We start from the raw sequence: 141,511 nt of genomic DNA, 5'->3' as shown, positions 1-141,511 counted from the left end.
CATGGCTTCCCACGGGTGGCTCAGGCTGTAGGAGCTGCTGACTATCTATTCCTTCCAGGTAGGGTAGAGCAGAACTGAATGTGTGGAACACTAAATAGCAAGACAAGCAAACTCTGCATGCAAACACACACACACATGCATCTTCCACACATAACCACACAGCCACACGTGTACCCACACACTCCAACCTAGAATCTCACCTGAGCCCCTGTTTCCTCACCAGGCTCATTTATTTGTTAAATAAAATTTACAAAGACCATTGTTTTGGATAAGGATCCTCCTGCAGGGGGTCCCCAACACCAGACTAATCAACAAAGGGGAGTCACCTGCGCTGAAGTTCCTTGTCATCAAACCCAAACTGAGCTGCTTCTCTGCCCTCCTAAAACCAGGAAAAGGAGTTTACTCTTCCAGGCAGGTTGGCTCAAGTTGAGGACCCTGTCTGCTCTACCTTCACCCCGGCAGCCTTACATCCTTAGGCAGAGCAACCCAAAATAGTCTGGTGTTAGCCACGTCCATTATTTTTCTATTATTCTTCCCCACTTCACAAGGAAAGTAACTTTGAAAGGCTCAATTTGCTTTTTCTGTTGTTTCTGCTGTCTTTGGCCTTTCTCTGTCAGTAAAACCACTTCTATTCTGTGTGTCCTCAACTTTATGGAAGTGAAAGGGTAAAGTTTCTAAGCTACAAAGCCTGAGTTAAAATGTAAAGGACCAGGCATTGTAAACCTGCTTCTAAACTGCAAAGCCTGGGTTAAATTTCTGAGGCAGTTAAGACAATGCCCTACTGGCCATTTAGTTGATTTATAGCCTAGGACCCTGTGTAGCTTGTCACGTAGGCATTCAAGGCCCAAACCAATCAGTTTGAATGTAACCCCCTCCTTAGGAATGACCTATCACTCCAGCCTGACCTGTTCCCGCCAATGAATGTACTAATCAAGTCTAGGAGTTGTTGTTTGATTTTCCCGCGGTGTGAGGTGATTTGTTAAAGGAGACTCTGATGTATGCAAAGCCCCCGCCCTCCCCAAAAAGTGTACTTAAGCATTGTTCAACCCCTGCTCTGGGCTCTGGGCTGCTCTCCCTTCCTGAGTGAGCCTGGAGCCTCAGCGCGCTGAATCGGATCCTCAATAAAAATCCCCTTCTGCTTATTGCATGAAGTCAGTCTCTTGGTGGTCTCTTCCTCTGACCTTTCGCCGGTCCCTTACAGAAGGAAGTATGGAGACATTCTAGAATAGAGCGGAAAATGAATTAAGATCTTTAAACTAAATCGTTGTCATTTCGTCCTTTGACAAGTAGCACAATTTCCCATTCTGTTTGTTTTTCTGTCCCACAGACTGCATGTTCCCTGTGCCAGAGTCCTGAGTGCTCAGCTCTTCAGTGTCCAAATGCCTGGAATGTTTGGGGCTGGAAAGCAGAGCTTGTGCTCAGTGACCACAGGTGGTGCGGTGACAGTCCAGTGTGTTACACACCGTCTGACCCCATCCTCAAAATGCCTGGAGGTCAGTGTGACTCCTGAGAGATCCGTGAGACCAGATCGGCAGCCTCTTGCCCAAGGTAGGGCAGCAGAAGTATGGAGCCAGGTTCAGATTTCTGTCTGGCAAAGGAGCAGGGCTCAAGGTCAAGATGAAGGAGGCGGAAGAGGGTTCCAATCTGCTCAAGCAGAGCTACACACATGTAGCTAAGTCTGCAACCCATAATGATTCCAGAAAAGGAGCTGATTTTAGACCCATTTCTCAGAGAACATTTTGAACTGTGTAAAATAATATAGACACATATGCACATGTGTATGTAGGTACCACTCCAGACAGACTCATAACCTCCCATCACTGAAGGACCTAAACCAAGCTTGACCCTCCACCCCAGCCCTCTCTACTGTCTATCAGTCACCGCGATCCTGCCCTACATTCCCTTCCTCCCACTCCTGCATTTGTGCACAAAGAAAAAGGGCCCAGCAGGATGGTCAACAGATTTATGCTGAAATAAATGTGCTAATTTAGATATAAAAATGATGGGTGGCCTGTGGGCAGCAGAACACTGAGATGAGCTTCTCTCCTGGATCAAAGCTCCTGCATCCCTACCAAAGGTCACTTGCAACTTTTTAACTTTCAGCCTGTTAGCAAAAGAGCAAAAAATAACCAGTCCTGATGAGGTTGCACAGAAAAAGAAGCCCTCAACACTGTTGGTGGGCATATAAATTAGTGCAAAGAGGATGTAGATTCCTCACAAAAATAAAAACAGAACTCCTGCTGGGCACATATCTGAGGAAATGAGGTCAGCATACAAAGAGACACCCACACACAATAACCCAGGTGCCCATGAACAGATGAATGGATAAAGGAAATATGGCCTAACAATGGAGCATTATTCAGTATGTAGAGAGGAACCAGGTCAGCGGGCCATGGTAGCTCATGCCTGTAAATTTAGGTCCTTAGGAGCCTGAGGCAGGAGGACCACAAGTTGGAGGCCAGCCTCACCAACTCAATAAGACTCGGTCACAAAATTAAATAATAATAATAATTAAAAGGGCTGGGTCTACAGTGCAGAGGTAGAGCACCCTGGGTTCAATACCCAGTACTGGAAAAAACAAAAAGAATGAAATCCTCTTATTTGCAGAAAATGGATGGAACTGAAAGACCTCCTGTTAAGCAAAATCAAGGAGACACAGAAAGACGACTGTTGCACATTTCCTCTCCTATGTGGAAACTGGGGGAAGCAGGGGAGGCCCTGAAAGTAGAAGAGGAGCTATTAGGATTTAGGAAGGCAGTCAGAGGGAGGAGGCAGGGCACGAGGGGCAGGAAGGTGGGCATGACCAAAGCTTGATCTGTGCCCTGGTGGAAGTGTCCTCGTGAAGCCCGTTATATGTGTTAATGATTAAGATAAATAAAAGTAACATTCAAATTCATGGACTGGACGTTCATGGTCAATAGTAAGCCAACTAATACATTCCCCAGGGATGTGAGGGGTGGGCCCACTGCAGCCCATGGCCAAAGCTGGCTTCTGCCTGTTGTTGTAGATAGTTACACTGGGACACAGCCACACCCATGCGGTCACCTCAGAGCTGCAATAGACCAGACCCACAAAGGTGAAAAAATATGGCCCTTTAAGAAAATGCTTTCCAGGTATTTAAGGCCAGGTTGGTAAAAAATTGACTGGTTCCTACCTACGGTTAAGGGTGGCTGAGGTTGCTCAGGGGTCATGCTTGGGGACTTGTGAAGAGCCTTTTGGCTCTGCTGCCCTCCCCCATCAGTAGTGCCAGCCACCAGGATGGGGCAGGGTCTGACTGAGCACCCATGGTCCCCTTAGAATAATCAGGAGCATTTCCCTCTCTGACCCTCCTCTTTGCAGAATGTGCACATGTTGGCTTCCTGTTCCCAGGGATCCTCACAATCCACCTGACTGGGAGGTAGGGCGACTCCCTGAAGTCACAAGGCCTTAGGGGGTCCATGATGTCCTAGGTCCTGGCCGACCTTAAAGGGCCAGGGCCAACCCCTGGGCTGCTTTTCCTTAGCCCTTTCATTCCCTGGGTTTGGTCTCCAAGTTTTGATTTTAAACTAGTAGGCCAGTTTCACGAGGCCAAGTCAGGGCCTCCAGAGGTCCCCATGTGGACCACACCAGAGATGTCCCAGGAGAAGACATCTCTGAAGAAGGGCCCAAGGAGTCCCAGAGAACAGGGGGCACTTGGTGCAGGACCCGCAGGGTCCTTGGCACACAGTGAGCGCCAGCCAGAGGCACAGACTGCGCTGTGTAGGAGAACAGAGAGCTCCAGAAGAAGCCCCAGGGCGGTCCTCAGCGACAGCCTGCCCTCTTGCCCCCTAGAGGCCAACTTCACTCTCCCGGGATGCGCCTTCCTCTCTGTACTCCAGAGTCCTCCCTCTTGAGATGGCCCCGTTCTCCCTGGACTAGGTCTCCACTATCCTAAGTAAACCTGCTCGTGCCTCTGAAAAAAGGAAAGAAAATGCTTGTGACCCTGCCCCGGGGGTGAAGGACCCTTGGCAACCCTGCCCTGGAGTGTGAGGGACCCTTGCCGACCCTGCCCTGGGTGTGAGGGGCCCTTGGTGACCCTGCTCTGGGATGTGAGGGACCCTTGGTGACCCTGCTCTGGGGTGTGAGGGACCCTTGGCGAGGCCTGCCCTGGGGTGTGAGGGACCCTTTGGGAAGCCTGCCCTGGAGTGTGAGGGATCCTTGGTGACCCTGCCCTGGGATATGAAGGGACCCTTGGCGAGGCCTGCCCTGGGGTGTAAGGAACCCTTTGGAAAGCCTGCCCTGGAGTATGAAGAAATCCTTGGTGACCCTGCCCTGGGGTGTGAGGGGATCCTTGGCAAGCCTGCCCTGGAGTATGAGGACCCTTGGCGAGGCCTGCCCTGGGGTGTGAAGGGATCCTAGGTGACCCCTGCCCTGGGGTGTGAGGGACCCTTGCCGACCCCTGCCCTGGGGTATGAGGGACCTTTGGCAAGGCCTGCCGTGTGCGTTGCTGTTTTTGAAGCCGAGTCCTGTTGTTTTGCCCAGACTGGTCTCCATTCGGGTTCAAGCAGGTCGAATAGGCTCCCCAGGGAAAGGGCTGATGACCCTGTCCTTGGCCGCCTTTCCTTGGTGCTGCTAGGGGTCCCACCCAGGGCCTCATACGCTGGGCACTCTGCCCACCTCTGAGCCATTCCAGGCCTCACCGAGAGGACAGACAGAGTTCACCTCATCTGAATGATTTCTTTCTCACAGGAGGCTCACTCCCAGACCTGGAATTGATGGGAACTGATAAGGCACTTCCATTTTTTTAGGTAATTTAAAAAATCCTGAATATTCTTTTTCATATATTGTTCAACATTTTTGAGTAAAGGCAATAAAATCGAAAAATTAATTTGGAAAAAATAAAAGTAGACTCCATACCTCTGGGGAAGTGGTGAAGTATCTGTGAACACCTGACTTTGGAATATGGAGCCACACCTGAGCCTCTGACAGGGGTAGACCAGCCAAGCAGTCTCCACTGTCTTCCCTGCTCAGCTCTCCAGCTTGGAAAATTTCTTCCCCAGTACTGGGAATTGAACCCAGAGGCACTTGACCACTGAAAGACATCCCCAGCCCCCCCACCTTTTTTTTTTAAATCTTGAGACAGGATCTCACTAATTTGCTGACACTGGCCCCAAACTTGTGATCCTCCTGTTTTAGCCTCCCCAGTAGTTTGGATTACAGGTATGTCCATAAAACTTTCAAGACACATGATTTTCAAGAGAAAAATGCCCAACTATAAATAAACTTTCAAGAGACATGATTTTCCTTTCTTTGCCCCCTAATGTGATTTTCTGAGTAAGAGGCTCCTACTTTCACTTCTCTTATTGGTGACAGTGGAATCATTAGCCCTTTACTTGAGGAGGTTATTCAATGTTTTTCTTCCATTTGGGTTCCCTTTGATGGCCATGTGTTTGGTGTTTCTAGCACTTTCCTAATAAGACTAGAAAAAGTGGTATATACTGTTTTTCTTTGACTTGGTCTAGCATTAAGTGTGAGATTTCCAAGTGGAAAATGAACAGCAGCTCCAAAAGCTTTGACTTCAGAGTTCAGAGTGTTCTGAGACTAATCTAAACTAGATTTATGTTCTGGGTGTTTTCTGATCACACTATTTTAATATTCATTCATTCATCCATTCACTCATTCATTGGGTGCTGGCCCCAGGGTCTGGCACACGCACAGATCTACCCTGAGCCACCACTGTGCACTAAAGCATTTACACCGGCTGATCCTCCCTCCGCCCCTTCCGCAGCTGTTGAAAGAGCGCCTCCTGTGGGCCTGTCAGCCAGTCGCTGCAAGCCCCGCAGCCCCCTGGGAATCACCCATCCCAACCTGTCAGACCAGAACCTTTGACTTGACCATTCTTACCAGAGCATTTTTACTGCCCTGAAATGAAATCCTGAGACAAAATGTCCAACCTGCACTCACGATTTCAAAACAAATCAGCACAAACCCTAAAGCACAACGTAAGAGAGGAGAGCGTGAGAACGAGCCGGAGAGCATTTGAACCAGCCGGCTCCCTGGGCTCCGGAGACGCCCTGCCAAGGTCCCCGCGCCCCAACACTGACTGCACCACACACACGCCAGCTGCAGAGAAGCCGGAGTAGGTCCTGGCATGTGGCAGAGATCAGGAGGTTGGGAGGGCAGGGGGCACAAGGGTGGCTGGGCCACGTGGCTGGGCCACCAGAGTCACAGCGTGTTAATAGCCCAAAGGAAAAGGCACCCTGTGAGAACCAAATGGTCAGCTCCAGGTTCAGGTCGTCCACCTGGATGGATGACGAGCAGCACACTTGGAAGTCACAGGAAAGGTTCATGCTATGCTTTGGCCCCCTGGCCCCACTCACCAAATTTTATGGCCACCTCAATTAGTGGATCTATTGAAAGATCTTCAGTGCCTTTCCAAACTGCTCCCATGTGAAGGGGACACTGCCAGGCACAGTAGCATGCACACTGAGTCCCAGAGACTCCGGAGGCTGAGGTGGGAGGATCACTTGAGCCTGGGAGTCCAAGACCAGCCTGGACACACAGTGAGACGCCACCTCGGTTTTTATAAAAATGGTCCTTGTGTCCCCCTCTGCATTGGCTCCTTGGAGATCAGCCAGCAAGAGATCACAAAGCGAACCCTGGGTCTCACCTAACTCCAAAATAACCCAGTGAGACGCATGGCTGATGGTGTGATCCTCACTGGGCGTGTGCAGACCAAGGTCTCTCCCTTTCCAACTCAGCTCCACTTTTTTTTTTTTTAAAGAGAGAGAGAGAGAGAGAGAGAGTTTTTTTTAATATTTATTTTTTAGTTATCGGCGGACACAACATCTTTGTTTGTATGTGGTGCTGAGGATCGAACCCGGGCTGCACGCATGCCAGGCGAGTGCGTTACAGCTTGAGCCACATCCCCAGCCCCAACTCAGCTCCACTTGACAGCACCCCTACAGGTGACTGAGCCCTGGCCATGGAAGAGTGGACAGAGAAAGGCTCCACCCACCCACTCTTCTCCCTTCCCTATGCACAGTAGTCCCTGAAGCCTCAAGTTAAGGGTGGAGAGCGGCAAGACAGAAAGAGCCTGGGCTGCAGATGAGGGGAACAGACTCGCTCCAGCCCTGGAACAGCCACTGGAGGGTGCAGAGGGAGCCAGGGCATTGGGATGGAGTCAAATCATTAAGGCCTAATCGTTAAGAAGTAAATCATTAAGACTTAATTAATCAGGAGAGCAAGTGTTTCCTTGACTAATGCATCCAGGAGTACCTTATCCTTGCCAATACCTGGACAAGAAGTGACTCTTAGCCATTCAGTGAGAAAGTTGTTTTTCAGGAACCCATGAGAGAGAGTGGGTAGAAAGAGTAGCATATAAAATATAAACATGCATGTTTATGTGTATGTGTGTGTATATATACTGAGGATTGAACCCAGAAGAGCTTGACCACCGAGCCACACCCCTAGCCTGTTTTATTTTGAGACACGGTCTTGCTGAGTTGTTTAGAGTCTCACTAAATTTCTCAGGCTGGCCTCAAATTTGCAGTCCTCCTGCCTCAGCCTCCTGAGTTGCTGGAACTGCCGTTGTACACTACTGCACCCAGAAGTAAGCAACAAATGTTTTAAATAGACATATGAAGAAGAAATACAAATGGTCAAGAGGGACATGCAAAGAAGCTAATCTCCTTAATGACTGGGGAAATGCAAATCCAAACCACAATGAGATGCCACTTGACACCCACAAGGATGGGCACAAAACAGAAAGCGGCAAGTGTTGGTGGGAATGCAAGGGTGCTCTACCACTGAACTACACTGCCCCAGTTCTACAGTTCTTTATTTTCTTTTGAAACAGGGTCTTGGTAAGTTCCCAGGGTGGTCTCAAACTCGAGAACTTCCTGCCTCAGCCTCCCGAGTTGCTGGGATTACAAGCACACACCACCACCTCTGGCTCCCCTTCATTTTATTTTATTTTATGTTTTTGTACCAGAGACTGAACTCAGAGGCACTCAACCACTGAGCCACACCCCAGCCCTATTTTGCATTTTATTCAGAGACAGGGTCTCACTGAGTTGCTTAGTGCCTCGCTGTTGCTGAGACTGGCTTTGAACTTGCGATCCTCCTGTCACAGCCTCCCAAGCCGCTAGGATGACAGATGTATGCCACTGTACCCAGCGGGCTCCCCTTAATTTCCCAAAGTATTACCATCGATCTCCCTGGGCTTCTGTGTGCACCAGGCCTCATCAGCCGCTCCTGGGCCACGACAATACAGGGGAGGTGTGAGCCGTCAGAAGCCCACACTCAGTGCACGCACCCCCTTTCTTCTTCCCTTCCAGACTTTGAACCCTGTCCCTAGGTCAGTGATGCTGGTCACCAGCAATGAGCAAGAGTGGGTTGGGAAGGTGACAATGTCCCCATCCACTGCCTACTTTAGCCCTCCAGGGACAGGCCATCCCTTCTGGGATATGCAAGCTCTTCCCCTGGTCCCTCACAGGCCTGTCCAGCTGATCCTGCGGACGGTCCCCTCCTTGCAGCCCTTTTCTCCCCTGTAGGTCATCACTCACCAGCTCTCCCTGGACAGCCTCCCCACTCTCAGCCCTGCCATCTCTAACACCCCCAAGCCAGGTCGAACTACAGTGTGCCCACCAGGCTGGATCTCCCTGGGTGCAGGGGCAGGGCGGGTCCTGGCACACCCAATCAGCTAGTCCTGGGGACTCAGGGCCTAGATTTGACCTAGCTCCACCCCAGGCAGAGCTGGGGGCCCCTCCAGCATTCCAGCTCCCAAGTCCTCTCCCTCCCTCATCTTCCTGTGTGACAGTCAGGATGGCCGTGCCTGCTTCCAGGTCCAGCTGAACCCTGGTCACCAGGCTGGTCACCTCGGCCACTGCTCAAACAGAAGAGAAGTGAAGCAGTGTCCCCCAGTTAAGTCAGCCCCAGCAGCCGCCCTGTAGGACCTAGAGAATTCCGGCCTCTCCGAACCTCTCCAGCTGACACAGTGGGTCACCGCCATGCCCTGGGCACCTCCCAGGGGCAGGAGGCCTTCAAGCTCAGACTGCTTGGCACAGGTCAGCGAGGTCGGCGCCTTAGCGGAAAGCGGAGGGAGGACGGTGGAGACCTGGGCCTCCAGGGACGAGGGCGGAGACCCCGCCGTCCGCCTCTCGCGCCGGCCCCGCCCCGCTCCCGCCTCCCCGGCTCCCGCGGCGACGGAGCCGAGCCGCGTCGCCACCCGCCCGCCCGACGGTGCCGCGGCGACACCATGCAGCCGCGGCTTTGGCTGTTCCTGGCCGCGCAGCTGGCGGGTAAGCGGGACGCGGGCGGATCTCGGCGGGACTCGGCGGGGTCGAGGCGGCTGGCAGGCTCGGTCCCCCGTGGGAAGGAAAGTCCCTCGGAGCCCGGTAACCCCGGGGCCCGAGAGCCGCTCTGGAGAAGGGAAGATCCAGGAGGAGGGACGGGAGGAGGGAGAAGAACGGAGGGGTACAGGGAGAAAGAAGAGAGGTCCTCGCGGTCCCCACGGGGATTTGCCCCTGGAAGAAGCCAGGAATCGCCTGGCCTTTGAGCCCCACACTTGCCCTGAGCTGAGGGTCCTGTGGATACATTTTTATCACTTCCGGGAAGTGCCCTCTCTAGTCCCCTCACTCCGCTGTCCTTTGGTGTGGGGTCCTGTGTGGTGGGATTCCCCAAAGAAGCAGGGTTAGGACTGGAGCGTTGGAATTGGCAGGTGGCGGGGGTCAGGATGGCCCCTCTGGCTAAGTCCCCCCAGACTACCTTTTGGAAGAAGGCCCCCCACGCCCCAAACTGCCCTCTAGCCTGTGGTCCCCAAAGCCCAAAGCTGTCATTCTGCCAGCAGGGGACAAGGCCTGACAGCACCAAGCTCTGACCCTGTGAGCTCAGCCATATCCAAACAGCAAGAACCCAGATCAGGCCAAGCCACAGAACTCTGCTGATCATTGGTGGCTCTGAGAAGAGACAACTCACAGGCCTCTGAGAAGAGACAACTGTGGGTTACTGGGAGCCACAATGAGACCAGCTTGGGGGCTGGCTCTGTGTCTGGCCCAGTGGGGGCTCTGTCTCAGCCTGCTGTTCAATCTCCAGAGGCCAAGAGGCAAATGGCCCAGAGAGCAAGAGAGCAGGAGCAGGGCGTGCCTCGGCAGGAGGGGAAATGGCCCCCACTGCCCAGGGAGGCTCTTCTGGGCTTTCTGGGCCAGGGTTTGGGTGGCGGAACATTTGCTGCCCCACTGTGCACATAACCTAGATCTGGGAAAGGAGGGCGGATTTCAGATGCCGTGAAACCTGCTCCAAGCGCAGGTGCTGGGGCCCCTGCAATCTGGATCCATCTGCCAGGCTGTGTGACCTTGAACAGTTCCTTCCCTCCTTGGGCCTGAATGTAAAACAGGTCTCCTTTAATCCTCAGGACCCAGTGAGGGTTAAATGAGGAAACACACACACCCTCCCGGGAGCAGCTCAGGAAATACTGTCGTTATTGATTCTTATTAACTCCCCAATGAGGAACCTCTGCCGGGTGACCTGGTGTCTGGGAAGAGAGGAGGTCCTGCTGCCACTTGGGCCCCGGGTGCCATCTCATTCTGCATGTCAGCAGAAGCTCGCGTGGCCTGGGAGCAGCATCAGGAAGTTCAGGTCCACCTCATCAGTACTGGAGAAGCCATTGTGGGAACACTGAGCCTGAGACACGAGTAGGGCAGGAGCACCCCTGGTCTAGGCAGCGCCCTGCTGCATGCCCCACGCACACACGCCCACACCCCGGCCTCCTCTGCCCACCCAGTCTGTGTCCTCTGTGCTTTGCCATGGTCTGCAGGGTCCCCCTCTGCTCCTTGCCCAGTCAGAATGGGCCTGTTGGGAACCTGTGTGACCTGGCAATGACTGTGAAGGGGACCCATTGGGATCCTTCTTGAGGTCTTACTTGTCGCCTGTAGCAGCCCCTGGGCTGTGGATAGGAGGACAGTGTCTCCCTGCGTGGACGGTTCTGCAGCTTGAGATGGTTCTTTGGTGCCCTTTCCTTTCTTTCTGGCCCTCAGGCCAACAGGATGGCTGTGGCCACCAGCCAGGGAATCTGCCCGGCTCCCAGCGGCTGGATTCAGCCACCCACCCACATAAGGAGAGAGCAAGCCATGTCGAAGGGCACTGAGGGATCTGAGGCTGTTTGGCCAGGACTGGGAGAAGCAGCCAGTCTGTCCCCACTGGACCCTAGAAACCAAGGCCAGGAGACAGTCGCCTGGGGATGGAGCAAGGCTGTGCTAGCCAGAGAGGTCGTCACAGGCCGTCTTGCCTGGGCCAGGGGTGGCTCTTCAGTCCCCATTCTCAGCAATAGGAAGTCCAGAGAGAACAACTCTCACCAGGAAGAAGGGGAAGGAAACAAGTTGGGGCTTTTGATTCTGCTGGGCCCTGCTACAAGATAGCCGCGGGAAGCCACCTCCCTCACGGCGTCTCAGGCATAGACTCGGTCCCACAGATGGCCCACAGCAGAGGCAGGTTCCTGCCAAGCCTCGAGTTCCCCTCTAGCTCCTGGTGGACAAGCCCCACCTGCAGGGAGGCTCACGTGAACACCCGCCCTGCTCCTGGGGTGCATCCTTCCACGCAGAACGGGGTTCTGCGACCGTGGATCGCTGAGCTGGGAGTGATGGGGACAACTGTGACCACTGGGGCAGTGAGCCCCTTCTGCTGTTTGTCCAGAGTGGTGGCTATCCTCAGCTTGTCCAGACCAGCTGTGGGCTCTGCCTGGCACTCAGTCTCTCCCGGCTCTCCTGAAGTGGCTTAAGCTACTGAGGCCTGAGCATAGAGTGGCCCCAGCTTTGACTCAGACTTTGGATCCTGTGGTTTGAATCCAAAGCCACTTGCAAGTAACTTTGGAAAAGTACCTTCATGGCCAACTTTTCTCCTCTATGCAATGGAGATTAAACTCCTGAAGCCAGGTTGAGGGCCAGCATATCCATGTGCTACCCACAACTGGCCGCTGTCTCTCCTGGGCCTATGGTAAAGCTCGGCACAGGAAATACTTGGCAGCCGATCTCCTGGGTGGTGAGATGTATGAGCTCTGAGTGCAGAGGCACCCATCACATTCACACCTGGGCCCTGTCTCTGGACAGGTTCTCCATGGCTTTCCCTCGGGCACCGGCTCAGTGTGACTAAGGCCTCACATGGTGGCCAGAACATGTGCTGATGGTCTCTGCCCCCTGGTCTCTCGTAGCTCTCCATGGCGGCTCTGCCTTCCAACAGACCCCTGGGTTCACGGTGGCTCTGACCCACCAAGTGGTGACACTGTCCTGTAAGACCACAACCTCCTTGAGCCAAGTGCGTGTCTTCTGGCTGCGACAGCCTCAGCTCCCCAGCGAGCACAGTTGGTACCAGTTCCTGGCCTCCTGGCATCCCCCAAAAGAGACGACGTATGGAGAGGCAGTGGCCAAGGAGAAGCTGACTCCGTTCTCAAATGCCACCGGGCACTTTCTCAACCTCACGAACGTGAGGCCTGCGGACAGTGGCGTCTACTTCTGCATGACTGTCGGGGCCCCTGAGCTGACCTTCGGGAAGGGAACTCGGCTGAGTGTGGGTAAGAACGGCGCTCTGGGCTGGCCACTCTTGGGAGCCTACTCTGCAGCCATGACCGAGAGCTGGGCATCACAGAGGGCGCGTGCGGGCCTGGCCAGGGCAGGCACCCGCCGCGTTTCCCACAGGGTGTCACTCAGTACTGTACCCACCCAGCTGGGAGCATTTTACCACTCCCATCTTACTTGGAGTCAGATGAGCCTGAAGGAGACAGGGGCCATGCTTCTTATGGGGACAGGGCAGTGCTGTCCTTCAGGCCCACCTGGTGGTGGCTGGATGGGGATGAATCCCAGGATCCCAAGTGTGCAGACAGGGAAAGAAGCTTCCCATCGCCTGCATACACTCAACAAAAGCATGTCTGGGTAATGGAGGGGCAGATGCCCCAAATGTTCTTTGTGGGGCCTGTGGTTCAAGCCCGCACTTGAAGTTTAGAGACGAAGGAAATTGGACCCCAGGCCCAGCTGTGCTGTGAATCTGCCACGTGCCTTTGGGCAGTCCGCTCCCTCCTGGCCTCAGTTTCCTCATCTGCTCTGGGGGCTGCTGACGGCCTTGTGTCCCCTCAGGCCTGAGAAGCATCGGTGCCCTGAGTTAAGGCAGTGTCCAGTGGCCGCACACTGTAAGCTACGGGTGTAAGTTAAAATTTTAACAGCCAGATTTTAAAGTGTAAAAAGAAACAAGTGGAAGACTTTATGTGACGTTTTACTCAGCCATCGCGCAGTTCACAGCGTGCTCACACTGAGTGCCAGGGTGTACTGATGCTTGTGGCGTGTCCACCCAGACTGGCACACACCCAGCCGCACATAGCCAGGGGCTGCTGTGCTGGCGGAGAGGGAAGTGGAAATTCCCTCAGGCCTGCACCCGGCTGTGGCCCCTTCCCCAGCTTAGCCTGTGGCCGGGCCTCCCACAGCTTCCACCCACCAGGGGTGCAGAGCAGGACTGGGGAACCCCAATAATCACACTGCTCAGCATAAGAAGGTGCAGGACAGCTGGGGACAGTGGCTGAGTTAGGAAGACAAAAGCCAGAGTGATGCGATGCCTGTCCTCAGCCTGGGGTCAGATTCTGGGCGAGAAGCAAGGCCTCCTCGGGGAACAGTGTTGAAACCCGGCTTGAGGGTTGGGTTGCGGTTGGTTTACAGCCTTGGCTCTGAAAGCCCCCATCTCCCCACCATGAGACTCCAGTCTCTGTGGAGTAAGTGCCACTGTTTTCCAGAAACCTCTCACCACCTCCACCCCCACCCCCCACACCTGGCTTCAAAGCCACTGCTCACCTCCCAGGACTGGCCACAGCTCCCGAAGCTCCCCAGAGCCCAGGTGTGCAGAGCTAGCACCCACCTGTGTGGCCGAGGTCCTGTGTGTCAGAAAAGCCTGGGTGGTGGAGAGGCCCGTCACCAGGCCTCGAGGTGTCCCAGGGCTCAGAGGGCCTGCGCCTTCCAAGGCCAGAGAGAGAAAGAGCAGCTGAGGAGAACGAGACTCTGCAAGAAGGAATTAAAACAGAACAAGCCCACGCCCCAAGCCCCAGCAAGGCCCAGGTCCGTGGTGCCAGCCCCATCTCCTCCGGGCTCCTGCTCCAGCTGAGGGGCTCCCTGCAGGCCAGTGGAGCTCTCGGGCCACAAGCGCCGAGCCTGCTGTTCATCCTCTTACCGTGGTCCCCAGCACCCTCAGGTCACCTAAGGCTCAGGTCAGCCTAAGTGTTCCACCTTTGTCAGAAAACGTTGGTGCCCGGAGCAGAGTGGTGCAAGAGGAGTGCTGGGGTGGAACCAGGCTCTGGGTTCAGATCCTGACTCCCCGGTTGGTCTGAACAAGCTGTTACAGCCTCTGAGCAGAGGCCTCCTCAGCTGCTCGCTAGGCCCAGGCTCGCAGGGGCCGTCCTCTCAGGTTGAAGCGCCAGGGAGCTCAGGACAGTCTGTTCTAGTTTCCCCAGTTCTTCCCAGGAACACCATAGAGCAGATAAAGCTGCCGCGTCCTCCACCTTCCAGAGGAGGCCCAGGAGAAGAGGCCCCGTGTCCTCTCTGCGTATGGAAGGTGCCAGCCCATGGGGACCATTGCCAGCCACCCCTCCTTGCTCCCCCGGCTCTGGAGGTCACGCTCAGCTTGCTTCCCTCTTCGTCTTACCACTTTGCCAAAAGATGGCCTCATTGAGGAGTTTCCTCGGCCCAGGGGGGCGAGGGCTGGTGGCCGCCATGCTTGCTCACGGCTCGCTCAGCTCTGCAGAACCCTGGGTCTCCCTTCCCTCTGGGGGTGGCCTCACTGCCCTCTCCCAACCCTGCAGCAGGGGACACTGGCCTGGGGAAGGAGGGCAGTGGTGCTTGGGGGCCTAGCCCAGCACTGGCCTGCAAGGCCTCCTCCAGCCCCCATTGCTGGAGTTCACCTTTGAAATTGAAGTGGAGACTACAGGTCCCCTTAGACTTTCAAGGACAGCTGAGAGGGAGAGCAATCCCAGACAGGTGCTCTGTATGGCTCAGTCCGGGAGCAGGGTGGCCCCTTCCCATGAGCCTCTCTGCTGGCTCAGGGGTGGCTGTGCCAAGGCCTGGGGACTCTGGTGGCAGCTCACAGCCTCCTGCCAGGCAGCCCTCACACACGTTGCAGCCACAGCGACCCTGAGAAGGAGGTGGAGTCATGTTATTGTGGCAGGTGGGGACGCTGAAGCCCAGAGAGTGTGCGGGCTTTCCCACGTCTCATGGTGGCCGTCTCACAGTGGCCGACCAGGGTGCTGGCTCTGCTCAGGTCTGGGGGCTGCAGAGCCCCTCTCTGCAGGACCCAAAGCTGGCCCCCATTCCTGGGCCTCAGATACATCTGAGATTCCAGAAAAGGATCAAAATTCTTTTGCTCTGTCACTTGAATCCCTGTGACAGCCCAGGGGACCATCATAGGGACTTTTGTGCCTATGATGTAGGCAGCTTTGAATTTGTCTCTACATCCACCTGCTGTTTATCTGATTCGGGTGTGTCTTGCTTTCCTTCTGTAGTCGATGCTCTTCCCACCACTGCCCAGCCCACCAGTAAGTCCATCCCCAAGAAAAGAACCTGCCAGCGCCCTAAGCTGACAGCCCAGAAGGGTGAGTCTCCATCCCCAGCACCCTCAGAATGAGGCAGGCGTCCTCCCCTCCTTCCTTCCCACCTTCCTCTCCTCCTCCCCTCCCTCCTCCCCTCCTTCTTCCTCTAAGCCTTTGCCAAGTGTCCACTCTGTAGCCTGATTCCCCAGCCTGAGCTGGGTCCAGAAGGGACACTGAGCAACAGCAGCTCCCTGTCCAGTGGTCAGACTCACAAATCATCACAGACAGACCCCAGGGAGAATCTACCACCAAAACACTTGCACACGATGGTTCATTTTGGCTGAAAGCAGAAACAACCCAGATGTCCACCAGCTAATGAATGTGATAAAATATGGCCTCTGTTACAGCAGCACATCGGCCACGTAAAGAACCAAGAGCCGATAGGTGCCCTGGCTGGACCTTGGAACTGCTACACAGTGGAAGAGGCCAGTCCCAGAAGGCCACGTGCTACACGGTGCCCTGCTATGAAATGTGCAGGTGGCACTCCATAGGAACAGAGGGCGGGTGAGTGGCCACCCAGGGAGGGCTGGAGAGTGACCTGGGGAGTGGCCCGAGGATGCAGCTCAGAGGGAGAGAGACAGAGAGGTGGAGAAGCAATTCCTGGGGGTGCAGGGTTTCTTTCTTCTGGGGGTATGGACAAAAGTGAGAATGTGGTAATGGTCACATCATTCTACCAAGATGGAAAGAGCCACCATGTTGTGCACTGGGAACAGGGGCTTTATGATATGCAGATTGTGCCTCAGAAAGACTGTTCAACAAAACCCAACCCAGGCCGGGCGCTATGGCACCCTCCTATAATCCCAGCAGCTCGGAAGGCTAAGGACGAGGATCACAAATTCAAGGCCAGTCTGGGTAACTTAGCAAGACCCTGTCTCAAAATAGAAAATGAAAAGGGCTGGGGATGTGGCTAAGGATTGTAGCTCAGAGGTTCAATCCCCAGCACTAACAGAAAACAAAAACACACATGCACAAAACCAGCCCTCGGCTCCCTCCCTCCCGTGTCCTACCCATGGAGTCAGGGCTGAGCATGGCTGTGTCTCTCCAGGTCTGCCCTGTGGCATTGTCACCCTCAGCCACACTTTAAGCTTTAAAACTCTCCCCATTTATTTTTTGTTTTTTAGTTGTAGATAGACACAATAGTTTTATTTTATTTATTTGTTTGTTTTCACATGGTACTGAGGATCAAACCCAGGGCCTTGCATGTGCTAGGCAAGCATTGCACCACTGAGCCACGCCCCAGCCCCTCTCCCCATTTTGATGCTTAACTGAGGACCTAACACATGGGATGCGCTCACTGTCTGTTGGTCAGTGAGTGGACAGAACGGCCCATCTATGCTGTAAGCACCAGACCCCATAGCTGAAGTGGCACACGCACACAACGTGTCCACCCACACACTTTTCTTGATCATCAGTCCAAACGTGTTTCTGGAAAACTACCGGCCTCAGACCCTAAAAGTAACTGGTGACAAACAGAAAGTACCATCTGCCACTTCCCAGAGACAAGCCACAGCATCCCCACCCCCACGGGACTGACTTCTGTAGTGGGTGGCTTTTGTTACCATACAGAGTGCCTGACAGGGGCTGAGGAGGGGCACCCACAGGACTTGGGCTCAGCTCAGGGAAATCAGAGCCCCTGTGCAGACGGGCAAAGCTTCTGGAATAGAAAGCGGGGCAGAGTGGCCTAGGTCCATGATGCACCAGGCCCTGACAACTTGGCCTGAGGCCCTGAGGCAGATGGTACTACCACAGAACAGGACACAGGGAGCAGGACACAGGGAGCAGCCCAGTGGGGCCCTGGCTCAGCCAGCCCATGACCCCAGCTGCACAGCAGCTCCAGCAGGTAGTGACCACTCCACAGGAAGGCTTCCAGGCGGCCATCCTCAGGCGCCCTGAGGCCACCTCCAGGACTTCTGAAAACCGTCAGGGTTATAGTCTGCCAACCATAACATCCACATTAAGCATGCGGACTTGGGGACTCTTGGAGCATGGGACTCAGGATAGTGCACCACCATTGAGCCTTAGGAGGCCTCAGGACCCAGTGAGACCCTGCACGTGTCCAGAGCTGGTGTCCTCCTATCGCAGCCCCTGGCAACCATGAGTCCCTCTCCACCTCCCCAGTCTGTGCCCCTGGCAGTTCGTATAAACATAACTACACGATCTGGGTGCTTCCATTGGTCTCACGCTTGGCTGCTTCCACCCAGAGCCACATTTCTGAGGCTCATCAAGTTAAGGGGAGCTGGAGAAGGTGAGTGGAAGCCGGGCAGGAACCTGGAGAGAGCTGGGCCTCTCTTCCAACCCGTTGCCTGTGCAGGAGCCTCCATGTCCCCGTCGTTGGCCTTGGCCTGTGCCCTCCCAGCGATGGCAGGTTCCCTTCCAGGAGCTTGGGCAGCACAGGTGGGCCAGGCAGGGCTTGAGAACTCGGATGACCGGTATCTGCACCTGGTCCTGCCTCATAGAAGCTGGGTAACCTCAGGTTTATGATTGAACCTATTTGAATCTTGGTTTTATGAGCCTCAAAACGTTCCTTCCCCACAAGATGAGGGCTTGCACCTAGTCTGCCCTTGGCACGCTGCATTCAGTACAAACTCCCTCCTCCCTGACATCTAAGATGATTCCTAATTTTGTTAACCTCAAGCCCAAAATATGCAGCCTTGCCCCGTCACCCTTGTGCCTCAGTTCTGGACCTCAGCTACTAGAGGGACCAACCACAGGTCCCGACAGGTATTGGAGAAGGGTTTGGGGCATCACTTTAAGAATGGAAGCTTTGCTCCTGGGTGGGGTGTATAGCTCAGTGGTACAGTGCTCTTTGGCATGCCTGAAGTCCTGAGTTCCATCCCCAGCACAGAAAAAACAAAACAAACAAACCCAACCTCTGCTACTTAAATAATATGCAAAATGAAAGGAACAGAGTGCCAGCTCACAGAAGAACATTCATACATGAGCTGGGCATGGTAGTGCACACCACGATGCACACCACCTCCCAAGGGCTCAGGAGTCTGAGGCAGGAGGATTGGGAGTTCAGAGTCAGCCTCAGCAACATGGTGAGGCCTAAGCAACTTAGCAAGATCCTATCTCAAAGTAAAAAATAGAAAGGGCTGGGATGTGGCTCAGTGTCAAAGTGCCCCTGGGTTCAATCCCCAGCACCCCTAAAAAATTTAAGGTGGAGGGAGTCTAAGATTTAGTAATTTCCATCTTCAGTATCTGCTCAGGAAGACATCCGTATTAGGAAACATACCAGGATGTTCTCCGAGGGTTGCTTGTAAAACACAGGAATCGGTCCAGTTGCACACTCATGGCTAAATAATCCATGCCTATCCATACAGTCACGTATCAATTGCTGGGGAAAAGAACATGCTGTGTGATCAGATGAAGAGGGCGAAGCCCTTGCAGAATAATCTGTACAGTGGAATCCACTGCATTAAAAAAAAAAAAACTTAAGTATCTGTGGAAATCATGTATGCATAAGTGTGAAAAGAAAGACCACCAAATTATCAAGAGTGATAATCAAACTTATCAAAGGAGCCAGGGTGCCAAGGAGCACGCTAACCACACATTTAAACCTGTACAAAGAAAGTACAGTCAGCTATTTCTTATGAAATTCAAACAAAGGTTTTTAAAATATGCAGTGAAAACATTGTTTCCATACATGACAATTGTCTACCTCCTTGGAACACAGAGACCTCCTGAGTTTAATTAATTTAAAAAATATTTGGATGTGAAACATGGAATTTTTATACAAAATTACCTCAGAGGTTTGAAGTGCACACAAATAGGCCTCGAAGGAGACCCACAGGGGGCCAGGGGTGGGCCTGAGCTGGCCCTGGGCTGGGCCTGGGCTGGGCCCCCAGCTCCCTCCCTCCCATGTCCTACCTATGGAGTCAGGGCTGAGCATGGCTGTGTCTCTCCAGGTCTGCCCTGTGGCATTGTCACCCTCAGCCTGCTGGTGGCCGGCATCCTGGTCCTGCTGGTGTCCCTGGGCGTGGCCGTCCACCTATACTGTGAGTGGCCCTTCCTCTACTGGCTGGGGGCCTACTGGGGTCTGCAGTGGCTCTAGGGTGGTCTCTTCTCCGGGGGAGCAGGGCCTGCTGGGGACTTGCCCCGGGGACCCTGTGGCGCTCCGAGGTGACCCTTCTCCTGTTTGTCCCCCCACCCCGTGGCCCTGGTGCTGGGGAGGGAACCCAGGCCTCAGGCTTGCTGGGCAGCACCCGGCCAGAGGCCTTCTTGGCCTCAGCCATGCTGCATCAGAGGCGGCCGTCTGTTCAGTGAGGCCGACCTGGCTCTGAGTCCAGTGCTGCCACCCTCACCCATGACTGGCCTTGGGCCTGGCCTCTCCCTCGCAGAGTGCCTGGTGGGCAGCATGTGCTCAGTAAGCGGGGACTCCCGTGAGCTGTGGAGGCTCGGGCCCAGGACCCAGGAGAGACCGCTGGTGAGGTTTGAGTAATGCTCCTGAGTCCTACCTCTCAGGGAGGCAGCTCCCCTGGTCCCTCTGGGTTCCCAGGCTCCACTCAGCACAGGCTCCTACTAAGGGTTGGGGGAGGCGAGACCTAGGCTGCCCTCCTCCAGCTGTGCTGCCCTGGGCACATGGCCGCCCCTCTCTGAGCTTCTGTAAGACAGGCAGGGTGGCACATTAGAGGCAAGGCCTGGACCACAGCCCTTAACTTGTACAGGTCACTGAGCCCTGGGGAGGTGTGATGTCTTGTGGACCCTCGTCTGCCCACCACTGCTCCCTGCAGTGGGTCTGCGTGCCCTGCTCTCAGAACCCCCTGAAGCTCAGGGACTGCAGACTTTCCTGATTAAGGACCTTATCAGTAAAAAATTTAAAAACTGGTCTCATTAACTGCAATTGCCCAGTTTATTTATCAATATATCCCAGGTGTTTCTAAGTGGGCTTTGGAGGTCAAAGTAACGATGGGGAGATCAAACACGAGGGGCTTGCTCTGGCTTCCTTCCCACCCCCCAGGAAGTCTGGAGCCACCTCTCCCATCTGACCTGCATGTCCTCTGACACCTGCCTGGCCCTGGGCAGGCCACTCAGTGGCCCCCTCACCTGTGCCTCAGCTCCTATGGGTAACGGGACAGTTGTAGCGTCCACCTGACAGGTTCTCAGTGAGCATGAGGGGCCACGGGTGTGTGAGGGGCTGGAGATAGAGCCTTGTGCAGAGGTGGCCTGAGGTGCTGGCCAGCCCTGTCCTCCTATGGTCCTCTGGGTCGGTGCTAGTGGTCCACAGCCTGCACTGACCAGCTCCTTGCTCTCCCTTCCAGGTCTTCAGAGGAGAACCCGGCTTCGCTTCATAAAACAGTGAGTGTGTGGGGCTCCTTACAGGGCCCTGAAGGCCCGTGTGGCCCTGGACACTGGGCCTTGCCCCGTTTACAGTCTCCCACTGCAGCTGGGAGCAGAATCAGCTGTCACCTGCAGAGAGCCACAAACAGAGGGGGAGAGAGGGGTGACCTAGAGGAACACAGACACCACTCGGGGTGTTTCAGGTGGGGGAGTGCTTAGCTCTCAGCTCTGTGGGTTGCACCCATCAACCCTGCAGGCAGAGCACGAGGGGGCTGGGGAGCCCAGGCTCTGTCCCAGCTCCATTCACCTGGGCTTGTGTGAGAGAAGGGCCATCACCCCACTTTGCAGATCAGGGGAGGTGGGCCTCCCCTCCATAGTTGCTTCCCTGCCCAGAGCTGGCCTCCCCTCTGCTACCTGTAACCCCACCTAGTACCAGGACAGGCTGTGTGTCAAAGGGCCCTGGAGGCCGCCGGGTCCCTGAGCCAGCTACGTCTTGCGGGTGATTTGCAATGAGTCTCATGCTGGGCGATTTCACCCAGGGGTCGGATTCAGAAACCCGTCAACCTCAGGGATGATAACTTGAGGGCATCTGCCAAAGGCCAGCCCTCCAGCAAGAAGTCCGCTCAAAATGCCCCACATGATTTGTGTTTGTTTTTGTTTGTTCTGGGTTTTTTATTTTTGTTCCTGCTGCGGATGGAGCCCAGGGCCTGGCAGGTGCTGGGCAAGCACCCTACTGCTGAGTGACACCAGCCCTTTTTACTTTATCTCTCTAAGCTGCCCAGGCTGGCCTTGAACTTGTGACCCTCCTGTCTCAGCCTCCAGAGTTGCTGGGATTACAGGTGTGTGTCCCTGCACCCAGCTCCCATGGTGGCCTCTTAAGAAGAACGGAGCCCCGCTCTGGGCACACCCTGTGATCTGTCCCCAGACTCTCTTGCTTTAACTTGTTCCCCAGTGACCTGAAATCAGTTCTGGATGAGCCAGAGGCAGGACCTCATGCTTTGGCAAACCAGGGTTCCTAGCACCAGTGGAGGGAGGGAGGGAGTGTTGGTGGTCACAGGGCCACTGCGCCCACCTCACCCTCCTCAGTTGAAACAGCTCTGCTTTCATCTACTGCCTGGGTTTACATGTTCTTGTAAGATGTCATCTGAACAAAAAGGTTTGTGGCTAAAAAAGCTTGCAAACTGCCTCTGGTCTTGCTGTTGTGATCCAGGTATGGTGAGGAGTCCCTGGGCCTCACAGAGCAGGTGTTCCAACCTCCAGCTGTGGCTTAGTCGCATGTCCTGCAGCCCCTCAGCCCCGACCTGTGGGAAGAGCCATGGTCAGGCAGTGTGTCCAGCCCTCACTGTGCATTTGTAGAGGCCCTGGAGGAAGTGAGACCTCGGAGCTGGGGTGCCCTGGGCCGGGTGCTCTGGGTTCTGATCCTTGGGACTTTGAGCTTTCGAGTTTTGTTGAATGACCCAGCAGTGCCCTAAGAACATCCTCACACTAACCACGGCCCTAGCTACTACATTTGGCCTGCGTCTGTCATCTGCTGAGCGTCTCACCCCTTCCTGTTTCAGGTTTTACAAGTGAGCAGACTGCACCAACATGAGGAGACAGACATCGGTCAGCAATAGTCCACACAAGTGGGAGAGGGACATTCTTGCTGACCACCACATTCTTGATGACCACCCTCTTGAGCCACCCGCTTTTAACTACAGCAAGTTCTTTCTTCAGGCCTCGCATGTGGGAGCAGCTTGTGAGGACCCAGGCCCCGGGTCCCCACCGAGCTGGCCGGGCACTCAGCAACACCACCAAGGCACCTCTTCTGGCTCCTGCCTCCCCCGCCTGGGCTTTGGTGGGGCCCAGTAAGCCACCATTGCTGCCGCTTGCTTTTCCTGGCAGAGTGGTGACATTGGCTCCTGAGGCTCGTGGAATGGAGTTGGGATGGCCTCCTGTGCGTTCCCAGGCCAAGGCCGATGTCCTCCCTGCCCTCATGGTGGGAGGCCAGCTATGTCGAAGGCTCCCGGCAGCCCTGTTGGTCTCTGAGGCCTTCCCCTCTACAAGGGAGTTTCTCAGGCTCATGTCTCCTCTCCCATGGCTTGTTTATTTCTTCTCTTACTCTCTGCCCTTTTTATGAAAATATCTCAGTTGTAAAAATAAAGTCCTGGGTTAAAGATGCAGTGACTCCTGTTATGACAAGAGCCACTTACAGGAGAATGCTAACGCTCAGTTGAGGAGAAACAACAAGGATGTGATTTGTACGTCCTCATTTTACATCTGAGATGCACGTTTGTAGCCAGCAGTAGGTATACAGACTGGGGGCAGGGAGCATCGGGACACCCAGAGGCCAGCACCTCCTGGCTAAGTGACTTCACTGCTCTTGCTCTTGAGGGCTGAGCCCCAGGGACTGCCGGCCTCGGGCCACCTGGGAAGGGAGAGACAGCAGGTTGCCCACCTTTCATTGGTCCCTCAGCCTTGGTGGCCAAGGAAGGACAGGCAACACTGAGCTGGGTGCAGAGGAGGACCTGGGCATTTTGGAAAGGTCCCTGTGTGTCCTCTAGTCCTGCCCTGGGCTCTAGGGCCCAGGACTGGTGAGCAGGCCTCCTCCGCCCAACCCGGAGAACCTAGCCCACCTGCTTCTCTGTGCCTGCTCAGAGAAGGGTGTGGGCCACCAGCTGTGGTCAGAGGCCTCTGGCAGCCACAGAATGTTAACATGTCGCAGAAAACAGGAAAGAAAAGACGGCTGGGGGGCGGGGGGGGCAGCGCATCCCCTCCAGCATCTGAGACGCAGGTGGCTGGGGGCAGGGCTGCGCGTGGGCCGGGGGCAAGGAGGGCGCAAACGCAGTGACCTCCAGAGGAGCCGAATCTTCCTACCCATCAGCTCTGGGAACAGGGACGGGCCACCTTCCATGGCTGAGGGGAGAGGTAAGAGGCTCGGGCTGGCTGGACCCGCGTCCCTCGTCAGGCAGGCCCTGGCCAGGCCTCCTGTGTGAGCGATGAGAGACTGAGGCCCAGACTGAGCACACACTGGCCGCAAGCAGCGGAAGGAAGAACAGGCCGGAGGCCCTGGCCCCAGGGCTACCTGCTGCTGTCTGTGCTTTGCTGCTGCAATGGCTGCGCTGGGACCGGCCTGCCCCTGTCTGTCTTCCAGGCCACAGGCACCCACCTGCAGGCTCAGCTCTGGCCGCCCAGGAGCCACAGCAGCCTGGCGCATCGGTGGGGGCTGCGGTGAGGAGTCTGCACCCAGCACCTGGCTTGGGTTCTGAGGAAGACACTGAGCTGCAGCCACCATCTTGGGGACACTGTGGCAAGATACATGCACAAGCAACCAACTGCCATCCTCTGCCTGGCACACATTGCCCAGGACACTTCAGAAGTGACATGTACAAAGAACACGCATGAGATTGTTCATGTGCTCCTGGTTTTCAGGCCCCAGCTGGGAACAAGCTGAATGCCCATCAAAGGGACCAGATAGCAGTATGACAATACGGCCTCACGGGGTCCAGACAGCTGCCAGGAATGGCTAGACCCCAAGTGACAGCCACTTCACCTGCCTGTATCCCAAGGGCGGGGAACAGGCCCCGGTAAAGCACCAACCAGACGCCAGGGCCAGCCTCCTGCTGCCCTGGGAGGGAGCAGGAGGCCTGGGGGCTCTGCTTCTGCAGCTGGGGGTCAGGCACAGGAGGGCATCCAGTGTGGGGACTTGCTGAGCTGCAGGTGAGCCTTCCACGGTATGGATGTAGAGGAAGAGTCACAAGAAATTTAAAAATCCAAACAGAGGAGCCTGGGCTGGGGCTCAGCCTGTGAGGCCCTGGGTTCCATGCTCAGCATCAAATAAAAAGAAAGAAAGAAATATCCAACTACAACTAAAACATTTAAAAAAAAAAAATCCAAATAGAGAACATTGCAGATCATCAAAGCACGTGTTTAAAAGTTTCTCATTCTTCCAGACTTCTGTCTGCACATAGCTTTTTCAAACCGAAAATTGAAATCTTATAAATACAGAATATGATAGAGAAAATGCTTAATACATAATATATAGAATACAGAAGATTAATTGTTTTACAAATTTGATTTGTGTTCTCTAAGAATTTATCAAGGCTTCTGGGTTCGTGTGTGTGTGTGTGTGTGTGTGTATGTGTGTGTGTGTGAAGTCTCGAGGGGTTTATGCAGCCATTCCTGGCTGTGGCTTTGGAGGATTTCCAATACTGTTGTGCTCAGGGGTGTTGTGTGAATCTTTGGGACAATCCGATTATTATTTTTGTAATGGGGGAGGGGACAAAAGTTTGGAATAAAGAAACAACTTCTTTTCAAAAGGACTCTGATTCTTGTTATTGTACAAAAACGATGGATTCAACTTAATAATCCAAATTTGTCCGTAAGTTAGGGTTTTGAACACTGACACCAAGGAAGTCACTGTGTCTGAATCCAGTCAGCAGCCAAGCGCGGCTCTGGGCTGGCTGAGGGACTGGGCTCCCCCTGGAAACAGCCTCCACAGCGTCTCCTTCTCTGTGCTGCAGTGACCTTGACTGACCCCAGTGGGTGGAAGGGTCTCGAAGCAGCGGTGCCCCGCTGCTCTTGTTAGGAAGCCCCAGGGCCGGTTCTCAGGAGGAGAATCTCCAAAGCCACCCTCCTTTCATCCTGACTCATCCCGCACCTGGGTCTCTGCCTGTAGGAAGTGGGCTACTTGTTTTCAGAAAGAGATCCCCAGCTGCGTGGGCTGCTGGGCTGGCCCGAATTTACCACCCAGTCAGAGGGAAAGAGAAACTGCCCTGTCTTCACAGGCCTTCCCAGGCGGTGGGGACAGTTTCCTCTGTCACTTTTTTGGGAAACCTCCTCAGTGCGTCACCACACTTGGGGACCACGAACCCCTGGTTCCTGGACCTCTGTGGCTCCGTGACTCAGGGCTGGACCCACCCAGAGGGAACCATGTTCCCACACACTCTGGGTTCACAGAAACATGCCCACACCTGCGGCTCCCAGTGAGCCCGTCACACATGAGTGCTCACCTTCCAGCTTAGCCGTGCTAGACATGGAGCCCAGGGCCTCCTGTGGGCCAGGGGGGTACCCTACCACCACACTGCACCCCAGCCCTCCATACATTCTCAACTGTGACCACCTGCCAATCACATAAGATGGAACCCCCACCCCTCTCCGCAGGTGCCTTGGTGCCAGTTTCCTTGGGGAGCTTCTGTGTGCCCAGCCTAGGCTGGGGCCAGGGATGCAGCGTGGCCAGTTAGACCTGGCAGGGCCACAGGGCTCGGGGGTGCTTGCCAGAGGCACAGGAGTGTCAGTGCCTCCTTCCCAGAGCATCTCTGACCCCTTCCTGTCCCCGTACAAGTGGCCAATGTTCCCAAGGTTAAGCCAGAATCTAAATGAGGAGAGGAGCAGAGGGCAGCTGGGAGGTCCTCGGGCCTTGGCCAGCCCAACGCGCCCTCCCCTGCCCCGTCCCCTTCGATTCCCACCAGCGCCCCTGTCCCCCAAGGCCACAAGGACCCTGGGAACGTCGCTCTGCCGTGTAGGCCCCAAGCCCTGCTGAACAGAAGCTCAACATGCAGACATTCACTGAGCACACGTGTTCAGGCCCTAGAGATTCAGCACTGTCCCCAACCCCACGGTGACATTTCAGGGGACACAGACACTGAGGCACTCACACAATTCCAAGTGTGGCCTCCCTGCCACAATGGTCCCATCTCTGCACCAGCTCTGGGCAGACAATAAACGAGGGGACGGAGATGCTCCCTGCGAGGCAGAGGCATGAACTGCCTTCCCACAAAGAGCTGCTAGGCAACAGTGTCCCAGCCCCTCCCACAGCAGGCTGGGAGGTCCCTGCAGGTGGGTGGGGCAAGGGGGGGTGCTGGCTGGCAGGGTAGGGTGGAGGCCCACCTCCCCAGCAGGTCTGCCCAACCTGTGGGCCTTGAGCTGGCTGCGGGACTTACCTGCTGGCCAGGCCAAAGGGAGGCCACTCCAGTCCTCGGCCCCTGCCACAGGCCTTTTCCAAGCTCTGGGGACATGGGGAGGGTCTGGCAAAGGGAAGCAGCCAGCACAAGACTATACCTGGCTACAGAGAAGTCCCTGGCCAGGCTGGGGCAGAGTTGGGGCTGTGCTGACCCTCCTTCCATCCGGGCACCAGGTACAGGATGACTTCCACAGGCCACAGGCCTCAGTAGAAGGCCTTTTATGGACACCCCTCAAAGGCCAGCTCCTCAGAAACTCAGATCCCATGTCTGGCCACCAGACCTGTGCTGCAGGAGGAGGAGGCTCAGGCCGCAGCTATCCTCACATCCTGTGACCTCCTGCTGGGGAGTGGCCAGCATGCCTAGCACATGGGTGCTGTCGGGGCAGTAGCGCTGTTGGGTTTTATCAAGGTCTGAGAGAGCCTGTTTGTGTACCTGCGTAGGGGACACTGGCCTTCCAGGCCATCCCCATTACGGTGAGCCGGGGCCTTGCAGTGGTCAACTGTCCCATGTTTGAACCCAGCCCAATGCTGCCAAGAAAGCTCCAACCCCTCCGCCTGCTATGTGTTTAGTGTCCCACCTAAATGAAAACCCTGCGCGAGTCCGTGTCTCTCTGACCCCATGCAGGTGCCCCTTCTCCTGCCACAACCTCTGCCCCCACAAACTCCTCTTCAGTGTGCGAGGTGACCTGGGCCTGATCAAGGGTACCTTCTCTAGGAAAGCAGAGATCTGTCATCTGCACGCCCTTGTCACCTGCAGGTGGAATGTGAGGAGAGAAGACACTTGCTGACTACAGAACAGACTGTGACCTCCACTCGGGCGTCCCCGGGGGACTGGCCATGCCCGTCGGAGTCTGAGCTAGTCACAGGCTACCTGTGCCCTGGGAACGTGGCCACGTGGAGCAGAGTCACCCGCAGGGTGCACCTGCAGCCGTGATTCTTTCAGTACCGTCTTGGGTGGCAAAATGAAAACCGGAAACAAATACAGGTTTATCAGCAGGAATCACTGAATAAACCCTGTGCTGTCCACACCAACGATTCATCCGGGCCTCATGAGAATGGCATCAAAACACTGATTTGGGAGCTGGGGCTGTAGCTCAGTAGAAGGGTGCTTGGCTTTCATGTGGGAGACGCTGGGTTCGATCCTCAGCACCACATCAAAAAGTACACAAATAAAATAAAGGCATGCTGTCCATCCACAACTACAAAAAAAAAAAAAGACTAATTTTGGGATGGGGTTGTAGCTGCATGGTAGAGCGCTTGCCTTGCCTGCATGAGGCACTGGTGCACTGATCCTCAGCCACATAAAAATAAATAAATAAATCGAAAGATGTTGTATCCATCCACAGCCATATATATATGTGTGTGTGTGTATGTGTATAAATATATATGTATAAATACACACACACACACACACACACACACTCACACGGCGGATCTGGTCGGGCATGGTAGTACCACCTGTATCCCAGCAGCTTGGGAAACTAAGGTAGGAGGATTGCAGATTCAAAGCCAGCCTCAGTATCTTAGTGAGGCTTTACACAACTCAGCAAGACTCTGTGTCTAAATAGAATACAAAATAGGGCTGGGGGGGCTGGGGCTGGGGCTCAGCAGTAGAGCGCTCGTCTAGCACTTGCGGGACCCTGGGTTCTATCCTCAGCACCACCCATAAATAAATAAATAAAATAAAGGTACTGTGTCCAACTACAACTAAAAAAAAAAATTATTACAAAAGAAAAAAACATAAGGCTGGGGATGTTGTGGGTCAGTAGTTGAGCGCTCAGGGGCTGCTGCCTGCTGGGATGTTCTGCAGGCCAGCACACATGACCGTCTTCCACTATGATACCTTTAGCTCGGGATGAGGGCACTGTCCAGAGCCATCATAGGTCAGGGAGCTTCTGTACTTCAGGGAGGAAAGGTAGGACCCAGGAAGGAACTAAATAGGGCCCTACTTGTAAAGCAAATAGCCACCTGCAGAAAGCGGGGTTTTGTCGAGTCCTGAATGCGGGACCACTGCAAGCCAGAGCAGGCTGTGTGCCCCTGCAGCACTGGGCAGGAGTGGGAAGGGCCAAATCCCCAGGAACAGGAACCAGTTTCATGTATATAGCAAGAAATTGAGACAAAGGTATTCTTCACTTTATTTTTATCAATTAGCAACTTAAAATGTAATCTTTTAATACATAAACAAGCTAAGCATCAATGTTTCTATTTATTCTGGCACTAATTCCAAAAACCATCTGGAGCAGTGGACGAGGCTGGACATACACAGAGGATGAAGTAAGAAGTCAAATGATCACAGGACAGAAGAGAGGGTGGGGGAGAAATGGCAGTGCTATGGGCGCACCCTGACAGCTCCCAGCACCTCTCACGCAGGTGTGCAAGGGGCATCCTGAGACCCTGTTTGGCAGCGCCCTGCATCCTACTTGACATGACCCCTCTTACCGTCGATGTTTCACTTTTACAATCACTTAAGGCAATTTATTTTTCCTCTCTATCTGCCTGGAATTATGAGTCCACCCCAGATTTGCTGCATGGCCCTGGCTGTGGGCTCAGGCCTGCCCATCAGGATGAGAGAGCCAAGGAAATCCTACTAGCAAAACACCACACACAAAATTATTTCCCACTTTTTTTTTCATTTCAGACCTCTAATTTGTCATCATGGTAGCCAAACATATTATGAATTTTGCATCAAAAAGGATGTTTTTCAAGCATGGGTTCACCATGGGCTCACCAGTCTATGCCAAGCTGGACCCTAAGATCGTGTCATTGAACTGTCTTTGTCTGCCCCAGCCCTCTGTCTTTAATGTGCTACCAGGGCAACCTGGAGTTCTGGAGACCCAGAGCGTGGCCACCCCTCAGCCTCCACCTGGGGAGCTGGTTTTCCCTCGGGCTTCCCTACCAGTTGGACTCGTTCTGGGTTCTGGATTCCTGTTTCTGCACTGTGAGGTATTGCCTTCCCCACCTGCGGTCCCTACAGAAGGAAAAACAGCTGAAGTGTTGGAACAGAGTCACCCATCTTTTCAGACTCAGGAAGAAAAGCTTTTCTTTCTCAAAGGCAAAAAAACCTCTCCCTTTCCATGAAATCAACAGCTCTTAGATATTCACTGGGCAATTTTAAGTGAGTAATTTCAATCATTAAAATAAATCGATGCCTAGACCCCACTAGTATCTATGAATTACGTGATGCATGTGGCATTTACCTATGTGGGGGAAAAATCAATCTTACAATAAATAAAGGGTGCCAAAGCAATTGGTTAGCCATTGGGAAAAAATAAGTTTAACTCTTTGCATCTGCATCCAAAGTAATTCCAGATGGTTTAAATAAATGAATTTTTTATGTTAATAAAGAAAGAAGCCAGAGGCTCTGTAATTTAATTAATAATAAAGTCTAATAAAGATGAAATGCAAACTTGTTTCCAATATAGAGTGGACTTGCTGAACAACAAACAAAAGAGGGTATTTTAAAATACACTGTGTAACATGGCCCCAGGACGCTTGCAGCCTGTGAGTGCTGGAGACAGACCTTTCCTCCGGGACTGCAGCTGTATCACCAGCTGAAGGGCAGTCTGGCGATATGCATCAGGAGTCTCACGCTTGAGAATAGTGACTTGACCCAGCAGAAATTTATCCTGAAAAAGGTTATTATTATGTGTCCTGGTTTGGATCCGAAAATTCCCCCAAGACTGATGTGTCCAAGGTTGGATTCCCAGTGAAGCACTGTTCAGAGGTGAGGCCTTTGAGAGATGGCTGGATCCTAAGGGCTCTGACCGTCACCTGTTCCTGGATGCAGAGTGTAATGTGCCACTGGGAGGAGGTGGAAGTTTTAGAGGGCGTGTTCCAGCTGGAGGAAGTGAGCCATGGGGAGGGACCTTTAGGGGTGCATCTTGTCCCCAGCCCTTCACTCACTTTCCCACAAGCTCCCTCTCCTTCCTGCCAGCAAAGAGGTAAGCAGCTTCCCTCCCACACACCTTTCCACCATGATTCTCTGCCTAACCACAGGCCCAGAAAAAAAGTGACCACAGACCAAACTCTTCGAAATTGTAACCCAATATAAAATTTTCCTCCTTGTTTATCACAAGGATTGTTTATTCACCAGGATTATTAGTAACAAAACATATGGGAAGCATGCTGAAATTGTAAGTATTCCCACCAAGTCTGTCAAGATCCCAATGCATTCTTCACTGAAATATAAGACGCAATTCTGAAATTCATTTGGAGCCACACACACACACACACACACACACACACACACAAAATATGAATAACTAAAGCCACACTGAGAAAGAAAGAGTTGAAGGTATTGTACTTCCTGATTTAAAATACATTGCAAAGCTGTAAGAATTTAAACCACACAGTATGGTTTAGATACAGAGACCAATGGAACAGAATAGAGAGATCCCAGAAATAAACTCATGCTTAACTAACATTCAACAAAGACACTAATAGAACCCAATGGAGGAAGAATATTCTCTTCAATAAATATTGCTGGGAAAATTGTATTTCCACATGCAGACAAATGAAATTGGACCCCTATCTTACAGCACACACACATACACACACACACACTCAACTCAAAATAAATAAAAGATCTAAATATAACACCCCAAACCATAAAAGCAATTTATTTTTTTCCTCTCTGTCTGCCTGGAATTATGATTCTATCCCAGATACATGTGCTTTCTTGGCTGTGGGTTCATGCCTTCCCATCAGGATGAGAGATATAGGGGATATGTTTTTTGACACTGGCCTTGGAAATGATGTTTTAGATATGATTCCAAAAATTTAGGCTATAATAGCAAAAAAAAAAAATGAATGGGACTACATGTGTAAGGGTCCGGGGAAGCGTCGGAGGAAGAGACCACAAGAGACTGGCTTCATGCAATAAGCAGGAGGGAGTTTATTGAGGATCCAATTCAGCGCGCTGAGGCTCCAGGCAGGCTCGCTCAAGAAGGGAGGGCAGCCCAGAGCCCAGAGCAGAGGTCAAGCAGTGCTTAAGTACACTTTTTGGGGAGGGCGGGGGGCTTTGTATACATCAGAACAAATCATCATGAGGCGTGGGAAAATTGAACAACAACTCCTAAACATGATTAGTTCATTCATTGGCAGGAACAGGTCGGACGGGGGTGATTGGTCACTCCTAAGTGGGGTACACATTCAAACTGATTAGTTTTAGGGCCTAAATGACTACGTGACAAGTTACACAGAGTCCCAGATTATTAGACAACCAGGGAGTCAGTGGGAATATTTACTGGGCAGTTCCAGTATTGTCCTAACAGCTACAGGGATTTCAGGTTTTGCAGGTAGCATAGAAACCTAACAATACCTAATCCTTTACATTTTAACTCAGACCTTGCAGCTTAGAAACTTTACAATACCCGGTCTTTTACCCTTTAACTTTTACACTTTAACTTCAATTTCTTTTACCCTTACACATGAAACTAAAATGTTTCTTCACATCCAAGATAACAATCAGCTAAATGAAAAAGCAACCTATGGAGGAAAATACTTGCGAAACATGCATCTGATAAAGGGTGAATACTACAAATTTATAAAGAATTCAAATGCAACAAGAAGAAAAAAAAAAGCAAGTGACCTGAGCAAAGCGCTGAACAGACATTTCTCGAAAGAAGATATAAAAATAGCCTACAGGTATATGAAAGGTGCTCAACATCACTTATCATCAGGGAAATGCAAATCAAAACCACTATGAGACACTACTTCACACCCATAAAGAAGACTATTATCAAAAAGACAAAAGATGACTGTCAGTGAGGATGTACAGAAAAGGGAGCCTAATACACTCTGTGGAAATGCAGCTTAGTACAGACATTGTGGAAAACAGTATGGAGATTCCTAAATAAACTGAAAATATAACTATCATATGACCCAGCAATCTCTCCTTTGAGTGTATACATGAAATCTCCACCTCATAGAGAACTGCACTCACCTAATTAGAATACAATATATTCCATGTTCGTATAAATATATCAAAATAGATTTCCACACATTCACAAAGTAGAATTTCATACTATCCACAGTATCCAAGATATGGGACCAACTTAAATGTCCATCAATCCATCAGTAGACATTTAATTTATTTAATGTATAAAGAAAATGTGGTGTGTGTGTGTATTATTCTGCCATAAAAAAGATCTTCCCATTTGCTACAACATGGATGGATAACTCAGAGGACCTTATGCTAAGTGAAATAAGCCAGATATAGAAAGAAAAATATTGCACGGGCTGATTTACATGTGGGTAAAATATAAGAGAGCTCCACTACACAAGAGATAGAGAATGAACAGCCGTCACAGTTGGAGAAGAGCAGGTCAAAAGATGCAAAATAGTAAATGTGTAAGAGGAAGTTTAGAGATCTAATGTACAGTTGTAAATTTTTTAAAAGTATTAGATTTTAGCAGCTCTTGTTACCAAAAAAAGTGTGTGTACGTGGGGGAGGGGGGTAACTGTGAGATGACAAATATATTAATTTGCCTCACAATAATTGCCCTAACATGTTGTAAACCTCAAACATACACAACAAAACTTAGTTTTTAAAACCTCTAGATATCCACCAGTGAACTAAATGAGAATATACCTATATACCATGAAGTCCATTAAAGTTATGCCATACAAGAATGTTTAATAAATGGGAAATATTCACAATGTATTCTTAAATTCACAAAGCAGATATAAAACACTAGAAGCTATATGAACCTAATATTGGGAGGGGCTGACTATTAGAAAAATATCTGTGTATAAGAAACATGCATTTAAAAAAATAAGCTGAAAATGTACATGGCAAACTCTTCACTCTGATTATCACAGGGGATGGGGAGGGGTGCAGATTGCAAGTGATTTGCACCTTTTTATGCATGTGCAATCACTACAGCTGTGTATTATTACATTTGTAGCCAGATAAAACAACAAAGAAATCTTAAATTTTTAGTGTTGTTGTAATTTTTAATCTTTTTATTAGCAAATTCTAGTTATACACAGTAGCTGGGTTCATCCCAACAAACTCATACATGTGTGGAATTCAATTTCAGTACATGATCCCCCGTGTTCCTTCCCATCCTCCCTCCCCTCTCCCACTCACCTTCCTCTACGAGACTTCCTTTTGCTGGTTTATTAATTTATATTTGATTGGTTCGTTATAGTATCCTGTTCTTCCTCCTCCCTTTCTTTTATTTTATTCTAGCTTCTGCATATGAGAGAAAATATTTGACCTTTGAGCTTCTGAGCTTGGCTTATTTCACAGAGCATGATGTTCTCCATTTCCATCCATTCACTGGTTTATGCCTTTTTATGGCTGAGTAGAACTTCGTTTTTACATAATATATATAAAATGACAAATTTTAATCCATTCACCTAGGTTGATTTCATAATTTAGCTATGGTGAATCATGCCACTATAAACATTGAAGTGGCTGTATCCACTTTTAGATCTTTTGGGTGCAATCTCAATTTTGAAAAAAACACGCAGAACATGAATATGCTCGCAAATGTGTGCGCATGCGTGAGTGTGTCTACAGAATGTATAGACAAGGAAAGATTATTGTCTTTAAAAATTATGGAAGGCTACCATGGCAACCAGAACAAGGCCCATTTACGAGTGAGGGAATCCGGAAGTGGATACTCATAGAAAGAGGGTGCTGCGAGGTGCTGCGAGGATTTCCGTTAGACTGCGCCAGGGCCGTCGGCAAGGTCGTCTCTTGCCCTTGGAAAATGGCATGCCCACGCGAGGGCACTCCTACTTCCGGTCTCACCACAAGGAACCAGATGGCCTTCACGCTGGTATTGACACTTGCCCTCCCTTTCCAGTACCGCCGGTATTTATTGAGCGCTTGCTGTGTTCTTGATACTGCATTCCCATAATTGATTCCCTGCACACATAGGAACTCTTGCCACTTTACAGTCAGGATCTGACGTTTAAGCTGAAGTCAGCAGGCTGGGAAGCAACACAGGATTTGACCCAAATCCCAGTGACACCTGGTGAGATGTCCTCCCCTACACCGCCCATGAGGACCAGAGCCGAGCAGTACACCCCCAGGTCCCACAGATCGTCGTGGTCTTCCCACTCTGTAAAGCCCAAGTTTGTCACCTGCAGACTCTCTGCAGTGCAGTCATGGCTGAAGCTGCAGCAAAGTCAACTAAAATGCCAAACCCTGTGCAGCTGGCACAAACGGACACTAGTTGTGAGTTCCCAATCTTCATGTTGGAGGAAGAATTCAGTGTGTCCCCAACTCAGTTCCAAAGTAACACATGAACACACTGTATCACATCTGCCAGGTACATCACCCTACGTTGGAATATCTCCTGTGGCGTGAAACCCTCTCTGAACAACCCATTTCACTTTTCACTAGTTCTACCAGAAGGTTCTTTTCCTCAAAGGAAGTCCCTATAAACTTCCAAGATTTGCTCAAGACAAGTCCACTCAATGGCTTCCATTAGGCTGCATGGTTTTGTTTTTTTTTTTTAATATTTACTTTTTAGTTGTAGTTGAACACAATATCTTTATTTTATTTATTTCTTTTTAATGTGGTCCTGAGGATCGAAGCCAGGGCTTCACACGTGTGAGGCCAGTGCTCTACCGCTGAGCCACAACCCCAGCCCTAGCTGTGGTTTTCACCAATCACCAAGATGACTTTTTACTGCTACAAAATCCACAGTAACGTCCGTGTGTGACCATTTCTGTGGCCAGTTCGTATTTGGGCTGCTGTGATTCCACCTCTTCCCATCCCAGTAGAGAATCCTACCATGAGCTACCTTTATAAGAAATGATCTTGTACTGACTGTACAGTCTTCTTCCTAAGGAAGTGGGTATTTTTAATTATCATACTCCGCACCCGACAGTGACACAGGAAGACATCTTCACAGAGAGGATTCAGATAGTGGGTTGGGTTTTTTCCACATAGCAGGACTCAGGTGATTCAACAAGCTCTGCTGTTGCCCTTGCTAGATCATCTTTCCCAAAGTTCTGCTGGTGGCCTCCTTGTGCAGGGTCACTTCCAGCATCATTGTTATGCATTAGTGCTTCCTGTTTACAAAATTGCACGTGTCACTAATTCTCAAAACGCAGAACGCCAGTGTTTTAGAGCTGTTCTCTGTTTGCTCGTTGGGAGGAGCGCATTGCTTTTACAGCTCCATCACCAGCCACAAAACTGGGGGGACGTCAATGGCTGATGATGGAGGGGTAGGTGTGGCCTACTCTTTCCTTCTGTGGCCCAAATGGACTCCTGACCAGAAGCAGCGCTAGGAACATAAGATGGGCCCTCCCCTGCTGGCACAGAACTCCCCCACCAGACCACACTTCCTCCTCTGTTTGCAAGGGTACATTGATATCAGATAAATGATACTTTCTAAAAAACCACCTGAAAACGGGCATCTTGATCTGCTTGATCCAGATTCATCAGAGCCCAGGAGCCATCTTAGAAGTTTTGCTCCAGAGCCACGATCGGGGGTCCACATGTTCAGGTAGGAGCCCTGTTCACCAGCAGTGGAGCTTTGTGTCCCCTCCTCAGGGAAGGGTCTTCAGCTGTTCCTCATGGTGTGTCTTGGGGGTGGCTGGAGACACATGCCATGTTGCTCAGCCTGCTGTAGCCAGGTGATAGCAACAGAAGGGAGTGGACAGGAGGAGAATGTCGGGTGGGAAATGGCCCTTTCCAGGAAGTTCCTCACCTCTTATGGCCTGTAGACCATTCGTCCTGGAAGAGATGGCACAGGGGCCCCAGAACTTTTGCTTCACTGCTATGCTGCTTAGTAGAACAAACTCAGTTTCTGAGGAGTGTACAAAGATGGCCATCAGACAACAAGAAGCAGAGCTGCTCTGGCCTAGGCTCCCAGGGCCCAGGTCTTTCCCAGAGCTGGGATGTCCACCCAGTGCGCTCCTTCCCAGCTGGCACGTGCTTGGCATGCCTGCCAGGGCAGCCGTTGTCTGGCTCCGGCATGATCACAGCGACCGCAGGCCTGCCGCAAGCCTCTGCCTTTGCATGCCTGCGTTTGCTGACAGTTACAGATTCAAATGGATCAGATTAAAAGGATCAAAAGAATCCCCTGAGCCCTGGGAGAAGAACCCCTGATCCCTGGGAGAAGAATCCCTGAGCCCAAAGAAGTCACAGGGAATGACCCAAGGGGGGTTGGGGACTCTCAAGGAGGGTGGTTGCCTTCAGGAGCGGGGGCTGGGTGGCATCAGGCAGAGCAATTGCCACTGGGGTCCCACTTGCACCTGCACCTTTATTGTGGGGAAGTTATGTAGGGCGCCCCTCCACCCTGCAGCACCCCTGCACCCACCCCACCAGTGCTGCTTGGGACAGAATGAACAAGTTCACGTTCAATCACAGATCCCAGCCACCATCCCTGTCCTGTTCCTGGCCTCCTCTGGGTGCCCAGAGGTGCCTCGGGAGCTCTGGAGGCAGCGCAGGCCTATGACTGCCCAAGAGCAACCCTCAGGAAATACCGCTCTCAGGGTGTTTCACATTATTCAGTCTCATTAATCGCTCATTTTAGAAACAGGGAAACAACCCAATCGGTTGGCTGTGCGGGAGGTTCTAATGCACGGATCCATTTACTCAGCAGAGTTATTCAGAACTCAAAAGCTGTGGTCAGGGCTGGGGCTGGGGCTCAGAGGAAGAGTACTCGCCTAGCATGCGTGAGGCACTGGGTTCCATCCTCAGCACCACATAAAATTAAAAGAAAGGTATTGTGTCCACCTACAACTAAAAAATAAATGTTCTTTTTTAAAAAAAAATTGTGGTCACGAAGATTTCCTGAGAGATACAGAGAACATTTATGCGATTACAGAAAGGAAAGCAGGATGTAACATTTTGGTTACAGGAAATGAGGTCAAGGATAGGCCTCAGGACAGAGGCTCCAGAAAGCACATCTCTGGAGAGATTAGAATCACCTTTCCATCTTCAGGGTGGCCCCTGCTCCCCTGTCCCCCTTCCTTTCGGGCCCCCTCCCTTCCCTGGCCCAGGGACCTGTGAGAGGATGGGGCATGGGACCCTTTTCCTCTTCATCTGCTCATTCAACCGCCAATCACTCCTCATACAGGGGGACGAAGCAGGTGGCCTCTCCTCTCAGAGTCTCTACTCCTAGGAACTGAAGATAATGATCTGCTGCCACCCAGCTGCGCAGAGACATGGGACAGAGTGGGTGGGGCTGCAGATGGAGCCATGCCCAGGGGTGTGCGACCCTCCCTGCCTCCGTCTTGTCTGGGAAGTGGCTTCCAAAGTCCTGATCCTGGTGTCCCTCAGGTGAGCATGGCAGAGTTAGCACCCCATTTGACGTTTGGTGGGCCTCCCTCAGCCTCAACCATGCGCATGCCTGGGCCTTCTTCTCTTTTTTCAGGCCACAGATGGCAGCCCTCCAGTTCCCACTGTATCTAGAATGCACCCCAGGCAGCTGTCCCAGGGCCCCGGGCTGCCCACAGTCCCTGCACACACTCTGTGAAAAAGCCCCTCCCTCCTCAGTGTCTGGACCCTCCAGGGCTCCTCCTCAGCGTCTCCAGAATCACCCTCACTCCTGCTCCATCCACAAGGCCCGCGGTGGTCTGTCTCCGCACTCACAACACGTCTCTTCCATTCTTCCCACCACGTTATCACTTCTGCTTCGTGAGCAGTGCTGAGCTCCCGCCTGGCAGCGTGCCCACACCTGTTGTGGGTGCACAGTGAGATGCCATCATCAAGCAAATGAGCATCACGTTCCCAGGGAAAACAAGCCCAGGCCTTGGTCCTTATCCTCAGAATGCCCTTCAAAATGGTCGTGCAAAGGGACCAGTAGGAAGTGCCAGAAAGGTCGAATTCAACAGAAAACAGAAGAGTTTCCCAGGGGTGGGGGCAGACGGAGAGTCGGTCTTCTCGGGAGTTTCTGTTCAGAAAAGGAAGCTGAGAAAGCTGTCTGGATTCGGGGGTTGTCCAGTGTGGCTGCACCTGGCCCCTGAGCCGCTGCTGTGTGTTTTGCCAAAATTTCACAAAGCTTTATAAAAAGAGAAAGAGAAAACAAGGTCAGCATTAAGAAGCAACATGTGACCGTGTGGCCCAGACAATGAAGGGCAAGACGTGACACACACGGCTTGATCCCTGCCCTATAAACAGAGGTCCAGCTCTGGGGCTATGCCTGGTGGAGACGTCCAGCTCTGGGGCCAGGTCTGGTGCAGACATCCAGCTCTGGGGTCACCTCTGGTGGAGACATCCAGCTTTGGGGCCACCTCTGGTGGAGACGTCCAGCTCTGGGGCCATGCCTGGTGGTGAAGACCAGCTCTGGGGCCACCTCTGGTGGAGAAGTCCAACTCTGGGGCCAGGCCTGGTGGAGACATCCAGCTCTGGGGCCACGCCTGGTGGAGACGTCCAGCTCTGGGGCCACCTCTGGTGGAGAAGTCCAGCTCTGGGGCCAGGCCTGGTGGAGATTTCTAGCTCTGGGGCCACACCTGGTGGAGACGTCCTGCTCTGGGACCACGCCTGGTGGTGAAGTCCAGCTCTGGGGCCACCTCTGGTGGAGATGTCTAGCTCTGGGGCCAAGCCTGGAAGAGTGCAGCAATGCAACACCTCTCACAGGAGAGAACACAAGTTTATTGTTAAATTCCACTTGTAAAAAGCATGTCATTGCAGTAAGGTATACTGCAGTAGGTACACTGCAATAAGATACACTGCAATAAGGTGCACTACAGTAGGTACACTGCAGTAAGGTACATTGCAGTAAGGCGTACTGCAGTAAGGCACACTGCAATAAGGTACACTGCAGTAGGTACATTGCTGTAGGTACACTGCAGTAGGTACATTGCAGTAAGGTACACTGCAGTAAGGTACACTGCAGTAGGTACTCTGCAGTAAGGTACATTGCAAAAATTCAGAAACTGGGAGGGCGGGGAGGCAAGGAAAAGACACCTTGATGTATTTATTTCCTTCCAATATTTTAAAATATTTTTATGTGGCTGTAATCATGCTCAAGCTGTCTTTAAAAAGCACACCACAAGCATTTTCCCTGTTCCTATGTAATTTTCATAATTATAATACTTCATAATTTTAAGCTTAAAATTGTATTGACTGGATTCCCACCATTTACTTAAATATTCCTTTTTAAAAACATCTCAATTTATCTCAACACTTAACATCTCTATTCATACCCTATTGTGCCAAATCTAAGATATACCCTCTATAGAAAGTTTCCAAATGAGAATTAATTGGGTGTAAGAGTATGAACACTTGTAAAGCTTTTTCTCTTTTTAAAAATAGCTTTTAGTCTGGGAATGGAACCACCATTTGACCCAGCTCTTGCCCTTCTCGGACTATTCCCTGAAGACCTTAAAAGAGCATACTACAGGGATACTGCCACATCGATGTTCATAGCAGCACAATTCACAATAGCTAGACTGTGGAACCAACCCAGATGCCCTTCAATAGATGAATGGATTAAAAAAATGTGCCATTTATACACAATGGAGTATTACACAGCACTGAAAAATGACAAAATCATGGAATTTGCAGGGAAATGGATGGCATTAGAGCAGATTATACTAAGTGAAGCTAGCCAATCCCTAAAAAACAAATGCCAAATGTCTTCTTTGATATAATGAGAGCAACTAAGAACAGAGCAGGGATGAAGAGCAGGAGGAAAAGACTAACATTAAACAGAGACATGAGGTGGGAGGGAAAGGGAGAGAAAAGGGAAATTGCATGGAAATGGAAGGAGACCCTCATTGTTACACAAAATTACATATAAGAGGTTGTGAGGGGAATGAGGAAAAAACAAGGAGAGAAATGAATTGTAGTAGATGGGATAGAGAGAGAAGATGGGAGGGGAAGGGAGGGGGGATAATAGAGGATAAGAAAGGTAGCAGAATACAACAGTCACGAATATGGCATCATGTAAAAATGTGGATGTGTAACCGATGTGATTCTGCAATCTGTAATTGGGGTAAAAATGGGAGTTCATAACCCACTTGAATCTAATGTATGAAATATGATATGTCAAGAGCTTTGTAATGTTTTGAACAATCAATAAAAAAATAATAAAAAATAAAAATAGCTTTTAGGTTTTTTTTTCTTTTTGTGACTGGTTTATTTTACTTATTATAACATCCTTAAGGTTATCCATTTTGTAGCATGTGTCAGGATTTCTTTCCTTTTAAGGCTGAATAATATTCCATTTCACACACACACATTATGTTATGAAATTGGAATTTTTCAAAATGACTCTGAAACTCCTATTTCTAATCTTATTTGAATAGCAAAGACCAAACTCATCCTTCCCCTGTGTTTTAGTCACTTATCATTGCTTTACCAAAAGACCTGAGCAGAACAGCTAAGGAAGAGTTTACTGTGGCTCTTGGCTTCAGAAGAGCTTTTAGTTTTAATTGACATAGTTATTGTACAAATTTATGAGGTCCAGTATGATCTGCCATACGTGTGTACAATGTGTTCGCATGTAATCATCACATCCAACACCTCAAACATGGACCATTTCTTTGTGATGGACATTCCACATCCTGTCTGCTGCTGTTTTGAAAGGAGCGATTTCTGCCAGCCACAGTGACCCTGTGGAGCTGCAGGACACCCGAGGTCATCCCTCCTCCTACTGCACTCTGAACGTGTTAGTCACCTCTCTCCCTTCCCTTCTCCCCCTCAGCTTCCCAGCCTCTGCTAACCATTCTTCAGACCATGTGCCCTTCGTTAAAAATATATATATGTATTTATTTGTGATGCTGGGATCTAGCCAGCTCTGACACGCTGAGGGGAGTTCTCCTGCCAGCTGCACCCTCTGGTTTCATCTCCAGACAAGGTCTCCCTACATCCGGGCTGGACTTCCACTTCCGACTCCTGCCTCAGTCTCCCGAGGAGCTGGGCTTACAGGGGTGCACCACCATGCCTGGTCCATTTGCCTTTTGTCAAACTGAATTATTTGGGGGTTTTACTTAGTTTTATGGTTTTGTGGTTTGATATGTTTCCTATTTTGAGTTCAATTTTCTTCTATATTCTGGATATCTGGATATTCTGGAGTAGTTTGTCACTATTTCCTACCATTCTGTAGGCTCTCCTTTGCTCGGTTGTTTGTTTGTACTCTCTGCTTCTGTGAGATGGGCTTTTCTATGTCTAGCTTCCGTGGACGTGAGAGCGCCTGCAGCACTGGTCTTCCTGTGTCTGACTCTGCTTAACACAGCGCCTTCTGCTTCCTTCCCTGTGCCACAGATGACAGGGCTTGGTCGTGGCTGAGTGATCTGTGCCTCTGCCACACTTCCTCCATCCAGTGAGGTGTTGGGGGCACCTGGGTGGAGGCCCTCTCTTGGTCACTGTGATGTGCTGGGTCAACCCAGGCACTGCAGGGGTCTTTTTCAAATACTGATTCCAGATCCTTTGGGGACATTCTCAGCAGTGGGATTGCGATCAGTGGTTGAGGAGCTTCCATTCCCTGTCAGAGTTGTGCAGACTGCATCCCGCCCACCAGAGGGGAGAGCTCCCTTTCCGCTCCCCCCCCCCCCCCCCCCCGTCATTCCACCTGTTCTGTGTCAACCATTCTAACCCGGGTGAGGTGACATCTCAGAGGGGCCGAGTCTGCATTTCCCTGGTGACGAGTGATGTTGAGCGACTTTCAAGTATTTAAGACCATTTGTGTTTGGCGATTCGCAGCATTTGCCCATTTTTAACGGGACTGAGTGGGGGTTTGGCTGGGAGCTGTTCACTGCCCCTGCTCCGTCCCAGTCCCTGGAGGACAGGCAGTCTGCAGCACTCCCGTTTGTGTCCTGTGCTGAAGGGCAGCACTTAGCTTGCGGCGAGCTTGCCCATTTTCGCTTGGTTCTGTACTTTGAGGGTCGCATCCGAAACATCTCTGCTCAGGCCCAGGTCCTTAAGCGCTGCCCGGTGTTCCCTGGTGGCTGCAGGGCTTCGGGTCTTTCGGTTGACTTTTGTGAGAGAGTCTTTAATATCTGGTGTCAAACTGCTCTCGGAGGTGGTCTCCCACCCACCGCGGAGTCACCCACCCCAGGCAGGGTCACTGGGAAGTGCTTCCCCAGGGTTGAGTACCTCTGCATTGGAAGACGGGGCCACCTCCCCGGCCCTCGCCCTTGGTCCACGCTCTCCTTACTCATAGGGCTGGGGTGGCGGGGTGTTCACGTTGCGGACCCGGCAGGAGCCCAGAGTCCTAGGGAGCCCCCACCGGGCACCGCGACCAGGGCCCGGCAGGAGGCCTGCTCAGGCCCAGGTCCTTAAGCGCTGCCCGGCCTTCCCGGGTGGCTGGGGAGGGTGGGGAGGCACGGGCGGACGGCCTCAGCAGGTGCCAATCAAACCCTGGAAGCAGTGCCCGAGGCTCCCGCTTCCAAGAGGCCCGGGCAACAGGGCCGAGAGCGGGAGGGCGCGCGGAGGGCGCGCGGAGGGCGCGCGGAGGGCGCGCGGAGGGCGCGCGGAGGGCGCGCGGAGGGCGCGCGGAGGGCGCGCGGAGGGCGCGCGGAGGGCGCGCGGAGGGCGCGCGGAGGGCGCGCGGAGGGCGCGCGGAGGGCGCGGCTCCTGGGTAGAGCTCTGCTGGGCTTTCCCTCTCAGCGGGATCTTGCTAAAAGTGAAACTGATTCTCAGAGGTTCTGAGGGCGTTTGCCCTGTCGGGGGAGATGTTCCACTGGGGGTCCACACTGGCTCCGAAACCGCCTCCAGGGCTTTCAGCCTTCCAGGGCCCTGGTGCCCCCACCCCCAGCTCTGGACGGTTCTAAGGCTGCCCCAGGACCCCGCCTGTCCCTGCGGGCCTGGCAGAGGAGCCCCGTGGGCCGACCGCACGTTGCGCTGCATGCATAGAGCCTGCGTTCCCTCCCTCCTGGCTTTCCTAATGCAGTGACTCCGTTAGCAGGTGGGGAGCAGGATCAGAGAGGCTCAGGGCATGCTGAGCATTAAGAAATTGGAGAGCTGGGATTCAGTCCCAGGCGACCTGATTCCAAACCCCTCACCTGCTCCCTGACAGGTTCAGAGAGGGCCCAGCCAGTCCTGGAGACCTTCAGCAGCAGCAAGCCTGGTGAGTTTGGAGAAAAACCCGAGAAGGCCCGTGTAGCCTGATTAAAAAAAAAAAAAGGCAAGCAAAAACTTGGAGCTAGCTGGCCCTTTCAGGAACATCCGTAACTCAACAGCAGGTGAGGCCAGATAGGTGAGCAAGAGGGAGAAGAGGGAGGCTGGCGGGAAGTGGTCAGAGCACTGGACGGCCTGGTGGGTAGGGCAGCGCCTGGCAGACCTGGCTGCCTGTGTGACCTGGGCCAGTGAGCAGACCCTTCTGAGCCGCAAATGCCAAACAGGGGTAAGGAGAACACCTAGCCCTACCTGGGCGCTGATGACACAGCACTGCGGAGCCCCGGCAGCCCAGCCTCAGGGGATGCTGCTCGGACCTCTGTCACTACAGGACAGTGTCACTAGCCGTCTTGAACTAGCCTGGATCTGCCTCCACTCCAGGCTGGGAGACGCACTGACCTTGGGGTTCCAGGGCCTTCTCCAGGGCTCAGACCGTGGACTCTGCGTGTAGGTATCCACTCCACTGACCCACACAGGACATTTTTGTTTTACACCATGAAATATGTCAAACATAAAGAAAAGTACTGAACACAATATGTTTGTCCAAGGTAGCAAATTTAACATTTTACTGAATTTGCTTCTTTCTTTTATTTCAAAATGCTGGTGTCCAGACCTTTCCTTCACCAAGGGCTCCAGCCTCCTGGCTGCCCACTGGTCGGAGTTTGTTGGTTCTGCCATCAGGCTCCCCTCTCTTCCCACTTGTGATCTTTTGGTTATGTAAGTATGTGTCTAGAAATAACAACACAACAATGATATAGAGCTTTGCTTTGCATGTGTCTTTATTTTTTATAAATAATGTCAACTGTGCATGTGCTTTTGAAATTTGTTGGTTTCATTCCACATTACGTTGCTGGGTACACTTGATGACTGTACAGCTCATTCATGGTGGCGTTTCACTTATCACCAGGGAGTTTTTCCATTCCTCGGTTATTGGATACTAGGTCGTCTCCGATTTTTGTTACCATGTGTTTCCAATTTCTGCTGTTCATGTTTTCATGAACATTCTCCTACATAGAAGTGTCTCTGAGCACTAAATTAGAAGTGCTAGGGCCAGGAATCTCCACTTCTCCTAGAGATGGCCAGGCTGTCCAGATGGTGCCACCAACTCGTGCTCCCACCAACTATGCATTCAAGTTCTTCTTTGGCCATATCCTCACTCTCTTTGGTGTCGGGGACTTATTAGTTTTTACTAAGCTGACTATGAAGAAGTGTCAGTTGTTTTAATTTGCATTTCACTAATTTAAGTAAAGTTTAGAGTCTTTTGTTTGGATATTGGCTAGCTTATGTTCCTTGCTTATTGTTAATTGTCTTTCTTATTAATTTGTAAGTTGTATATAGGTGGATAATGATTCTTTATTGTTTTTGTGCAAATATGTTTTCAAACTTGAGACTTGTCTTTTAAATTTGTACTGATTTTTGTCCTACACACATTTGTGTGTGTGGCACTAGCGATGGAACCCAGGAGTTTGTGTCTGCTGGGCAAGCACTCTACTACCGAGCTGCACCCCTAGGCCTGTACTGTGGAGTTCATTTTTTTAATATAATAATATATTATCACACTTCTGTGGTTTGTGCTTTTATGTCTTGATCAAAGAAATTTAGCCTCACCCCATGTCTTTAAAACATCATTTTTCCCCAAAACACATTTTACAACTTTGCTTTCTGCATTTAGTTGCCGAGAATTGTTTGAGATAAGAGTTGATTGAACCCTGGAGGTGCTTAACCACTAAACCACATCCCCAGCCCTTTTTTGTATTTTATTTAGAGACAGGGTCTCACTGAGTTGCTTAGGGCCTTGCTAAGTTGCTGAGGCTGGGTTTGAACTCACAATCCTCCTGCCTCAGCCTCCCGAGTCATTGGGATTACAGGTGTGCGTCACTACACCCAGCTAGAGCTGAATTTTGACAATGGTCACAGAGCCCTGACTAACTCTCCCACTGACCTGCCCGGCCACCTCCCAAGAAAACCTGGAAGCCACTTTGAATTCATGGGACCTGTAGACTGGAGAGGGAAATAACAGCTTTCCACCACGCCATGCTCAGCAGGGACAGGCCTTGGGGACAAACTCCCTGACACGCAGTGGAGCCTGCTTCTCTTCCATCAAAGGTTGACAGAGGCCACCCACACCCCCACTCTGCCAGGGGAAATTTGCAAAGCTTGGGGGTGTTCCTGAGGTCTCATGCAGCCATGTGCCCACGCATTCTTGATTCCAAGTGCCAGGGGACTTAGTTGCACACTATTGAAATTACCAAGTAACCTTGGTAATGGAGGCCCAAGGTCATGGGGGAGGCCCAAGGTTATGGGGGAGGCCCAAGGGCATGGGGGAGGCCAAATGGCATGGGGGAGGCCCAAGGGCATGGGGAAGGCCCGCCTCCCTCAGGTGGGATGCCCTTGCTTACCTGGGGCATAACTGCAACCAGAGATTCTGCATGCGTGGGCTCCTCATCTCCAGGAGAAACAGAAAGAGTGGGCTTCAAGGTCATGAATCGAATGGGTTTGGATCCCATTGTTACCTAAGGCCACTGAGGGCTCCAGCCCTGGCTCGTTTCAGTTGACACAACGTCTAATTGGCAGAAAAGCCAGTCATTCCTGGAAAATAACCAGCAGGCTGCCTGGAGCCCTCAAGGGGCAATGCCCCTGGGTCCTTAAGCCCTTCCTGAAAATTGCAGTCTGTTCCAACCTCGTGAAAGCCCCCAGGCCCATGGGCCTCTGGAAATCCTAAGCAAGCAGCCCAGGGACACACCAGCCACCCTCACCAGCGTGCCTCCCCACAGGCCCCCCAACGTACTCCAGCACTCGGCTACTCTGCCCCCAAAGTTCTGGGGGCTCCAGCTCTACCCTGGCCAGCCAAGGCTCCTGTCCTGTGAGCCTCAGTGTCCACCTTCTAGCCAAGACTGTCCACCTGGAATCACTGTGCCCAGAGTCTGGGAGACTGGAGGGACACAGCGCTGAGACTGGCTGCTTCTGGGGACATCATGGCCCTGTGGGCCTACAGCAGATGAGCCCATGACAAGGTTCCAGAAGGTTCCTAAGCCATGCAGATGTTCTCTTCTGAGGGAACGCAATTTTAAGCCTTTCATTTTAAAAATGCTTGTTTAAAAAACAAGCATTCACACATTCGTGAATATATGAATACACTTATTGTCTTAAAGAAATGTAACTAATACTTCTTCGATTTCCCAAATCCACCATCAGCACACCAGTTTCCACTGTGCCAGAGGTTCTCCTTTGTGTTACACATGCACACACACGGTCTTGACGTGAAAGAATCATAACGTGCATGTTGGCCTGTGAACCACTTAGCAATATCTGTTAGGGTTTGTTCTATTTCTGGACATACACATGTACTGGCCCTTTTACCTGCTGCATGGCACTCCTCCAGGCCAGTGGGCCATGATTTAAACTTGTACTGCCCCAGTGTTGGACACCGGGTTCTCACCCAGGTACGAAGAAGCATTTATCTTGTTTTGTTTTGTTTCTGTGATGCTGGGATTGGATCCCAACCTTGCACATGCTAGGCAAGCACTCTGGCCCAGCCCTTTTTAAAATTATTTTTATCTTGAGGCAGGGTCTCACTAAGTTGCCCAGGCTGGCCTTGAACCTGTGGTCCTTCTGCCTCAGCCTCCCGAGCAGCTGGGACGACAGTCGTGGCCACTGCCCCCAGCAGGAAGTGTTTGCTGCACATACAGCTAGACAAGATGCCGGCTGACTACTCAGGACATCACTGGGAAAACACTGATAAGTAGTTTTCTCAGTGGATGAGGCAAGAGGGAGAGACACAGAGAGGCTGACCCCGAGAGATTATTTACAAACACAGTAGATATTTACCAGTGTATTAAAAAATCACTTTGTGAATAGTTTAAGTACACAGCTCAAGACAAGAGATTGTCAGAGGATAAAAAAACAAGACCTAACCATACAAGAAACCCACTTTAAGTATAAAGACTCAGACGGGCTGTAAAGGGAGGCAGAAAGACACTGGTGGCCACACTGAGAAGAGTGGACACAAGGCCCCTCACCAGGCACATCCCTAACAGCAGGGTCTCTCGCTGGAGGCAAGAAATGACAGAGATGCAGGGAGAATGAGATCCATGCCTACAGAAAGGTCTGTCAACACCCTCCTCCCGTCACCGACCAATCCTGCAGACAGAAAATTAGTACTGGTCTGACTGACCTGGACGGACCAGGGCTCAGCCGGTCTCATGGACAGTCTCCTCCACACAGCAGGAGTGGGGACAGGTTCTTCACAAGCTCACAGGGAATATCCCCCTAAGGAGACCACACTCTGCACCCTGAGATCAGCCGACAGAGTTAGATGAACAGAAATCATGCAAAGCGCTCAGGCCACACGAGAATTAACAACAGAAATCACACACCTGCAAAAGTCTCCACAGGATCGAAGATCAAACAACATCCTTCTCAATAACACACACGGGAGAAAAAGGAGCCTCAGGAGAACTTGCAAATAGTTTGATCTCAATGTAAATGGAAAAGCAACTTTTCAAAATTTATGGGATGCAGCAAAGTAATATGTAGAGGGAAATTCACAGCATTAAATGCTTTTGTTTTTAAAAAAAAGACGATCTGGGGGTGTAGCTCAGTGGAAGAGCACGTGCCTAGCGGGCCAGAGGTCCTGGCCTCCACCCCAGTGCCAACACACACAAAAAAGATACAAAGAGAAGACCTAAAATCAACCATCTAAACTTCTCCTTTGAGAAACAGGATAAAGAAGAGCAATTTAAACCTAAGGCAGGAAAAAAAAAAAAAAACTGAAAATTAGAACAGAATCTTTGAAATTGAAAACAGGAAATATAGAGAAAATCAAATAAAAAAAGTTGGCTCTCAAAAGATAATAAAGCTAAAAGATAAGTAAACCTCCAGCCAGGCTCACCAGGAAGAGAGAGGACATGGATTCCCTGTGTCAGAAACAAGAGAGAGGTAGTCCCTTTTGACCCCATGGACAGCAGGGACTCTGAAGGGGCCCTGTAAATATTTGGCCTGACCACTCCTGGATGCAGACAGGGCCAAAGGCCAAAGGTCCCAGCCCCAAGCCCTCTCCTTGCTCACCAGCCCTCTCTGAGAGACCTCAAATAGGAATGTCTCTATCCAAGAACCCACGTCATCTCACTGGACACCAGTTTTCCTATATTTCAGCCAAAATGCACTAAAAAAAAAATGTTTTTTTTTTAAAGTCCCCAAACTGTAGAGTTTGGGGCTGCATAGGACCTGCAGTCCGTGTGTCCTGCTGAAGGGACTCCTGTCCTGGGAGAGAGCAGAGGGGCTGGCTGGGTGAACATCAGGTTTGGAGGGGTGAGTTTTCTTCCTCAGTGAGGCGTTTTGTGGTAGAAAAACAGAAACACAATTTCTATAACATGAGAGCTGCCAAGATTAAGTTCACTGGTTTAAAACATAGAAAACACAATCACACACAAAAAGAAAACATGAGCATAGAAGGACAAGAACTAACAATCCACATCTGAAAATGAAAATTCAACTAGTTGTCAGACCTACAGGGGAAAAATGAGGTCAGCTGCAAAAATAAATTCTTACATTTAAAAAGTATCTCGCAAGCAGTGCTCCTCGGAGCCGGCCAGCCACCAGCTACACAGCACCAACTACGCAGTGGCCACTGTCACTACAGACACTTTACAAAGCCACCGACTAGAAGTGCGAGCAGTTCCAGAGGTACTTGGAGAAGTTGGGGGTGCTGGACATGCTGACCAAGGTGTTGGTAGCCTTAGATGAAGAACCAGAGAAACCTAATAGTGCTTTGGATTTTTTTTTTTTTTTTTGAGAGAGAGAGAGAGAGAACGATATTTATTTTTCAGTTTTCTGCAGACACAACATCTTTGTATGTGGTGCTGAGGATCGACCCCGGGCCGCACACACGCCAGGCGAGGGCACTACCCCTTGAGCCACATCCCCAGCCCCTGGATTTTTTAAAGCATCACTTAAGAGCTGCTACCCTAGAAAATCCAGAAATAGAGTTGCCCAGCTTAGAATGGGCAGAAATGAAAGAAAAATATGAAGCTACTGTAGAAGAAAATAAAAAACTGAAAGCAAAGCTTGTTCAGTATGAACCACCTCAGAAGGAGAAGAGTGCTGAATAGAATTCTTCTCAGTTGAAAAGACACTGCAAAAATGGTTTTGTATGACTTGAATAGTTTGCATAGTATACAATCTTTTCTGAACAGATGCTGTAAAACTCTTTTAATATGTTAAATTCACACTTCAACTGTTATAAACACATATACTTAGAATCACCAAAAAAAAAAAAAAAAAAAAAAACTCAATAACGTGCTTTGGGTCTTAAAGCAGAAGAATCCAAAGTGAATCCTGAAAAAAAAAATTAAACAGCCATCTAATTCATTAAAAGATATCTATTTATTAGTCTAATTAGGAATAATGGTACTAGTTGTATTTTAGCCACGGAAGATTAGCTTGGAGGTATTCCTTGGTTTAGTCTGGATATAAGCATAGATAGAATCATTCTCGACAATGAAGATGACCGTGTTTATATTCTCTTTAGGCAGCTGGAGAAATCTGTGTGACAAGATGCTTTTGCATGGGTTCCCAAGAATCATCTTCTCTTATTTACATAATGCAGAACAAATAACTCTTCTTTGCCACCACTTCACCTTAGATAACTGGGTGTGTGCCAGTTTAACTGACACTACATTTTCCCTCTATGCAATCATGCCCTATCTGATAATGTTGCCTTGCTTTGCTGTGTGCTTTATTGGGTCCTAATTGCACATTAGCCTGTTTTTCAATTTGCTTAATAATGCAGTTACCCTGATTGTAATTTATCTAATTTTAAACAGGATCACACTATTACCCTGCCTTACTTAATTGCTTAGTTGAGCATAGAAGTAATATAAAATTCTGGTTCATGCACAAACTGGAATAAGAGGAATGAGCCATATATCATGGGCAATGTTGGGTATAATTATATAGTGGTTTTTCCCCTCAAAGTATTTTTTTAATTTTCAATTCATTTTATCTTCATTATCCCTGTGAAGTAGGTAAGGCAAGTATGAGGGGAGGTTGGGCACTTAATTTTTAGGCCAAAGACTGATATTACAAACTATTTGCTAACTATAGAACCTTGGGCACATCAGTTAACTGCTTTTAGATTCACTTTCCTCATCTGTTAATTGAGAAGAATGTCTGTGCTGCCTACCTCACAGGGTTGTCGGGAGGGTCAAATGAGAATGTATGTGAAAGATTTGTAAATGGTAAACCAAAAAAAAAAAGTATCTCATTTCTTGCCTTTCTCAAATATAACACTGACAAATATGTATGTACATATATGTATATATAGAGAGAATACGTGTACGTGTGTCTAATTCCTGTTGCTGAGTGGAGTTTAGTGAAATATGCATTCTCATGTACACATTTGTCAAATCCTTAAAAGGACAACTTGGCTTGAAAGCCCACTTCCTTTTGAAAATCTCGACCAAGAGAAATAATTCAGAATGCATAAAAAGATGTATATGCTGGTATGGTTCCTTATTTATCATCTCAACAGCATTTTTACATTCATAATATCACTTTTAAAATACAGAAAGCACAAACTTAGAAATTAGAAGAAACGGAAAATCCAATTGACAGATGAAGTATACAAAAAGTAAAGATATAATAGTTATGGTTAATAAATGTATGGAATTTTGTGCAAAACTATGCCTAAGGTTATTTACAAATGGGCTTGGTGGTGCTCACCTGTAATTCCAGAGACTGAGGCAGGAGGATTGCAAGTTTGAGGCCAGCCTGGGCAACTCAGCAGGACCCTCTCTCAAAATAAAAAATAAAAAGGTTGGGGATGTGGTTCAGTGGTAGAGCACCCCTGGGGTCAATACCCTGTAACACACACACACACACACACACGCGCGCGCGCACACACTCACACACACACACAAATCAACCATCAATCAAAACTCAAATTCAAAAAGCAGAAATACAATCACATTCTCAAACTGCAGAGTAAAAAAATTTTAAACAAAGAGAAGGATAAATACCTGTCCACTTGAAAAAAACTGTAAACACCTTTTACAAACTTGTAGCATAACTAAGAAATAAAAATCAAAATTACATGCTACTTCAAAATGAAAATGCAGACCCCACCTAAATGCCCAACTAGCTGGACGAAACAGTGCAAAGTCATGCAGCTAGCAGGTATGATTCAGGAAGGGCATGTCATAGAGAAATTGTCTGAAATATGATTTAATCATTTTTCAAAACAGGCTGAGGCCAGGCATGACCCACACCTGTAATCCCAGTGGCTAGGGAGGCTGAGCCAGGAGGATCACAAGTTCAAACCCAGCCTTAGTAACTTACCAAGGCTCCAAGCAACTTAGCAAGACCCTGTCTCAAAATAAAAAACAATGTGCTGGGATGTGACTCAGTGCTTAAGTGCCCCTGGGTTCAATCCCCATACAAAAAAAGGAAAAAGAAGCAAGTAAGCAGGCTAGAAATTTAGTGACAATTATGGGAAATAATGAAGCAGTACAGAACAAAACCAAACAGGAGGGCCTGGGGCTGTGGCTCAGCGGTACAGAGCTCATGTAGCACGCGAAGAGGCCGAGTTCCATCCTCAGCACCACATAAAAATAAATAAAATAAAGGTATGTGTCCAACTACAACTGAAAAAAAAATTTAAAAAAAACAGAATTCTTAAAATATACAATAAAAACATTAAAATTCCATGTTGACACTAGGAGTGATTTCTTAAATTCTCTACAATATTTTTATTCTCTAAAATACTTTTAAGCTAAAAAAGAGAGGGAAAACTTTACTTTAGGCTAAATGTTAATTGATAAGCCAGAGGCAGAGAGGGCCCTGGTTCGCTGCTGTGTGTGGTCGCTCAGGACTCCTGCGGACCACAGGGAGAGGAGGATTCTTGTAGCTCCGGCCTAAGGACGCGCGCGCCTCGGCGGCGGAGGGCAGGGCCTGCGCTGACCGCGACCCCTGGTTTCCGCACCTCCAGGGCCGGCGGGGGCGCGCGCTTCCAGGTGAGCCGGAACCCTCACCTGCCAGCCTGGAGCCCCGGGCCGCCCCCCGACACCCCCCCCGCCCCGCATCCAGCTCCGCCTGCGCCCGGCATGCACACGGCTGGCGGCAGCTCAGATCTTCCTCTGCTGCCGTCCGAGGGGGACATCCTGAGCCTAGCGCTCCACCTGTCTCGGGCACCCTGCGCGCAGCCGCCCAGGGGTCACCGCTGGGGGCCCGCAGATCTCGCCAAGTCAGCCCGGGTGGGGCCCTGGGCGCCGGAAACCCGGGATCTCCACTCCAGGGCCTTTTCTCTCTCTCTCTCTCTCTCTCTCTCTCTCTCTCTCTCTCTCTCTCTCTCTCTCTCTCTCTCTCTCTCTCAGCGGAGAGTTGGAAAAACCCCTCTCCTGACCCCAAGAAGAGAGATCTCGGATTTGAGGACTCCTATTCACCGTTCAGGTCACACCCTGTGACCTCCTGGCCCTTTGCACCCAGGCGCCGCTCCGGAGGCTTCCCGGTAGTCGCCGAGCCTGCTGGGGAGGTCGGGGGCCAAGGCCACTCCACCGCCGCCGAAAGTCCACCTGCCACCCGGGCCACCGCCACTACTGAATCTGGGTCGCCAAAGATAAATCGGGTTCTGAGGGCCTGTAACAGAACAGGTGACCTGTAACAGAACAGGATCGTGAGAAGGGACGGTGGGCGAGGCCGCAGGGTCGAGGGGTAGGTGTCGCCGGCCGCCCCCGGCGGGTAGAAACGTGCACCTGGGTCCCTACGCGAGGTCCCCAGCGACTGAATCCGAGTCGTCCCCTCCTCCCCGCTCCAGAACCTGCCAACTAGAGCGACGTCGCCTCCTGCAGGGCAGGGCTAAGCCAGCGCGTGGGTGGCGAGCGCCTCCGCCCTTGCCCGGGATGCCCGGAGCAGGAGGCTCACCAGCCCAGGCCAGGTTCCCCGTTTGGTGAAGAAGGCGAGGCCGGTCTTCCGAGTTTACTTCCAACTCCTAGATCCTTCCTCTCCTTCCCCCACCCCGCCGGGGACCCCAGGGTCCCTCCCTTGGCCAGCCCCCGCACCCTGAACCCCGTTCCTACCTCCCACGGCCCTGATGTCCGCGCCCACGGCAGCTGCGCTTTTCCGGAGCAGGAGCCGGAGCTGCGCTGGCGACTCCGCGCGGGGCTTGCTGTGCGCCAAGGAGGGATTCGCCGGGGACTGCCCGGAGGTGGGGTGATGCTCCGCACCCCAAGGCTGGCCCCGAGGCTCAGGCGGACGGGCCGGAGAGGGACAGCCGCGCCCCTCGCCAGCCGCGGGACCGGCCCACCTCTGCCGCGGGGCTGCTGCGCCCCACAGGCCGTGCGGTCCTCCAGGCGGCTGGCCGCTCGCCCTCCTGGGCTCCTCTCCGCTGCCGCTGCCGCCGCCACCCTGCTGGTTCAGGTGCGGCCCTGGCCGCCAGTGTGTCCCCCCCGCATCTCACCCCCTGCTCCGGGTGGGTCCTGGCTCGCCTCCGCGCAGCTGCACCCCTAATCCCGGCGTTACACAGTAACTGTCCCCTTCGCGGAGACCCCCTCAGCGCCAGGACCTGCAGAACGGGCCAGCCGCCGGCGGACACGCAGGACCGCGGCACCCACAACCCAGGGCCCCCAAGCTCCTCGCCACAGCACGCGGCACACCGTCCTCCATCCTGTCTTAAGAGACTGGCCGTAGAGCACCGGGAGACGCCAGTCAGGGCCCAGCCGCCGGCACCCGCAGCAACCTTGCAAAGGTTGATTTTAGCGTGGGAGGTGCCAGAGGGCAGCTCCCTCCTCTCCTCCTGCTAAACTGGGAAAGTGCAAACCATCCTGAGAAGGCACAAGAGGAAGGGAGGAGGCAGAAGGGACCCAGCCACGGGAAGGGCGCGGGAAAGCTCTGCTCCCGCTTGCCCTTAAGGCTCCCCTCGCCAGGTCTGCACGCGACCCCTCCCCACCTGCACACCCCGCTTTCCGGAGGAGGAAAGTTCCATCAACGTCCGGGGTCCCAGCTGCAGAACCGAGCCTTGGCCGGGCCCTCGGACTCTGGTGGGCAGCTGAAGAAACCCAGTCCTCCCCCAGCAGTTTCCATCGCTGCACGCGCTGGCGTCCACAGCTCGCCCCACAGGTGGCCAGAGCTGCTCGGGTCCCCAGTGGGCCTGTCACCAGCAGGGATGGTTTGTAAGACGTGGGAGTGAAAAGGTTTCTGGTTGAGTTGAGGTTCCCCCAAGGACCCTGGACCAGCACTCAGATGAACTAACCTACTTCTGTAAGAAGAAAATTTTCCACCGACTCCTTCAAGTTTCCATTGTGAGTAGACGGTTTAAAGACAACGGACTGTTTCCACCAGCAAAGCAGAGTAATGAGAGAGTGAGAAGAGGAAGGAAGGAGAGGAAGAGGGAGGGAGGGAGGAAGACAGGGACAGAAGGAAGACTGAGGGAGGAAGGGAAGGAAACGAAGGAAAGGGAGGAACTTTTGGCTCAGTGTTTTTGTGAGCTTCAACTGACAGGTCTCAGGACATCCTCCAAAGAGTTGAGACCCATTTGGTTGGGGAAATTGGTAGTTAGCAATTGTTGGAAAGGAACAGGCTCTCTAAGCATCCACAAAATTCATGTTTTAAGTGAGGTGTGTTCTGGAAGACAGGGCAGGGTGGACGTTGCTTAAATCCTGTTGCCCCCAACAGGTGGTGGGAAGGATACAACAGGCATCTGGCAGAGCAGCACAGCCCAGGAGCCAGCAAGCCTGCAGAAAGACAGCCTCAATCATGACAAGGGACATGCTGGCTCACACAGGACATGCCCATGCTTATCTGCCAGGTTAGCAGAGCTGAACAGACCGACCAAGCCAGTACTACAAAGCCTGAGGGGAATGCACATGGGCCTGCAGCTGGCGTGGGCATGTCCCCACCAGCACTGTGGAAATGTCCAGAGCTTTGGAGCTGAAGAGAAGCTCTTTGAAATGAGTCCTGCCTTCCAAGGTGACAGACTTCTCAGAACACCCCTTCTCCAGGTTGACAGCCAAGGGCAAGTCTTGTCCTTGACTCTAATCAACATGTACAGGGGGCTCGTGGTAGTGTTATAATGGCAAAAATCAGAAGCAGCCTAAAGGCCAGCTGCAGAGAAATGGCTAAGCAGTGGCACTGTCATGGACCTTATTGCTCTGTAAGCCCCCAAAATATAAAAGATGATGTACGCCTTTGCTCATATTTTTAAATTTATTGTGGTAAATTACACAAAACATAAAAGTCACTGAACCATTTTTCAGAGGACAGTTCAGTGGCATTTGCATGTGCTCTGTTGTGTCACCAGCACTACCTCCATCTCCAGAACTCTCCATCTTGCACCACCAAAACTACCAGTGGAGTGTGGTTCCCCATTCCCCTCCCACCCACCCTTCTGCTTTCTGTTTCTGTGACCTTGACTGCATGGGCACCTCTTGTGTCTTCTGGCTGGCTGATTTCACTCAGCACAATGTCCTCAAGGCTGTTCTACTTTCTTTGTAGCATCTGTCAGTTTCCTGCCTCTTAAGGCTGAGTCATGTCCCATTGTGTGTAGAGGCCACATCTTGCTTATCCACTCATCTGTTAATGGACACTTGGACTGTGCCCTCAGTTTATCTGTTGTGAATAATATTACTACAAGATGGGTACACTTCTTTGTGATGACCTGCACAGCCAAACCCTAAAAACCAGCAAGGGACAATGAGGAATTAAGAAAGACACACAAACACAGAGACAAATCTGGGACCCAGTGGGATACTCACCTCAGATGAAGGAGCAGTGGCCCAGAACTAGCTCAGCATTTTTGTTATATATAGGATCTCCCACAATCAAGAAGTTAGAGCACATTGTTGTTTGTTCACTAAAAAGTTACAGAACTAGAAACATTTTTTGTAGCTATTCTACTGTTGCAGTGCTGGGAACATCCTGTTATTACCCTGCTGAGCCCAAAACGCACATTGTCCAGAGTTTCTGCAGAGCAGGCAGGCTTGAAGTTTGCAGCACTTGCAAGATACCATGGTTATCTTCTTATGCTCAGAATTATCTATCTCCTGCAGCTGGCCTCTGGGCTCAAGGTCAAGACAGTTATTCTGTACCTTTGCACAGAAGTTCCTCAGTAGGGCATTACCATAGCTCCTGGGCAATCTCATGCTGCACCTTTACACAGGAAGTTCCCAGAGCGAAGCACAGCCACAGCTCTGAGGGAGTCAAAGACCAAGATCTAAGTCACTGCTCTCCACACTTCTTCACTTTTATTTATTTTTCAATTCATTTCATTTTTTTTTTGGGGGGGTGGTGTACTGGGGATTGAGTCCAGGGCCTTGTACATGCTAGGCAAGGGCTCTACCACTGAGCTACAGCCCCAGCCTCTTTCACTCATTTTTAGCTTGACATTAAAGATGTTTCATCATTGTAAAAAGGATAATTTCCAATATAGATATTTATTTTTAAATTCAAACCTTTATATCATCCTTTTTAATTATTTCAAATGCCATGTAAATAATATACCAATTCTATTTCAACCATCACCCATTTTTAAAATATAAAAACAAGTTCTTCTTTAACAAATTTTTTATTACTTTTGTTTCCTCCTTGAATTGATGAGTTCTATCCTGCCTCCTCCATACATTTGAGATCTTCTGATGACACTTCTCTGCACAAAAAGTATGTAAATTTTAATTTCCTGTTACCATAATTTCTAAGTGTTAAAAACACATTTAGTGTCTTCATTACAACCATTTGTAGTGCATGATTATTCAAAATAAAAATAAATTATAAATCTTGAAAATCATCAGGCATAAAATGTAACCTCTCATGATATCATATTAAGATTATGCAAGATGTGATCATTGGGGGATACAAGGTAGAGGTACAAGATCTCTCTGTATTCTTTTTTTTTTTAAATTTAAAAAATTTTAGTATTGGGGATTTTACTCAGGGGCACTTTACATCCCAGCCTTTTTTTTTTTTTTTTTTTTTGAAACAGAGTCTTGCTAGGTTGCTGAGGCTGGCTTGAACCTGGAATCCTCCTGCCTTGACCTCCTGAGACACTGGGATTACAGGCCTGCACCACGGTACCCTTTTATTTTTTTTATAACTGTGTATCAGTCCTCGATTACCTCAGAATAAGAAAGTTTTGTCTTAAAAATAGCTTTCCAGGAGGGGACCTCAGCTCTTAATGAAATAGGGCCCAGTTAGTTCATGAAGCCATAGGAAAATATCACTTATTCTAGAATGAGACAGAATCTGGAATCACGCATTTTCCCTTTTTGTCATGTGATGTAAGCACTGAGAAATCTGGTTTCCATAAAGAAATATGTGTTTTATTACAACAGAGTCACCAATCTGTTAGCTGTTCCATTTTTTGAAATGGCAATACCAATGCTCTGCCAATTGCTGTACTGTTTTGCTGGGCTGCTATAACAAAGTACCCCAAGTCAGGTGGCTTAAACAACAGAAATGCATTGCCCCCAGTTCTGGATGACAGAAGGTTGGGATCAGGGGATGAGGGGTGAGCTTGCCCTGGGATTGTGAGAAGGCTCTGGTGCTGGTGAGCCGCTGGCCTCTGGCACTCCTGGCTGTAGAGACCTGGCCCAGTCCTGCGCTGTTTCCAGAGGGCTTCTCCCAGTGTGTCTGCATCCAGATTCCTCCTCTCCACAAGGACGCCAGTTAGGTTGGGTTAGGGCCTGTCCTAGTGACCGCCTGTGGGCTTGATAACCTGTCCTCTACTGGAGGTTAAGATGGGGATTTAGGATAAAGAGAGACAAATACCAAATCTGAAAGGAACTGCCCACAGCGGTTGAGATGCAGACTGCGCAGTTGTAACCCTGAGCAGGAAGCTGGGCCCAAGCTCTTATAAAATGAGGGAAACACCAAGCTCCAAGTTGGGCAGCTCCACCTGGCTCCCCGGGAGCCTGGGCCCCACACAGCCCTTCTGTAAACACAGCCCCAGCCCAGGGCAGGGCTGCTCACTCTGAGAAGGCCGGAGTCCCCCTTGGTGTGCACCACCTCCTGGAAAAGCCTCTGTCTGCCTCCTGCTGAACTTCTCTTCCACCATGTATGTCAAGGGCCTTGCTGGTCTGAGCCGAGTCCCTCTCCTCTGAGAATCCCTGGGACCCTCTCCAGAGACCCTCTCTCCTGTGGCAAGGTCACATCCTGAGGTGCTGGGGGCAGCACTCAGTGAACTCAGGGACACAGTTCCATGTCAGTTCCAGCCCCAACGGGGCTTCGTTTAGCTTTGTGGAAAACGAAAACTTGGTCACTGCTGGCCTGCATGTGGCTTATTACCGCCTCCAGAGCCACTTCCTGTCCTGTTTCCTGGATGCTTACTGGATGGGGCTTCCCCAGAGCCTACCACATAGGGGTCAGTGATACTGTCCTTTCACCTAAATGCCTAAAGTGTTGAGCTCAGCAGCTGTTGGGGGAACTAGGAATATTTTAAATTGAATTTCGAATCAAATTTCAACACACACAACATTTGGATAAAATGCTCTTATTGTATCATAGGTTTAAACTTTATTTTCATGAAAATCTTGAAGCTCAAGATTTAGCTCATTTGACTGCCTGACTTCACTAGAAAAGCCAGTCCTCCATGTCCAACAGATCAGCAAGTCAGACTGACTTTCTGCTGAAAAAGAAGCTTGGCTCCTCTTACAGTCCAATGGACGTGTGGTTGTACAGCCCCCAAAGATGCCTCACCTCTGAAATGTAGGTCTGAGGTGGAGAGCGGTGGACAGCTGTGGAGAGCGGGTGGAGAACGCGTGGAGAGCAGGTGGAGAACGCGTGGAGAACAGGTGGAGAACGCGTGGAGAGTGGGTGGAGAGCATAGAGAGGGTAGAGAGGGGTGGATGGTGGTGGAGAAGGATGGAGAGCAGTGGAGAGGGTGGAGAGGGGTGGAGAGGGTAGATAGTGGGAGGAGAGTGGGTGGAGAGCAGGTGGAGAGCAGATGGAGAGAGGTGGAGAGGGTGGAGAGTGGGTGGATTGCGGGGAGAGAGGGTGGAGAGCAGGTGGAGAGGGTAGAAAGTGGGTGGAGAGGGGTGGATAGGATGGAGAGGGTGGACAGTGGGTGGAGAGGGTGGAGAGGATGGAGAGGATGGAGAGCGGGTGGAGAGGGTAGAGAGTGGGTGGAGAGGATGGAGAGCAGTGGAGAGTGTAGAGAGTGGGTGGAGAGAGTGGAGAGGGTGGAGAGTGGGTAGAGAGGGTGGAGAGTGGGTGGAGAGGGTGGAGGGCGGGTGGAGATCTGTGGAGAGCAGATGGAGATCCGTGGACAGTGGTGGGGCTTTGAGGCCCAGAGCCTGCCCCAGGCACTCTGCCTCAGGATCTCTGAGACTCTGCCAAAGAGAGGGGCACTCTCTGCCGGTTCTTGAGTGCTGGACAGTGAGTTGCAATTTCCCAGGTGTATCACTTTGATTGGTGCGCCAGTGGGGTTTAACCTTGGGGTGTGTGATACCACAGCAAAGCCCAGGAGGGTCCACCTTTCTGTTTTAAAATGGGAGAAGAAGAGCCATGAAAGGCCAGGCCAGGAGGGATGACCAGCAGAAAGCCTGACCCGGCTCCTGTTCTTGGGCAGATCCATCTTGAAAAAAAACACCACAGCAGCTGAAAAGCCTGAGGCCCATCCCTTAAGATTAGGCCTGTCCTCCAGGATGGCCACGCTCCTCCACCGGCACAAGCACCTGGATCTGAGACCCACTAAACCTTGAACTATGCACAAGAAAACACTATGACACAGCATTTAAAATAAAATCTGTATGAGGGGCTGGGGCAGGGGCTCAGTGGTAGAGCACTCGCCTGACATGTGTGAGGCACTGGGTTCCATCCTCAGCACCACATAAATGTAAAATAAAGATATTGTATCCACCTAAAACTAATAAAATAAATATTTAAAAAGATAAGTAAAATATATCTGTATGATCAAGTTCATGGGGTCAGATTCAAGGACATCCAATGGGATGACATTCCTGTATATTGAAACACAGAATAAGGTCATATATTCAATGCACACATACATATGTATATAATAAAAGTATTCATACAGAGAGGGTGGGGTTGGGGGTTGTAGCAGGTGGTAGAGACCTGTGAGACCCTGGGCTGATCCCCAGTTAGAAAAAAAATAAAATTAAATATACTTATATATGCATATGTATATATGATTTTTATAAATCTTGCATATGAATATGAAAGTAGATTTTAAAGCAGAGTGTTCCCAGAGATAGAGAGGGACATCTCATAGGGACAGAGGGCAGTTCCTCCAGAAGATAGTCCTATATGTATCTAATAACAAAACTTCAAAATAATAAGGCAACGGATGAAGACAGAATTACAGTGAGAGGAAAAACCCAGTCATAGTTGGAAAGTGAACATCCTTTTCTCATAATTGATAGATTAAGGCCCAAATTTGGCTTCTATGGAGGAGAAGGGGTGGGCCTGGGAGGGTACAATTGTGCGTATCTGCAGGGTTCCTCTGAAGGAATATCACAAACACTAGCACTTTGAAGTTCTGCAGAGTGGGCACAGGGCTGTCTTATATTCTCTACTGTGTTCAAAGGCTTTAAAAACTTTTTAAAAATGTGTGCAAGGCGCAGTGACACAAGCCTGTAATCCCAGCAGCTCAGAGGCTGAGGCAGGAGGATCTCAAGCTCAAAATCAGCCTCAGCAACTTAGTGAGACCCTATCTCAAAACAAAAAATAAAAAAGGCTGGGCGGTGGCTCAGTCGTCAAACATCCCTGGGTTCAATCCCTGGTACCAAAAAAAGACAACTTTATAAAGAGTGAATGGTGAGACATTTCAGTAAGTGAAGGGTGAGAGACAGGAAAACCCGACCCCTCCCCGCCCTCCCTGCCCTCTCCCCACCATCAGCCCACAACACGTGGGAATGGGTGTCCTGTGCTGGCCAGGGCAGACCCAGGCCCACAACCTGGCAGGCAGCATCTCCTCCACTCTGAAGGCCCTGCCTGGCTCCTGTGCCTGCGTCTTCTTCCTGCTCCTTAAATGTGAGCTTCCCCGGAAGGTTCCAGATCCTCTTCCCTCCTCTCTTCCTGCCCCCCCTCCTCCTTCATGACATGTTCTTCCACAACTTAAATTATACCCCTCAAGACTCCTCCCCTGCCCTGCTGGCTCCACCCCTCGGGTCAGGCCCTTCAGTGGTGTTTGGGACACTTGTGCCTCTGTGTTCTGGAGATCCGGTATCTGCACCAGTGTCTCCAACTTATGAGCCCACAGCAAGCCTGTGACAGCCCAAGGGAGGGGAGGACGCTGTCTGTCAGCATCAGTCCAGCACAGGAGGAACCCAGACGATGGTGACCCCAGCACAGCCCAGCTTACTCTGGCCACCCACGCCACCCGCTAATGGTCCCCCAAGCATATTTCAAACATCTGCCTGGCTCCCGGGGAGGTCCTTCCTCTCAGTGCCTCCCAGTTCACTCTGTAGGTATGGAGACAGAGGGACATGGTTTATTGTCCCTGCTTGGCACTCTGATGGTTTATTCCACCTGGGGACATAGGTCTTCAATTGTGAAAATTTTTTTAAATATTTTTTATTTGTATCTGGACCCAATATCTTTATTTATTTATTTTTATGTGGTGCTGAGGATCGAACCCAGTGTCTCACACGTGCTCTACCGCGGAGCTACATCCCCAGTGCCTGTGAAACTTTTTTAGTCATGGTCTCTTCTAATATTCTTTCTCCACATTCCCTTTATTCTCCTTTTCTAGGATCACAGTAAACATTTCACTGTCCCAATCACATTTCAGCAGCTTTGCAAACTGTGGGGGTCTCTCTGCACTGCATCCTGTGAGCTCCTCAAGGCTAGCTTCCAGTTCACTAATTGTCCCTTCAACTAGGTCCAATTTAAAGACTGCCCTAGTTTAAGTCTAGGGTTTTCATTTCCCACCTCTAGTATTTATCCTCTTCAACTGTTCTGAATCTGAGTTTTCAGCATGTTCTTGCTCTCTTTATTTTAAGCTCTTTTCACTTTGTTCCATAATTTGTATTTCTTTGGAAGCAGATGTACATCCTAATTGTTGAGCCCAGGAAGGAGCCCAGGAAGCCAGCCTCAGCCAGCCCCGGTCCCAGCCCCGGTCTTTGAATGTGGAGTGTGTGTGCAGGGTCTTAAGTAAAATATTTTAAAGTTTCTTCTTCTCTTTATACTCCCTCCTCTTGATTTTTGTTTTGTTTTATTGATGAAGGGGTTTCCAGAACCCTCCACCAAAGCAGGCCCCATACAGTGGCTGTGACCTCGAGCCTTTTGATCGGGAGAAATGCAGACCCAAGCTCCCGTTTCAGAGAAAGCCTGTCTGCAGCTTCCCTACAAGGGAAGCACTTGGGACACTGGTAGCTGAGAAGTCACATTTTGTTTTAGTCAGCGTTTTCGTCCCTGTGACCAAGAGCCCTGACAAGAGTAATTTAGAAGGGGAAAGTTTACTTTGGGTCATGGTTTCAGAGGTTCAATCCATGGTCACCCAACTGCATGGCTCTGGGGCAAGATAATACAGGACTTCACAGCGCAAGGGCACAGTGGAGGAAAGCACCTCAGGACCAGGCCACCGGGAGTACAGACTGAGGGCTGCTCACCAGGGACAATATAAAGCCCAAGGGCATGCTTCCAGTGACCCACCTCCTCCAGTCACCCCCCACCTGCCTACAGTTTCCACCTAGTTGACCCGTGTCAGTTGATCAATCCACTGAGTGGTCACACCTCTCATCATCTGGTCACTTCTCCTATGAGCCTTCCTGCTTTGTCTCACACATGAGCTCCTGCCTAAACCACAAGGCCCTCAGTGCCTCTGCGTCCCAGGAAGGGACTCTGGAAAGCCAAACCCAAGAATGTTGGCTCAAAAACGGAGCCCAGGAAGCCATCCCCGAGTCCAGCCCTGGTCCCAGTTTTCTACCCACCAAGAGGTCGCCTTGCTTTTGAGTGAGCCGCCTTCTCCCCTCCCTCCTGCTTTTACTCAGAACCTTGTGGGACTGTGTTAAGCATGGTGTTGGTCCAAGGTTGATCAGAAATCGAAAGCCTCCTTCTAACCCACCTCTCTCCTAAGTGTCACTTGTCCTCAAGCCCAGTCACACCTGCACAGCCTTTCCTGACCACTCTGCCTCCTTTGGTCTGTGGTACCCTGCCTTCGCCTTTGCTCTGCTCCTGCACGCCAAGCATTCCTTGAAGGCCTAGTGTAGGCAAGGTCCCTGTTGGGCACCCGGGGCCTCCCGGGCCGCACCCAGGCCACCAGATGCGCTCCTGCAGACCCAGAGCTCCGGGGGCCAACCCAGGGGCAAGTGTGAGGTTTTCATGAGAAGGGACCACAGCAGACGCCATGTTGGCCAGTTGGGAGACCACTGCCAAGACCCAGGGGAGTCCTGGGTGGAAGAAACCAGAAGCGAGTTTGAATCCACAGCATCAGGGACTGGTGAAGAGCAAGGCCCTGGCGCCTTTAGGGCTTCCGTGACCGCTCCTGCTGTAGACAGGGTGACTACCGTGTCTCCATGACCCCCAATCAGCAGGAGGAGACAGGGCGCTTCACCACTAGCTCCGGTCGCCCCTGCAGCCCCTCCCTAGAACCCTGATGCTTTTCCAGGGCTCCTCTGCCCAGCTGTGCATCTGGATGTGTTTCAATCCAGGTGAACTAAAATTGTTTCATTTCCACATTTTAAAAGCAAATACTTCGAAAATAACAAAAGGCGTGCCTCCTGGTTATTAGCTACTTTCTCTCTCCGCGTGTTTTAAGAAACAAGGGACTCTGTGGCAGAGCGTGGTCATTCCCATTTCTTCTCGCCACCCTTTTGGGTACCACAGGGAGCATTGCAGGAGCTCACCTGGCCGGGACGGCAGGCCCCAGAAAGCCCTCTGCACACCTGGCCCACTCAAAGCAAGCATCTCCAACCCATGCAAGCACCTGCTCTCTGTCTGCTGTGAGCGGATGTTGCTGTGGTTACATCTGGAATCCACCCCCCTCTGTGAAAAATATCATTGGGGTCAGAAGCCTCCTTGGTGGGGTTGAGTGCTGCCTTGGCACCCCCCAGCCCACGGTGCTCTGCACTAAGGGGCTGCCACCCCCACGGCTGCCACTCCTCCGCTCAGGGCTGGAGGGCCCCAAGCCAGCTACAGATGACTTCCGGGACACCAAAATTCAATGACTGTTTGGAGCTGTGCACCCGGTAGGGAGGTGGTTCCCAAGATCCAAACATCTGGAGGTTGACTGGAGTCCCTCCTAGTTGGGAAAGGCTCTCCCTCTCCAAGCACCCTTTTTCCACCTTTATGACTGCATCCTGTAGCCACGAGGGTCAAACGACACTCCTGCAATGACAGCATCGACCAGGCACAGGGGGAACTTCCAGCTAAAGCAAAGCTTGCCCTGTTAATGGGGGCCTGTCCTCTCATCCATGTGCGCCACAGGGACAGCTCTGTGTCTGCACAGCCAGGGACACACACACACACACACACACACACACACACACACCTGCACAAGTCCTTGCAAAGGTTTAGCTTCGCTTTGAAAATGCTGCATCTCCCAGTGTAAGTCCTTGATGACATGGGTATACTACATCTACCCCAGCGTTGCCAGAATAGTGACTTCAAACCACCTAACTGCCCATTAAAAGGAGAACCAAACCTGGGCACCATGGCACATGCTTGTAATCCCAGTGGCTCAGAAGCCTGAGGCAGGAGGATCAAAAGTTCAAAGCCAGCCTCAGCAAAAGTGAGGCTCTAAGCCCCTCAGTGAGACCCTGTCTCTAAATAAAATACAAAATAGGGCTGGGGATGTGGCTCAGCGGTCGAGGGCCCCTGAGTTCAATCAGGTACCCCACCCTACCCCCCCAAAAAAGGAGAATCAAATTAGGAACACCTACATAAAATGCACCCACTTAAAAGAAAGGGCTGGCCAGGTGCAGTGGTGCAGGTCTGTCAACCCATCAACTTGAGAGGCTGAAGCAGGAGGATCAGAAGTTCAAGTTCAGCTTGGATAATTTAGCAAGACCCTGTCTTAAAATTAAAAAAAGAAAAGATGGAGGATGTAACTCAGTGGTGGAGCACGCCTGGGTTCAATCCCCATTACCAAAAAATAAGAAATCAAGAATGGGGTAGACCCATAACTGCTGGCACAAAAAGCTTTCCTTCTAGTGTAATAAGAAAAGGAAGTTGCTGGGCTGGGCCTGTAGCTCAGCAGTAGAGCATTGCCTTGCTGTGGAAGGCACTGGGTTGAATCCTCAGCACAGTCTTGAAAATAAATAAAGGTATATATATATATATATATATATATATATATATATATATATATATATATGAAAAGTAAGTTGCAAATTTAACATGCTATATAAACATCTGTTTGTGCACAGATAACATCTAAAGGATACACTCAAATGTAACAGTACTTTTCTCTGGAGACTTTGTAGTCATTTTTGTGTTGTCTGAAGTTTTTTTTTATATTTATTTTTTAGTTGTAGTTGGACACAATACCTTTATTTCACTTATTTATTTTTTTATGTGGTGGTGAGGATTCAACCCAGGATCTTGCACATGCGAGGTGAGCGCTCTACCGCTGAGCCACAAAGTTTCTTAAGAATATATTACTCTTGTAACTTAAAACACACTTTAAAAGCATTTCTAAATAGAACATGCTCCATTTTAGAGTAAGCACTTTGGATATACTTTGAGGAGGGGAGACACTGAAATCAAAGTAATTAAAAAAAAAATTTTTTTTTTTTAAGGCCCAGCCAGGGGCTGGGGCTGTAGCTAAGTGGTACAGCACTTGGGTAGCATGCGGCCCTGGTTTCCAGTCCCAGCACTGCAAAAAATAAATAAGTAATAACAATAACTTTAAAAATTAAAAGCCTGCTGACCCGTGTTTGCTTCAATCTGGCCCCAGCAGCGGAGCAAACAGCTCAGGGCAGCTGTGACATGACAATGAGGAACAGAGGGCACATCAAGATACTAGGCACCGGTCCTCACTTGCAGAACTCAGGGCAAGGCAGGCCAGTGGAATGGCCTGCCAGTGGCTGGCCTCTAGAATCCAACAGCAGCAGGAGGGGCATCACAGTGGGGGTCTCCCTGAGAAGACCCCCAAGCCCTGAAGAAACTGGGAGAGAAGGGGGGGGGGAGGAAGAAATGCCTCCTCCCCACATTCACCCAGGCCACACAACGTCCCTGCCAGCACCCAGAGTGAAGTCCCATCAGACAGCCTGGGAGCTGGTCCCAGGGCCAAGAGAAGAGCTTCACAGGCAGAAGCAGCAGACAGGGCCACGCCCAGAGGAGCAGAGCCTAGGGGACCCCGCTCCTGTGAGGCTGCAGAGCAGGAGCATGGGAAGGCAGGCCAGGCGGGGAGGGCAGGGCTGGGAGGAGCCAGCATCCAGCAGTGCAGGTCATAGGAAGCCACCAGAGTGACAGTGTCAGATCCCACTTAGGGAATGACCTTCATAGCAGGGGGGCTAGAGGACCCCTCCACACACAGGGTCTGGAGTGGAGACTGCTGCCTGGTAAGCCCTCCTCGCTGGAGAAACAGTCCAGAGGCCTGGTCACCAAAGGACCCCAGTGCCCCTAAGGCTTCCCTGCTAGGTGCCTCCAGGCAGTTCCCCCAGAACGTCCCCTGCCCCATTTCTCACGAAGCAGGCATTCCCCTTTTCAGCCCCAAGGAGACACAAGCCTCGAATGAGGGTGCAGTGGACACTCCTCCCCGGACCGCTCCGCCTGTTTCCTGAAAGTTTTAATTTCCCCTTATCGTCTGTCACTCGCACAAGAGGCTTTTCCAAGGACCGTTTTCAAACTTTGTCCTCACCCTTAAACCCAGTTTTCAGCTGTCCTATGATGCTCCCCGAGGCTATTTTTCTGGCCCTATCACAGCTCCCAGCCCCCTCGCCAGGCGGGAAGGTGACAACCGCGAAAAGGAGGCCGATCTCCTCGGTGGGGGCTTCGGGTGACATCACATCCTCCAGTGCGAAGTCAGGCTCGGAGGCCGTTCGAAGGGCAAACTTCCCCGTCCGCGCCCCGCGGTTCCCGAGCGCCGCAGCCCACCGCGCAGGGGTCGCGCCATGGCCTCGCAGGGGACCTCGTGGCTGCTGCCACTGGCGCTGCTGCTCGGTGAGCGCGGGCCCAGGGCGGGCAGTGGTGCGAGGCCGACAGGGACGGGGCGGTGGGGCCGGGGCGGGAGGCCGGCAGGGTGCGGCAGGGTGAGGGCAGGGGCGCGGGCCACCTGCTCAGCCCCGCTGCTGCCCCCCGCTGCTTCCACCGCAGGCGCCGCCGTCGCCCTTGGGTCCATCCAGTTCCGAATGCAGCCGCCGAGGGTGGACGCGGAAATCGGCCGGCGGCTGGACCTGCGCTGCGAGGTGGTGACGTCCAGCGGGGCCCAGGGCTGCTCGTGGCTCTACCAGCCGCCGGGCGTGGCCGCCAGGCCCACCTTCCTCCTGTACATCTCCACCCACCGGACGAAGCCGGCGGAGAAGCTGGATCCTCAACAGTTCACCGGCACGAAATCCAGGGACAGCTACATCCTCACCCTGAACAGCTTCCGCGAGGAGCACCAAGGATACTACTTCTGCTCGGTGGTGTTCAATTCGGAGATATCCTTCAGTCCCTTGGTGCCCGTCTTCCTGCCAGGTCCGGGAGTGGGGCGCGGCGCCTCTCGGCGTGGGGCTTGGGGTCACCTCTGAGCATTTCTGGGGGCTACTTTGATGCGGTTCCCATTACACAGGCGGGGAAACTGAGGCTAAGGTGTGCTAGGTGGGGACCAGAGGTGACTTTTTTTTTTTTTTTTTAATGTACGGAGGATCCAACTCAGGGCACTCAACCACTGAGCCACACCCCAGCCCTATTTTGCATTTTATTTAAAGACAGGATCTCACTGAGTTGCTTAGGGCCTCACTGTTGCTGAGGCTGGCTTTGAACTCACGATCCTCCTGCCTCAGCCTCCCAGCGGCGGGGATCACAGGCGTGGGCCGCTGCGCCGGCTGGAGGCGGCTTTGGTGCCGACGACCTGGGCTCGGTTCCAGCGCTTGTGTGGCCCTGGGCAAGTGTCTTAAACCCCTGCTCCTGTGCTTGCTGGCGGTAGAACCCGGATGTTAGCCGGAGTCACAGGTTGCTGGCGAGCCTGGCGGTGCTGCTGGAGCGCACGCTCCCGCGTCGGGGTCCTGGTCCCTCTCACAGAGCCGCCAACGTCAGGCCACTGCATTGGCCGCCACTGGTCAGCGCGCGTCCAGGGGGCCCTTCTCCCTTGCCCCAGGGGAAACCGAGAGGAGGCCCTCCCCTGGGGAGAAGGGAAACCGCCGGCGCGGTGCATCCACAGCCCAGTCGGCCCCAACCACCCCGTTGCTCCTCCCGCAGCGAAGCCCTCCCCGACGCCCGCGCCGCGACTACCCACCCCGGCGCCCCCCACCACGCTGCTGCCCAGGTCCGTGCGCCCCGAGACTTGCCGGCCCGCGACGGGTGGTGCAGGTGAGGCCAGCGGGTGCTGGGGCCTGGGTGGGCCAGAGGTGTAAAGGACCGCAGAAGGAGGCCTGGCCTGGGACGACCCTGATCCCCTGGGCGGTCCAAATGTGGGGAAACCGCGTCCTGGAGGGGAGAAGAGTTCGGGGTGGCGGGCGGGCGAGGAGGGATGGGAGGCCCGGGCCTCTTCCTAAACGTGGGCGTCTCCGGTGTTGTCAGCGGACACCAGGTGGCTGGACTTCGCCTGTGACATCTACATCTGGGCGCCCTTGGCTGGGACCTGCGCGGTCCTTCTGTTGTCACTGGTCATCACTGTCATCTGTCACCACCGTAAGTCCCCGGAATCACCACGCCGGGGTTCGGCCCCACTCCCACCGAAACCGGGGTGGGGTTCGAATTTCTGGAACTCCCAGTGGCTGCCAGGACCGGGCAGGGACTTTCCTTCCCTGAGGTAGGACGCCGGAGGTGTCCCCGCCCCTTCCCGCCCTCCAGGAGGTTGTTGGGAGGCATTCCCCGCCCAGTTGACCCCTGGCCGGCACTGAATGCAAACTGCAGGCGGCAGGGGACCCCCACGCTCCGGCCCTGTGCCCTGGAGGGCTGGGAGAGAAACCTGGAACCCTTGGCGCCTCCCTACCACCCAGTCCCCTAGGGTCCCGAGCAGCGTCACTTGCTCAGGTCTGAAGAGGCTTCAGTGTGCTGAGCCGCTCAGGAGAGTAGAAAGACAGGCTCCTGAGCCACCAACCTCAAATAGCAAGAAGGGCGTCTGGATCCGCTGGACACTCACTTTCCCTTATTTTTCCTTATCTAGGGAAACGAAGGCGTGTTTGCAAATGCCCCAGGTGAGTCTCTTAGCCCTGGTCCTGGCTACCAGATGGCAGATGGTGAAATGCGGTCCCAGGTCCCAGAGAGAGGTCCTGGCAGTGGTGTCCTGGGGCAGGGAGTCAGCTCCTCTGTCTCAGGGAGAGCAGAGCTGCTCCAGTAAATCTCTGTTTAATCGAGAGCCAAAACCCACCTGAGGGCTTCCACCAATTCTTCCTGGCTCCTTAAATAACTGAGCTCCTCCTTTTTCTACATGATTCTGTCTGGATTTTATTGTTAAGATGGCCTCCTGCCCCTTAGCTGGTCTAGTTTTTTGAGGGAAAGTTAATCGTTTATCTTCCAAACAAAACAAATAACCTTGGTTCCTAATTTCCCTGTTTCAAAGCAGGGCCTTGATTTGCTGCCAGGGACTGGAGGAAAGGGGGTCAGAGGCCAGGGATTAGCTCTCTTGCAGGTCAAGTGACAGCCCCATCCAGTTCCACTCTCATCATTTTGAAATGATCAGAAAAAAAGTCTTTAAGAAGCCCAGTGTCTGCACTCCTTCGCTCCTTCGCCTGAGGGCAGGGCAGCCGGGGGTGCTCTCCCCACAGCGCGCTCCAGCTCAAGCAGGCCTGATGGGAGCCATGCTCAGGACCCCCTCATCTCCACAGCAGCCACGGATGGCCAATACCAGGGTCTCCACTCAGATCACAGCCCTGAGGTTAGGAAACCCACTCTAAACAGCCGAGGCAGGAGTACACTCCGATGACCACAGCTGACCATTCAGCTGAGGGCTGAGAGGGCCAGCCTCTGCACACTCCAATTCCACATCTCAGCCAACCTTGTACTGAAAAAAAAATTGTGAAACGTGTCTGTGCCAAACAGAGAGGGGTTCTTCTAGCCATTGCTTCCTAGCCGTGCAGAGTGACATTTAACTGGCATTTACGCTGAGGAATCTAGAGGTGATCCAGGCAGTGGGGTGTGCAAGGCTCTATGCAAATACTATGCCTTTTTCTATGAGGGACCCGAGGGCTTTGGTATCCAAGTGTGTGTGGGGGGGGTCCTAGAACCAACCCTAGTGGATATGAGAGGCAACTGTGTGTTTCTTTAAATGTGAAGTTTCATGATGATCTTTCACTATAACCTTCGTTTTACAGATGAGGAAATTGAAGCTTGGGACATTTTAGGGCTGGCGGGGGTTGGAGGGCACTGAATGTTAATGCTAACCAACTGTGTATACCAGTTCCTTTCAGTAGGCAAAACTATTCCACATTTTACACCTTGGGTTTGCATTTTATTCTCCTTGGTATTTCTTTGCAGAAATCCAAATTCAGCACCTTACACATTAATGGAAATGTAATTAACTTCCAATGTGTATATTATATATACCAAGGTCAGAGCTCTAAAAACTAATGATTTTTATTACTTGGAGTGCAGTTGGGAGTTTCTCCAAGAGAATCCCTCATCTCTTTTCTGAAAACTCTTATTTTTGAAAGGAATAAAAAAATACAATCCTGCCTAACCCTAACCCTAATCCAAAAGATCAAACACATCTGAGGAATTCACACAGCCACATTCCCATCTCAGTGATGGCCCAGGGCAGCTGGGCTTCGACAGGCATGGCCCCCACCCCGAGAGTCACTGGCCAGTACTGAGAGAACATGTAGTGTGATGTCAAGTTTAGGTTGTCACAGGCACTCTGGCTTAGGCCACTCTACGTGGCCAACACTCCTCGTCCCTGTGAGCCTTGGATGAGGGCCAGGTCAGTGGGTGGCAATGGCTGGCATGAGAGAGGAGCCTCCTCCTACCTTCCTGGGGACCTTGACAAAGGCTCCACGCAGCTGGACTCTGTTTGTGTGGCCTTGGCAGTTTCTCCCACCTCTCCCACCCAGTGCCACCCCAGCATGGTTGGGGGGGTCAAACCAGATGGAGCCAGAGCAGCACTTGGTACATGGCCAAGGGCTGGGGGGCTGGTCACGGCCAGATGCTGGACTGAAGGGCTCTTGCTACAATGACAGCCACCACCTCTCTTTCAGACCCGTCGTCAGAGCAGGAGACAAGCCGGGCCTTTCAGAGAGATCCGTCTGACATGGCGCTGGGCCACGCAATAGCCACTACAGACTCCAACCTGAGACTGCGTCTGCTAGACCACACGGCCTCCTCTTCTGGGCCCCTGGTCTTCCTTCCTGTGTGTGTTCTCATTTCGGTAGTGGGCAGGGTGGGAAGGGTCATGGGTTCTGTATGTATTCACTTGGCTTCACACAAAGCTTTGTCTCTGGAACATCACAAGGGCCAGTTGTGTTATGTTCCTGTGGGGGGCCAAGAGCCCAGGGCAGCAGAGCTGGGCCACTGGTACTCACCGTCTCAGCCTCTCCCCACCACTTCTCAGAGGCTGAGCCCAGCTGGGAGCAACCCAGTCAGAGTGACACAGGGGCCAAGGCTGGGGCCTGAGCTGGAGGGAGCCCTACTGCCACAAGGGCTGTCCCCCACACCATGTGGTGCCTTGCAGGGTGCCTGTCCCAGACCTCAGGGATCGAGCATTTCTCAGGCCCTGTGAGGTGCATGCGGCTAGGCTCTGAGCCTCAGGGAGGCCAGAGCATCTGCCTGTAGCAGCTCCCAAGGCAGCTGGACACCACTTTGCACCGCCGTGTAGACAGCACAGGTGCCCACAGCAAAGCTGAAGGGCAAGCAGTACTGGAAATGGATCCGTCTCTGAAGAAAATTCCAATGTGGAAGCAAAATGGCCGTCCCAGCCTTTCCTCAGCCAAGGGTGAGGCTTGGAGTTGAGCAGAATCTCTAGTTTGAGGTACCACAATAGAACATGCTCCTGGAATCCCTGATGACTTCTCATACTTTGAAAGGTCCCTGGAGAGCTCCAGCACATTCCCTGGCCTCCCCGAAGCCAGCAGAGGGGAGGATGAGACAGAAGGCAGTGAGGAGGCTCAGAGCACAATTGCTGCCCTCAAATTGCGTATCAAGCTCAACCCTAGAGGTGGGAGACTGACCCGGTCTGTCCACTGCTCACACTGATGCACTTTCTTCCCTTGGTTAATAAACATTCATGGTGGCCTTGAGCAGCTAACCAGCTCCCCACTTTTGGCCGCGCCACACTTACTTTCCTGATTCTCCACTCTGGTAGGGGCTCTCCTGGGATTCTGCACACCTAGCGGCGTTACCAGCCAGACCCACCTCCGCCTGGGCTTCCATGACATACATGGACAGGGATTAGCTGGTTCCATCCCCAACAAAGGGGGGATTAGCCACCTCTTGCTTCACCCCATTCCTTCCTCTTATTCTTCCTTGATAACACACAAGAGCTATCACCAAATCTCCATTTTGTGTTGAGTTAACATGCGCGTCAAATGAGCACACAGGTCCTCAGGGTGCCGCTCAGGGCATCCCGGCAGGAGCCCACCTGCCCTCCGCTCCGGCCTGCCTTCCACGACCTTGGTTTGGGGAAAGGGGATGCTGGGGATTGGATCCACTGAGATGCATGCCTACTTTCACTCGTTGCAGGCAAGGCTGCTCACACCTGGGATCCAAAGATCCCCTTGCCTGTTTGCGGAGTAGCTGGGACTGTGGTGGCGCAGGGTGCACCACACCTGGTGACTACCTTTATCCTGTCAGGAGAGAAAGCAAGAAACTCCTCCAGGCCGAGGCGGGAGTCCCCCTGCGAACAGAGGCTGGGCCCTGTGCTGACTAGGAGTCCTTGGGGAGAGCCACCTATGATGGGCAGCTGACCTCCTCCAGGAGATGCTGGTGAAGTGGCTGACCAAAACCAGGGTCAAAGCACTTGGGGCTGTGGATCCTGTGCTGCAGTGAGAACTGTAGAAGCACGTGTCTGGCCCGGGCAGCACTACCTGTCCAGCCTTCAGCCTGTGCTGCCCGCAGGGGGATGATACTGGGGAGGCTGGGGGGCTACTGGGGATTGAACTTGGGTGCACTTGGCCACAAAGCCACATCCCAGCCCTATTTTGTATCTTATTACAGACAGGGTCTCACTGAATTGCCTAGTGCCTTGCTAAATTGCTGAGGCTGACTTTGAACTTGCGATCCTCCTGCCTCTGCCTCCAAGATGGAGACACTGGGATTACAGGCGTGCACCACCACAACCACACCAGGCTTTTTTTTTTTTTTTTTTAATACCTTTTATTAAAAGGATTTCACTGCTGGGCTGGGGTGCAGCTCCATGGTGGGGCACCTGCCTAGCATGCCTGAGGCCCCAGGTTCTTTCCCTGGTACTCCAAAAAAACAAAGAGGACTACTTCAAGTAAAATGGTAAATAACCATTTAGAACTTAAAAATACCCCACACCTGACCAGAGAGAAAACAGGAGGCCACTCTGCAGGCCACGATGCCTAAGGCACACCCAGGCATCGTGATCTAGGCTCAGGGCCCGTGGTGGCCAGATCATCCACCCTGTGTCCTGCAGGCAGAGCACCCACTGGTCCCAGGCTGCCAGCCTCAGGCCCAGCATCCTACTTGCCAGTTGCAGGCTTGAAGCAGATCATACAAATCCACGGGACAGATGCCTACAACATGGTTTTCTTTCTTTTTTTGGACCCTGAAATGACTTCTTTCTTGGGCCAGGACCCAGCCTTGACATGGCTCATTTGACAAATACTCATCTTTTAAACAATATCATTTTTGTGGAAGGGAAAGATCAGTGAGGAAACTGTCCTTTGTCTCTTTGGCTTTAACACTGCATTGGAGAGCCCGCCCGGCCTTGGAAACCCTCAGCAGCGCTGTGGTCGGAGGACCACAGAGGCGGCCCAGCAGCAGTGACTCGGGAGAGGCCAGGGGCAGCACCCGCAGGTTCTCTGGCAAGTGATTTCATTTCTTGATAACTCAGGGAAAATGGGAGTCCTAACAGTCCTGGCCTCAGGAGGAGGAAGACGGGAGTTCACCCAAACCCTGGAGCAGCGCTGGACGCAGTGAGCAGACTATAGACCTGTGCTGGAACCCAGGAGTGGCCGGCTCCTCCTGTCCGTCATGCCCACTGTGTGCTGCCCACTCAGCCACCAGCTCTCCTGTTTCCACGTCCCTCCCGAGGGCAACAGTGCCTTTCCCAGTGGGGACCTCAGCAGCCCTCCTGAGAGCAGCCCGGGGAGAGGGACCCGCTGGCCTCTTCCCCACCACCTGGGCCGCTGGCTCCCAGCACGAGTGGGTGGGACCCACACGATCCCCACAGGAGGAATATTTTTAAAGTTTCAGACATGACTTCATCTGTCCCTAAAAAGATGAGCAAAAGGACCACAAACCAACTCCTGGCCTCTGCCACCTAAGCTGTCAGGGAGGACAGAAATGGCTCCTCTTTCCTCCACGGGCTGCTGCCCTCCGACCAGCCTGGGCAGGGCCAGCACAGCAGCCAGGACACAGAGCATCCAGCTGCGGAACCCAGGATGCGCCCAGGCACCTCCTGCCCTCACACTGCTGGTGGCAGAGCCAGGGAGGTGGTGACAGAGACCTTTCCTGACTGAGCGGCGCTGTTCTTGTCTCACACCTTCCTGCCTCGTCCACAAAACCATCCACAAAACCACTTTTAAATGTGCATTTCTTTAATTTTAAAAAATATACACAGGAGAAGCCATGTGTTTTACATAGGAATACACACATCACAAAGCATTTCTTATAATTTTCCAAAACTCTTATTATATCAGTCTAAAATTTATAAATTAAATATATCAGAATTTTCTTTAAGTTAAATGAAATCCCTGAAACTACTAGATATGCTCAACTTTTTCCAAAATCAAATGAACAGAGAATGAGTATGGTGTGTGTTAAGTTGGGTTTATTGCCTATAATCTATAAGATGCAACTTTATCGTGCCTTTGCAAACAGGATACATCTCTTAGAAAACAGATCAGAATCGTCCATACATAGAGCTCTATATGATAGATTACAGTGCAACACTATTCTCGTTACATAATTATAGAAATACTATAGAACCCAAGAGCACAGGGTAAGCAAAGAAATACGATCCTGAGCCATCTGAACAAACGATTTGATGAATCCTTTTAGTGTAAATTTAGAAAGCACAAAGGAGGGGACCCCACGCACACACGCGGTCATGAGCAAAACATACCCAGTGCCTACCCGCCGGCGCCAGCATCTGGATGGAGCCCACAGCTGCTTGCTCCCACCCACCTCCAGCCCCTCCTGGCCCCAGTACATTCACTCCCACCGGGTCCCAAAGAGAAGGTCAGGCCCCAGTGGCCCCAGTGGCTGTGCTGGAGGAGGCTGGCTGCTGCTCAGGAAGCCCATGCACATCCTCACCCAGTGAGGAGGAGCCCGGGCTGCCAGCCAGCTCCGGCCGCCCTGCCTCTTTGGAAGTAAAGGAAGCATGTGCCCACTACAGTTCACAACTGCAGCTTAAAAACACCTTAAAAACAAAATTTTCTTTTTCTTATTACATCTTAAAGTAAAACCAACAGTGGAAAATTCACCCTAAAACTAACTGCCTCATCTTCTATTAAAATACATCTGTCACTCTATTTTTGGTATCTACTCAACTACAGTCCCACGGAGTCCATGAAGCGTGAGCCAGGAACTCGAGCTCCACCTGGCCAGGCTGCCAGCACCATGCCCACAGCCCCGTGTGACGCCACAACAGGCAGCGCACACGCAATCAGTGACGAAAGGTATTTGGTTTGTCTTCACCTTGCCCATCCTAGCGATGAAGCTGCCCAAACCAGGTCTCCACACCTTCCCTGAAGATGACCTGAGTCTGCTGACGAAGCTGACTGGCCAGAGGCCATACTTGCACTCTCCTGAGCAGCCCGTCCAGTGTAGATGACCAGGAGCTCTTGGCCTCTGCAGTTTCTACCACCCCCAGGTGAAACGGTGGAGGTGGAGATGACTCAGCGTGAGACCACTGAGCTGGATCTGCACCACCTGTGGGACGAGCTGGAGAGAGGACCCCGCCTACATGACCTGGAGTGCTGCTAGGGTCTGTCCAGTCTGCTGCCACAGAGACTGAGACAAGACCTGCTCACAGCCTTCCTATTTTCAGGTAAGTGCTCACACATTCACAAATACACACCTATGAATATGAGGTGGCTCTTCAACATTTTAAAATAAAGAGGCACCAATACCCGTTAATTTATGTATTAGAAGTCTCACATGATCACCCAGGAAACAGAAATGACATCTGTGATGATCACACACAGGGGAAAGGATGGAGACCAACCTGAGCCCTGTGCAGAGTGTCCTGGACAGAGGCTCCGGCTGGCCAATCTGACTCTCTGGTGGGCTTCTGCCAGTTGAGAACAGTCCAAGGACTGCTCCCTGCTGGCTAGTGAAAACAGCTCTGAGAAAACCTTGGGAACCATTCTGGAACTGCTCTCCGCCTCCACCACCAGTGTGGCTGTGAACACCCCGCCTTTCGCCCAGCGGAGGCAGGAGATGGGTGGCATCCTCTGCCCGGGGAGGTGCTGGGACGGCGCTGCTGGAGCAGGACAGGTGCTGTACCGCAGCCTCTTTGGTTAAGGTCTGGCCTCTTCCGAGCCCCTCTCCTGCACACGGAGTCGCCAAGGAGGTTTGAGTCTACACTTAAATAAGGTCAGGAGACAGTTTTTGTGTGAACTGTCAGATGGAGAGAGCTGCAGACCGGGCCTTGCCCCGCTCAAGGCGGTGGACTCAGGCCCGGCCTCGGGAAGCCGTCAAGTCAAATGCTCATTAACACATGTCCTTTTCAGTTTCACGGGCTGCACAGGAAGCTGTCACAAGGACTCCCTGCACTACGAGGGGACGAGGCAGAGCTCTGGCCTTTGTCCTTACAAGTGGCCCAAGCAAACTGTGTAAAGAGGCTCACTGCCCAGAACTTGCCACCAGCCTCTAGGAGACGTGTCACCCAAACCCCATGTGAAGCCCAAGTGCTGTGTAGGAGTCAAAGGTGGAAAGAGGAGAATAAGTTGCAAATAAAGTGAATTTCTGGCCTAGAGAGAAAACCATCACAAAAGAAGACACCTCAGAACGTGACTCACAGGAGAGTCTCCTGGCCAAGCAGTGACACCAGCAGCACCCGCTCTCTTCCACCTCCTCGCCCCAGAGAGGCTGCTGGCTGCTGCTGCAGAGCGGCTGTGAAGAGCCTTCCCAAGTGACATGAGACTGCTGCAGGCCATGCGACCGGGCACCAGTGACTCCTGGCTGACCTACCCAGCCATGGTGGCCATCGACGCAAACTGGGCCCCAGGGCGGCCACACAGGCTCTCCTGCAGTCTCCTCCACAGACAGACCCCAGTGCTCCCAGTCCAAATCTGCTGTCTCCCTCCCTCATCAGTCCATGCGCAGCTGATGACACAAAGCGCCACATCCTGCTCTGCTTCTGTGGTCATCTTTCTGTATTTTCTCGTAAGTACTCCTGCGTTGGTGTCCAGCTCCGAGGGATGAAGCCAAGTTGGCCAACTCCTGGTGACCTCCACACGACACTCTTCTCATGAGGGAAGTCTTCTGCATGCAGTTCCTCTACAGAGAAGGACCTGGCACGTGGCTCTCCCTGACAGTGCTGTACATGAAAACACCTCACAAGAGAAGCGGTCTCACATCTGCATCCACCTGAACCATAGAGTCACAGTCAACAAGATGCTGCCCCTGCAGGGGAGAGGCCGGACAGAATGCTAATCCACCTGCTGGATGGAGGTGGAGAAGGACCACAGGGAGGGGCAGGCAGCTGCCGTGTCAGTACTGGAACAGGCTGCTTCCCTTCCAGGGATGGTGTGCAGAGCTGTCCTGCACATGCCCACACAGCACCACGCTAGCTGGCTGCCAGGAACAGCAGGTGACAGGCGGCCAGTCCTGAGGGCAGACTCCAAAAGACAGGGCCACCCAGACCAAGAGCACACTTCTAACTTCAGAATTTCATTTTATTGAACACATTTTTAAAACAAGCACCTCTTAGCAATTAAAGTTTTAAAAAAATAATAATATTCCTCCTACTCTGTTCTAGCGGAAGACTTCTCACACCAGCCTGCTGAATTCATGCCGGTATTTTACACAGGCACCCGCTGGGGCCAAAAGGAGCCCCGTGGCAGTGTGCCACCTCCTCAGCCAGAGCTGGAGCAGAGGGAAACATGGGAGGGCAAGCGTGGACTCTTGTCACAGCCGCTCTCCACTTCAGCAAAAAAAAAAAGGCAAAGATAGGTTTACAATCACAATTCAATCTGCCAACCTTTCTCTGAAGAATTCCAACTAATCATGTATATATAACAGGAAAGAAAGCTTTTTCACAAACATTCTCAAGGCTGACAATTATTAAGAAAATGACAAAGTAAAGCAGGAGGACATTAAATGTGTGGCGGAGAGGGTGGTTTCTGTTTCTGCTTAGAAGTAAAAAATCACCATATAATGAAGTACAAAACCTGCACTGAATGCGACTGCTGGTGTAGGTGCTGATCAAAAACGCAGACCAGAGGCAAGAAGCCAGGGGTGGCCCTCGCTGGCTGGCCGCAGGCTCCCTCGCGTGCAGCGCTGGGCAGTTTCCAGAGCACTCGCTGCGTGACACGGGAGTCCTTGGTCAGCCGACTCAACGGACACTCTCTTCTGAATGACCCACAATTCAGTTTCACTTACAAATTGCAAACTAAATTCATTTCTTCAGAAAAATATTTGTTTGGCATCTCCTGGACTTTGTTCCATTGGGCAATATGGACATTTTAATCTGAAAACAAGACAGAAAAGACGGAGTCAAGGAGCAGGAATGGTATGAGCACTTCATTCCACCTCCTGCAGAAAATGCCGGGTGATCACGGACGCCCTGCAGGTGCGCTACCATCCTAGGAGACCCAGCCACCCATGCCCCCACTCTGGCTTGCAGGGTGACCGCGCTCTCCCTTCCTGTAAGTGCTGAGCTTTGAAGGGTCACAACGTCAACCAGACCTTAACCCCCAAGGTCTTCTTCAATGGCAAAGGGTGAAAATTGTTTTAAACAAGGTAGTCCTCTAAAGTTGCTTCTGGGGTTTCAGAGTGGTTCAGTTTCTCTTCTCCAAAGGTCTTTAGGCTCCTGTCATGACTTCCACATGTGTGGACCTGTGGACCGCAAGCCCAGAGCCACGCTCACCAGAAACTGTCTGCAGGCCTCACAGTGGCCCAGGGACTCAGACAGTCTGTGCCAAGACCAACGAGCTGGCAGGCTTCTGGCTGCCACAGACGCCACCCTGGGGGTTGCTGGGCAGTCTGGGAGGGGCACGAGCAGCTCTCCAGCCAGGGCCTCCCATGAAAAAAGGACCTCACCATCAAGGGTCTAATTGATGCAAAGAAAGAAGATACAGCTGCCCGGGCAGTCAAGAGGCCCCTGAGACTGGCTTCTGGTTCTGTTTTTCAATTGGATCCACATTTCCAATTGTGAGGACTTACACATCACACATGAGAAGGGAACTCACTGTGACACTCTATAAAAAGTCACCAGGAGGAACCTGGCCAGACACCTGTTTCCACAGGGTGGAGTACATAGCTCTAACCAAAAGAGGGCTCTATCAACAGGACATAAAAAATCTCTAAGACAACGGGCTAGGGAGAGGGGCACAGCGCTCAACCACAGCAGCGGACCACCATGAAAAGGGGCTGGAGAGACACACCACCCACCCAAAATCTCAGGATTGAGGATTGTGCCTAGAAATCCACTTGCCAAATCCACAAATGCACCAAACAGACTGACAAAAGATAAAACCCACCCATTCTGCCAAACAGTGAAAAAAATCTATTCCTAAATCTAGCTCCACTCATGTACCCTAGTTCTTCTCATCATCCCAAGTTCCAAGAGACTTCCACAGTCACATCCAACGCTGGACACTTACTTGCTACCATTAAACATCTTGTTCAGGGCGTCTCTTGATATAATGTGACCACAGACCAACTTCATGGGTGGATTGCTATCTGTTGTTTGCTGACGAAGGATGGGACAGGCAAATATAGAGTGATACCAGCACTTTTTACCAAGGTCCACTTCAATCTGCTCAAAGAGAAAGAAACCAGAGCGAGTTACGGTTCAGAAAGCCATCTACACATCAACATGTCACTGAGCAGCAGGCATTCCCAGGCACTCCATCAGACCCCTGTTCTTGGGGGAACCTCCTCCAGTAGGGGACTCAGGCAGGCAGTCTGAGGAGTCAGTCTGTCTACAGCGCTCCACTTCTGAGCACATCCCCATCCTAATCACTCTTGAAAACCCATCAGGAGAAGGAGCATAGCCCCCAGAAGCCCGGCACACTTAGCCAGATGATAAAATGCAAAATGGTGACCTTTAAGGACAATCTACACACAGCTCACTTCTCACTTCAGACCAAGTTTCCCACGTTTTGTAATGGTCCAGAGAAACTGCCTGAAACAGGGTGTTAAGGGTTGGGGATGCGGCTCCGAGGTAGAGCACCCCTGGGTTCCATGCCTGGTACTGGAAAAAGAAACCAAAACAGCTGCGGAGCATCGAGCAAAGCAACAGGCCCCTGATGGAGGCTGCAGAGCCCTGCAAGGCTGCCCACGGAACGGGACCCGCAGGCCCCCCTCCAGTGCCTGTCCAGCCCTGGGCAGCCTCTGGTCCCAGTCCAGGCTGCTCTGCTGTGTGGGCACTGGCCTAGCTGGGAGGCTGCAGCATGAGCAGGCTCAGCCCTGCCCCCTCGCTTTCTGAGCACAGGGACTGGAAGGCGTCGGTGCTTCTAATCACAAGCCTTTAAGCAGCTGGGCAACCGACAGGCTGTTGGGCTGGCTGGAGAGCAGGCCCCGCAGAAAGGTGCGATGCACATTTTAGGTCCCTGCAGGGTCTGGACACCACCGGGAAGGAAGGACAAGTTCAGGCCAGCCTTGGTGGCGACTGTCGAGGAAGCAGCCGCGACACCCTAGACCTATGCTGAAGCTGTACCACAGCTGCCCACCCCCTCCTCTGCATATGCTGGGTCTGGGGCTGAGGTGGCCGGACAGAGGCACGGCCTGGTGTGCATGCTGCTGGTCATTCTGTGGTGGTCCTCATCTCCATTTTTCATTTACACTTTATTTTCCACAGTGCTGGGGAGCAAACCTAGGGCCTCACACACGCTCGTCGAGGGCACTGCCACTGACCTACAGCCCCATAGACATTTTTAAAAAACCAACAACTGTCAGATGGCCACAGCAGTATTTCCCAGTTGAAAGGCAAAATGGACATTTAACACCCCTGGAACCCACAGCCCCTCCAGGAGGGCAGTCAGCGCCCACAAGCGGCACTCACGGGGAGCTCGTCCTTCTGATTCCACACGCCGGTGCACTGCCTCTGCTCGATCACCGCCTTGATGTTGATCAGCGCTGGCAGCGCCACGCAGCCCGCCGAGAAGCTGGGGGGGGGGGGGAGCATCAGCTGCAGGTGCTGGGCTGGTCCTGGGAGACCCAGGCCCTGGCCACTGGACAGCACACAGAGCCTCCACCTGTCAGGGCCAAGCCCAGCCTCTCCCACTATAAGAAAGTACCTGCCTTTCTCCCACCTCCCGACTCACTGTGTGTCTCCCACAGCCACTGAGAACCAGCCCTGTCCAAGAACAGACCCCACCTCATTAACATGGGAGAAATGAAGCCTTACATCTACTATTTTAAAATTCTCATTTTCTGAAAGGGCCCCAGTTTTCTCAATGCCTAGAGAAACAAAGCTTCTGTCCACGAGAAGCAGCAGCAGCACTGGCACCCATGCTGAGGGAGGGTCAAGAAAGGTGGGAAGCGTCCAGTCAGAGAGGGCCAATCGGGACAGGAACCGAGGGCCTCACCCTCCAATCACATATCTCGGCCCCTGCTTCAAGGGGGAGGGACGTCCACTTGGTCCCCCTGGCCTCTCCTGCTTTCCCCCTCCCACACGCCCAGGACACTATCATTCACTTCCCTGGAAAAGGCTGCGAGGCAAGCTTCCTAGAGGAAGCTCAGCCAATTGGGAGCCTTTACAGCACACTATTGGTCACAGCAAGTTGTCACGCTTGCCAAGACCCGACTAAAGAGGCTCTGCTGAACAGTCACTAGTGGCACTTTTTCTTCCGAGGCTCCTCCTAGACCTGGAGCTCCTTCCGGGTGGAAGCACCACTTCTCAGACCTGAGAGTCCCTTCTCAGGGCTGTCCCTAGTCAGCCCAGGCTCCTCCCATGAAGAAGCCTGTCAACTTAGGACACTCCTGCGGCCACCACAGCCCAGGCTCCTGGGGCGCAGGCATTGACACACCTTCCTCGCATGCCAACCCAGTCAACTTCCTGTGCACACCCCACTTTAGCACCTGCTCAGGGGACCCCAACGGACAACAGCACCACAGGCACCAGGGCCAGAGACACCACCCGTCTCCTGTGCCAGCATGGAGCCCAGGGAAAGGAAGGCAGTGGCACGGTACCCAACCTGCACCCAGGGGCTGGCACATACCAGGGGCTCAAACCCTGTTGAATTAAGTGAACAGAGAGCTAAAGAGTTATTAAAACGGGTCCTTCAACTTTGGTTTCAGGATGCTTTTACAGGCTTAAATATGAAGGATCTCAAAGAGGTCTGGTTTTTGTGGGTAACATCTATGATTTAATGTATTAGAATTTAAAACAAATGAAAGGAACTTATTCACTTAACAATTTCACCCTACCTCATGATGAGTAACGCCCTCACGACAACACCTGCTCCTCCAGCCGGAGGGTGTGCTGAGCAGACAGCTCCGCTCTCCCACTCCCGCTCTGCAGCCTGCCCCCGGAAGGAGGCCGCCGGCTGCAGGAAGTCCCAATATACAGCACCTGACTGCCTTTCTAGATACCTGGCTACTCTTAAGCACAATATGAAAGCTCAGCAGGCTTCTCAGGGTGGCTGCAAAGTGGAATCTGGAAGCTGACCCCTGAGGGCTCTGTACTCTGCTGCCCTGAAATCTACTGGTCCTTCACACTCTGAATGACGCTCCTACCCGTGTGTGATTTTCCTAACATCATGCTAATTACGACCTTCCCAATGCCTCGCTCCATTACATAATGTCCCCAAACTCTTGTTAACACCACCGGCACCCCAACAGCCTCTGTGCTGGGGAGCTGGCAAGCTCACGCCAAGGGCACTAGTATTAGAGACTTTCTAATCCAGCTTCAAGTCCTCAACTTTACATCATGGCAAAGACACTGTTTGCTGTTATCTTGGACACACGGGCCTCCTGCACTCACTTGGAGAGTGTAAGGAACAGTGGTTGTCAGTGATTCTTTTTTCTTTTAAAGGATTCTTTTTCTGTTGTTGTTGTTATTTTTATGCGGTGCTGGGGATCAAACCCAGTGCCAGGCAAGAGCGGTACCGTGAGCCACAGCCCTGGCCATGGCGGTCAGTGGTTCTCTAACTCCAACTGCACACAGGGAAGCAGGAACCTCAAGTGCTTTATGCCACCTTCCCAGTCCACCACCCAGAACGCTGAGCAGACGTGCGCTCAAAGTCGGGACTGAGTTAGGCGGACCACCCTTAACGTGTGGTCAAGTGCACTAAGTATGGCCAGCACCTCTCAGCCTGTGCATGGCTAGACTGTCCCCAGGTAACCCACCACCGTTTCTGCATGATCTGCGCAAACCTCAGCAGTGAAGAGACCCCCAAGGTTCCCACTCCATTTTGGAAACTGCTGCCTAAAGCCACACCCCTGTCAAATGGCTCAGCCCCTCGGCTCCAGTCACCACGACAAGCCGAAGGGGCTGCCTGAGGGGGGCAGCACATAGCTCCATACCTGACGCTGAGAGGGGACTCCACAGAGAGCCCCAGGAGGGCGCAGGCGTCCCGTGTGAAGATGTCACAGATGTCGGCCCATTGGTTTGCGTCAAGCAGGTGCACGTATGGCGAGTTCTCGATCCCTTGTCTCAGGTACACGAGGCTACCCATTAACACCTGAATGTCTAAATGAGAAAGTGCTGCAGTCTGCAGGTGCGGGCAACAGGCTGAGGCAAGGGCAGCCACCCAGCTGACCCCGCCTGAAACAACGTGAGGCCCACAGCTGGGCCTGGCCGCAGAGCCCAACCTGCAGCCCAACTCCTGCTCCCACACAGGCATGGCATAATATCACTCCCCAAGAGTGACTTCAACGTCGTGAAGGAGCCGCCACATGTCCTGGGCGCAGGCAGCCGGAACTCCCAGGCCACACACAGGGAGCAATGGCTGCCGCCGGCTCTGTACATGGGCAGTGAGGCCAGGTGAGGTGGGCAGGAAGAGGGCGAGCACACAGCTGGTGCTCCCCGTCCCACCAGGCTGAGGGATCCCCAGCTGCCCTGCCTCCCAGAGTTGCCCCTACAGATGGTGGAATGTTCAGTCTCACTGGAGTCAGCTGAAGCTTTTTTGAAGAAGTAACTCATCTGCAATCCTTTTAGTTTATTAGCAAATGCATACACTAGACCTCATGGAGACCACCCCTTCTGCTCCAGTGGTGACAACAGACCTGTTCCAAACACGGAGAACACCTGGCTCGAGACTCACCTTTTTGATGATTTAGGGCAAATGGCTGAAAATTTTTAGCATACTGCAATGCCTCTCGCTGATTTGTAGTTCCACCCATCAACAAGCTAATGAAGTACAGTCGGTGCAGCTTGAACTCCAGGGAGCTGTTCTGCGCTATGAGCATTTCTCGGTTTGACACTGCCCACCTGAGGAAAGAGCAGAGTCGAGATGGTCAGGAACATGGGGAGCTGCCACCAAGCTGCCTGAAAGCTAGCGTGTCTGGCTGCCCCCTGGTGGAAGGCTGGGGCAGCACCACCCGCACCAAAGGCCAGAGGAGGAGGTTAAGCTGGATGATCACAGCAAGTTTCCCACCAGGACAAGGACCACATCATCACAGAGGCATCTGGGTGTGAGCAGGACCATGCCCTGAGCAGGGATCCCCAGGAAATCCTCCCTCCATGCCTGGATCCTCTTTCCCTGTGAAGATGGCCTGCTGACAGACCAAGGAACCACTTACTCCTGAACTTCCACTTTCATTAGCTAAAGACGGTGCCACTCACCCTGGGACTAACAGCAGCAGGCAGGCATTTGTCCCCAGGGTCCTCCCCACACCTTAGGAACTAACACTACACAGATAGTGTGATCTTCCCATGCCCAAGAGACCTGTGCAGACCTGGTGTCACCAAGGGAAAGAAGAGTACCCAGTTCTGAGCTGTCCAATGGGGCAACCTACACCTCAAGGCACAAACAGCCTAAATAACCCCTGCACTGGGACCACCATGACAGCAGGGCGGCCACACGCAGAGAAGGACCCCAGCCGCTTGTTCACAGTCTGACTCCCCAAACACACCCGAGGATAGAAGCGGCTGGTATCGTATTCTTTGATTTGATTTTCAGCTGGACAAATACTCCCTACCTGACCCAATTCATCAGTCAATGCAATCTGAACTGAGTATGAATCAAAATCTGTGTTAACTCCACAAAACACCAGAGATCAATGTTCCAAGTTCTTCACGGTCAGCGGACAGGACTCACACTGGACCACCCAGACCACCCTTCCCAAGGTCTACACAGGCACTTCTCAGCGACCTACAGGTGACCCACATCTCAGAGTCACATCACAAAGCTTCTGGCTTCAAAGTCAAACTGGGTTTTAAGCATTAACGGTCTGGATTTTGGAAGTACCTATTCACTTACCTCTAGGATCCTGGGCACCAACCTGGCCCTCCCAGCAGCCGTCCTCTGTGAACACTAGCCCCTAGCACGAGCACCAGTGTGCTGGCCGGGGTGGCCTCCTTCCTGTCTGTCCCTGATGAGGACAGCACCACATCCACATAAGGTCACTCAGCCAAAGCTCACTCCACACCCTCAACTCCTGCAAGCATGAACACCCTCTCCTCTCTCTCTGATCGGGGTCTACACATGCAGGAGGTTAGAAAGTCAAGCAAGGGAGCTGGATAGCAACTACGAATTTTAATAAGAATGAAAGCCAACAGAAAAAAGGCAAAGCCCATAAATAAGCAGTTCACAAAAGAAAATAACCTCATTTTCACAGGAAAATGTTCATGATACCATGTTAAAGGAGGAAAAAGTAACTTTTAGCTAGCACCCCCCCCCACCCCGCGTTGTGGTGTCAAGGATTGAACCCAGGGCCCTGCACACCTGCACATCCTAGGTACATGTCTACCACAGAGTTGCACCCCCCCCCCGCCCCTCTTCTTTTTAATTATTTAATTTGAGACAAGGTCTCCCAAGGTTGCTGAGACCGGCCCTGAACTTTTGATCCTCCTGCCTCAGCCTCCCTAGCCGCTGGGATTACAGGCATGCAGCACCATGCCTGGCTCTTGTTACCAGGAACTTTAGCAGTAGTTCCTTGGACAGTGGATTTCCAGCTTTATCATCAACTGCTGCGGTACGGCCTGACAGCCACGTGCACTGTCAGCCCAGCACGGGGCCCACCCAGGACCACGGGTTCCTGAACAGTCTGTGCTGGTGTCTCCCGAGTTCTCTACAGTGAAATGTTACCTTTACATTTGAGAAAGTAGTACCTTGGTAAGCTCTTGTCTAAGTAAGATTTCTTCACTAACAGTAATTACAGACTATTTTTCCTAAAAGTAATTCAAGCTTTTCAAGCTATAAACATGCAAATCTTTTTTGAAAGTTGCTGAGGCATTTAGATAATGTAATTCCTAATTTATTATTTGAATTTGTTTATACATTTTCAAATTATGTCACCAACAAATAATCAGAATAAAGGGAATGTTAAATCCTCCCTCTGCTCTTCAAGAAATGTTTAGAAAACTAAATAGAAACCCATTTCAAAAACAACATCACAAAACCCAACACTCACACAACCAGGTCTACACCATATTCCCCAGTGCTGGGGAATAAACCCAGGGCCTCACACCGACCACCGGGCAACACTGGACCACTGGCCACGTCCCCAGCCCCTGGCCTCTTGGTCAAGTCAGACTACTCTGAAAGGCTTCTTCGTGTTACTTCTGAACACTTGTAAGACTGGGGTCTGCAAAGCAAAGGGACTTCTAAGCTTCTCCCTTCCTAGCAAAGCGTTCTTCCTAAGCTAAGGATGATGTGATCCACTTTTACCTCTTTCTGGTCAGGGTCCTCCCAACCCCCAGAATTGTACCCGTGGACTCATGTTGGGACTTCTTAACCTCAATTCCTGGGCCACAGTTGACTGGACAGTAGGCAGAGGCTGCGTCTCACAGCCACGCCCTGCGCTGCCTCTGGCCAGCTCATCCACCTGGCCCTGCTTTGCCCCTCCCATCGACGCCCTTTCACGTCCACTTCTGGAATCTGGTGCAGGTTCCAAGCAGCATTGTCACACGCATTAGCTGCCTCCCCAGGTAGCACAACACTGTCAGCTCACACTGACACCCGAGCCAGCTGGGCCATCTGTCACTGGCAGTGACGCTCTAACATTCCTGCAGTGGTGTCTTCTCAACAGGGAAACTGACTTCGGCACTGTGGCCTGAATGTCAGACTGGAATTTGTTTTTTAAAAGTCTCCAGCCCAAAGTAGAAGTAAATGCTCCACTTAGGAAGGAGCAGCTCCCGCTCTGCGGGGCCTGGAGGGCCCCGAGGCAGGCTACGAACACTCCCCAGCCGGTTGGGCCATGTCCTGCAGCACTGGCGGGCGTCATTTTCAGACCCAGGGGTACTCTACCACTGAGCTACACCTATAGCCCTCTTTAAGTTTGATTTTGAGACAAGGTCTCGCTCAGTTGCCCAGTCTGGCCTCAGACTAGAGATCCTTCTGCCTCAGCCTCCCAACTTGCTGGGATTACAGGTGAGGGCCATCACACTGGCTACTTTCTAATTACAGGGCTGTAAAATAAAACAAGGAAGAGCAGGTGACAGGAAGCCAAGCTCAGCCTTCAACACCTACAACATCAGTTATTGGGCCCTTTATTGAAAAGTCTGCCGGCACTGCTCCAGAACAGCACCATCTGCACTCTCCACGGTCACTCTGTCCCAGGAGCCACTTACACACCTCCCCAGAAGGCTGGCTCAGAGTCCAGCACCCTGTGGGGGCTCAAACACCCTGTCACACAGCTTGAGCAAGGGGGGTCGTCAGAAGGGGTCCCACAGAGGGTGGAGCACCAAGGACCCAGGGAACCTCTCACACAGTTCAGACCAGCTGAGCACATTCCTATTCTATATCCCCGTATTTCACTGGCTAAAACAAAGAACTCTCCACAGATCTCTCTGACGTCTACCCCAGGTAAGACAAACACATCTAAACATGTCTAAAGTGCTTTCTAATTTAATTTTCTTACAGTTCTTTCAAAGTATCCAAAAGAAGGCAAATTCAGTAACTCACTCCAGGGCAGGTCTCAGAACTCTGACTTTTAAAGCTTCTAATATCCGATTTAACTCCACAAACGGTTCTTTCTGACTTGGGTCTACAGAAAGACCAGATTCCTGAAAAACAGAAAGAGTGTTTGTTAGCAGGAATCAGGATGAAAGCAGCGTAGTGCGTATACTCCAGATCACAGATAGCTGACAGCTCCTGGGACAGGTGTCTCCATGGTGGAGACTAATGGTGGCCGTCACTCTGCCCACCGTGCTGCAAGGGGCACCTGTGGCTTCACAGGAAGGAGGCTGTGAGACAGCAGTGCTGGAGGGGTAGCTGCCACCCTCGAGGGCTGAGGACAACTGAGAAGCAGCTAGGTCACGAGGCCTGGGAGCTTCAGGGAAGGCGGAGCACATGCTGTGCACTCCTCACTGCCTCCCACTCTGCGTAAGGAAAATAAACTTCATGTTTTTCTAAGCCACTGTTGTTCGGGTCTTTATTATTTGAAAATAAACTTAATCCTCAATGATATAATTTACTATAATAAATTTATAGACACACAAACAAAATCCCAAAAAGTTCAGAGAAAGATTCGAGTTATCATTTATTTGAATTGTTTAAAATAGAAAAGGCTTAGATTATAGTTCAGTTTGTAGACTGGCTTTAAGTTACTCAGTCCTGTTGGTCCTTCATTTCTCTAAACAGAGGGAGACAACACATGGGGGCCTACCACAGTTTCTAGTCCCTCACCAAGACCCTGTCCCGCCCTGGGCAAGCTCCCTCTTTCTCCAGGCCTCGCCCCCCACATCTGCAGACCCTGGCCCCCCATCTGCAGACCCCGGCCAACCATCTCCAGACCCCGGCCCCCCATCTGCAGACTTCCAACAACAGTCCCCACTTCCTGGGGCTCAGAGAGCAGGAAAGGCAGGGCAGGGCTTGAGGAGCCCTCAACCCGGGCAGCGGCTGCTGCTGGGACTTGGGACGGCAGGGCACTGGTGAATCATCCCAAGAGCCAAGGCCCACCTCTAATAAGAGAAAGGGCAAACATCACGCACCCGAAGTAAACTTTACTTTGGAATTCGTTTGATAAACAAACAACCTTAAGCGGGGCCAGATGAGGAAACAAGCCATGCTTCTGTCCAGGCCGCCTCTCTGCTGCACAATCTCCCTAGCTACAGAGGACTAGGGAAAGCAGTCTCTATTGATCCCTTGGCTCAGGGCCTGGGACCAGCCTTCTGGGCAAGAGTGGGGGAAGAATGGAGGCCCTGAGTTTTAGGACTAAGATTGGCACCACTAAAAAAAAAAATTTACCTGTAAGATGAGGTCCAGCCTCATTTTAAAATCTATCAACAGCCTGCAGAAGACTCGACCCCCACTCTGCAAACAGCACCACCCAGGGGCTCCCCCGCAGACACGCTGATACCTGGCAGAGCTCCTCGGCCACGTCCAGCATCCCCTGCCGGAAGAAGTGCTCCACCATGACCTCATTGAGGAGCCGCTGGCTGTCGGCCTGCCAGCAGCCGTCAATCCCCACACTGCTGATGTCAGAATCGAAATTCTGGGGAAAGAAAAGGGGGTCATGAGTCCTGACGAATTCACCCACCCACCAAAAATGGTCTCCGCTCCCCTCTAAAGTTTCCCAGTAAGTACCAATCCTAACTTATTAGACACCACCGCAGAAGGCACTCTCCCGGGCCTCTTTCTAACACTCGTCACTCTCATGGGACTGCTAACAATTCACACCCCCGCTGGCAAAGGCACAGGGAGACAAGAGCTGGAGCTTCAGGGCTTGCCATGCAGCGCCGCACGCCCAGGTCTGAGCAGCACACTGGAGACCCTGACAACAACACTAAGGCAGACTGGCGAATGTCAGGCACATACTCAGTGAACACAAAACGAAACTGACACTGACACTACAACCCAGAACGCCCATCAGGACTTGTGGCCTGAACCCAACCAGCTCAACCACTAATAAATCAAAGTTCTCCACCATTTTTCCTTTTTTGGTTACCAGAGATTGAATCTAGGTGCACTCTACCACTGAGCCACACGCCCAGCCCTTTTTATATTTTATTTTGAGCCAGGGTCTCACTAAGTTGCCCAGGCCGCCTTCAGCTTGCAATCCTCCTGCTTCAGCCTCCTGAGTCATAGGAATCACAGAGGCACATCACCGTGCCTGGCTGCCATTTCAGAGCACTAAAGAACGATGACTGACACACCCAGGACACAACGTGAAACCGTGTACATACAAAGAGCCAAGAACATCTCCACACATACAGCAGGAGGTGACCAACAGACACCAACGCCAAAGTGACAGAGATGCTGGAGTCACCAGGACTTCAGACCATTACAAAAATGGTCTAAGAATAATAAGGGCCACACTCTTGAGGCAAACGGAAGAACTAAAGATACAGTGAACAGAATAAAAACTCACTGGATAGATTCAAATAGAACAAAATCGCAGCGCAAAATGTCAGTGAAGGACATTGGAAACCACCCAATCGGAACAGAAAACAAGATTTAAAAAAATGAACACAGCCTCAACAACTGGTGGGAAAATACAAGAGCTAACAGTCGTGTCATCACTGAGCCAAAGGAGAGGAGAAACGGTGCTGTGGAAAGGAGAGCTGGAGAAGAGCCCAAGTGCACAGACCAAACCTCCCGATGAAGAGGCCCGAGAACTCCAGAGGACAGGTTCACAGAAATCTTACCCAGACACCTCTCATTCCACCTCTGAAACTTAAGGACTGAAAAGCAAAACTCAACAGAACCTGCAAGCAGCTACAGAAAGCAGCGAATGACTCCAGTGATCACAGACTTCTGCACCACCACAGAAACCAGAGTTCAGGAGAGAGACAACATCTTTCAGACTCCAGAAGAGCAGAGCAGTATCCCAGAGTTCTGCACCAGCAAGTGCAGCCTTCAGGAGTGAAGAGGACAGACAGACACTCTCAGGGGAAGGAGAACCCGGCCTGTGGCGGGCAGCCTGGTTCTGCAAGAACTGCTCAAGTGCATTGTGGGACAGAAGGACAGCGAGCTGATCTCTCTGAAGGAGAAGCAAATCTACACCATGGTCTGAAAGTTGCCTTTGTCATAGGCATTACCCCCTAATAAGCCTCTAGAACTTGCTTTTTAAAAAAAGCACATAAATTCAATTAGACAAGATGTTTAGGTGTAAGTGAAATTACAATGCTCAAATACAGGCTGACCAGATGAGAACAGGTAGGAAGTAACAGGCAATGCCACCACAAACAGCCCACTGTTTACAATCGCCACAATGCAGAAGAGCGCTCCTCTCCAAAATTTAGCAAATTTTTCTTCTCCCTAAAGAGCTCTCTACCCTGTTTTTAGAATCACTAAAATTACTGTCAGTCTGAATTTTTATTCTCTCTGATTACAGACATCTTTCTTGGCCTAATACCAAACCTAAACAACAGAAATACTACCAAGTACCTCGATGCTGAAGCAGTGATGTCCATGTGTATACGTAACTGTTCCATAACACCTGGAAACACGGCTTGTGTAAGACGCTGGAGTCTCACTTCTGCTTATCAGACTCTGCCTGATGAGAGTTGACCGCACAACAGTTCATCAATACTCTAAGCAAGTTGGACTACCTTTGTTCTGATGACTAACACACTGCACATTCTGGCCCTCCTGATCCTACTGCCCAGAGGGTAATGTGTGCTATTATGCGCTCTCATGCTTTACTCACAAAGAGGCAATCAATGAATACAGGACAGGCCTGGGTCTCTAAAGAGGGCAGAGCTGACCGTAAACTCAGGACTCTTCCCTCAGTGCTCCAGACGAGAACCCTCAAGACTAAGCTCCCTTGCTAATTTGTTAAACGGATTCAACCCAAACACAACCTACAGGTTTCCACTGCTCACTTAACGATTATTCCTCAGCCTCATCAGCCCCCAACAAACATGTCCAGTACTTTTTCCTCAGGAAAGAAAGCAACTTCAGAAGAATCCCTTCCTAAGACAGCTTTACACGGCAGCATGAACCAAGTCGGGACCTCGACAGCTCCTGTGACAGCTTCTGCTCACATCAGACAAAAGAATCCTCGTCTCAGGCTGGGACTGTGGCTCAGCAGTAAAGTGCTCACCTAGCATGTGCAAGGCCCTGGGTTCGATCCTCAGCACCACATATAAATAAATATAGTTATTGTGTCCAACTACAACTAAAAAATAGATATTAAAAAAAACTGAAGCTAAGATCATTGGAAGCAGCCGAGAGCCCACAGCTCCCACTTCTGCTCCAAACGCAGGCTCCCAGAGTGGCGTCAGGCGGGCAATGCGTTCTGCATCGTTGCTAGGTGACCAGACTCATCTGCCAGGCTGCTAAGGAAACCAGCAGCACCACAGACCCGCCAGGAGGTGGCCGACGTTGAGAATACCTGCTGTTACTAGCATCTTCTGTTTTGTTATATTTTTTCCTTTCACATTTTTAAAACAAAGCAAAGTCTGGCACAATGTTCTTAAATGGTCAGGTTAAGACTCAAGTAAGACACGGCTGCCCCTGCAGTCTCAACCCCTCAGCACATGCTCCACAAGAGCTGCTCCACCTAGCGGCAGAGAACTGCTCAGCCCATGGAGTTGCATTTTTTGATAATTACTTCCCTCCTCCAACAGGAGCGGCTCTGCCCCGGCCATGCTGATTCTCCAGTAAAACACACTGCTCAGAGGGGATAGCTGGGTGAGCACATCTCCCAAGCTCACCCCTGGCATGTTATTCCACACCCCTGAGCCTGGTTTCCCCTATTTGAGGAGGAAATGGCCTACCAGCACTATGGGGAAAGAACCAACCCGAGGACAGTTCCTGGTCCAGCCTGCGCAGCACGGCCCACCCTGGGGCGTGATGGCCGCCTTCTCCCTGCCGCTGATCACTCCTTCTTTCCAGTCCTCAACTGCTTTTACAGTTCACTCTCTTTTCCTCTGGTCTCCTGTTGGATCAAACCCACACCTGCTGGGCTTTCCACCATCTGCCGTCCCCCAGCCTGAGGTGTCCCTACCCCTAGTAGGAGCAGCCCCCATCAGGCCAAGCTGTGAATGCTTAGGCGCTGTTCTGTCCCTTCTCAGTCCTGAAGAAGGTCACCCCCACTGCTGCTCTGAACGACACCCCCCCTTCCCAGTCGGACACTCCACAAGCCCTAGATGACCCTAGACGGCCCAAGAGCCCTTCCTTCCCGTGCGCCCTCAGAGTTCTCCAGTGCCTGGTGTGTGCGAAAAGCACTCAAGTGCACACGGCCAGGCCAGCCTGAAACCCTACATGGACACACTGCTTTAGCTTTTCACCAAACCGCGGATTTTAGACATTTTGACACCCTATTATTATTATTTTATCACATAAATACATACCTGGAAGTCTGCAGCAGTAACTATTTTTATTGGCTTTTCTTAGGAAATAAAAAGCCAGTGACAAATTTAAAACAGTGAATAAGTGCCCTAAACAGGACAGAATTCTAGATTATCTACAAACAGGGAAGGCAGTTAAAAACAGTCCAACATATTGTTTTTACAAGTATTGTCGTGGTATCCAAGGGCTGATATTCTTTATTTATAATAATGCTCATACTACGGGCATATGAAACAGTCAACATGTTAAAGCAGAACTCTTCAAAAAATTTTTTATTTATTTTTTAGTTGTAGTTGGACACAATACCTTTACTTGTTTATTTTTATGTGGTGCTGAGGGTTGAACCCAGGGCCTTGCATGTGCTAGGCGAGTGCCCTAATGCTGAGCCACAACCCCAGCCCCACAATTTTTTAGGTTCATGATAACCTAAAACCTATAAAATGTCTTGGCTAACACCACAGACTTCTTTTTTGCTTACATTTGGAGAAGAACTAGAGAACTTAAATACCCAAGAAGCCTTAAAATATTAAAGGAAAAAATTACCATTTAGCATGTCAAAAAATTACTCCCTAGTTCCTTCCCCCAGCAGCCTGCTCAGGCGGAGAAGAGCCCTAGCCCAGAGACCACATGACCACAGCAGCTTCTGGCAGGGGGCTGGCCTTGGAAGCCAGTCCGGAGAAGGCAAGACCACCACTCCAGCCCACGGCCTGAACAGGGAGGCTGGTGTGGGCACGGAGGTGACCCACAGCCTGGGCCTCCCTTACACCCCCACGCTCCTGCACACCTAATGCACAGCCGCTCCAAGCCCTTCTCAAGGGCCACACTTTCTCTCCTCTAAGCTGTCACAGGTCCCTACTCTTCAAATCTAGAAATACTTCCTGACTTCCTGGCCACTGGCAGAGTTTAACAGTGTGGTTTTCACTTTAGACTGGTTACTATCAATATGCTTTAAGAAACAAAGGCCAGCCTGCTCAGGGAGAGCGCCGGCCTGCCGCCTGTCATCTGGAGAGGGCGGGGCCCTCCTAAGCTGCTGGACAGCACTCTGGCCTGTCTGCAGGTCCTGGACCAGTCTGCCACCAGCCTCGGGCCACATGGCTTCGGCTCATCACCAATTCAGGGTCCACCCAGCCTTCACAACAGCTGCCCAGCTGCACAAACTAACAGGCTTGAGCAAGAGCCCAGGGAGTCTCTGGTGACAAGGCCTACACAGAATTCCCCCTGTATGCAGAAGCTTCAGGAGGGAGACAACTTCCCCCTCAGCCAAGCCAGACAGGATCAGGAACACAGGGAAGAGCGCCCTGAAAGGAGGAGCAGGCCCCCCCTTTGCGCGTCTGGACCACCCCCCAGCGCCCCTGAGAGCCCCCGCTAAATCCAGAGTTCCAGGCGGGCTGGGGCGGGGGCACCGTGAGGCACTGGGTTCCATCCTCAGCACCGCATAAGAATACATACTGAAGGTACTGTGTCCATCTGCAACTACAGACATTAAAGGAAAAAAGGTGATATGTGATAGATGAGAAGAACCCAGGCCACCTAGAAGTTGCATTTAGAGGAACATGGAGCAAGTCTGAAAGAACTGTAAAAGAATTACAGCTACTTGAAAAAGTCCTTATAATTTCCAAGTACATGCAAAAAAAAGTTCTCAAAGGAGGAAGAGCAGATTATGTAATCAGGAACACTGCCTCAAACACCCGCCCCTCAAAAAATGGGAACGCAGTCGACTACTTCAAATGTGTCCCCTGGTGCACAGAGAGAGACTTCCGTTCTCGTCACCAGGCACATCTAAATGTCACCAGGCACATCTAAATGCTTTGCCTACCAACAACCTCATGGGTGTTGTACAGACCAGAAGATAGCTCAGAGAGGTACCAGCGCAAGCAGGTAAGAATAACCAGGCTCCGATCATTTCAATAGGACAACACCTGAACTAGGCAACGGACAGGACAGGTCCCCCACCCGCGGCAGGAATCACACCTGGAGCCTCACTTGCCTGGCCATTCCCAGTCCTGGGGGTTAGAAGTCCACACACGTCAGGTGTGGCTCCTGAGATCATCCCCACTGATTCTAGAACCAGGGGCCTCTTTCCAGACACCAGCTCTGATTGGCTACTTGGAAGGATCAGCTCTTCTGACCATAAGGGCGCCTTCTGGTTCTGCTGTCCAGCAGCCAGCCTGGTGGTCACGCAGATGTCCCCAGAAACCTCCTAGGGTTTTCTCTGTGCTTTGAGCCATCAGAATCACTAGCATGCCTTGGTCACTATCAGCCACCAAAATCTGAAGCTTCTTAACACCATCAGGAGTTAATGCCCTGGAAATGATTTAAGACCTACAAATGATTTAAGACCAACCCTCACATGCCTTACTTTCATTCCCATAAGCCTTATGCTAACACACCAACAGACACTTCAGGTACCAACCGAAGAATTCCAACGCCACAGTCCAGGTAGGTCTGATGCCCAAGCTGTGTGCACCACCTAGGAGTTACCAAACAGGCCTCACAACCTCAAAAAGGCTGCAGAGGATACTCACTGCCTTCCCAGCCCTTGCCAGTGACTGCCATCACTGACCCAGCCATGTCTCTGGAACCTGCTGAGCCCAAGCCCTTACCGCACAATGGCCATGGTGAGAGTACTCTTGACAGGCCAGGGATGCCTCTGTAGGCATGGCCAAAGCAAGTCCCTGAGCTCAGGCATGCACAGCCCCATCGTACCCCTCCAACCCTCCGGGTAAAGAACAGCTCTGAGACACCTCAACCCAGCCTTTCAGTACTGCTGCAGGCGGTCACTCCAACAGCTGGCCCCCAACTGGACGCCAGTCTCTAGATCCGCAGTGCCCAGGTCTGTGTCACAGTTCTCACTGGTGCACACACAGACTGGGCGACTCTACAGCTCAGCAGATACCATACCTCTGCTAAGAAGAACGCCCCCCCATCTTCCCAACATGCTATGTGATCAGGAGGACCCATGACCTGTCGCGTTCTCCCAGTGCTGAAGCGGTCATGGGAACCAGGTGGTGACCCTGGACGACCCTCCTGAGGCCCCATCAGGACGGGGAACCCCAGGGAAGACTGGTCTAGTGCTGAGAACACCAGCAGCTTCTGAGCCCTCCCTCAGTGCAGACTGCAGACTCAAGACGCCCCTCAGAGAAAGCCACCCAACAAAAGGAGTCCTGCTGGCTGGCGGCCAGCTCCCTCTGTCCCCTGAAGGCAACACTGAGCCAGCCTGGGGGCCACGCCTGTCACCCCAGCACCAGGAGAGGGAGGCAGGAGGACTGCAAATTCAAGGCCAGCCTCAACAACTTATCAAGGCACCAGGAATGCTAGCAATCCCGTCTCAGAAAAAAATCAGGGCTGAAACACAGCTCAGTGGTAAAGCACCCCTGGGTCTAATCCTCAGGACCCCCAAAAAAGGCAACACTAAAGAAAAGCAACCAGCATGCCCACAGGAACACAGGGTCAGGAGCACTAGGAAGGACAGACCTGAGGACACAGCTCATCACCCACAGCAGATGAAGCTGGAGCAGGCACCCTGGCCACAGGAGGCTCCTCCCGGCCCCTGGGCTAAGGTAGCTCAGAACAAGGCGGCCTTGGTATCCAGGCCCTGCCCAACAGGCAAAAGGTAAACAACAGAGCCATAAAAGGAGGGGGGTTTGTTTTGATTTTATTTTCATTTTGAAAATAACAGCAACAGGGGCTGGGGCTCAGTGTAGAGAGCTCACCTAGCCTATGTGAGGCACTGGGTTCCATCCTCAGCACCACATAAAAATAAATAAAGGTCTGTGCCCATCTACAACTAAAATAAATAAATAAATAAAATAACAGCAACAAGGCCCTTCAGTAAGAACAACAGTAAAACCTATTCAGCAAAGTTACCAAAAGCAAAGACAGAGGAATCACATAAAACAATCTGGGAAAGCTTACGGTAGCAAGTACCAAGAGAGAAAGCTGAAGAGTACCAGTGCCCCTCGGTACCATACCTTATCGATGGCTTTTCCAACCCGAGAAACACTGCTGTGGATGTCTTTGTGGTCTGAGGCCAGTTTTTGAACAGTATCCTTTATTCTTTTACAGCACTGAGTCAAAACAAGTGACAGTGTCCCTGATAATTCAGCATCTTGGCCTGTAAAACAAGAAAGGCAGATTACTCCCCAAAGCAGACCCATAGAGGGCAGGTTTCGAGGAGACCCTCGAAACAGCAGAGGTGGAGGAAGATAAAGAGAAGTCGGGATCTGCTTCCAGGCAGAGGGACACATTCACAGACGTTAGTGTTTCAAGTAAACACCACGAAAACACTCTCTGGGAATAAGAAAATTTTAATATGAAATAAACCACTTCTTTGGTAAACGTCAGCACAAACTGAACACCACCACCAAGGCAGTATTATTTTTTAGAAAATTATGTCTAAGTGAATAAATTTACTTATTCAACTCAGCGAAAATGTTCAAGGCATCCTGGAAACCTTTTGGTTTTGGCTGGCTGTGGTCAGGCAGGCCTACAATCTCAGGTGCTCAGAAGGCTAAGGCAGGAGAATTGCAAGTTCAAAGGACCTCAGCAAGGTCCTAAGCAACGCAGCAAGACTGTATCTCTAAATAAAATATAAAAAGGGGGCTGGAGATATGGCTCGGTGGTTGAGTGCCCCTGGATTCAATCCCAATACAAAAAAATAAAATAAAATAACCCTTTTGGTTGTCACTGAATTTCTTAGATGATTTAGTTTAAATGCTTTTTATTCCATACAAATGTATGACCCTCCCTCAGTGAACCCTGGCACTAAGCTTGCCCGGAGTCCCTTGCAGGAGTTCAGCATGTCCTGAGTGGGTGCACTGGGAGAGGACCCCGGAGGCACCCTCCTGGCCCCTCTGCCAGTTCTGCTCGATAGCCTCCTACTGTGATGGAGCTGAGCCATGGTGCCTCTACACCTGGCCCCAAGTCCTCCCACTGGCTCACTGGACCCCGACACGTCTCTGAAGCTTACTAAAGCCATGGCCTCTTGCCCTGTGCTCCCTGCCTCCAGGTGGTTCCTCTGGCAGGAAAAGGGGAGGAAGAGGGAGACAGAGCAAACCAATCCAGTCTGACCATCACTCCGACATATCTCACGTCCCCAGAGAGCACCAGGCCTGGCTCTGGACCTCGACCCACATTCTACCCCGTGGTTCTGAACTTGGTTTACATCAGAGTCACCCAGCGACCTAGTTAAAGCAGCTGTCCCACCCCCCCAAGTTTCTGACTCACCAGGTAGGGCCAGAGAATCTGAAAAAGAACAAGTCCAAGAACACAGAGCCCCGGAGTCTCTTCACTTCACAAACATGCACTGTGCACACCCACTAAATAACCAGATAGCCATGCTCTAGAACTTACCAAACAGCGCGACAAGCAAACCACAAGTGATCGAAAAATGACACATGTAGTGGAGGGGCCAGAGTGGGAGAGGGAGGGTGTGAGTTCAATCAACTGTAAAAACAGGGGAAATGGACAGCAGGCCCCTCAGACGATGACATCTGAGTGAAGACTTAGGAGAAGCAGAAGAATGTGCCACATGGCAACCCTGGGGAAGAGCATCCCAGGATGAGGGGCAGAAATAAACCCTGACCAGCTGAAGAACAGCAAAGACACCAGAGTGTCTCGAGTAAATGTCTGGCAAAGGAAAACAGAGAGGTGGCTAGAGAAACCATGGGGTCAACAGGTGAACGGATGAAGAAAATGTGGTGTGTATACATAATGGAGTATTACTCAGCCATAAAGAATGAGATTATGGCATTTGCCAGTATATGGGTGGAACTGGAGAATATCATGCTAAGTGAAATAAGCCAATCCCCCAAAACCAAAGGCTGAATGTTGTCTCTGATATGCAGAAGCTAACACACCATTGGTGGGGGAGGGGATAGTTCAATGGATTACACAAAGGGCATGAGGGGAAGGGAGGGGATGAGAATAGGAAAGACAGTAGAACGAATGGAATATCACCTTCCTATGTGCTTATTTGAAAACACGACCAGTTAACTCCACATCATGTACAACCACAATGAAAAATGGGAAGTTATACTCCATGTATGTTTGATATGTCAAAAACATTCTACTGTCATGACTGTCGTAACTAAAAAGAATAAAAAAAAAGTTAAAAAAGAAAAAAAGACTGACTTTCATTTTAAGCTAAAGGGAGATCCACTGCAAGGTTCTGGGCAGAGAAGTACAAAAGCTGAGGTGAAGGTCCAGAACGGTCATCGTGTAGGACACAGGAACAGATCAGTGAGACACGCAGGCGTGGTGGAACTCAGGGACCTGCAGCACCTGGCAGAGGGTTTCCCAGACTATGAGGGTCGGGGGCTCTCAGATGGCCCCAAGATCTTTAGCCAAGACAATGTTGTCCGCAATGAGGATGGAAGGACTAACAGCTAGAAAGTCCGCAGGGCCCAGTGGATTAGGTGGACACGCAAGCCTGGAGCTCCAGAGCACATCAGGGACAGTCTGTATCAGGCACTTCCAATCTGTCGTCACACAGCTTGGCTAAGGAAGACCTGGGACCTCAGGAAAATCTCAAAACGTGTCTAAAAGGTGCTCAGTGCATCCTCCAGGGCAGAAGGGACCTGCCGCTCTGCCTCGGCTGCTCACTTTTGCTGTGCCTAAGCGGGCCGCACCGAGCTGAGCCTCTCCATGAACCTCACCCTGTGAACTCCTGCTGTGTATGTATATATATATGTGTGTGTGTGTGTATATATAGAAAGAGTTATGGAAAATCATGCTGTGAACAGTTAACTATGAATGCAATGCATTCCGCTATTGCCGTGTATGTAAGAAATAAACAAAAAATAAAAACTTTGTGCTTCACACTTAAGTGAAAAGACAACTCACAGAATGAGAGAAGATACCTGCAAATCACGTTAACATATCCAGAATAAAGTAAAAACCTCTTACAACCTGACATAATGTGACCATCAATTCAATTTAAAAATGGGCAAAAGATCTGAATAGACATTTTTCCAAATTAGACACATAAATGACCAATAAGCATGTGAACAGGTGCTTGAAGATAGTAATCATTAGGCAAATGAAACAGGTACTCCTCCACACCCACAGGATGGCTTAACTGAGAAGACACCAAGCGTCGCCAAGGAAATGAGACAGCAGGCAGGCTCCTCCTCAGAAAGCCAGGGGTCACCGTCTGGCTCCACTTCCCTCAGGCTGGGGGACTGAAAACAGTGGGCTCATGCACGGGTGGCCAGGGCCCTGCACGCAAACCGGCAACCGCACAGGATGGCCATGCAGCAAGTGTGGGACAGACAGCGGCCAGTGGTAGGAAACACGGGGGGGGGGGAGAGCATGCCATTAAGGTAAGCAAGATAAATGCCCCGTACAGCGTGGTTCTTCTTATGGGAGAGCGTCCAGCATGGGCTGACCCAGAGACGCGGCAGGAGGGGGGTGCAGAGCAGTCCGTGTGCCGACCATGGGGAGCCAGGTCACCAGCACGCAGGCGGCACGCAGGCAGCACACAGGCACAACACCGCAAACCCAACAGAACCTCCAGCTCAGCTCCTCTACAAGGTGAACTGCATGGCCAATAGGTCACACCTCCATGAGAAGATCCTTAGAGCCATGACACCTGGTCTACTGATACAGGGAAACACAAGGACCCCAGAGAACAGAAGCCAACCAGTGCCCAATCTGCGAAGTAGAGGGTCACTGAACAGGACAATGTCCCTGCTGCTTCCCAAAGAAGCCACCGGTGGTCTGCAAGGCCCTGGCCATCCCTGGTAGAGGACAGGGCTGCAGAAGCAGAGGCTCCTCCAAGTCCCCGAAAGCAACCCCTGAGGAGTCCCGGCTGGCCTCATCAGCAGGAAGGAGTGGGCTAGCTGTTGGCCAGTACAGAGGTCTTGGTCCATGTGGTCCTGAAGAGCCAGCCGGGCAGCAGGACCAAAGATTTACTAATAGGAGGTAGAAGAAAAGCCAACCCACAGCAGTCACGCATGGACAGTTAGAAGGGAAAGACCGCGGCCATTCTAAATGTTACTAAGGACGTGCACCTACACCAGCCCTAGGAGCCCCCGACCAGCACCTCCAGGAGGGACCCAGGCAGACCAGGGCCCTCTATCTAGACAGAAACAAGAGAACGACTCCCTTTTCTGATTTCAGTGTGTGCTCTTTAGTGGTCCATACCCAGGGGCCTCGTAAGAAGCGAGAACCCCCTACAAGACTTACTGAGTTGGGTGTCTTCAGACTTGGGCTCCCTTTTATATTCTGTTTAAAACTGACATGGACAGTTCTACTTTAAAGCCTAAGCATCTGACCCTTTTCGTTTGAAGCAACCATTACTCAAAGACTGATTATCACTGGCCACGAAGCCTGCACAACCAGACTGGAATGGACAAGACATGGGTTGGGGGACTGTGACAAGGCATTAAGATTCTGCTTTGGCTTGCAAAGGTCCCAAGCATGGCTAATAGCAGGGTTAAAGACTTGGCATCTCTGCCTCCATCCCTCTGCCTGGAGCCAATCTGGGTTCCAGGAACAAGGTCTGACCTGATAGACACCTGGGATGAGTCAAGGCTACCCCCACCTCGGCAGGCAAGGCCAGCTTCCTCATCCCACAAGACCTGCCTAACCAACCCAGAGCTGATGGACAGACCACACCCCTCGTGAGAAGCCCCAGGTGGTGTCCTCACGCCCCTTTCTATAGAAAGTCAAGTCTCTGTCAGCCCCTGGAGGACAGGGCCAAGGACATTCAGTAACTAGTTACCACATGAACATAAAAACAATAAATGATATGCTGCACACTCTTGGCCAGCACTGGAGACTGCGACTACCAACACCAAACACCAAAGGAATGGGAAACAGTGCTGTGTCCATCTGCCAACGGAATCACCAAGTAGAAAACTCCAAGGATTCTTTGCATGGACACACACTCATACACCAATTTCCAAGTAAGACACAAACAAAGGGTCCTCCCCTCCCCCACCCCAAGCTTCCCCCCTCTTTCAATAACACCCCACACACCTCTGGAACCCACTGGCTTGTATTCAAACTCACTTTTGAGTCAGTTTGTTCGTAAAAGAAAAGCCTCCCAAGGTATGTCGAAGAGACAATGAAATACACCTCAACACCAGTACCACGCGGTCCTATAAAAGGACATCCTGAGTCATTAAGGAGCGCGTGACACTGAACATGTTCAAGGGCGTCAGGGCTGGGTTGAGGCTCAGCTGTAGAAGAGCCTCGCCTAGCACATGCAAGGTGCTGGGTTCTATCCTCAGCACCACATAGAAATAAATAAATAAAATAAAGGTATTTTTTAAAAAGGGGGTGTCTGGATGCCACAAAGCTGAAGATCATACGCTTCCCATCGTCCCTTGGTTTTTAAAAGTAACTCTCCATGTCGTTCTGCATTGTGGACGTCTGCTTGTCCCATTTTCTTCCCTGCTGACCACAAGGCTTAAGACAGCAGGTGTTCAACTGCGTGACAAGACCAACTCCCTATTCTGGCCCCCTGATTCTACGAAGAAGTTCTCAGGATGGACAGCTTTCACTCCCTAACTCCTACTGGGTATTTACTCTTTCAATTTTCTGCCTGTCCTTATTTTCACATTTGGGGAGGGCCACGAACAACTACACTGACACAAGGTTGTGAGCCCAGACCATGGGCTTGCAGGCTGACAAGGGCCAGGCCCTGGAAGGAGCCCAGCACACTGGAAAGCAAGCTGTATAGCAGCAGGGCCCAGCACGAGTGGGTGCTGTTGACACCCAGGACCATGACGGGGACTCAGTGTAAAAAGCCTGACAACTTCACCACCTAGGACTAGACTATTCCAGTAGAAACAGACAGTCAGATTCCCCAGAAATACCCTACAAAATGTTTTTATGACTATACTGGAGGCAGAAAACAACTAAAATATCTTAGTTTATAAATACTACATACACTGCATTTAGCTCTGAGTTACTGAAAACAACTCCACTTTCACAAAATGGAGAGAATTCAATAAAAAGCAAAATGGAAAGCAGTTCTGATGCAGATAAACAAAAAAAAATCTATTTGGGAGCATGATTCTAAGGGTGCCCAAATGAAAACTCAGACTTCAGATGGCTTTACTCCACAATTCAATCCAGAGCAGTTTTTTAAGGAAAAATTTTAAAAAGTCAAAAGAAATCAGGCATCAATAAGAAGGCTAGGAAGGGGGGAAACTTTGTTGTCCCACACCTTTAAAAGTGTTAATCCTCTAAAATAAATAAAATAAAGTCAAGACAAAAACAAAAACAAAAGGAGGGAATGGTGACATTTAGACTCACTTAACATTCAGGGAGTGCTGACCTAGGCAGTGCCCAAGGTCAGCAGTGCCCAAGGTGCATTCCCCTGCTATCAGTTTCCAGAGGATTAAGAAATCTAGGAGATAAGGGCTAAGACTCTCAGGCTGGTTCTTCTTAAAAGTGTAGGCTGGCCAGGTGTAGTTACACACACCTGTCATCACTCCAGGGCCTCAGGAGGCTGAGGAAGGAGGATGATGAGTTCAAGGCCAGTCTGGGCAACTTAGTGAAACCCTGTCTCAACATTAAAAAAAAAAAAAAAAAAAAAACCTGCTTAAAAGGGTAGAGGGTGTAGCTCAGTGGTAAAGTGTCCCAGTCTTCAATCCCCAGTATGATTATTTCTTTCTGTCCCTGATAAACTATAAGTGGCCCACTGAAGCCTAAGGCTGCCTCAGAGTGACCTGAGCACCCAGGACACAGCAGCTGATCAAAAGATCCCTACTCAGAGGGAAAAAAAAGGCCCAAGCAGAACCAGCTTTTTTCCTAGAGGTGGTATGCCCTGGAAACAAAAAAAAAAAAAAAAAAGTTTGGGGAGTAAAATAATGGCTGGTAAATCTGCCAACTGAAAGAACACAACTGACGTTCAAATCCTGACCTTTCAGAACAGAATGGTAGGTTCCCAGATGGGCGCTGAGACCCAGAGAGGTCATTAAAGACCCAGAGCAGTGTGTCATGAAACCAAGCATGCACAATAAAGTTGATGCTTAACAGCTAAACTAGATGGTACAGACGAACAGTGGTCCTGGGGCAGAAAACAAGACCAAGGACTGTCACAAGGAAAGCAGGCTCACAGTGTATGAAGAACTGCATAGAGGACGGGAGCCGCAGGCTCAGTTTTTAAATGTCAGACAGTCCGATTTTAGGTACTTCAAATTAAACATGTAAAGACTTACTTCATCTCCAGGCATCTTTATCTCTGGAATGAATTTCTGAAATTAACTTCTTATTCCAAGTAGAGAGGCCTAAAACAAATTCCTGCCTCAGTAATTTTACCTGGTACTGGCCCTCAATTCCCTAAAACAAATCTCATAATCACATCCCCCCTGCAACATCTTCTCTCTCATGGAAGGTTCTTTACTTTCCATCCTTTCCCTCTTAAATCTGGCCTACCCTAACCCTGCACTGCTGATCTGATCTGGAAAGAGGCAATATCCCCTCCACTTCTCCAAATCTGGGCCCTTCATTCATTCTTTTCCATCACTGGCTCCTTCCTTTGAACCTTCCACAAGAGGTGATTTCCAGGGGAAGGGGCTTCAAGGACTGAACAGGAGCAGCCTTGAGCTCCCTTCCCCCCACCACCATAACTTCTTCTTAACCCCCAGGTATCCAGCTGGTTCTAAGAACTCCACAAAACTGCAAGGGTCACGGGCTCCCAAACAGCCAATGACAGCAAAGCAACCTCTCTTCTCCTTAGCCTGGCCCCTTTCCATTTCTGAGCTCTCTGCCTTGGCCTTCCACCCTCCAGGGGCAGGTTCCCAGGCTGTGGCTCCAGGCATCTTAAGTGATCACCTGTTGTCCCATTAGAAATGACATGGAAAAGCAGCCCTAGACCTATGTCTATCCACTGACAATCCTCATTAAATCCTCTCCTCCCTCTCGTGTGTCCCAAACCAAACGCACCCGTCTTCCCTCCCACGCCCTACTTCCTATCTGTGCCAGGTTCAACACCAACGCAGCCGCCTTTCTTCCACTGACAGAGCCCAGTCGGCTTGCCCATGGGCGAGCACCGTGTTCTGCCTCGGTGGTCTTGCGGCGTTAGCATTTCAGCCCAAGCTCTTTCTCAAAGTTCACAAGGGGCTTCTGTGCTCACAAGTTGCAGGAGCCCACAGGCGGGGAAGGGCCTGGGCTCCTGAGAAACCCCCAGACGAAAGTCCTGCACTGCCGCTTGGAAGGGGTCATCTCCAGGGCTACACCGACCAGGAGCCAGGCCTCCTCGTTACTGTAAAGCCCCAACAAACGCTCCCCAAGTCAACTCGGCAAGGCTGTCCCGGGGCGCAGGGCGACAGCGAAGCGATCTTGGCAAAATGCCTCCTACGGAAAACCCGACTTCTGGAAGGAAAACAGGTACGGACTGGGCCGGGTAAAGCGAGTGACCGCAATTCCTGCTGCAATTCGCTCCTCGCTCCCCCGAGGCCGCTCCGGGGATGCGGACGCGGGTCGCCTCGGCGGTCTGCTAGGGACCGGCCAGCGACGAGTCAGAAAAGCGGCTCCGCCCGCAGTCGCCAAGTTGCAGGAGGCCGTGCTGAGCACCAGCTGGGGACGATGCTGGCTTCCAACAGAAAGCCCGGGAGGGAGGCCGGCCCGGGACCTCGGGAGGCCGAGGACAACCGAAGGCCGCGACCCGCACAAGGCCGCGGGCCGCGGGAGGCAGGTCGGGGCCTCGGGAGGCCGGACGGCGGAGGCCCGAGGTCACTGGGCCGCCCCGCGGCGGAGCGCGGACGGGGAAGCGGGCCCTACCGTGGCTCTGCAGGATCTCGCGCTTGAGGCCGCCCGCGTAGTCGATGAGCTCCTCCAGGCCGCGCTCGCACAGCTGCGCGTAGCCCGAGAACTTGAGCAGCACCTTCTCCAGCTCGCGCTCCACCGTCACGCACTGCTCCATGCCGGGCGGCGTCCGCGGCGGCCGGCCGCGAGGCTCCCGCGCGCGTCCCGGAGGCCCGGCGCGGAGGCGGCGCGCTAGCCACGGCGCCGGGGCAGCCCCGCGCGCGCCCGCCCCATGGCGCCCAGCCCTTCGCCGCGTCCCGGCCCAGCTCGCCGCGCTCAGCCCCGCGGCGCCGCGATTGTTTTGTTTTCCGGGAGCCGCCGCCGACCTGGTCCTCCCGGCGGCACCAGGCCCGCGACCTGAGGGGGAGGGGCGGAGGGCGGTACCACGCCGCGGGGGAGCGCGGGCCGTACCACGCGGGCGTGCGGGGTGGTGCGGAGGCGCGCGAGCCGCGATTGGCCCAGCCGCCGGGGGTACCGCCTCAAAGCCCGCGCGAGGAGGGCGAGGCGGCTGCGCGCTGCGTAAACAAGGGCGGGGCCCCAGCGCTCCGGGGGACGAGCCAATGGGCGTGGGAGAGGCCGGAAGCCAGTGTCCTCCAATCGCCGACCGCGGCGTGAGCCCCCAGCCAATCCGGGTCGAGGGCCGAACCAACGGGCTCGCTGTTGGAGGGGTGACGGGAGAGCCCCGGTCTTGGGGAAATCCCGCGGGCCTCACGGCAGGCGTCCAGAGGGCTGCTTCTGTAACTTCGCTCTATCCGCAGTGCCTCTCGTCTCCTCGGCGCTCTGGAGGGAAGAGGGTCCGACGTTCCGGGGTTTTGATTGAAGGACCAGCAACGCAGGTGGAAAACCGAGCCCGGCTGCCCGGGGTCTCGGGCCGGGGTCCCGGGCCGGCGGTCAGCGGCACGGTGAGCAGGGCCGCTGCTGGCCTTCCGGGCGCCTGCGACACGGCACTTGGCCGCCCTCCCCAGCCTGCGTCCTAGAGGCGCTCCTGCCAGGTGACCGCGGGCCGGACCGCAAGGCCTTGCCCGGCGTTTCCCGGGTGTCGCCAGCGCGGCCCGAGCCCCGGTGCACGCAGCTCGAGCACGCCTAGTCCTGGACTCCCGGGACCTCCGGGCTGGCCCAGCTCTCAGAGCCCGTGCACCCGCCGGTGCCTGGAGCGGGAGGACTCCTGAACGTCTCCTTAGCTCCCAGCTCCGGTTGCCGGAGCCCTCGTACCTTGCCCCCCTCCCCCCGTCTCGTGCCCCCCGCCGCCGGGTGTGCTTTTGCCTGCGCAGTGCCACCTTTCCTCTTCGTGCCTTGTCTGCACGGCTTCAACTACAGTGTGAAGGCAGACCCCTTCCTACTACAACGGTGCTGGTGTCACCGCGGTGACTTTTTTTTTTTTTTTAACCAAGGTGGTAAACTTGTTGAGCCTTAATTTCCTTTTCTATGATTTGGAAATATTTGAATGAATTGTTCACGGGATTCTTGGACTGAATCGGGCGGTGCACGTGACGGTCGGTGGGAGGCACAGGGTGAACGATGGTGGTTATTATTAGGACAAGCCCGACTGGCGCTGTTGCAGATCTTTCTCCACCCCATGTGTCCCATTTTGTTTTCTCCCCTCTCTCTTGGCAGGTGGCCCTTATTCCTGCTTCACTGAGATAAAAAATCATCAGTTCCAACAACCTTGCCACTCTTTGAAAAAAAAAAAAATTCTACCATCAGTTTTGTGAAAGTTCTCATATACTTAAAGGAACAGGACTTCCCTCTTGCACACTCTTCGTCTCGTACTAGGTTCTTCCCCCTTTCAGGCTGAAAGAGTTTGACCCTAGGTGTAGGGGTCCCTTCACTCAACTTTCCTCAAGCTGTGTTTCTCTTCCTTGGTCCTTTCACTCTCAAACTGCTCTGGCAAGTCTATTTGTTCCTCCCTTTCCTCCGAGAATCTCCCCCATAAACTCAAGTCACCCTAGTCGTCTCATCCCCTCAAAAGTTCTTGCAATGATTAAATAATGTATGTAAGGCATTCAACATAATGTGTGGCACAAGGAAAGGGCTATTATTGTCCGATGAGCAGAAATAATCCAAGACTCCTCCTTATCAACAGCTTCAAGTGCAAGGTCTGCCCAGTGTGATAACCCAGCACAGGTCCTCCCCAGGCACCAGCAGTCAGTGACCCCGGGAGTGAGTACCGCTGAGTCATGCCTTTTCTCCTGGAATACCAATTTTCAGCTTTCAGACCTTCCCTTTCTTGTAACAGGACAAGCCTTATTTAATTATTGACACCTTCTAGAACTAGGACCACACTGTTCAGTACAACAGGCATCAGCCACATGAAGCTATCTAAATTAAAATTGAAGTTAAATTTCACTTCCTAATTGTACTAACCACATTTTCAATACTGGATGGCCACTTTGTTAATCAGCACAGAATGACATTTCCATGGCTCTGTGGTTTGATACTGTGCTGAGCCAAACCACAACCCCACCAATGTCACCAGCCCTGTGTTTGCTATATGAGATAGTCTGATGCATGTGTGCATACCACCCCCATATTTCTAGTTTTCCTGTTTGTACCTTGTTTATTCAACTACATTACCAGCTCCCAGATCAGGGCTGACTTCTCTTTTGTCTTGTGATGTAATCAACAGAGAAGAAAAAAGTCTTATGTACTTGCTAAAAGAAAGAGAATAAACAAATTAGAGTAGTCTAGGCTTCAAATTTAGTTCAGAAAAGAGATAAAAATAGTACTTGTATGGGCAGAGACTTTTCTGTTCCCTCTTTAGTTTGCAGTGGCCCTTCCCACCCAGTGCATAATTGCTTTATCCTTAGAGAAGGATCTTTAGAAACAAGGTGGGGCAGATTTAGTTTTTAGAGCAACTGCAAAATTATTTTTAATTTTTATTATTTTATTATTATTTATTTTTATTAGAAATTTAACTTATTTGTACCATGCAACCAAATAAATAAATAAATAAATAAAACACCAAAAAACTCACTCCAGTACTCCAGTATGTGGATACTTGCTTCCACATCCTGTCCAACCTGGAGAGTCTTTCATTTATAATTATTCTGTCCTTTGCTTTGGTCCTCCCCTCCACTCTAAATTTGATTCTTTATAACATGTAGCTAAACATTTTTTTTTTTAATGTAACTCAGTGGTAAAGCACATGTGTACACAAGGCTTTGGATTCCATCCAGCCCTGCAAGAAAAGAAAAGGGAGGAGGAAAATAATTTGGTCTTCTGACCAAAATGCATATTAATTGTAGGAAAATTAGAAAATAAAATGACCAGAAATAAAGATCCTATGAAATCTCAACATCAAGGAGGGGAAAAATCAGCTTTAACATTTGAAATTTACAGATTTTTCCTTTGCAAATACATATACCCATATGTGTATTTTTACCAAAGATTTTTATAAGTTGCTTTTGTTGTCCGTTCATTTCTCTAATTAAAAAAAAATGCCTAACTCCTTTGATTTGTACTTATAAATATGAAACCAGGCAGAGGCATGGTGAAAAAAATAGCCAAATTTTCATTTCTTTCAGATTTAAGAAACTATAAAAAATTTTAACTGATATAAAAATGTTCTTTCCTAGGGAAAAATAATACAAGGGGGAGAAATGAATGACAGTAGAGGGGGTAGAGAGAGAAGAGGGGAGGGGAGGGGAGGGGAGGGGGGATAGTAGAGGATAGGAAAGGCAGCAGAATACAACAGACACTAGTATGGCAATATGTAAATCAATGGATGTGTAACTGATGTGATTCTGCAATCTGTATATGGGGTAAAAATGGGAGTTCATAACCCACTTGAATCAAAGTGTGAAATATGATATATCAAGAACTATGTAATGTTTTGAACAACCAACAATAAAAATTAAAAAAAAATGTTCTTTCCTGCAAGATATACTTTCAGATAAGGGTAAGAAAGACTTTATAATTACAATTGTGAAAACGAATTAGCAAGGTTTACAAAGACTTTAACTAATTTCCTGACTTTATTCTAGTCACAGCTGATATAAAAATATAGGTAACTGATAAAATATGTTAGGAAAATATCGGTCCTTTTCAGTGTTTTAAAAAATCAATTTTCTTCAGAAACCTGAAATCTCCGACTGAGACATTTTTGGAAGTTACTGCTAAGGCCAACTGGAGAATGAGTGAAATCATAGCCAGTGGCAAAAGGTCTTGATCTGAATGTCTTCTGCTCTTCTGTCCTGTGTGGTGGGTGGGGCACACTGGTGCTGTCTGCTGGTGGAATGAGATCATGCCCCACTTCCAGAGATTGGTGGGCAGTGTTGAAGATAACACGTTTCTTCTGTGTCCACCCCCCCACTTCAAACTGTACTGCCCTCTCAAAGTTAGCCTGTCCTCAGCAGTGAAGCTCCAGCATGGCCTCCACCACTTCCAGAGGCAAAGACAATTCAGACGTGGCAGCCTCCAGTTAGGTCACCCACTTCTAGACTCCATGTAGATGGTACCCGGGCAATGCCCTCATACGTGGTACCCAGTCCACAGGAGCATTGGTTACTATGGACCTGCTGCTCCAGGCCTTATTTGTCGGAATCTCTCTGGAATCTGGTTGTCTTCCTGTTCTGTTTTTCTGTTTCCTGATCACCATTTTGTGTGCTTTACTGGGTGGAGGAGGAGAGATGCTAGCACTGTGACCTGGAAGTAATGTATCCAACCCCTCCCAGCATCAGTTTCCTTATCTGTAAAATGAGAAGCTTGCAATAGATGGCCTTTAAGTTCCTTCCAGTTCTGAAATTACAGAGGTGACAGTGCTTATTAAGTAGAATGTGAGGCACTATGCAGCCAAACAGGAATGGGCAGATGTGCCCTCCTGCTTCTGAAAGCTTGTGGTCTGAATCATTACTACTCATAATAGAAACACAGGGATTTTTTTTTTTTTTTTTGTATTTTGTTTTTAGTGGGTGGGGCTTTATTTATCTCATAATAGCTGCTATTTGCTGAGAGCTTACAGTATGCTGGGCGTTCTGTTCCAAAATTGTGACTACCTCAATCCTCAAAGCAGCCTTTCTTTTGCCCCTTGTGTGATACTAAGGATGGAACTCAGGACCTTGCACAGGGTAGGCAAGTGCTCTACCACTGAGATACATCCCTGGCCCTTTTTAAATTTTATTTTGAGACAGGGTCTGGGTAACTTTCATAGGCTGGCCTCAAACTGGTGATCCTTCTGCTTCAGCCTCTAGTGGCTGGGATTAAAGGTGTGGACCTGCTGTAGCCATCACAGCCATTAATTCAGAAACCAGCGAGAGATGATGGGGGATGAAGGAAAGACAGAGGAGCTGGGGCCAGGTGGATAGCCAACCTCTGATGGAGACTGACCCAGAGCTGGCTCAGCACATTGATTATATAGGCTTTATCTTCAAAAGGCTATTGGTGAGAAAGTTATAGAAAAGCAGGCAATCTGAAGGACATAGCGAAACATGCAAGACATTGAGGTTATCTTGTTATGCCCAGAATTCTCTATCCCTGGGAGTTGGTGCCTGAGCTCAGTGTTCCAGTTGATACAGCTACACGCCTTTGCACATAGCCCCCCAGCCAGGTGTCACCATAACAATTGGGCCATCTTGACCTGCACCTTTGCACAAGAAGTTCTCAATACCAACAAGCCATGAGGGAATCAGAAACCATGGTTCAAGTCACCGCCCTCCACACGGACCACCACACCCAGCTCCATTTGCAGCCTTCTAATTTTTTTTCTTAATTTCTGAGTGCTCTCATCATTTTGAAATGATGACTTGTCCTCCCCTTCAGAAGTACAAAGGGGTTTCTCTCTCTTATATATACCATGAAAACTTGGTAAAGCGCCTGGAGGTACAACGGAAACATGGGGCCCTCCACGACTGGGCCCAGGTAGAGCTCCTAACTCAGACTCATTCACCCAGATCCTCAAGGTTCCTCCAGCCCTGGTTCCTGGGAGGTGCCTGCTCCAGCATCATGACCTGCCTGCCTGCCAAGAGCTGATGTTTTTCAATTTGTTCAGGTGTTTACTTGTTTGAATAGTGATCACTTCCAGGCTCCTTATGTGGTAGGCTAGGAATGGGAAGCCTCCTTGGACTTTGTATGCGTTTGACTCTGTTTATGCACAGAGTTGCCTCTCTGCAGAGGAGGTGTCTAGGGTGTGCACTGCTAAAGGGGTCATGGCTTTTAACCACTTGGGGAAGACTCCAGGTACTAAACTAAGCAAGTGTTTTAAAATAGCCTTTTGAGACTTCTGGCTCCACCAAAGTGGGCCGTGTCCTCCCTTAAAGAAATCTGGACATGCCCCCAAAACAAGCACACAAAGACTTTAAAAGATGGGGGCATGTTGAACTGCCTAGAATTTCAGAGGTGAGAGAAGATACAGTGAAAATTCCCCAGGTTTACTTATTTCATCACAAATCCAAACCAGGCACTTACAGAAAGTGCCATCCCAGCTCCATGAACAGGCACAGAAAGAATACATCAAAACAAACAAACCAGCAAAATCCTGTGTTCCCTTGCCAAGGAGTGGGACAGTGTGACCTGATGGCAGGAAGCCTTGTTGCAAAAAGTGCCCCGACATTCACAAAAATTGTAATTCCAGCTTCTCAACCCTGGGCAAGAACCCTCACCAAACTTTAAAACAGTTTTAAAGTCCAGACAACCAAATGTGCATGAAGAAAGGAGGAACGGTAGAGAAGGATGAGTGGCATAAAACAGCAAACTGACAAAAGACGGCCACGCCCTCCATCCCCCAGCAGTTCTAGTGGTACCAGCCTCAGAATGGACCTTAACGCACCTCCAACCTGTGGGAGTGGAGGCAGCTCCGTTCCCCTGTGGATGGCTGGGCAGGCTGACTATGGAGCTGAGCTGTCATCTCTGCCTGGCGGAGGCAGGTAGGGTTCCAGTGCCCAGCAGGTACTGTCAGCAGACTGGGCACCCCTGACCAGAAGCTGGTGTCCACTTTCCCTGGAGCAAAGCCAGAACTGAACTTCCATTGCACGACTTGCAACAAGGTCAGTGAGTCCTACAGCTTGACCAACATGGTGCCAGCCTGGCCCATGGGCACTGCTTACTAGGAAAAAAATAGAAGATAGTATCCAAACTTTCATAATATGCTATCCAAAATTTCCAGGATACAATTTAAAAAATTATCCAAGAGCCGGGCACAATGGTGCACGCCTGTAGTACCAGCAACTGGGAAGGCTGAGGCAGGAGGATCACAAGTTCAAGGCCATCCTCAGCATATTAGTGAGACCCTGTCTCAAAAGAAAAAAGTAAAAAAGACGGCATGTAGCTCAGCAGTAAAGGACCTGAGTTTAAATCCCCAGTACCAAAAAACCCCACAAATTTTATATATATAACAGGAATATCAAAACTTGAGAAAGGCAATCAACAGATGTCAATTATGAGATGAATCAAAGGTTGAAATGGTCCAACAATGATATAAAAATAGCCATCATAAAAGTACTACAGTCTTGAAACAAAGTGAAAATCCAGCAAAGAAATAGAAATTATCTCCCAGTGGCTCCGGACGCAGAGGCAGGAGGATCACGAGTTCAAAGCTAGCCTCAGCAACTTAGCCAGGTCCTAAGAAACTCAGTGATACCCTGTCCCTAAAAAGAAAGAGAAATTATCAGAAGAACTAAATAAAATGATAAAATACTGAAATTTAAGAATATAATAACTGAGAAACATGTTGTTTAGGCTCAATAGTAGAGTGACATAATAGGACAGAATCAGTGACTCTGAAGTCAGACCAATAGAATATCCCTAGTCTGAACTACAGGGGAGAAATTCCCCGGGGTGGGGAATGAGCAGCATCATAGGGATTTATAAGATAGGTCAAAATAAAGGAAAAGTATGTAAAGAAGTAGCTAAAATTTCCCCTGACTTAGGAAAAGATGTGATCCTACAGATTCAAGAAACTGAACAAATACCAAATAGGATAATCTCAAGGAAATCTCTGCCACAACACATGATCACCAAACTTGTAAAAACTGAAGATAAAAAAATATATTGAAAGCCACCAGAAATAAATGATACATTACTTAATAGTGAAATGACAGTTTGAATTAACAGCACCTCAAACGAAGGAGGTAGGAAGGAAGAAATCTGTCATTTTTTTTCAAGTAATAAAAGAATTGTCAAACCAGAATCCAGTGGAAATAACCTTCGGTGATAAGAGAAAAGTCAAATTCTCTCAGGTAAAGGAAATCTAAGTGAATTCATCCCCGACAGACCTATCACAAAATGGTTAGAGAACTTTTCTAGGCAGAAAGAGGAGATAAAAGAACCTTGGAACACAGGAAGGAAGAAAACAGCTAAGAATAATATAAACAATAAAAGCCAGGCACAGTGGTGTGCACCTGTAATCCCAGCTGCTCGGGAGGCTGAGACAGGAGGATCGTGAGTTCAAAGCCAGTCTCAGCAAAAGCGAGGAGCTAAGCAATTCATTGAGCCCTTATCTCTAAATAAAATGCAAAATAGGGCTGTGGATGTGGCCCAGTGGTTGAATGCCCCTGAGTTCAATCCCCAATACAAAAAAAAAAAATGTGTGTGTGTATATGTGTGTGTACATATTTTTTGTGTATATATATATATACACACACGCACACATATATACACACACACACACAATAGACTTACCTTCTCTTGAGATTTTTAAATTTCTAAATTGACAGTAGAAGCAAAAATTGTAACACTGATGTTCTAAATACGTGTAGAGGAAATAAAACGATTACAAACAGGAAGGGCAGGTCCGATTTCTATACTCATCTTGAACTTACAAATTGATGGCATCAGTAGATGATAGATTTACATATAATAAAACCTATGGCACCAACTAAAAAAAAAAAAAACCTATACAAAAAGATACCTTTAAAAACACTATTGCCTGGTGTGGTGGTGCACACCTGTAATCCCAGCATCTCTAGAGGCTGAGGCAGGAGAACCAAGTTCAAAGCCAGCCTCAGCAATTTAGTGAGGCCCTAAGCAACTTAGCAAGTTTTGTCTCAAAACAAACAGAAACACTACAAGTATAAGGGAATGAGAGGAATTGTTTAACAGAAAAAAAAAATCTTTTCAGTCTGATGGAAAGTTTCTAGAAATGGATAGTGGTGATGATTGAAAAAGTAGCCCACCGGGTGACAGGAAGAAACAGCTGGATACACAAAATCAAATGAAACATGCAAAACAGCTGTAAAAAGTGTAAAGGTGTCTTTACAAATATAGCAATTAAAATACAAAATTGGAAGAGTAAATCAATAATCATGACCCAACTACATGAGGTCTACAGAGGTTCATTGCAAATATAATGAAATGAGCAGGTTGAATGTAAAAAGACATATCATGCAAACATTAATTAAAAGAAAGCAAGAATTGCTCTATTACTACCACACAGTGAAGATTTCCAAGCAAAGAAAATTACCAGAGATCAAGATGGAGGTTATATCATGAAGAAAAAATTAATCCATGAAGAAGCATAGCAATTCAAAATATATATGCTCTACACAGGAAAGCTACAAAATATGGTGAAAGAAAAAGAAAACAAAGAAATTGAAACAATATGTAAAGGAGAAATCGATCAATTCAAAATTTTATAAGAGACTTCAGCACCTGTTAACAATTGATAGACCTTTGGCAGGATTGTAATGGCCGGAGAGATGGCGATCTTAGGACTCAGCTGTTTAACTCTCCTATTGGCTGGCTACTTGGCACAACAGTATTTACCATTGCCTACTCCTAAAGTGGTTGGCATTGACCTGGGCATCACCTACTGTTCTGTTGGGGTGTTTTTTACTGGCACAGGAAAAGTGAAGGTGATTCCAGATGACAGTGGGCCTGTCAGCACACCTAGCATTGTGTCTTTTACTGATGGTGATGTGTGTGTGGGCTATGGAAGCTGAGAGTTGGCAGATTCAAATCCTCAAAACACAATGATGCCAAAACATTCATAGGCAAGATTTTCACTCCACAAGAGCTTGAAGCTGAAATTGGCAGATACCCATTTAAGGTTTTAAACAAAAATGAATTGGTTGAGTTTTCTGTGACAAGTAATGAGACCATCACTGTTTCCCCAGAATATGTTAGCTCTCGACTAGTGTTAAAATAAATGGCAGAAGAATATCTTGGAATGCTAGTTGCTAATATGTCATTTTTGTACAAACAGGATTTGACTTAAAACAAAGAAATTCAACAATTGGAGCAGCCAACCTTGCAGGACTGAAGATCTTCGAGTAATAAATGAGCTTCAGCAGTAGGACGGCCTGTGGTCTCCAGAAGGCTGAAGTCTTCCTGGTCTTGGTTATCGACCTGGGCTGGGGAACTCCAGAGGTGTCATTACTGAATAAACAAGAAGGGGTGTTTCTAATTTGAGCGGTGTCTGAAAACCATAAACTTGGAGGACAGGACTTCAATCAGCAGTTGCTTCAGTACTTGTGTCAACTGGTGTACCAAACATGGCTTCCTCCATCTAGGAAAGAGGAAGTCCACAGACTAAGGTAAGCTGTGGGAATGGTCCAGTGAAATCTGACTGCATCAATCCTCCCAGAGATCAGTGTTGCCAACAGTGGAGGAAAAGAGGGGAAGGGAGCACAGAGTGATGACACTGAACTGCCAAAGGACAAACTTAACCCAGATGGCCACGCAAACAGACAGTTTGGACCTGGCCTTTTGGGAAAGAAAAGTGGAAAGTCAGGTTTTATTTGAAACAGAAATATCCCTGAAGCTCTTGGATGGCCTTAACGAAGATCTCTGCCAGAAAATACTCACACCCATTCAGCAAGCATTAAAAGAAGGCCACCTGGACGCAACTAGGCTGACAGGCTGTTTTAGTCGGGGCTCTCCCTCGAGTCCTGGGATCCCAAGTCACCAGGAGTTCTTGGGAAAGGGTCCCAACCCATCTGTAGCCCCTGACCTGGCCGTGGTGGCAGGGGTGGCCAAGCAGGGATTGATGGAGGCTCGTGGCCTCTCCAAGTCAGTGCTTGAGACATCCCCAATAAGCATCTACAAAATTCAGTTGAATTCTGGAGGAATGATATGTGATCAAATACAAATATATGATCTTATCTGGTAAGCTCTTCCCCTTGATCAGAACACCTCCTCCAAAAAAGAAGATCGCTATCTAAAGGACCTCCCAGATTTACATAGAAGGCAATATTTAGACACAAGAAAATTTTACATAGCATTTTTTTGAGAGGTCTCATTTCAGTACATACTTCTAAAATGACACGAGTTGAAATAAAACTCTTACTGGAGGAGCATAGGTGGATATATTTTCTGGATTCTAGAAATAGATAACCATATGCACTTAACATTATATTCTGTAAACATTAAATAGTGCCAATTATAAGGTTCCCCGGTTCTTACTAAATTGTGTTAGTAGGAGCTGGTAATTTCTTTACTTGGTCATCACATGTAACTATAAATTTGAACTATACTTGAATGACAGTGTTGATGTCAGGTATTTACATTGGAAGGTAGGATTATTAAGCTGCATATATATTCAATAATGGCCATATACAAATTTACTTTTACAAATTCAGTGTCCAGTTATGTGTCATATGCACATATTCTGCATTTTCCAGATTATTTTAATGTATTTCATGAATCAGTTTTTCTTTCTAAAATAGGTACAGATTTATTCAAACTTTTCTGTATCAGCTAGGAGAAATACCCAATTTATATTGTAGTCCCTTCATCTACTGTGCATCATTTTCTGCTTGGATTTCCATGATTCTGCTTGACTAGAATACAATAGGGAATTATTCGTTGCATTCTTAAATTGTGCTAATGTCACAATAAAGTCATTGCTATATCATTTTTGTAATCCAAGATATTTGCAGATATTAGTAAATAGTGTTAGAGTCTGTAAACAAGTCTGGATGGCGCCTGGTAAAATGCCAGAGGGAGTGGTTTGTGAAGTAACACCAGCAAGCCATTAAGTGTGGAGATTCCTTATTGGTTGACTGATGTATCTGGTTTATGCTAATTAAGATAAGCTATGTGGAATGTATAAATATCGATCCAGTCCTACAATAAACGGCTCCCTCTCCTGCTGTATCAATGTACACAAGTTGTTCGTCACCCCCCGGTTATTTTGCCCAGCCAGCTGGACTGCGGCAAAATAGCATTAATTACCTATTGTGTTTCTGTTTTATTTCTTCATTTACATTTTCAGTGAGCTCTGGAAAACATAGCATGGATTTGAACTACAAAAGTTAACCTGATTCAGTTTCATTGAGATTTTTTCCCCATATTTTGTTTCAAATGAGAAAAATGTATTAAACTATAAAAGCCCTGTTATTATTCTGTATTATTTTAAAATAGTTATACTTGTATTATTTTAGCCATAAATTGGGGTGTGATGAGATCATAAAATTTGTGAATACTGGAAATAATTCTAACATAGAAGGCAATATGGGAAAATTTTCCAGAAATCAGCAATTGTAGAACTTAAGTATTTTGTTGTATTTTATTTTTAATGTTTTTTAGTTGTTGATAGACCTTTATTTTATTTATGTATTTATATGTGGTGCTGAGAATCGAAACCAGTGCCTCACACATGCCAGGTAAGTGCGCTACCACTGAGCCCCAGCCCCTTGTTGTATTTTATTTATTTCCGTTAAGAAAAGCCACAGAGACCAAGTAAGTAAACAATAGCAGTTAATTTCTATGATTCCCATGTTATTTGAAGATACTTGTGTTTCTTTCCTTAGTGGAGACCTACTTCACATTAATATTCAAAAATTTTGTATCCTAGTCACCATTTTTTTTAAGGCAAAGTGTATCTTCTTTTTCTGGTGTTGAACTCGAAGGATGTTGTTTCCAATCACTAAAGGTGAGAACCCAGCAAATATATTTCAACATATATTTGAATAGTGTTAATATTTTTTCAGATATAAAAAGGAAAACATAGGCTGGGGATGTGGCTCAAGCAGTAGCGTGCTCGACGCTCTCTCTCTCTCTCTCTCTCTCTCTCTCTTTAAAAAAAAGGAAAATATTTCTTAGCAGTGAAATTGATTTTGAAACAAATTTTAAATATGTTTGTGTATAGAAAATATTTGTAGTAGGTAAATAAAATATGAAATTCTTATTTTAGAACTAATTGAGAAATGCCAAAGATGAATCTACCACTGCATTAGGAAAATATTCAAGTGTTCTCTTGGACTTTATATAAATCTTAATAGATTAGAATTGAAAAATATCTTTGGGAAAGTCTTTGGGAAAAGTGTTCAGTCTCCATAGGGTATTAATTTTGACCTAAAATATTTTAAGATTAAAAAACTTGAATTTCTCAGATAACTGATATTGTTCTTAACAATCTGTTAACCTGTTAACTTTTTTTTTTAAGGAAGTAATGTGCAAAACAGGGCAGCTAATCACACAATAAAATTGGAATTTTAATAATTTGACTCTTTGAAAAATAGAATAGCAGTGTTGGAATTTTGGGGCAGTAGTTTAGCATATTCTCTAGTATAATTATACCTTTAAAATAAAATGAAGGAATGTCTGTCTTCAGTCATATTGTAGGGCTCTCAATATATACATAATCTTGAAATTAATGTAATTATTTAATTATTATTTTAATTATTTTTTAATATTTGTTTTTCAGTTTTAGATGAACACAATATCTTTCTTTTTATTTTTATATGGTGCAGAGAATCGAATCTAGTGCCTCACACATGCTAGGCGAGTGCTACCACTTGAGCCACATCCCCAGCCCCCAATGTAGTTTATTTAAAAGATAAGAATGCATCCTGAAAAGGGTCATTTATTAATAACAATCTGAAGTTGTTTTTCATGAAACAAACTTTTTAGTTGTATATTTGACTGGTGTTTTTTTCAAGTACATAACAAAATTCTAAATGTCTTATAATTACAGTATGTGAGTAATTTATTTTGTATCCGGAATGTTTCAGTACTGTGTTTTCATCAAACCACCAACTTATCAACAGATAACTGTGTAATGTGTGCTGAACATTATAGTATTGTGCAAAACAGATTGTGCCTCTTAAATATGTGTGTGTACAGGTAATTCATGATTTAATGTAAATAAATACCATTTTGCAGTTTGTTTTACAAAAAACAGTTGAGGGCTGGGATTGCGGCTCAGCAGTAGAGTGCTCACCTAGCACGTGCAAGGCCCTGGGTTCAATCCTCAGCACCACATAAAAATAAAATAAAGGTATTGTGCCCAACTACAACTAAAAAATAAATATTAAAAAATAGTGTTAAAAAAAACAATTGATAGAACAACTACTCAGAAAATCAGTTAAGAATAGAACTCAACATCATCAAAGGATCTAATCAACATTTATAGAGCAAACTTCACTTTCTTTTTAATTTTTTTTCTTCTTCTTAGTTACACATGACAATCGAGTATATTTTGATAGACAACATACATGGAACACACTTTCCCATTTTGTGGTTGTACATGTTGTGACATCACACTGGTAGTGTACTCATAAGAACATAGGAAAGTAATGTCCGAGAACACACATTAGGTGCTCATGGAACATACACTGAGATAGATCATCTCCTGGAACGTAAACCTCAACAAAGTTAAAAGAATTGATATTAGATACTAAGTATGTCCTCTGAGCACAACGGAATCAAACTAGAAATAAATGGCAGAAATTTAACAGGAGAATCTTCAAACGTTGGCAACAAAACGCTTAAATAATCCATGTGTCAAACCAGTTGTGATGCTGCGCATCTGTGATCCCAGCAATTTGGGAGGCTGAGGCAGGAGGATAGAAATTTCAAGACCAGGCTGAACAATTGAGCAAGACTCTGTCTCAAAAGATAAAAAGGGTTGGGGGTGTAGTTCAGTAGTAGAGCACCCCTGGGTTCAATCCCCAGTATCAAGTAATAATAATAATACATGTATCAAGAAGTCTCACTCAACTCAAAATACTTAACTCCAAAGGAAAAAAAAAAAAAATAACCCAGTCAATAAGTGGGCTAAGGAACTGAACAGACACTTCATAGAAGAAATATAATCAATCAACAAACATGAAAAAATATCTATCATCTCTAGCGATTTGAGAAATGTAAGTCAAAACTATTGTAAGATTTCATTTCACTCCAATCAGAATGGCAATTATCAAAAATACAGGCAACAGTAAGTGTTGGTGGGATGTGGGGAAAGCAGTACACACATTTGTTGATGGTGGGTCTGTAAATTGGTGCAACCAGTATGGAAAACGGCATGGAGATTCCTCAGAAAACTTGAAATGGAACCACCATTTGACCCAGCTATTCCACTCTTGGGTATATACCCAAAGGACTTAAAATCAGCATATTATAGTGATGTAGCCACATCAATGTTTATAGCAGCTCAATTCACAATAGCTAAGTTATGCAACAAACCTAGATATCCTTCAACAGGTGAATGGGTAAAGAAAATGTGATACATACACACAATGAAATATTATTCAGCCTTAAAGAAGAAATTATGGCATTTGCAGGTAAGTGGATGGAGCCAGAGAATATCATGCTAAGTGAAATAAGCCAAACCCAAAAAACCAAAGGCTGAATGTTCTCTCTGATAAGTGGATGCTGATCCATAGTGGGGGAGGAGGTAGGAAGAATGAAGGAACTTTGGATTGTGTGGGGAGTTGGGGGGGCGGTGCGGGCAGTGAGGAGAGAGGAGGGGAGTTGGGGATGGGAAGGGCAGTAGAATGAGACAGACGTTATTGCCCTATTATGTATGATCACACACTGGAGTGACTCTTCACTGTGTGCAGCCAGAGGAGGAGAAGCTGTGCTCCATTGTGTACAATGTGTCAAAATGCATTCTGCTGTCAGGGATAACTAATTAGGATAAATGAAAAAAGAAAATCTAAAAAATAAAAAGAAATCTCACCTCAAGAAAAAAGAAACACCCAAAGCAAGCAAAAGGAAGGAAATAATGAAAAGAGACCAATGAAATTGAAAACAGAAAAACAGCAGAGAAGATTAATAAAGCAAGATGGACAAAAATAAAAGAACACACAGATCAGCACTATCAGACATGACTCAGGCCAGCACTGCAGACCCTGCCGAGATTAAAAGAACGATAAAGGAATGCTCTGCAGCTCTACACATGAAGCCACAGCACAGGTGAAATGAACCTTGGGGGCCGAAATACACAAACGACCACAGTCACTCGCCACAGAACACAAGGCAGATGCCCAAATCGGGGACGTTGGGTTCATGATTTTAAAGTCTCAGAAAAGAAAAGAAACCTCCAGGCTGCTGCGGTTTCACTAGAGAATTCTGCTAGACCTTTAAAGTAGGGTTAAAACCAAGACTCTACAATCTCTTCTAGAAAATAGAAGAGGAGGAATACTTTTCAGCTCACTGCATGAAGCTGGTGTTACCCTAAAACCAAAACCAGACAAAGCACACCAAAAGAAAACTTTAGATCAGTATTTTGTATGAATTCAGTTGCAAAAATACAAATGATGAGGGTATAGCTCAGTGGCACAAGGCCCTGGGTCCAATCCTGGGCATTAAAAATAAATAAATATATATATCTAAATATATATATATATATATATATATATATATATATATAGAGAGAGAGAGAGAGAGAGAGAGAGAGAGAGAGAGAGAGAGATAACAGTTGATTGAACCTAGCAATATAAAAAAGAATTATATGCTATAACCTAGTGGAGTTTATTGTAAATAAATGGAGAAACATACCATGTTCCTGAGTTGGAAGAATCAATATAATGAAAATATCAATTCTCCCAAATTGATTATGGTAGGTTTAATTCAGAAGGAAGTATCAAGGAAGATGTTTTATAACGTAGACAAGCTCACTGTAAAATTTGTATAGAGAAATGTGATCCCTTGAAAGCTAAGACAAGTCTGAAGAAAATACAGTAAGAAGAACCATGTTAGTTTCAATATTCCTCTACAGCAACCAAGACTGTGTGGTACTGACTCAGGCACAGAGATCAATGGGATAGAAGAGAGACTACAGAAATGGGCCTACACAGCACAGGCACAATCTGCATGCCTATGATTCCAGCTACTCCAGAGGCTGAGGCAGGAGGATTGCAAACGTGAGGCCAGCGTCAGAAACTTGGCGAGGCTCTGTCTCAAAAAGGGCTGGGATGTTGCTCAGTTATAAAGTGCTCCTGAGTTCAATCCCCAATATGAAAAAGAAGCAGCAGCTCACTCTTTTTTTCAAAAATTAACTCAAAATGTATCACTGACTTAAATAGAAAGCATTTAATATAAAATGTAAGATTTTTTAAAAAATCAGTGAATATTTTTAGGATTTAGAGTTAAGTAAAGAGTTCTTGGATTTGATACCAAAAGACAATCTATAAAATGAAAAATTTATAAACTCAAAATTATCTAAATTAAAAGCTTTTTCTACAAAAGATATTGAAAAGAGAATTGGGAAAAATGAAGTACTGAGAGAGTATATTTGCAAACCATATATCTGACAACTTGTATCTAGAACATATAAAGAACTCATAAAACTCAAAGCAAAAGGAAAAAAAAAACTAATCCAAAGAAGGTAAAGGACAAGAACATACATTTAACTAAAAAGAATAAGCAGGTAGCACATGAAAAGATACTTAATAATTATTATTTACTAACAAAATACAAACTGAACCACAACGAGATATTACTACACACCTATCAGGATGACTAAAACTAAACACATGACATACTGACACTGTGAAGGCTGCAGAAAAAGTGGGGTCACCTGTACATTGCTGGTGGGAATGAAAAATAATACAACCATTCTGGAACAGAGCACGTCAGGTGTTTTTTTTTTTAATATTTATTTTTTAGTTATCGGCGGGCACAACATCTTTGTTTGTATGTGGTGCTGAGGATCGAACCCGGGCCGCACACATGCCAGGCGAGCGCGCTACCGCTTGAGCCACATCCCCAGCCCACGTCAGGTGTTTTGACAAAACTAAATACGTACTTACTCTGCAACCTGGCGATTATATTCTTAGGCACTTATCCCAGGGAAATGATATTTTATGTTCTCACAAAACCTTATATACAAATGCTTGTATAAGCTTTATTTGTAATAACCCCAAACAGAAAATAACCCAGATGTCCTTCAGTGAGTGGACAGTCATACAGATCTGGTACCTCCATGCCATGGAACACGACCACACAGACGGATCTCAAGGGCATTATGCTAAGTTTAAAAGCTGGCCTTAAGGCTTCCTATTACATAGTATTCTTGAAATGACAAAATGGTAGACAAGGAGAGTGGATTGGTGGTTGCCAGAGACTAGGGATGGTGGGTGGGAGGAAAGGGGCTAAAAGAGCGTGGCATGAGGGGTCCTTGGGGTGGGACTGTTACATATTTTGCTTGTACATGTGATGGAAACAAAATGCAAATGAGAGCGCAGGACACTGAGCAAGCTCAGTGGGTGGTGCCAGTGTCTGTTCCTGGTTGTGCTGTGATTATGCAAGGTGCTATCACCTGGGACACCGGTGGAGGGTGTGTGAGACCCCTGCATCACTTCTTACGCAAATATACAAATGCCTAAAGAAATTGTTTTAAATGGCTTTCTGAGGGTAGTAGTAATGAAGGCAAAAGGCAGCCACTCTTTTTATGTCTTAATTATTTTATCTACAGACTTTCTGTCTTTGGTGTTGCTCTGACTGATTTCTTTTACACTTAATTTCCCTGTTTTTCTGTTGTCCCTGTTTTTCCTATTAAATAATCAATAGTATATCTGTGTCTGATGTGAGACTAAAGTTGCATTTAAATATAGAAACTTGCTGTGGATCTCCAGAGGGATCATCCCCACTGTCCCCAGAGCAGCAGACTCCATTGAAGTTGTCAGGCACCCTGAGCGGACAGCCTGCAGGCACCGAATAAACTGTGCTTTTGCAATGCCTTCCTTACTAGTCCTCTAAATCACCTCATGTGTTAAAACAAATAAGGTGACTTTTTCGTTCAACTCATTCTGAACCTCTGTCATTACCCTTGGTTCAGAATAAAGTATGACTTTCTAGAAAGAGTAATGACTCACTAGAGTTCCGGGAGGGCGTGTTGAGCAACAGAATTAAGGGTCAGAATATGCACAAGACCACAGCCAGAGACTGCAGCCTCTAGGGAGGAATGATAAAATAATAAAAAAGAGAGGGACAGTGGCGGTCTGTACCGTAGACCTACGCGCATTGCCATTCATCTGCCTGGCCTGCCGTCCCCCGTCCTCCAATCCTGCTCAGGTGTCCACACCTTCCCAGTCTCTGTATGCCAGGGCTATTCTCATCCCCAGACTGTGCCACTTACATGAACAGGCATACTTCCATCACGGTATGTAAAATGGTCAGAGGTACTACAGAACTTGACACAAGAGGTGCAGTGGTGTGTGCCTGTAATTCCAGGGTGCAATCCCTACTACCGCCAGGGGAAAGAAAAAAAAGAGAACCAGAACAACTGTGATACCAAACTGAGCTTGAACTCAGCTGTGTGATGGTGAGCCAGTTATTTAATGTCTTGTTGGGACCCAATTTCCTCATCTACAAAATGGCAGTAGTTACAGTGCTTACCTCACAGAGTTGTAAAGATTCATCTGTACAGGTACAATGCTTGGAAGGCACCCTACGCCGAGCAAGCACTCTGTGTGAGCTGTGATTCTATCTGTGTGACGTAATTAGACCATAAACTACTTGAACCAGTATGAATTATTTATTCCCCTGGATTATTCCCCAACTGCTCTGAGGCCTAATGCCTTGACAGATGCTCTCCTGCAGTGGCCGTGTGCCTGGAATCTGGGAGCCCACAGCTGGGCCATCGTCAGGTGTTGCTGGGCCCATTGGTCACCTGGAGACTTCTCTGGGGGGCAGAGTACCCAGGGTCACCCACGTGGTTTGGGCAGGACGGTGTCCTTACAGGTTGTTGGACTTGCTGCAGTTGCTCTCTAGCTGCTGGTCAGAGCCACCCCCAGCCCTCTGTGGGGCCAGGGAGCGCAGCTGGCTTCCCTGGAATGAGCCCACCAGGCAGGCACCCAGCGTGTAGCCCATCTCAGAGCGATTCACCCCTATGGCATTGTATTTGCTAAAAGCCAGTTGCTGGATCCAGGCCATGATCCAGGTGAGCGAGGGCCAGGGCAGGAGGAGGCAGGATCCCTGGGAGCTGTCTGGAGGCTGCCCACAGCTCTGCCTCCTGGACTGAGGGTTCACGTTCCATTCACAGGCCACATGCACCTGCTGCCTCCCTCAGCCCCCGCGGTGCCTCGCTCTGTAGGTAGAAAATAACCTTATGATAGTCATAAAGCGCCACTTTTTCTTATTCATTTGAACAAAAGGGAAAGGGTAATGTTTTTCTTCATTATGAAGGAAAAGTACAGAATCTTATGTCAGTAACACTTAAACTATATGACTTTTTTTTTGTACTAGGGATTGAACTCCAATGATCCAGGGGTGCCTGACCATCGAGCCACATCCCCAGCCCTTTTTATATTTTAATACAGCTCTCACTAAGTTGCTTAGGACCTGATTAAGTTGCTGAGGCTGGTTTTGAACTTGCAATCCTCCTGCCTTAACCTCCCAAGCTACTGGGATTACAGGCATGCACCTCCATGCCCAGATATGTGAATAAAATGCTATAAATCAAAACGCAAAGAATAAGACTTTCCTTAGAGCTGGGGTTGTAGTCCAGTGGTGGAATATGTACCTGGCATGTGTGAGGCACTGGGTTTGAGCCTCAGCACCACATAAATAAATAAAATAAAGTTATTTTTTAAAAAAGTAAATTAACCCTTAAAAATAAGATTTTCCTTAGATGTTATTTTTTTTAATTTTCTGATATTTATGATAACAACATTTAACTATTAATTACTTTTTTATTTCACTTCCATGTTTGACTTGAGTTGAAGATACCCCAAGAGATTAGAACGTAAAACCTACTTTTGCATCTTAAATTTCAAATAATTTCAACTGTGTAATTCTGTTTACAGTGGGTCTGGGACACCAAGAAATGTGGATGTTCTAACCTCCTTTTCCCAAATCAACTCCTTGTCACGGCTGCCTAACGAGGTGCAACCAATGGGGACTCATGATGGCAGGGAGCTGGGACCCTATGCCTGCAGCTATCCCCGGCCACGTGGAAGGCAGAGCAGCTGTGTGCCCCGCCCTGTGCCCCTTGCTCTCTGACCCTCCTCTCCAGGACACACCTTTCCCTAGACATAGACAGAAGCACACCACCCACAGTGTTGCCGAGGAGCCTCTGGCTGGGGTCCACAGCAGTCTTGTCACTGCAGAGCCGAGTTCAAGGGGAGCAGCCACCCCTCAGGATCCTGGGGGTTGGTTGCGGGAGCCCACAGGACACCAAGCCCCGAGGTCTGTGCTGTTCCAGTCCTTGCATGTACTGGCGTGGTGTCGCAGGGGACCCACACAGATGCTCTGTACACTTCAGGTGATCGCTGGACGACTTACAACACCAATGCTACGTAGACAGTTGTTAGTCTGTGTTAGGGGAAATGGCAAGGGGAAAGGTGGTACCTGTCTGTACCTATGGACGTGTCTTCCTGTACATTCTCTATGTTGAATTCACAGGTGTGAACCCATCCTGGGTGGATGACTAGCTGTATTTTGGTGGCACAATGACAAAAGTCCATTTTTCTGGTTCCCAGGCCATTGAGCCTGAACTTTTTTTTTTTTCTTTTTAAAACTGGGACTTTGAGACAACATTACATGTTTAGGCTTGAATTATACTGGAAGTTCCGAGGCTATTCCTGAACAGTACTTCCAGGGCTCTCTTGTGCTCTGACTTGTTAGATCCAATTATCTTCCCATCCCTCTATTCCTGACCCCATTGTTCTGGAAACTGCTTCCTGGTCAGCCTTCAGTCCTGATCTAAACGGATCTCCTAATTTTCTCTGCTTGCTTCTGCCCCAGCCCTCTGCTAACTGAATGCCTTCCTCCCCACCGCTGAAATCTGATCCCACTCCTCTGAGCTTAGAAACATGACTTAAATCATGTTTCTCCACTCAAAGCCTCCCCACTCTGGATTTTTCTTGTTGATTAAATTGTCACTACTTATTTTGATTTTTAACCAAATACTCTCTGTTCAGTTAAACCTTCTGAATGTGCATCCACCCCAAAGCTGGCACCTCAGGGTATTTGTTTTGCAAGTTCAGAGCTTTGGAGATTAAGAAGGCCATGAAAGGGGAGTGAGTCCTGCAATTGCTGTGCCATGTCACCAAGTGGTGCCACACATTCTCAGCACGAAGGGCACAGGAGCTAAGAACACTTTTCCTGAATCAAATGGTAGGTTTCTGCCTGATCTTTCTTCAAAACACAAGTTCCAAAACATAATAGAGAAACAGTTAAAATCACTTCCAATTAGACAGTCACCTACAGGCAGTACCTCTGTAGAGCAAGCATCTGTGGGTGCGTGCATGGGGACACGAATGTGTGGGGACACACTGTAGGACACAGACAAGTTCTTTTCTATGGTTTCTTAATTATTTCCAAAACTCTGAAATTTTCAAAATTTGCTGTTTTTACATAGTCTAAAATTTCAAGTTTACTACTTTGCTGGCAAGAGTTTTATATGACTACTCTTGAGGCTCAGAAGTAGAAATATTCATGATTCTGAATGAAATTGTGACACAATAGGTTTGGGTTTTTTGGTTTGTTTTTTTCCCACTCTTCCTTGTCACATGACTTTTCAACTCCTCGCACTTTTTTCTCTGGTCATTTTTCCATATTAAATATATAAGTCACTATTTCATAATCAGGAGAAAAAAATTCTTGCATATTTTCCAGTGAATAGAATACAGCATTCAACCACTGAGAAAAATTCAACTTAATTTTACTCTCCCATGGCTGTAGTTTTGGTAGTTTTTATTTGCTGGCCTGAGTTGCTAATTTAACAACTATCACCAGCTTTTTTTGACTGTCAGGCACAAGTGTGCATGTGTGTGTGTGTGTGTGTGTGTGTGGTTGATTTATACTAAATATAAAGTGACAGCATCCTTGTTGGGGAACAGAAAAACGACAGGTTTTATCATACTCAATAACCAAATTATAAGTTTCTATATAATTTTCTCTTCTTTGCACCTCTCTCAATTTAGCACTAGTATTTAAATAGTATAGTAGTACTGAATTAAAATTCTGTTCTATAATTCAAACATTAGAATGTATCAGTTCACTGACTGTTATGGAAAACCTATTGTTTACCATTAATATTAGCCCTACTCATATCCATTTATCTATTGAAAATGAAAATTTTAATTATAAGGCCAATGAATGATTAGTAATTAAATAAATGACATTTAATATCTGTTGGTGAAGGTTCAAGATGGTTAAACTGCTAATTTCTCAACACAGTATACTTATACACATACACAAAGAAAAGTACTTCAACAGACTCATTTTCTTCTGTGATGAGAGTCTCATTCTCTCTTTATAATCAAGTGCCTAAAACTCATGACTCAATAAACTCCTAGAAAAGAAGGGACACAGCATGGATCCATCGGCTCCCAGGAACAGAAACACTGTATTAGCCTGGCCTTCCTCTCCTGTCACCCAGCCCTCTGGACCCAGAGGAGTTGGGTGGCAGGGCTGCTGTATTAATCATCTATTGCCACGCAACAAATAATCCCAAAACTCAGCGGCTTAAAGTGGAAAACACTATTTCACAGTTTTGGACATTCAGGAATCCAGATGTGATGACATGGTAAATGACACTGGATCAGATTCTGGAAAATAGATGATTCTTTTTATTGCATTTTTTACATATTATGTATTGTAATTCTATATCATAGGCAACTACAAACAAGTAGTACACTTAATTTTGCGTGACCACTACATTTCCCCAGAATGTCTTGTTCCATTGTAATTTCAAGTCTCTTGTACACAATATTGAATTATTATCTTTTAATGTCTGTATAACTTGCCACGTTATCACCGCTCACATCACTGGTAATGTTAATTAGCTTATTTCCTTTGTTTCCTGATTGCTTTAGCTAGAGATCTATTTAATTAATTTTCTCAAAGAAACCGATTTTGGGTTTACGGATTTTCTTGACTGTTTTTCTGATTTTGTTTCATTCCTTTTTGCGCTGGGTTTTATTATCTCCTTCCTTTCTTCTGCGCAATTTGGGCTTAATCTTCCCCCCCACCTCCTTGAGCTGAACTACTGGCGTGAAGGTGTTCTGGTTCTAGGACAGGTGTCCCGCGTGGTAGACCTGCTCTTCCACACTGCTCCGGGGACACCCCAGACAGATTGAGACGTCGTGTTTTCCTTTCCATTCAGTGAAGAATATTTTCCAACCTCTCCTTGATTCCTTCTTCAACACCTTAGTTACTTGGTTCCCAAATGTTTGAGATTCCCACAGATGTCTCAGCATTGCTAGTTCAACTCAGTGGTGATCAGAAGGCATCCTTCATATGACCTGAACTCACTTTACCTTACTGACCCCCTGCTATTGACCCCAAACATAGCATATTTTGACAAAGGTTTCCACGGCTACCTAAAACTACATTCTGATATTGCTGGCTAGAGTGATCAATCAGTGGAAATCAAATGACATCATTTGCTGGTGACGTGGTGGTAGAATTCCATGACCAAAACAGTAACTTCCAAAGTGGCTATATGCACCCTGGAAGATATGCAGAATGGTCTCTTGGGTCCAGAAGGACTGATTTAAGAAGTGACTGATTTAATATATAATATACAATTTACAATAAAGGTGAGTCAAGAAATTAAGCTTGTTAATATTTACAGACTGATACTGTCACACACCTTTTTAAAAAAATTTTTTTTAGTTGTAGATGAACTCAACACCTTTATTTTGTTTATTTAACTTTATGTGGTGCTGAGGTTCCAACCCAGTGTATCACACATGCTAGGCAAGTGCTCTACTGCTGATCCCCAGCCCCAGCTACACACACCTTTTTTTGAAACTTCTTGTATATTCTGACGTTCAGGTGGTTTCCCTTATTGAAATGCTTGTGACCAAAGGAGTTTTGGGTTTCAGATTGTGTTAGCTCAGCAGTGGCACAAAATACCTCAGAAAGTTAACTTGAAGGAGGAAAGGTGCCACAGTCTGGCTGGGCACAATTCACGAGCCACTTATCAAGCAGAAACGAACATTATTTTTAGAACACACACACACACACACCACACCACCCGAGCTCTTCAGGAATTCCCTCAGAGCCCAACTGCCACCACCGGCTTCCCACAAGCCTCTCACCCCCACCCCCATCCTCCTGCTCTTGAGGCTGATTGGCTGGGTCGTGTGGGCGGAGCCAAAAAAGTCCCCCAATGAGCAGCTCCGTGGTCTGAAAGGGCAGGGAAACAGCCCAATGAGCATCACCGCAGAGGAGCCAATCAGCTGGCAGCAGGAAGTTTGCTGGGGTCCCTTTGGCTGTGACTCTCAACAGAAAGGCTTATTTTGGCTGGAGGTTCTGTGGTCACTTGGGCCTGTTCTTGGGTCTGGGGTATGCGATGGGAGCATGTAGCAGAGGAGACTGCTCACCCCACAACCGCAGGAAGTGACAGAAGAAGGGGCCGGCCCAGTACCCCCAAGGCATGCCCCCAGTGACCCAAGCCTCCCCGGAGCCCACCTAGGAAGGACCTACGGGCTGGAACCAAGCCTCTAAACATGGGCCTTTGGGGACCACCACAGACCCAGATAGCAGCGCGGGGTGTTAGGTTTGGGGTGTGTGCACATGCTGGACGACTTTGGAATGTTTTCGTGAGCTTGCTTCTTGGGGATGGGATTCACGTCTAAACATGAGATTCACTCATATCACACACACCTTATCAACACACACTGAAGGTGACTTTATACACCTTCAGTAATTTTGCACGTGAAGTGAAGTTTCCTGCTGCAGCTGTAGGAACGAGGAGGACTTCCTCCCTGGGGGATGCTGAAGGACATGTATGTTGTGCCCTGTGTTGCTCCTCATTTTGCTATATTTGCAGTAGTACGTGGACAGCATGCCTTTATTGTGTTTGGTTTTTACATGGTGCTAAGGATGGAGCCTGATGCTTCACAGGGGCCAGGCAAGCGCTCTGCCACCGAGCCCAGCCCCAGCCGGGCACCAGTGTTCTGATTGCAGCCCACTCAAGTCAGGTGCGGAATTTCCCATTTATGGCATCATATTGGTGCTCGAAAGTCTTTGGGTTTTGAAACATTTGGAACTTTGGACTTCCAGGTTAGGGGTGCTCGACCTGCGTTGCATTTCTACAGGGGGTCGCAAATGCTCAGTTCTATGTTTTAAAAAGAACTGTGAGGGACAGGCCCTTGGCAGCACTTGGCGTGGGGTGGGGACACCATGCAGTTCCTCAGCCCCACATGAAAGATCCCTTGCACATCTTTCTCCCCTGGAAGAATTCTTGAAAGGATCTCCAGGTCTCAGGGACTGCTGTACACAGATCACTTTATTTGCAGCTCATGATACATGAGCATGAACAATAAGCTGTAGGCCGTGTGCAGTCCAACCAGTCGCCTGAGTGGCGATCCCATACTTTTCTGAGGATTTGTTGTTTGTTGCTGACTTATTATCTTACCATTTTATTGGTTCTTCCTCCCAACAAAAGGTATTAATTTTTTATCCCTTCTTGCTTTGTTACCTTATCCAGGCAGATCCCAAACTCTTATTACAGATTCCTACCAACTGGGAGTCTAATGAGGCCGATGGGCGGTAGGTGCCGTGTGCAGCTGTAGTTATTTACCTCATTTAAAATTAAAATGGCTTTTTGACCATCTGCTCTTTGGTTAAGATTAGCTTATCTTTCCTGAAATAAATGTCCTTGGTGCCTTTTCATAAAAATTTTAAACTCCTGTGGTAAATATAGTACGTTTTTGTTAATCACAGGCTTAAGACAAAATGAGGTTTCATTTCTTTAAAGGTAGCAGAAATAGACTTAATTTATACAAAACTTGTAGACTGACCTTAATGATATCAAAAACATGAGCATTTATTGATAATATTGAAAATAAAAGCTACTAAAACTCTAAGCTAAACAATACCAATAAAAGTTTGGTCAAAGACCATTTTATTCAAGAAAACATCAAAACATTCCTTACTGCAGTCTTGATCAGGTGCCCACATACAGACCTAGAGGTTACAAAAGTATTATAAAGCCATATTACTCTCTTGGTCTCTCTTTGTAGTCTGTACAAGAGGATTGGAAGTGTTGCTTGTCCAGGCATGTTGGTACACGCCTGTAATCCCGGGAGGCTGAGGTAAGAGGATCACCAGTTCAAAGCCCGCCTCAGCAATTTGGCAAGGCCTTAAGCAACTCAGTGAGACCCTGTCTCTAAATTAAATACAAAAGAGAGTTGAGGATGGGGCTTGGTGGTAAAGCACCCTGAATTCAATCCCCAGTACCAAAACAAAAAAAGTCTTACCTTTGAAGGAAACACAGTGTTCCTCTCTGCTGCCTCCTGTGACTGTGCGGTGGTCACATGGCACACAGCTCATCTTCAAGTGACACAGACAACTTCTCCTTCAACAAGATAAAGGCTCACACACTTAGGGAGTTGGAAAAAGTGAGCAAAACATGCATGTTTCTTCCCGGGAACAGCAGGAGCCTGAGTTTCCTGTTCGAGGACACCCAGGGCTTGTCCAGGGTGGCCTGGTAAGGCTCTGCTTGGCCAAGGGAGCGGCCTGCAGCTCCAGCCCCCTCTCCTGAACTGTGTGCCCAGGCAGCTCGGGCCCTTTGCTGAACCAGCCCTTTGCTCTGCTGTGGGCAAGGGAAGGCAGCCTGGGCACTGCCCCAGGGTTCTCATCAGCGCGTCTTTGAGGGTCACCCTCCTCCCTCACATGTAACTTATCGAAGGTTCCAATTCTTCAAACCCCAGAACTTTGCCTCTTGAAGTCCACACATTTCCCGGGTCTGGGGACCCATGTTTCCAGCCCCAGCTCCTCTGCCAAGCCACCGCATTTCTGTTTGTAACAGAAAAAGTGTGTCCATGTGTCCGCACGGTTTACAACAATCTGGGCGGATCTCCTGTGTAGTGAAGTTGGCCTGACTTCATCCTGACTTCCAGATTTATTCTCTGACAGGGTCAACACCCGCCCCCCCATGGAAGGCAGCCCTGTGAGCACGTCTCGCTGGCCTCAGGACAAAGGCTGGGGTCACCGAGCCAGGCCTCCCCAACCCCGGACATGAAGGCTTCGGCCAGACTTCGCTCAGTGCAGCTGCAGTTAACCACAATCCACTTCTGCCCAAAAATGTGAAATGGAAACTTCCAGAAATAAATAACCTGTCAGTTTTACTGAGCACCGTTGTGACTAACGTGATGTGACCTCACGCACACAGTCCTGCTCAACCCTGCCCAGATGGGAACCATCCCTTGTCACCTGCCTGCTGCCCTGAGTCACTTAGCAGCTGACTGGCAGGGAATGCTCATGTTTGGTGACCCAATATTATTGATAATATTGAAATTTATTTACCTAATAAATTTATTTACCTAATAAAGGAGGGGATACTCCTCACCCCCCTCTGTGGCACGGTGGCACCTCACTTGGCCACAAGAGGAGCGGTGGGTGCAGTGCCCCATGCTCTGGGAGGAAGATGCGTTCACACAGGCTTTCCTTCGGTAGAGGGCTGCGGTCATTCTGTTTCACTATTAGTCCTGGTTGTCCCCATTGCTGTGACTGGTGTGCAAGTCCACCTTTACCATCTGCCAAGGGAAAGAACGTCCGGCTCAGCCCCGTTCAGATGTCCAGTGGGGACTTGGAGCAAGGCCCCACAGGCAAGGGGCCACCACAGGGACAGCTTGGTCTTTGTTTGTTTGGGGCAGCTCTTCTCACAGAAAAAAAAAAAAAATTCTGCTTACTTACCAACCTTACCAACGTGGTGCTTTGACATTTGTTGGTGACATTGTTGACTCGTGGACCTGTATAGAAACTAATCATTGCCCCAGGTCACCCGAGAAACTTCCTGTGATGTCACCTGTCTCAGCTATGGTGCCTGGGAGCGGCCACTCCACGCCCCGGTCACCCGCCTTGGCATCTGCGCAGGCTCCTCTGACAAGCTGACCTTAGGCGGTCCCACCCCTGGCTTCCCTCCCTAGACGATGCACAACTGCTACCCCAGGACCCCCGACCTGAAAGGAGCAGGGGTGGGTTGGGCACTCACCTGGGTCAGCAGAGCTTTTGAAACTTTTTTAAAGAAAAAAAGCTGATTAAAAAAATCACTTTCTTGGCTGCGCTGTGGCTCAGTGGTAGACTGCCTGCCTAGGACAGGTAAGGCCCTGGGTTCGATCCTCAGCACCACATAAAAAACAAACCAACAACAAATAAATAAAGGCTAGATTTTTTAAAAAATATAACTTGTCATTGCTTAAAATATTGAAGAACTAGAAACTATCTTAGTAACCAATGGTAAGAGCGCCTGGCAATGCACATGTGCCCAAGTTGTAAAGGCTTCTGTTTCTACCCATGTCACCAGCTGGATGGTGCCCACCAATGGAGGGGCTCCACTTTCTACTGGGATCTGTGTCCTTCCTCCTGTCTCAGGCGTCAAGGGGGCCTTCCACCGGTCCACTCTCCATCTGATGGGAATCCCATCCTCAGCTCCCGGCTCCAGGTGTCCTTCCATATACTGTCCCACTGGTTCAATCTTAATCTCTGTCAGCTAAACATCTTCAGATCTCTGTCACTTAAAAAAAAGAATAGCCTAAAAGGTAACATGCTTGTAATCCCAGCCACTCAGGAGGGAGGCTGAGGCAGGAAGATCCACAAGTTCAAGGCCAGCCTTGGCTACTTAAGGAGGCCCTAACCAACTCAGAGAGACACTGTCTCAAAATAAAAAATAAACATAGAAAGGGACGTGGAGGTGGCTCGGAGGTTAAGCACAGCTGGGTTAATATCTGGTACCAAAATGTAAATTAAGGAACCAGTGAATAAACAAATAAAGATAAAAACAAAGAAGTTGGTCTTGGCCTTGACAAGAATTCTTTCTCTGCTCTGAGGTGAAGTGTCTTAACAGCAAGTCTAATGACCTTCTCCTACTCGCTAAACTTGCCCAATCTGACAGAGGGTATCCAGGAGGGGAATATGGGGAAACCTGTGCCTCCCCAAGGCCTCCATAGTCACCCCAGCTCCCTCTCACCCGTGCCTCCCCCCCAGACACACCAGCACCCTCTCACCTTTGCCTCCCCAGGGCCTCCCCACAACACCCAGCTCTGATGTTTTGTCACAGAGGCAGAAAGCTGACTAATACCACTATGAGGTTGGGACTGGCTTAGAGACGTGCACCTTGCCTTGGCCTGTGTGGGCTGATAGCAAAGTACCAGAACAGGGTGAACTGAAAACAGCAAAAACATGTCTGTCAGACATCCAGAATGGGAAGTCCAGGGTCATGTGCTGGCAGGTCAGGTGTCCAGGGGGTCTCTCTGGCCTCGATTTTTGTGGACACTAACCCTATTAATGAGGGCTCTGTCCTCATAACCTGACCACTTCCAAAGGTCCCATCCCATCATACCACCCACTTGGGGGTCAGGATTTCAGCAGATAATGGGACCCGACAGCTAGACCACTGCTCACCCCAAGAGTGTGCTGAGTGGGCATGGGGGGCAGGTGCAGGTCGGGGGGCAGGCGTTGGGGAGCAGGCGTGGGGGGGCAGGTGTGGGGGGGCAGGCGTGGGATAGAGGGCAGGCATGGGGAAGCAGGCGTTGGGGGGCAGGTGTGGGGGGCAGGTGTTGGGAGCAGGCGTGGGGGTCAGGTGTTGGGGGGCTGGCATGGGGTGGAGGGCAGGCATTGGGGGGCAGGCATGGGGGAGCAGGCATCGGGGGGCAGGTGTGGGGCAGAGGGCAGACGTGGTGGGGGGCAGGTGTTGGGGGGCAGGCGTGAGGGGGCAGGTGTGGGGGGGCAGGCGTGAGGAAGCGGGCACTGCAACTGTCGTGAAGAAAGATGGCCGTCCTCCAGATGAACTGTAGCTGAACTGTAATGGATATTTAGTGTCTCAGAAGGATCTGGCGTCCCATCTGACATAGAAGACCCAGCCTATGTTAGGAGGGCCATAAGAAATGACTGCTACTGGACACTTTTTTACCTAAAAACTGGCATTTCATAGGGGTAACGGGACAGATTGAGGTGGAGGCCTTTCCCAGCCTCTCTGGTCTCTCTTGGGTCCTCCCTTCCTTTCCTTTTCCTGGAGTGGCCTGTGCTCTATCACCCCAGCCTGGCCCACCTCTTCATCTTAGCAGGCTGACATTGTTTTATTATTTGTCTAGCTTGTTCCTTAGTTATTTTAAAGTGCTTTTGTAAAGTATTAGCATTGACATGGAACTTTTTATGAAAATTTATAGCTTCTTCTAGTGTAGAGAAAATATGTATGTCATGTGTAGTTTTATCTGCTAAATCATTGCCCAAACTAAGGGCTCCAGGCAATCCTGTATGTGCCCTGATATGTCCTATAAAGAATGGATCTTTTCTGTCCCAGATTAGATTTTGTATAGTGGAAAGCAAAGAGAAAACAGTAGAAGAAGGGCAAATCCTACCAGCATCTTCAAGAGATACTATAGCATTAACTACATACTGACTATCAGAAAATAAATTACAGGATTTTGATTTCTAAGTGGCTGGATTACTTTGTTAACATAAATTTGACACATAGTTGGGCTGTTAGCCATCCCTTGAGGGAGTACTTTCCATTCATATCTCTGATCAGGACCTTCATGATTCAGTGCAGGGATAGTAAATGCAAAACGTGGACTATCCTCAGGATGAATTGGAATTGAAAAAAAACAATCTTTAATATCTATAACTAAAACATACCAGGTTTTTGGCAAAGCAGACAACTGAGGAATCCCTGATTGAGCAGGTCCCATAATAACCATCTCATTATTAATGGCTCTTAAATCTTGCAATAATCTCCATTTACCAGATTTCTTTTTGATGACAAAAATGGGAGTATTATGGGGAGATACAGAAGGTTGTATATGTCCTTCTGCTAATTGTTGTTTGACCAGGTCATGGGCTGCTTGTATCTTTTCTTTAGTCAGGGGCCACTGAGGAACCCATACTGGTCTTTCTGATTTCCAAGTAATTTTTATTGTCTCAGTGTGACCTTTTTACCACAAGTTAATCTTGGAGTCAATCCTAGAGGATTGATACCTAACCATATTTGGCAGCGGGCTCTGAGTCGAGGCTCTCAGAGGCTGTCGGAGGCTGGCCGAGTTCACAGCTGACTTTGGTCTCCACATGTCATGTGAGCCCTTTCTCATGAGAGGCTCCACTGCCCTAGGACTGCACAGTCTGTGCACCTTCTTGTCCAGCCGCCCACCCAGGGCTGTGATTAGCAAGGCTTGAAGGGGCTAGTACCTCACCCCGCTGCCCTCCCAGCACTGTTGCTGCTCTGCCTGGGGCTCTGGGTGAGGCAGCCGCACCCCTCACACCCTCAACCCTGTCACTCACCTCCCAGCTACCTCCCATCCCCAACAACGACGCTTGTACTGGAGGCCAACTCCTGCAGGTGGACTCCCACCGAGGCCAGCAGGCAGCACCCTCAGACCATCCTGGGCCCACGGCCAAGAAATCCAGCCACCAACCAGGAAGGAGAGACCAGGCTACTCGGGACACATTTGGGTGCAGATTGCGATTGTCCTGGCTGGGCCACACTGCGACCAGTCACTGTGGCCAGTCACTGCAGCCAGAGGTGGAATAACACCGCTGGGTCAACCTGGGCTGCTGTCCATCTTCTAACCAGGATGGGGCACTGAGGCCTCAGGGCACTGAACAGTCAGAGGCACCAAAGCACCACATTGCTCCCCATAGACATGTGCCATTATTATGTGTCCATTAAAAATGAATCTAACAACAATAACAATTCTAAAAGAAAGAGAGTGAGAGAACACTCACTGTCCCCTCTGACCCAACTGCCTTCCTCCTGCGCTTCCCGCCTCTCCTGCTCTCCTTCCCAGTCGCCTCCCTGCTCAGGGCTTGCTCTCCAGATTAGGCCTCAGGCCTTTCCTGCTCCCTAGGGTCAGTGGCCACGCCCACCACCCTGTCACTGCACACCAGGGCACCTGTGCTTTCCGACTTCCGCCTTTCTTCTGATGGTTTCACTCTGCACCAGTTCTATATAATCCACGTCGCCCCCCCCCCCACCATTTCATGGCCATATTTACCTATGGTACAAGTTGGGGTCATATTTACACTCATGTAAAAGACAGCTGGTGACAGTGTTGAGAAAACGGTGAGTGGTTTGCCTCCCCAAGTCAGAGGAAGGGAGGAGGTGGCCTGGCCGGTCCTGGTGCAGATGCCCAGCTTCACGGCCCCAGGCCACTGTCTCCTCACACCCCAGGGAGCATGGGCAAGCCATAGCGCTCCAGGCCTGAGCTGCTGACCCCTAGTCCTTAGGTCCTCAGGCGGGCCCCCTGGGTCCTCTTTCCCTCTGATGTCCCCCCTGGTGCCCTTACCCTCCAGCCTTGCAAGGTCTTCTTCTCAGGCCCTGTGCTCCTTCAGCAAAGTGTGCTGAGAAAAGCAATTTTTCAAAATCAACAGAAACAGATAGACTCTAATTGCTTTGTCTTAAATAGGCTTTTCCCTCTGTTTGGTACCAGTGGTTAGTGTCCTGTTCCCCAGCTCTTCACCAGCCCGCCTGCCTTGCCTTGATTTCCCTGACCTCCTGACCCTAACCCCAACCAAGAGGTTCAGAGAAACCCCATTTCCATTGTGTTTGGTTGCTCACAGGTAAAAAAGGACACACCATTCAGGAGGCAACCAACCTTCCCTGGTGGAGGATGTCTTAAAGTAACAGGACATGCATGGTGGTCAGCATCATATAACTGCTTGGAAGGGTGATTGATAGGAAAACACAGCAAAAAAATTTTTAAATGTCCCTTCCCTTCAACTAAAAAGGATTACCTTTTAGAGAATTTCTCCTAAGTAAATTATCAGTTATGATAAGTTGTAGAAGTATGTGGTAGAATCAAAGATGGTTAATAAAGTCCTGTTAGAATCTCAAATAATTGGAAATGTCCAAAATTAGGGGATTGGTTAAATAGTGGTGGTATGTCTATAAAAAGATTAATATGCTGCAGAAATGGGATAAAACTCAGAATATATTGCCAAGTGAAAAAATCAAGTTATAAAACAATATCTATGTGTGTTGTTACCCCCACATTTGCTTATTTTTAAGTAAGCATAGAAAAAATTCTGGAAGGTCTCTATTAAGGCATTGACAGGGGCTGGGGGTACAACCCAGTGGCAGAGTACTTTCCCAGCACAGTGAGACCCTGGGTTCAACCACCAGTACCACAAGGATTTAAAAAAGA

The 141,511-nt window shown here is 49.6% G+C and overlaps 3 protein-coding genes, 3 long non-coding RNA genes and 1 pseudogene across 10 annotated transcripts in view; 5 read left to right on the top strand and 2 right to left on the bottom strand.

Moving 5' to 3' along the window:
* LOC124100453 (uncharacterized) overlaps positions 1 to 2,896 on the top strand; it is a 6,044-nt gene extending 3,148 nt beyond the window's left edge. Inside the window, exons 2-3 of one of the 2 annotated variants that reach the window (XR_006854299.2) lie at positions 1,328 to 1,548; positions 2,608 to 2,896. This is a non-coding gene — a long non-coding RNA (uncharacterized LOC124100453). Of the gene's footprint in view, positions 1 to 1,327 lie in introns of both variants that reach the window. The other variant, XR_009227946.1, reaches the window with a different exon arrangement.
* A 6,258-nt stretch (positions 2,897 to 9,154) lies between these two features.
* On the top strand, positions 9,155 to 23,009 carry Cd8b (CD8 subunit beta). 3 transcript variants are annotated; one of them, XM_046455980.1, is made up of 7 exons: positions 9,155 to 9,260; positions 12,164 to 12,523; positions 15,485 to 15,574; positions 15,919 to 16,075; positions 19,480 to 19,569; positions 20,833 to 20,869; positions 22,411 to 23,009. In XM_046455980.1, the coding sequence occupies exons 1-7, from the start codon at positions 9,218 to 9,220 to the stop codon at positions 22,465 to 22,467; spliced, it is 834 nt and encodes a 277-aa protein (XP_046311936.1). In that variant the 5' UTR covers positions 9,155 to 9,217; the 3' UTR covers positions 22,468 to 23,009. The 3 variants fall into 3 exon arrangements, with proteins under 3 accessions (XP_046311936.1, XP_046311937.1, XP_046311939.1); XM_046455981.1 differs by lacking the exon at positions 15,919 to 16,075; XM_046455983.1 differs by lacking the exons at positions 15,919 to 16,075; positions 19,480 to 19,569; positions 20,833 to 20,869; positions 22,411 to 23,009 and adding an exon at positions 16,617 to 16,717.
* A 20,311-nt stretch (positions 23,010 to 43,320) lies between these two features.
* LOC124100459 (uncharacterized) lies at positions 43,321 to 45,383 on the top strand. The gene is made up of 2 exons (XR_006854302.1): positions 43,321 to 43,615; positions 43,727 to 45,383. It is a non-coding gene; the product is annotated as an uncharacterized LOC124100459 (long non-coding RNA).
* A 22,143-nt stretch (positions 45,384 to 67,526) lies between these two features.
* On the top strand, positions 67,527 to 73,096 carry Cd8a (CD8 subunit alpha). The gene is made up of 6 exons (XM_046455986.2): positions 67,527 to 67,875; positions 68,029 to 68,391; positions 69,115 to 69,225; positions 69,436 to 69,546; positions 70,025 to 70,055; positions 72,051 to 73,096. Exons 1-6 carry the CDS (start codon positions 67,827 to 67,829, stop codon positions 72,100 to 72,102), a joined length of 717 nt encoding a protein of 238 aa, XP_046311942.1. The 5' UTR covers positions 67,527 to 67,826; the 3' UTR covers positions 72,103 to 73,096.
* A 2,455-nt stretch (positions 73,097 to 75,551) lies between these two features.
* On the bottom strand, positions 75,552 to 107,486 carry Rmnd5a (required for meiotic nuclear division 5 homolog A). Its single transcript, XM_046455985.2, has 9 exons — positions 107,292 to 107,486; positions 98,525 to 98,667; positions 90,616 to 90,750; positions 89,220 to 89,320; positions 85,416 to 85,582; positions 84,676 to 84,841; positions 82,211 to 82,313; positions 80,808 to 80,962; positions 75,552 to 79,672 (listed from the first exon to the last, which is right to left on the bottom strand). The coding sequence occupies exons 1-9, from the start codon at positions 107,431 to 107,433 to the stop codon at positions 79,609 to 79,611; spliced, it is 1,176 nt and encodes a 391-aa protein (XP_046311941.1). The 5' UTR covers positions 107,434 to 107,486; the 3' UTR covers positions 75,552 to 79,608.
* A 3,506-nt stretch (positions 107,487 to 110,992) lies between these two features.
* On the top strand, positions 110,993 to 119,342 carry LOC131424613 (heat shock 70 kDa protein 13-like; annotated as a pseudogene).
* A 14,761-nt stretch (positions 119,343 to 134,103) lies between these two features.
* On the bottom strand, positions 134,104 to 137,295 carry LOC124100395 (uncharacterized). Of its 2 annotated transcripts, none has more exons than XR_009227944.1 (4): positions 136,369 to 137,295; positions 135,698 to 135,910; positions 134,633 to 134,730; positions 134,104 to 134,541 (listed from the first exon to the last, which is right to left on the bottom strand). It is a non-coding gene; the product is annotated as an uncharacterized LOC124100395 (long non-coding RNA). The 2 variants fall into 2 exon arrangements; XR_006854273.2 differs by lacking the exon at positions 136,369 to 137,295 and adding an exon at positions 136,071 to 136,204.
* Between the last annotated feature and the right edge of the window lie 4,216 nt (positions 137,296 to 141,511).

This window comes from Marmota monax, unplaced genomic scaffold (genome assembly GCF_021218885.2).
Source record: "Marmota monax isolate L192 unplaced genomic scaffold, Marmota_monax_Labrador192_F-V1.1 WCK01_AAM20220418_F8-fsc00238, whole genome shotgun sequence".
NCBI lineage: Eukaryota > Metazoa > Chordata > Mammalia > Rodentia > Sciuridae > Marmota > Marmota monax.
This window is presented reverse-complemented; position numbering and strand designations above follow the sequence as displayed.

Coding starts and splice junctions, on each gene's coding strand:
- Cd8b (XM_046455980.1), top strand. CDS start 9,218: ATGCAGCCGCGGCTTTGGCTGTTCCTGGCCGCGCAGCTGGCGG. Junction 9,261..12,163: donor CCTGGCCGCGCAGCTGGCGG/GTAAGCGGGACG, acceptor GGTCTCTCGTAG/CTCTCCATGGCGGCTCTGCC. Junction 15,575..15,918: donor TAAGCTGACAGCCCAGAAGG/GTGAGTCTCCAT, acceptor CCTCTGTTACAG/CAGCACATCGGCCACGTAAA.
- Cd8a (XM_046455986.2), top strand. CDS start 67,827: ATGGCCTCGCAGGGGACCTCGTGGCTGCTGCCACTGGCGCTGCTGCTC. Junction 68,392..69,114: donor GGTGCCCGTCTTCCTGCCAG/GTCCGGGAGTGG, acceptor CTCCTCCCGCAG/CGAAGCCCTCCCCGACGCCC. Junction 69,547..70,024: donor CACTGTCATCTGTCACCACC/GTAAGTCCCCGG, acceptor TTCCTTATCTAG/GGAAACGAAGGCGTGTTTGC.
- Rmnd5a (XM_046455985.2), bottom strand. CDS start 107,433: ATGGAGCAGTGCGTGACGGTGGAGCGCGAGCTGGAGAAGGTGCTGCTC. Junction 98,668..107,291: donor CGAGATCCTGCAGAGCCACG/GTAGGGCCCGCT, acceptor CTTGTTTTACAG/GCCAAGATGCTGAATTATCA. Junction 90,751..98,524: donor TTGGAAAAGCCATCGATAAG/GTATGGTACCGA, acceptor TTCTTTCCCCAG/AATTTCGATTCTGACATCAG.